We start from the raw sequence: 141,250 nt of genomic DNA, 5'->3' as shown, positions 1-141,250 counted from the left end.
AGAGTGGCTGTGTGCCAAACACCCTTTGTTTATGGACCCTGAAATTTGAATCTCATGTAATTTTCGCATGTCGCAAAATCTTTTTCTCATTTGTTCCATCATTTAAAAGTGTAAAAACCATGCTTAGCTCGCACCTGTATAAAATCAGGCCACAGTTTGCTAGCCCCTGGTCCAAAGAGTTAAATGGTTCTACAAGTGATGTAGCTCTTTCACTCTTGCCCCCTCCCCAGTCCTTCCAGTATGGTATATGACGATTTGGGTTAGATCACTTCCCGGCGTTCACATTATTAAGTCCATGGGAACACTGGTCACAACTGAGTAATTACTCTGATGGTGTTTCCTTTCTCTTTTAATGCTTTGTTTTCTTTAGAGTTAACACTATCTCCTCCAATCCCTGTGTTGCTTGCTCTCTTATGTGTATACATACGTCAGTACTCCTGCCAACTGTTTGCATCTCCTTTCCAACTGCTCAGAGATGTCTGGCAGTTCATTCCATCGGAGCTCTCTCTCCTGGAGCCTTCTGACTTGCCCTCCAGGCCCACTGTCCAGCTGCGAGCCTGGGCTCCCCTGCCATCATCCTGGAGGTTACATTTACCTCTCTTTTGTCTTGGGGCCCTTGCTTCATAGATCTCATCTCTACCTCTTAGGTTCCTCTCTGGCTTCGTTGGCATACCTTCTCTAGTAGTTTCCAGAGAAAGAATGCAGAAGAGGTAAACTATTTGAGAACTTTCATGTCAGAAAATGTCTTTAGTCTAACCTCACAGTTTGACAGTTCGGGTGTACAATTCCAGGTTGCAAAATCATCTCCCCACCCGCCCAAATTTGGAAGGCATTAGTTCATTGTGTTCTAGGTCCCAGTGCTTTGCCAAAAAGTCTGAAGACATTCTGACTTCTGATTGTTTAAATGTGACCTATTTTTTTTTCTTTCTCTGGCAATTATTCTCTTGGCACATTGAAAATTGTTATTCAGCTCTCTTCTGGATTTCATCGATGCCATTGAGAAGTCAGCTCTAAGTCTAAAAGTCATGGTTTCAAAGATGATCAGATTTTAAAATCTGGCTGTTTTTAAGATCTTGTGTCTAGGTATAGATCTATTTCTGTTCTTCCTATTTGGATTTAGTACGCTTCTTGAATTATGGATTTGTGTCTCATCGGTTCTGGAAAGTTCTTAGTGATTATCTCTTTAAATCTCGCCACTGCCACATTCTGTCCTCTCTCTCTGGGATGACAATTAGATTTTTTTTTGTTAGGCTTTTTAACTCTATCTTCCATGTCTTCTATTTTTCATTTTTTTTCAAATTTTCTATTTCTTTGTGCCTCCGTGCCACATTTTAGATGCTTTCTTTACAATTTATTAATTCTTTCTCCAGCCATTTCTAACCTGCTAATAAATTCATCTATTGAACATTTTAAAACTTAGTTGTGAAATCCAGCATACATACATAAAGGTATAGAAAATATCAACATACAGTTTAGGAAGTGATGATAAGGTGAACACACATTTAACTACTACTCAAGTCAAGCACCCTGGCCTCCACATGTCTCTCCCAATCCCCATCCCCCTCTCCCACCCTACTGGGAACCGTTATACTGACATTTATGTGACCAATGCACATGCTTTTCTTTACAGCTTTACTGCCTGTGTATACATCCCTAAACAACGTCATTTCATTTTGCCTGCTTTTGAACTTTATACGAATGGAACCCTGTATAGTATGGATTCTTCTGTGTTTGGATTCTTTTGTTCAACATTATGCTTATTCATTCATGTTTCAAGGCTGGAGTTCATTTTCCATGCTATATAATAGTATATTGTCGACTATATTACAGTTTGCTTACATATTCTACTATCGATGGGCAGGTGCATTGTTTCTAGTATTGGTTATTGGGAAAATTAGTGTGTCTGTCTCCTAAGGACATACCCAGGAGTGCAATTCCTGGGTCCTTCAGTATGCGTGACTTCAGCTTTACAATCTTACCAAATGCTTTTCCAAAGTGCTTGTACCCATTGCGCTCCCACAAGGAGTGATTTAGAGTTCCTGTTGCTCTGTATCTCGGCTGACATTTATTGTTGTTAGTCTAAGTTTTGCCAATCTGCTAGGTGCATAGTGATAGCACACTGTGTTTTTATTTTAATTCAGGTGTAATTTTCATATAATAAAATACACAGAACCAAGCCATCTATTGCAATATAATCTCTCCCGACTTGCCAATGAGAGAACATTTCCAGATCACAAATGGTCACGAGGGTGCTTTTAGTTAAAAAGTATGAAAAAAAAACCCCACAGGATCTACCTGTTCTGACCCCATTGACCTCTCTTAGCTCATCACTGTCCACCCTGCCCTGGTCCACTATGTTCTAGCTATGCTGCTATGATCATCTTTATTTCAGACGTCAGAAAACCGACCATCTGATCAGTTTATTAATTTGCCCAAGGTCCAGGAGTGGTAGAGTCAGGATTTGGACTGGGCTCTGTCTGGAAGGTAGAGTTCTTTCTGTTATCCTTTGCCGTGTGAGAGACTCATTTGTGTCACAATGGAATTGTCCACCTTGGAATATCAGCTCTGTGAGAACAAGGAATGTGTCTGGCTTCTGTACCACATGGTAGGCACTCAGGAAATATGTGCTGAAGGAATGGCTGGATGAAAGAGCAAGCCTGTTAGGATGCAAAGCTCTCCATCTACCTCCTCCATCTGCCCGGCAGTAGCAATACAGTAAGGTGTATGGCTTAATGCGAATTAGCTTAGTGCATGCTTTACAAGAACAGTTCTTTATAAAATGAGATGTGAAGTTGCTAATTCTTGGAAGAGAAGAAGCCCAAGAACAGAAAGGGTAGGTGTGGAGCGGGGATTCTAGCCACCTGGGGGTTGTAGTGAGGTACACCCATAGAGGAAGAAGTCAGGTGCTGAAAAGGAGGGGAGAAGGGCCTAGAAGATGAACTCGACTTCTCCGGTGTGTGTTGGGCCCGTCTCCAATACATAAATCTTGCATATGTAAGTATCTGTGTATATGTCTGAGTGTTTTTCTAGAGTGAAGCAATAACGTGTTCAATTCTCCTATTTGCAGCTCACAGAAGTTCCCGTTTTGTGATTTGTTTCCTGATGCAGGCGAAATACACTAAGAGCCAAAGTGCAACCCTCCCCTCTAACATTCCCTCGCGCAGGTCCCTGTCATCCAGCAGGGATGGCCCCAGTGGTCATTCCAGCCTCTTAGATAGGGACGTGGCCCGGAACTTACAGGATAGCATCAAGCACCGCATGCTCTACCTCTCAGAACAGCTGAGAGTGGAGAAGATCAATCGCGACAAGAACACCGTGGGCTACATCGAGCTGGTGTCCAAAGCCGACCGGCGCCAGGCCCCCCACATCCGGCAGGTCTTCGAGAAGGTGAACCAGCGGGCCTCTGCCACCATTGCCCGAATCGAGCGAAGGCTCCGCCACTGTCACCAGCAGCTGCAAGAACTGAAGGAGGGCTGCCGGCCCAGGGGCTTAGCGCCGAAGACAGAAGGCGGCCAGGACAACTCCCAGCACCCCAGAAAGAAGGCCCCATCTTCAGGGCTCCCCAAGCCCGGGAGGAAAGACTACCTGTCCACCAACCTGTCCAACATCGTCGGACGGTTCCCTCTCAAGAGTCGCATCACAGCCTTGCAGCGGGGGAGGTCCTCGGAGACAAAGTGTGCGGCCCGGCAGCGATCTCTGTTGTTGCAGAAGGTGAAGGAAGAGCTCAAAGAAGTCGAGAAGTTCCACTTCGGCCTCCAGATGTCCTATCAGAACCTCAGGGAGAGGTACCAGACAGACCTGCGGGTGTCGCTGGAGTCCCTTCAGGAGGAGAAACGCAGGTGAGGACCACGAGAGGAGGGTCAAGGGGAGCTGGGGAGCGGGGAAGGAGCAGCTCAGTGCCCGCAGTGGAGCGGGCTCCTCCCCTGCCCGCCGGTGCACCCCACCCTGGTCTTCTGCTGGCAAATGGGGCTCCAGCTCCAGGTCCCGCCAGGTGATGTGGCAGCCGCAGCTCTGACTGGGGTGGGGGAGATAGCCGGGGTGGCGGTGAGCCTAGCAGACGCCCGTCGTCAGTCAGTCACCGAGGCGTCCTGCCCTGCGGCCTGCGGGCCTGCCGGAGCGGCGTGCAAGGGGCGCTGGAATCGCTTCATCCGCCCTGTTCCCCTCACCTGTGCTCCTGGCTGAGCTGCGGCGTGACGTCCCGTTTGGGACATTTTTTTCTGAAATTGACTGCCTTCCTGGGAATGCTTTCTCACCACTGTGTGGTGGCTCAATTTTATTTTCATCTAAGACGAGATTAGGTCACCCCCCAAAAGGCAAACTCAGTCTCTCGAGGGACCCCCTCCATTCCGATTTGGTTACTTCTGGGGGGCCCACACTCCCTCCCCTGATCCCTGCAGTCTTTCAAATTCATTCATTCTAATCCTTTCTCTCCCCTACATTGAAAAAAGAGCTTGATTTTGTCCATTTCTATATTCCTCGTGCCTAAAACTGGGCCTGCCATTTACTGGGTACTCGATAAATATTTGTTAAATAAGTGAGGAAAAAAGGGAGGGCAGGATTCTCTTAGGCGAATTGAGATCCTCAGCATTTTCATGAAAAAACTCTGCAGTCCCTTTAGTACCTGTGTACGGTGGGGAAGAAGTGCGTGGGGGACAATCCGCTTCTGTTTTCTCTGGGACATCTTCCCTGATTTTACCCTGCTTGACAAATCCATAAAGGGAAGATACAGAGTGTTACGGGGCAACCTATTGTCAAGTAAGATAACCAATCCGAATTTCCTTTGGAGGTAATTTTCATAGGACATGGCAACCCAATCTAAAATCTTGGGACTCTAAAAGACCCCTTTGTCGAAATAACATTTCTGAGGCTGATGTATATACAGCAAGAACAGTGGTGGTTGCGCACATCTCCGTAGGTTTCTATGCTGCCCAGGCCAACAGGACGTTGTGCTTACGTGAGCTCTGAACATTGTGAGTACACTACATGCCACTGAGTTATGCACTTTAGGACAGATAATTTTATGTTTCGTGAATCTGATCTCACTTAAAAAAATCAAAAGGAAGCCCTCTCGAAAGCAAACAGATTTGCCTATTTTCGTTCTAATATAATAGAAGCAAAGAAGCAGGTCCGTAGGACTCAGATTTACCAAGAGAAGTAGAGAATGGGCTGAAGATGACTTTATGGAATAATAGTGACAACAGAGAGCACTTAGCATTGTTCACCTGTAGTGTTCAGACGCCCACTTTACAGATGGGGAGACAGAATCTCAGAGAGGCTCAAGTGGCTGCACAGCCAGGAAGTGTGGATCTGAGAGCATATCAACACGTCCTGGCCTGCCTGCGTGGCTTCCTAAGCTAGGCGAGGGGAACACAGGAATTTGTTGCATTTTAAAAAAAAGATATATACATATATGTATGTGTCTCATTCAAAACTTTTTTAAAAAACCTTTATGTGAGCTAGATGCAGACATGGAAAAAGGCATGCGATGCATACGTTCAGCTCATTGAAGTGTCAACCAGTCTCCACACCTGTGTGGTCACTACCCATGCCCCTGTAATGCCATGTCCTCTCTAGTGTGTCACGAATTGAGCTGTCAAACTGAAAAGTCCTATGACACTTCTCACACATAAATCTATCTGCCTTCAATGGGGGCTCCCTTTTTGATTTTTCGATTGAGACAAAATTCACAAAATGTAAAATTATCTGTCTTAAAGTGCATAATTCAGTGGCGTTTAGTGTATATTCACAATGTTGTGAAACCATCACCTCTTAGTTCTAGAATATTTTCATCACTCCAGAAGGAGACCCTGTCACTCCCCATTCCCCCTCCCCCAGCCCCTGACAACCACCAATCTGCCCTCTGTTTCTATGGATTTATCTGTTCCGACATTTCATGCAAATGGAATCATACAATATGTGGTTCTTCTCGTCTGGCTTCTTTCACCCGGTGTAATTATTTTGAGATACATCCAGGTTGTGTGTAGGAGCAGTTCACTCCTTACTCAGCAGTATTCCATTGTATGGACGCACCACAGTTTGTTTATTCATTCATCTGCTGCCATTTGGGGCTGTGACGAATAAAACTGCTATAAACATTCTGGTACAAGTCTTTTTGTGAACATATGCTTTCATATATGGACTTGCTAGATAATAGCGTAGATATATGTTGCCATTTTACATTCCCATGAGGAGTGTATGAGCTTTTTAGTCGTTCCACAGTCTCGCCAACACTTGGTATGGTCAGTCTTTGCAATTTCAGCCTCTTAAGTTCAGCCACAACTAGGTGGGCCCTAAACTCCAAATTATGTCACCCAAGCCCAGGTTTTCTCAACCTCAATACGATTGATGTTTTGGACCAGATGATTCTGTCCTGTGCATTGTACGATATTGAGCCGCATCCCTGGTCTCTACCCCCTAAATGCCAGAATCACCCTGGAGGAGTTTCCTCCAGCCGTCATAACAAATTACCCCAAACTTGGTGGCTTCGAACAACAGAAATTTATTCTCTCGCAGTTCTGGACGCCAGAAGTAGGAAATCAGCTTTATTTGGCTTAAGTCAGGATGTCAGCAGGGCCGCTCTCCTGCTGGAGGCTCTAGGACAGAATCCATTCCTGGACTCTTCCAGCTTCTGGTGGCCGCCAAGCTCCTTCGCTTATGGTCACATCACTGCAATCTTCAAAGCCAGCCAGTATCTTCACATTTCACTGTGCTCTGTGTGTAAAAGCTCCTTGTCTCTCTCCTGTTAGGATATGTGTGATTGCAGTTCGGCCCGCATATGCCCAGGAGACGCTCCACTGTCCCTGCCACCCTTCCTGCCCTACCCCTGTGGCCCGATTCCCCCCACATCTGTTTCTTCATCTCAGGCTTTTCCAAGATGCAGGCCATTCGGTTCTAGATCTGTTGTCTGAGGACTGTCAAAAGCCAGTCCTCAGAGTCAGGAATTCACTCTTTTGAGATAATATAGTTTAGGACAATTCATATTGGAGAGGGAGGGAGACCTTAATGGCCTTGGAAGATTTAGGGGACATTTTTCTAGACCAGTCATCATTTTGTCTTTGTAAGAGCATTTTCCAGAGCGATCCATTTGCCTCTGCAACTGTAGGAGCTAGACAGAGAGGGGTCCTTGACTAAAAAAGGGACAAGGAGGAGAGTCAGCTGTGTCAGAGCCAGGACACTGCTGCTAGAGGGTGAGGAGTCTGGGGGGCGAGAGAAGGGGAGGCTGAGGTAATATTCTAATGAATGGACATCATCTTATGCAATAACCTATGCAAGGATATATTTAAGAATATATTCCTAAATTCTTACAAATGTATTAATGAAGAACCTATTCATTGACTTCATATTTGTGAAGAATATATTCATGAAAATATCTTTGAACATAGTTAATATCTTGAATGTTGTGGCAAGATACTTCATGTTAATGGAAAGGCAGTTCTGGGGAATCCGCTTTTGGGGTGAACACCCTGTGTCTCCCCCTCTCTGTGAGCGGTAGGCTGGGTCATGTTGTCAGCCCACTCTCTTCTCAACAGGAAGCAGGGCGGAGACTAATGGAACGCGCCTCGAAGCGCTGTTATGAATTGCCTCTTGACAAATTGGCTTTCAACAAATGAGTGTTCAGCTTATTGGCTGCCTGGAGGACATCTCCATGTGGGTGTCTGTCAAGTCCTGGAAGCAGGACCAAGTTGCCTCCTCACCTCACATTCCCTGTCTCAGCAACAGCACCATTGGTTACAGACTCGTACACAGCAGAGCCATGGCCATCGGCTTGGTCCTTTGTGTCGCCCTGTTCTCCATGGGCCCTGGGCCCCAGCCATTCTGTGTCGCCAGTGCTCTCCAGTACCTTTCCTCTCTAGTGTCACTGCTCCCCAGCTCGGGTGAAGCCTTCCTTGACTCTTCCCTGGATGACAATGCTAGAAGTCACTCGTCATCTGTTATTCTGACCTGTCCTTCCTGGTACCGAAATGAGGACGCTCAAAAAGTTTTTTTTTTTAAATTATGAAACATTCCAAACCCAGGGGAAATGTAGAGGATAACATGATCAACCCTGTATACTAATCCTCAGCTTTCTCAAACCTTAACTCTTTACCATTTTTGCTTCAAATCTTATTTTTTAAAGAAACAAAACTTTAAAAAATTCACTTGATGCTCTTCTCATTACCACTTCCCCCAGTCCCACCCCCCTTCTTCTCACCTGGCTGTCCTCGTTGGGCACTCATCTTTTCCATGTATATTTTTGTACTTTTACTACTTACATATATAGCCATAAACCACAGGTAGTGGTGTTTTGTTTGTGTTTTTTAACAGCTCTACTGAGATATAATTTACATGCCATAAAATGCGCTATTTTTAACTGTGCATTTCAATGATCTTTAGTAAATTTAGTGAGTTGTGCAACCATTACCACAATGCTATATTTGTTTTTTTTGTTTTGATAATAGCTTTATTGAGATATAATTCACATACCATAAAGTTCATCTATTTAAAGTATACAATTCAGTGGTTTGTAGTATGTTTGCAAAGTTGTGCAACCATCAGCACTGTCTCATCACAGACCATAACATTGTCATCACTTCAAAAAGAAGCCCCATCCCCATTCGGAGTCACTCCCCACCTGCTCTCTTCCTGAGCCCCCACTGATCTGTCTCTGCCTTTCTTGATTGCTCTATTCTGGACATTTTGTACAAATGGAATCATACACTATGTGGTCTCTTATGACTGCTCCATCTCTATAATCCACACACTTTCATAGAATAACTACTGCATGCCAAACACTGGTGCTGGGAATATATATGGAATTTAATAGCGTATAAGGGTAATTTAGATATTGATTTCTATAACTTGTAGTCTATCTCTATTTTGCTAAAGCTGTTACGAAAGAGGAACAATATATATAGGAGATACATGACTATCAGTGTGGGGGTGTCTGAGGTGCAGAACTGGAGGAGGAGGCAGGGTTTCATGAGGGTTTGGGGAGGGTTGAGGAAGGTGGGCCCTGAACCCAAGTCTGCTCCTGACGTAGGACGAGCTCTGGGCAGGGTTCTCAGGGAGTATTACCTTCTCTTTTACTCCCAAGACACATGTCGCTAGAAGAACTGGTGAATGACTACCAGCAGGGGTACCTGAATGAGATTTACCACTTCAAACAGACTCTGGCCTGCACTGAAGAGAAAATGGCCTATCTGTCCTATGAGAGAGCCAGGGAAATGTGGGTGAGTACCTCTTGGGGGAGATTTTTGAGAAACGGCCAGTGAGAAGGATGTAGAGATGGCAAGCAAAGGATTAGCAAATCTGTTCTGATACTCTCCAAAGCAAGGGAAGAGATGGAGCTTCAAGCCGTGCGCCCCACTGAGGGTTCAGTGGCAACTCACACATTCATTTCGGAGCCAACAGGGTCCATTCTACGTTCATGCTGCACTTCCCCGCATCCAGCTTAGCTGATCTGGGAACTTGGGCACGGTGTTTCTCGTACTTGAGGGCATGTCAGAACCACCTGCAGGGGGTGCTGATGAGGCCCCAGGAGCTGCTGCCGGTGCAGGGATCACCCACTGGGGACCCTTGCTTTAGATCCTGGGGTAGCAAGTGCAAATGGAGGAGTTCCCTCTCCTGCAACAGACAGTCTCACTCTCTTTCACACCCTCAGACCTTACCCTCGTCCTTGGTCAGCTCGCTCACGGCCAGGTTCTCAGTCCCAGGCGACACTGTCTGAGGGCTGAGTCAGATGAGACGTTCGCTGTTGCCGGGAGACACGGACCCTCCCAGGACAGGGCCCTCAGCTTGTACGTGCTCTCGGCTCTTGACTTCGCTCCTAAATCCTCAACCAACCCTTGCTGTGCACCCCTCAGGAACCCAGGTAAATGATTGCACTTCCCCTCAGACCTTTGTGATTTTGTCACCTGCAGGAGGTCACAGAGACTTTCAAGAGTCGTATATCCAAGCTTGAAACTCTACAGGAAGTGACCCAACTGGAGATGACGGAGAACCGCAGGAGATGTCCCCGGGAGTTTATGTTCCAATTCGTGAGCCTGCTCCTAACACTGGCCACCGTCCTCTTGGGCTTCATCTCCACCGTGTGCACCTACCCCTTGCTGCTGGTGAATTCGCGCCTGCGCATGTGCCTCATGCTCATGCTGATCGGGCTCGGGACCCTGGCCTGGCAGAAGTGGCATGCCATCCTCGTCACGGACTGGCAGGCCTGGTTTTCCAGGTGGGGACTGCCCGTCAAGAACTCCAATCTTCTAGGGCCCTAAAGTGCCTGGGTTTGCCAGCTCCGCCCCCTTCCCGGGGTCAGGGCGCCCCACTCATCTAGCCCTCCCTAGACTACCACTTCTCAGTTCTCCCTTTCAGATTTCATCAATGCCGGCCCTGCGAGAGAGGCGAAGGTGCCCACCCACCTCACACTTCCCTTGCTCACAAGCTTTTCATACCGTCTGCAGACACGAGGTTTGGAAAAGATAAAGGTCTCCAAAGTGAAATGCTGCTCTCCTCTCTAAACCCCTCGCGCCCTCTTGTGACCCCACTGAACACTCGGAGGCTCAGGCGCCCCCAAACTTCAGTGGCAACCTCTGCGACGCTTGTTTCTGGCAAAGAGAAACTACATTTATTTCACAGGGATGGAGAAGAAGGGATGATGCGGGTGGCGGCCAAAGGCCTGGTGAGTAGGACAGGAATGACGTTTTCCAGTAGGAGGCAGATCTTCTTGTTGTCGGGGCTGGGGGAGACTCACGCTGGTGACACCGATGACACAGACGAGGCCTCCGTTCTGGAGGAGCTGGAGAGTTCAGAGCTATCATCCACTTTCTTCCCAAAAAGCTGCAAGATGCAGTTTCGAAACTGGCAGGACAGAAAGTATTATTCAGCAGAGCAGGAAGGGCCAGCGTGCCATGCTAGAGGTAATGCCTGGGGCATTCGGAGGAAGGTATTCATTGTCACCTGGATGACTTGGCACTTTCTCTCTACTGTTTGGAATCCTAGAGCGAGTGGAGGAAGGCTCAGGTTGTTCTTTACACATGAGGATAGCCTGACTATTCGGTTATCTAAGTCATCTAATTTAGCGGTTGATGGTGACTGTTGTGAGTCACATGGTGTCCCCCCAAAATATATGTTAGGTCCTACTGTCTGGAGCCTGGGAGCGTGGCCTTATTTAGAAATAGTCTTTGCATTTGTGATTAACATGTACGATACCATGAGCTTATGCCGAAGGGAATTTGGACACAGACGCACAGGCACGGAGGGTAGAAGGGTGTGCGGGGGTGAAGGCAGAGATCGCGGTGACTCATCTACAAACCAAGGAACAGCAAGTAGCCATCAGGAGCTAGGAGAGGGGCATGGAGAGATTCTCCCAGAGAGCGCTCAGAAGGAACCAACCCTGCTGACACCTCGATCTCGTACTTCTGGCCTCCAGAGTTGGGAGGCAATATGTTCCCGTTCCTCAAAGCCACCCAATCTGTAGTTTGTCGTGGCACCCCAGGGAACTAATATGGTGACCAAAGACGATGCCAGCTAAGGGGCCTCTGCAATAGAGTGCCCCGTCTCCAGAATGTCTGGGAAGAAGCATTTTAATGAAAGAGAATGTGTTTGCCATCTTGTTTCTATCCCATCAATTTTGGGGCCCGGTGAGGACTAGGTAGACAGCGGTCTAGCCACCAACTCATCTCTTTAGCCCGGAGAGTCTTCCAGCACCAGGAGGGCCCTGCTCTTTGCTGCTTGGCCCCTAAAGCAATCTGGGCCGTATTCATTTCTCAGATTATATCTCAGATCATCACTGAGCTAACCACAGTGCATTGAGAACGCAGACCAGATGCGTTTCCTGTATATTCCAGACCTATTCTTGACTGCCTCCAGGTACTTTCAACATGAAAACTTTAAAAAAATAAAAAACATAATGGTTGAAATCGATAACATAAGAAATGAGTTGAATGGCAGAAGCGACTCAGCTGAAGAGCTGGCCGATGAGGCCGAGGAATTCATTTGACATGTTCGCTCAACGTCTACGTACTGAGCACCCATTCTACACCAGACTGCATCCTAAGGGGATCGGCAGCAAATAAAGAGTACAATTCCCTGTCCTCACGGAGTCCTATTCCAGAAAGTTCTCTGAATGCAATGGGAAGTGATAACAATGTAGAAAGAGTAAAAGAAAAGCTCGAAAGCCTGGAGAGGTCCAGAAGTGCAGATATCTGGCTAGGAGAGGGGAATGAGAAGGCTCAAGCGAAGACAGGACTTGGCAAGCAAGCCTAGGACTCCACAGATGAGAGCCAGACCCAAAGGGACCCGTGGGAAAGACAGGAAATGGGTCAGGGACAGAATTACACTCTGGGTACCGAGGTGCCGGCAATGGAGTCCCGGGGAATCAATCGCGGTACTGCCCTACTGAATATTTAAACAGTACTAAAAGCATGCTTAATGAATTCCACAGAGAGTCAGGGTCAGGCTGGAGGGGGCGGAGTCATGGGCAACTGTAAAATGGAGGAGCAGAAAAGAGCTGGTTAGAGGGGCTGGAGTGGGTCTGGTGAAGTGGGAGGGCCCTAAGGGGGTGGTATTTCTGACCCACGGACTTTTCTGGTCACCATCAAGTCACATCATAATTGCACCTTGAAATGAATGTGATGAATTCAAGGAATAATGAAGTGAATTACACCTGGAAGATGATGAGCTTCATTGGTAACTTGTAACCTACTTAGAAGTCTAGGAGTCATGGGCAGTTTGCAATGGAGGCCCTATACACCGGCCCATGATGGCTGCCATCTGGCAAGACCTTGAGCGGGACCACAACATGTCCCTCCTGAACTAACCCATAAAGTCACAAAAGCCACAGGTCAATGCAGGCAAGAACAGCTTCTTTGTGTCCTCATTAGAGTTAGGGTTTGAAAGTGGGAAGATGAAGGTTGGGAGAAGAGTTGAATCTATAAAAGCAAGAAGTGTACATCTAGGCTAAATGTAGCCCTGTTCAGGCGATCCTCCGGTGTTTGAGCTCTAGGCTAACCCTCAGGTCAGCAGAAGGGAAGAGCACACAGCGCTCAGGCCCTGCAAGAAATGCCTGCTCTCAGACTCCACGGAAGGATCCAGAGGGAGAGCTGCCTGGGCTCGGGTCATATGCTGATTATTGTCCCAGAGGCCAGATGCGACTGCAGGTGGGAGCCATCACGGGGCTCTTCCGGGGTCTGTTTCTAGTTTGCTCTGCCAATGGTGTGACTTACCTGCCGGTTCATAAAGACATAGATAATGGGGTTGTAGATTGTGGCACTTTTGGCAAAGTAGGCTGGCAGGGCGGCCACCAGAGGGTGGAAGGCGTAGCCAGGGTGGGCAGCAGCGAAGCATGCAAAGAAGGTGTAGGGCCCCCAGCAGAGGCAGTACGCCACAACCATCACCACCACCATGCGTGTCACCTCCTTCTCAGCCTTCTGGGTAGACTCGGATTCTTTCTGCTGCTTTGCCACCTGGGGGAGACAGAGAGTCATGCCAAGGGACAGTGAGTGGGAGAGTCCCTCAGGGCTGCCTGGCTGAGGGGACTCTTGTGTTCCTATTGCTTGGGCAGCAGGTCCGGGAGGCTTCAAGAGGTGGGGAGCCCAGAGACGGGAGTTGTGGGGAGAAGGCGATGGGTCCACTCGCTCCAGCACCCCTGGCCAGCCAGCAATCGGCTCCCACCTGAGTGAGTGCACACCGAGCCCGGGGTGGCGTCAGGCTTTAAGGTAGCAGCTGGGCCTGGCTAAGACGGCCCTGAGCTGGGGCCTTCCAAGCTCTTGACTTAGCTTGGCTCCCGGTAAGAGTTTGGGAAGGAGCTAAGGAGGCTGTTCTTAGCCTCATCTGGTCCCTTATCAGTGCGTCCCCTCCTGTGCTCAGGTCTCATGGGCTGGCAGGGAGAAGACAGGGGCTGCCATTATGTGCTGTGGGCAGGGGGCTACAGGCAGCTGAGTGGGCATGAGGGGCAACCGTGAGTGCCGAGGATACGTTCTGGAGCCTGGGGTCCCCAGTCAAACCTAACGCGGCCCAAGCCATGTTTGGACACCTGTGGGAGGCAGCTGAGTTGGTTCTGATCCCTGGCCACCAACGGGGTAGGGGGAGGAAGTGGGGCTGAAGGTAGTGAGGTGAGTGGAGCTTATCTTGGGCCCACGGCCTCCACTCCGGAGAGCTTACGAGCACATGCTGATCCGATTGTGGGCACAAGCAGCTTCATATCGGAAAGGCGCCACCCCGAAGGGCCTCCTGCCACCTGTGGCAAGCAGGATCCCAACGAGAACAGATGGCACATCCAGATTAGCTAATTGGAGCTTAGTTGATTGATAAAGAGACAACTGACAGTGTTCCTCACAAGGGGGCGCAAAGCTCTCAGCGCCCCAGGACCCAACCTCTCCGGTCTCGCTCTGATTTCCTACAAGGGCTCCCCAGGGGTAGCTCAGCCTGTGAGGATGGGGGTGCGGGCATGGCTGTGGATGGGACCAGCTTCCCAGGGAAGAGGGTGGACAGTGGGCCTGGGGTGGCAGATGGCACTTGTCAGTCCGCTCCCTAACCTGCCCCAACGGTCTGTGAAAGGGACAAGGACCCTCTGGTGGCAGCCTTTTAAAGACACCCCTCGATTTGCAGGTTTCATTTGAAGATCCGGCTGCCCCAAGGGAACTGTCTTGGGTCAGAAGGAAAGCCCCTCTGCTCCCTTATTGGGCCCCTCCACAGACTGAGGCGCAGTCCTTGCCCATCCTATAGGGACAAGGACAAGGGAGCCAGAGCTGTAACTGCAGCCCCAAAGAAATTGCCAGATTCACACCTGCTTTGGGGGCAGGAGCACGAGCTGGGTGACCCTCTGTCCTTGCCCAGACGTCCCTGGGCCTCATGATCCTACCAGCTGGGGGGGGGTGGAAGCCGAGAGGGTACAGGAGCTTACCGCTCGGATGGCCAGCCACACTTGCAGGTAGCAGAACACAATGACACTGAGTGGGATGATGCAGCACGTGACCATGAGGACGATCATGTATGACTGTACCCCAGGGTATGAGCTGCCGCTGAACACATCCGGGCCGCATGAAGTCTTCAGGCCGTGGGGCCAGTACCTGGAAAGAGGGGCCGGTGGCCTGTCCTGGTGGCGGCCCGGTGGCCCGGGACCCCCTAGCCCAGGCATGCCACTGATTTGAGTAGGGTCGTTGGGTTTTTAAATTACATGAATTAACTATTTTTGCAGTGAACTATTTAATGGCATTTAGTACATCCATCACCACTATCTGGTTCCAGAACATTGTCATCACCTCGATCACATCCCCTCTTACAAAGGGAGGATGAGGTGCTCCCTTTGAGAACACCTGTGAACACCCGAATAATTTTTCTGGGGTCACCTAGCTTGGCCCACAGCCTGAGGTTGTCAGCATTTGTCCACGTGCTCCTGTGAGCTGCTCACGCTAGGGAGAAACAAACCTTTCCAGAGGCTTGGGGACCACGGGGCCCATTTCCTTGTCACAGCCAGCCGAATGCATACATTCATAAACACCGCATGCTCAAAAGGGTCTCAGGGAGAGTTGGGTCCATCGTCACTTTATTTGTGGGGCCCTGGAGGCCCAGAGGCAGAAAGCGATTTGCCTCGAGGTCACAAACAGAGTCACTTGTCTGAACTCCCTGTCTGCCCTAACAAGCCGCCTTCCTGGCACCCTGGCATCCTTACCTGCTCCAACCAAAGATGGGTGGGGCAGTCCACACAGCAGCCCAGACCCAGGAGAAGGCGATGCCCACGGTGGCCAGCTTGGCGTCAAATCTCACGTTGCCAAATGGCTTGCAGACCACCAGCCACCTCTCCCAGGAAATGATGGCCAGGGACCAGAGACCTGTGATCCCTATGGGGCAGAGCAGACAAATGATGCTGAACACGTCCAGGTCGCACGAAGTCTTCAGGCCGTGGGGCCAGTACCTGGGAAGAAGGGCCGGTGGCCTGTCCTGGTGGCGGCCTGGTGGCCCGGGACCCCCTAGTCCAGGCATGCCATACCAGGAGACAGTTTTTCAGATGGAGAGGCAATCGCCCAGCTACCTACAAAACCTCATTCTCCAGTGTTTTCAGGTCTAGGGACACTGGGTCTCTCGGTCAATTTATTTTTCTAACACTTGCCTTCCTGTTCCTTCCCCATAGGGCCTCTCATCGCCCCCTCTCATTTGGCCTCTTCATCCACCTCGCCTTTCCTCTTTCTTTTACTTGGCTACCAGCCTTTCCTCTGATGCCATCCAGGCAACCCCGCCCCCGACAACCGCGTGCACCTCAGTGTGAGCCACCGCTACGGTCCCAGCCAAGAGCTGTGCCCCTCCTGTCAGTACATACGCATTCCTTTAGGTGCCCGGAGTCCCCTCCCTGACTTCCTACCGCCTTCGGCCATTTGGCAGGCGGGGACAGTGTCTGCTGTTCTGCTTAGACCCTGGAGGTCTGCGCACAGAATTCAGGGCACCATGAATCGGGGCGGGGAAAAGGACATCTTTGTTCCCACTAACCTCTGACAATTACTGCCATTTCCTTCCTTACGAGTGTGGCAACACTAGCAGTGCCTGTGACTCGTCACTTTACAGAGGTGGCAGACATTTCCCAATATCACTGTGTTCATTACCACTTTGACATTTCAGTGGCAGTTAGGCTAGATCCCGTTATTTGATACTTTAATAAGAAATGGTGTTACTAATACTTCTAATAAATACTTCTAATACTATTTAATTATAATATCATTAAATTTAGTAATATAATTTTAACACTAGTACTTTGAACGAAGGACTATGTCACTAATTACTGTTTAATACTTTGATAACTATATTTCGATATCATTGGCTTCCGTTGTAATCCTATGGATCTCATTGTGTGCATTTGCAAACATTCTTCTGAGAAGGGTCCACGGCCTTCCCAGAGAGCCAAAGGGTGTTCATGGCAGCAAAACTGGCACAGAAATGTTGGCTGCTTGGTACCTGGGTGACCCAAGAACAGACTACAAGCGGAACCAGAATCAGCCATGAGTGTGGATGCAGAGGCCAATCAAGGAGATGCACGGGGCACTTGGACTTGGAGGATAGACTTTCTTTGCCTGCCCTTCACTAGTCACTCTCATTCTATACTTTCGGGAGAGTGCTGGGCTGTCAACTGTAAAATAAGAGGCAATTAGATGGGGAGGGAAGTTTCTTTACCTGTACAGTGGGCATCATGTTAGCACCTGCCTCATAGGGTTGTGGGAGGGCTGAACATGTTCATTCAAATCTTTCCCCAAAGTCGTGCAGATGGGAAAACGGAGGAGGAACAGAGCAGTAAATCAACTTAGTGGAGCTCACACCATTAGTCATTTAAATCTAGGACCAGGCTCCCCCTCCCCAGGCCCCTCCTATCCCTATGTCTCTTTTTCTATTGTCCACATCCTCAGAATTCGCATCGGAGATCAGTTTAGGTGGCAACGAGATAAACCTAAGTTAGATGTGGGAGCTCTAAGTTAGGAATGGTGGCCAGGTGGCCCAGTGAAAGTTTAAAAATGGGACAACAGCTGTAAGCCTTGGCTGGTTTGACAGCCTGGGACCTGGAGACAGGCTGCATGTGCTGAGTACCATGGCCCTTCGGCTCCCTGTCCTCTTGGGTGGACGTGGAGCTGTAAACCTTCGGCCCACTATTGTCTCACAGAGGCATGGCACAAGGACTCCTGGAGGGGACCTCGACATCATTGGGACCTGCCTGTCCTCCCCGTCCTCTTGGGCCCCTGAGAAAGAAACCTGGCCTCCTGGGAACCACCTCTGCTCACGTGGTGCCCAACGTGCTACAGATCCAGCTCCTGCTCTAGCTTCTTCACGTCTCCTACTCAGGCGGCTGTGGCTCCTTCGCTCAGCCTCCCTTCCATCTTCCAGCCTCTTCCTGGGTCTCCCCCTCCAGTCTCCTCCTCCCAAAATAAAGTCCCTGTTCCCGAGAGTGCCATCCCAGTCTCTGCCCACCCAACCACTGACTCAGCTTGGCTCCTCGGCTGCCTCGCCCCAGCCTCCTTCTCATCCTGCTGACTCAAGATTCAGCCCCTCCATCACGTGCCCTAAGAGCACTGATGGCACTGAGTAGTATCCTATCTAGGATAAGACACCCCTCTCCCCAGGGCTGGGACCCTGTGTGTGGCATCCTATGTGCCTGGCACCCAGCACAAAGCCCGGCACTTGGGTACTTCTCAGCCAACGCTGACCTGAGTGGAGCTGCAGCCCAGAGAGATGTTAGTGATGGGGGTGGGGAAAGGGATCTGGGAACCATTTTTGTCCCTGGGAAGAGCCAACACAGGTGAGCTGAAATAGAACATGTCCCTGATTTGGGTGAGAGTTCTGTTCGCGGTGCAGAGAACCCTCACCTTCCACATTGTTCTGGGGTTGTTTGGCTCTATATTTGTCTCCTCTCATGCCAGCTGCATGACCCCAAACTGGCTGTTCCCAGGTAGAACCTGTCTCAGAGCAGGCGCCCAGGATGTGTCAGACTGCAAGCCCTTCCACATCGAAATGATGACCCCAGGCCAGCTTCCCCTGTGGGTCTGTCTCCTTTCAAATGTGTGCCTTGTTCGTGCATTGCAGGCACACCCGGGGGTGTGCCATGTGAGTGTTTCCTTTATGCCTGGGCCCTTGGCTGGCTTACCACACAAGGAGACAGTGTAGCCTTCCACGACGCACAGAGGGTGACCCAGCACGAAGTAGCCATAGATCTGGTTTGCAACGCTGATGGTGCTGGCGATGATGGTCTCTGCCAGGTCGGCAACCGCCAAGTTCACCAGGATCCAGTTCAGAGGGTGCCGCAGCTTCTTGAACCTCATGGTAGCCACCAGCACAAGCCCATTAGTGAAGACTGATGCGATGACCACGAAGATCATCCAGGCGCTGGTGAGGTGGTACACCCATCTGGGAGCAATGTGGTAATTGGGGCCTTCAAAGGGGCCTGAGGCAGGAGGTACAAAGCAGGCAGCGGCGTCACTCACCTGTACAGCTATGCCATCCCACCCCTGCCCTCCCTGTCAGAGCCTCCCATCAACCCTCCTGCCCTCCTGTCCACCACCTTTGCAACCGGCTCTTTCCCTCCAGCTTTGCCCATCCGCAGACAACCTGCCCTCCAGGCTATCTCTCAGGCCGGAGGCCATGGCTTGCTGGACACCTGCACAGGCATCCTTGAACTTAACAAAGCAGAACTCCTCATCATCTCTGCTGGGTATTGCTCCCTCTGAATCGCCACCCACAGTGGCTCACTGGAGTGCCATTGTCGGGCTTCTGCGCCCCAGAACCCCCTGCACGCCCTGCGCTGCTTCTCCTGCATACTCCACGTCTTTCTGTTGTTGCATCTTTGCTCACGCTCTCTCCTGCAGACGGGTCCTCTTCCCTTCCATACCATAAACCCTTGTTCAGATGCCCTTGGCTTCCGGAAGCCTTTCCGTATTCCCCAGCTGAGAGTCAGCTCACCCGTTGGGACTACCACGACACACCTCTGTGGTGTCCTAGTATGTATCGGAGTTACCCAGAAAGTGCAGAAGATTAGTGTGAGAACAGCAACTGGAACTGGGAAGTGTTCGGAACGCTCCAGCTTGCAGGCAAATGCAAGGGGCTGGAGTAGTATCAATATGTGGCAGCCTGGGTGTCCTTCCTGGACAACCCATGGAGTCCAGACTGGGCAGAGTAGGGACAAGGGCTGTGCATGGTGAACAGGACAGGTGTGATACAAATGAGGGAGGCCAGAGAGGAAGAGCTTCTAGCAGTCCAACCGGAACAGGTGTCCTGGCCTGCCCTTCCCTCCTGAAAGCTCTGAGACTTCATTTCATAAAGAAATGAGCACGAACAGAATATCAGAGTCAACATCCGGGCAAAAGGCACTCTAAGAGATACAGGGAGGGAGGGAATCAGGTGCGGGGCCAGGCCAAGAAGAAAGATTTCTTCAAATATACCTTGTTTTCTAGATTTTAATTCGGAGCCCTATAAATATTTTATTATATAATTATAAAACAACATTAAATTTTAAAAAGCAATCCCTGAAAGTAAAAAAAAATAAAACAAATGGACCCAAACGCATAGCCACTTGGTGGCATAATCACACAGAGAAGGACTATGCCAAAGGACTTGAAAAGACACTAGCTTGATGACTTAACCTAGTGGCATGAACCGATCCCAAAGGGCTGGAGATGGGACACTCTTGGCTGAGTAGAGAGAGAAAGAGAGAAACAGAAACCTGGCTGGCAGAGCCAAGAGCCAGTGGCATTGTGGTTAGGTATTCTAAAGAGTCCTTTCCTCTTAGAGGTGTCGAACTGAAGATTTACAGAGGAAATGGTTTGACGTCTTGAATCTGCTTCCAGAAAATAGGAGGGAATAGCAAAGGATAAAATAAGACAAGTGATTGATACCCAGGGGTTCAATTATACTCCTCTCTATTTACTTTGGTACATACTTGAATTTTTGGAAGAAAAATTTACAGAAAGGAATCTTAGGCATTAATGAAGGTCCAGAGGCCCCCAGGGAGAGAGCATTGTTCCATTCCGTCTCCATCAAGGTTATTCTGGGGAGTGAGCAATCAGCTCGACGCGAACTTCAGGGTTCTCAACCAGTTTGACCGAGAACCCTGTTGCTGATCACTGCCCTAACCAACAAGAAACCGTGGCACGTGGCACGTTCTTGCAGGAACCAAGAGTCTTCGGTTTGGAGGAGGGACCTGGGGAAGGGACAAGATCTTCAGCTCTTTGAAGGGCTTACACACACAAAGTTTGTGACCGCGCCACTCCTGGGGCAGAACTCTAGCTGCCTCGACAGAGTTTTCAATTTCTTTTGGACCTAAACCCTCTCTTGCCACAGGCCAGCTCCAAGCAGAAAGGCGGCCCTGGGAACCGAGCAAGCTTCTTCCCTAAGAACGTGCAGTCTAAGGCTGTGGCCCCAAGCACAGAGCTGGACAAGATGACTGCTGCAGTCTTGTCTGTCTCTAAGGTTCTAGAGGCCACTCCTCCCCTCCCCCAGGCCTCCTGCTCCTGGCATTTGCTTCCTCTTGGCTTCAGAATGTGCAAAGATGCGTCAGACCCAGCTCCTTCCCCAGACCTGAATGTAATGAGTGCTCACTAGCCCTATGGGGCCACAAAGAAAGAGTAACGAACTTTTCCAGGAAAGGGATTCTCGAAGGGTCTGGGAAGCCTATGTGGTTCGCAAATGCATATTCGATGTTCTGGTGTCTTTTTCTATTTGGAAAGGAACCCTACAGTCATGTCTGCATAAAAGCTAAGGGAGAAGACCCTCTCGGCTGGTGACGATGTGTAGAAGAGACTCTCCTGGGTGGGGTGAGTGGCGGGCCGCCCACCATGGCCACTTGGGCCTGATGTCCCAGGGGGGTTCCTCTAGCCAGCGTGACCCAGCCTCCAAGGCACCTGCTCTCTCACCTCTGGTGGCATTGCTGTTGGTGTAGGTGAAGATGCTCGCCTGGGTGCTCTCCTCAAAGCTGGCTTGTGGCTGCCCTTCTGTAAGCCTTTGGGGGACCCAGCGCTGGGCCATGGCTCTGGAATGTCCGTCCCCAATGCCCACCAGCCCTGGCACTGCCCAGGGGTCACGGTGCTTTATACAAGCCTGCGGGATCAGGCCAGGCTGCCTCACCTTAAAAGCTCCCAAACGCTTCACCATCTGATCTCTTAATTGGGCCCCGGCCTTAGACCTCCTCCTCCCCCAGCCCTCTCCTACTAGCTCCTTAGGCAAGCCCATGAGGGTGGCTCAGAGGGATTTGCTTGGAACTAAACTCAGAGCCCCTGGCTTTCCGAGATGGCTGTGGGAGCTGCCGTGGACCCTCACTCCTGTTTATGTGTTCTCTGTTCCCTGTGACTGTCCAGCACCTACTCTTAGGTCAGGTGGGCCCAAGAGTCGAGATTTTCAGATTGGGGTGTAAGCAAGGGAGCAGCCCAAAGCCCAAATCTGCCTTTCCCATCTGATTCACCCCAGAGCCCTGAGAAGTGGGGGGCCAGGTGGCTTTGCAAGGCTGAGGCCTGGAACTGGAGCGTCCTTGAGCATCAGGCCATCTCACTGGGCCCATAGGAAGACAAGGTGGCTGGTGGGGGTGGGGGTTCCTCCCCCAGGAAGGAAGGGGCAGAACTCCCTTTGTCCCTCACGAGCTGCAGCTCCTATGGTCACCAGGGTGGTCATCTAGGCCCTTTTAGCAGCCCTCCCGCAGCACCTGTAGGTGCCCACAGACCCTGAAACCCCACCTGCTCAAGTCTTCCTCCTAAGTTCACAACCTTTCCTTGGACTGCCCCTGACTACACCCTCTCTCCAGAACTGACTTCAAAAGAAAACATTTTGACAGAGTGTTCCAGATGGGCTGCCTCTGCTGTCCCTTTTTGGCCACTGCAGTCTGGCTCCTGCTGGCTCTGCACTAGGCCAGGGCACCAATTACCTGCCAATTGCCCAATTCTGTAGCCTTACTGTTTCCAACCAATGACCCCCGTCCTCCTCCACAGACTCACCTTAGGGAACACACCTTTTCTTGGGACTTCCACCAGTCCCTCTCTACTCAGTCCTGAAATCCAGTTGCCTTCAGGTACCTCCTTTGGTTTGGCCTTAAGCTCAGTAAAATCAAGACATGGACTCATGACCTCACTTCTCCATTCTCAGTGCCATGACTCTTCAGCATGGCGCACTCAAGCTCCCAGTGATACGACCACTCCGGCAGGTGGATGGGAAGCCTTGGTTGCCAGGCCAAGGGCTGGGACTGCGTGGAGCTGCAGCTGGGTCACGCATGGCAAGAATAGCTCCTTGCACTGGTCAGCGCCCGCCACGTGCCAGGTGCCAAGCTAGGGGCTCTGTGTGGGATTGAAGGAAAGGGTCCCGGCCACAATCTTGCCAGGGCAAATTGGCAGCCTGGAAAGCTAGGCTTGCTGCCGAAGGACACCTGAAGAGCTGTGTTTCTCCTAACTGTAAGAGGAGGTATGCCCAGCATCTTTAAGGATCCACCCAAGAGGACTGAAAACATACGTCCACACAAAACCTGTACGGGAATGCCCATAGCAGCACTATTCACAAAAGGTAGAAATGGTCCAAAAGGGAATCAACAGGTGAATGAATAAACAAAATGTGGTCTATCCATGCAATAGAATGCAGCCATAACAAGGAATGAAGTTCTGGCATGTGCCACAGCACGAAGGAACTTTGAAAACACGATACTGAGTGAAAGAAGCCAGTCACAAAAGACCACATAGTGTATGATTCCATTCATATGAAATGTTCAGAAGAGGAAAATCCATAGAGACAGATTAGTGGTTGTCGGGGGCTGGGTGAGGGGCAATGGGGAGCGATTGCTAATGGGGACAGCGAATCCCCTGGGGGTGATGGAAATATTCTAAAATTAGATCGTGATGGTGCGGCCACTGTGGAAGTGCGACTGTTTGACAATTCCTCCAAAAACTAAAAACAGAATTAGTATATGATCTGGCAATTCTGCTTCTGGGTGTGTACCCCAAAAAAGTGAAAGCAGGGTTCATAGCATGAAAATAGCCTGTTCAAGTGGCTCACGGTGTAGCCCGACATAACAAGGTCAGATCTCTAGAATTCAACCCCAGGTTGATGTGACTTCTGAGTGCCTTTTCCTCTTTCCAGGTCCCAGGAAGCTCTAGCTGCCTGTCCCTAATGGGGTCAAAGAATCAGAACATCCCAGAATGTGAGAGCTGGAAGTGGGCCTCCTCTCAGGTTGCCTTCCCCCTTGTCCCTTCCAAGCACTGGACACAGAACCGTCTCTTGCTAGCACCACAATGGACTGGTTGGGTGGCTTTGGGTGTGGCAACCCTTCCATCTCAGGCCAGGTTCCCCTTCTGTCTAAACAGAGATGACCAGTCCTGCCTGAACCTCACCCCATGAGGTTGCCATGGGCACTCAGGACCACCATGCCACTTGGAATGCCTTTGTGAAGGTGAAATGTCACCTCAGTGGGGGTCTGGCAGAGGAAGATCAGGACATCTGGGGCAAGCCTCTGGTTTGAGCCCTGGAGACAACCCCACCACTTGCCTGGCCCACCCTTGTCGAGCATTATATTAATGACCTAGCTCAGTCATGGGTCTGCCCCAAGACCCTGGAGGGGGGATGGCAGAGGCGTGGATGGCAGTGAGTCCTGGACCGTCACCGTCTCTGCAGAGTGGGGTGCTAATTGATGATTAGGGCTAACAGAAGATCAAGTCCTTAACAGAAAGAAGATTACTGCCCTGGAAAGTCACCCGGCACCTGGGCGCACACGTGTGCTCCCCGAGGCCCAGTGAAAGCTCATGTGGGGTCTCGCACTATGCCAAAGGGTGGATGAAAGGGGAGGGACACTCAAGAAGGAGATGAAGAACAAGGAGGAGGAGAAAACGTGGATGAAGAGCAGCAGGGGAAATGGGAGAGAACCCGGTCTCCCTCCCTCGCCTCCAGTTGGGGCTGGCCGGAAGATGAGATAGCCGACTTGTCTAATCCGACTACTCCTAAGTGACTCGGCGGCGGGGGTGGGGGGTGGTTGGGGGAGTGATGATTAGGAGCCCCGGGGGCTGACTGTCATGTCGATTCAGCTCTAGCTCTGGCCAACGGGCCAGGGGGCTTTGATATTAACAGCCAGTGGCTGCTACAGCTACAGGGCTAGGAACCACTTGGCCCTTTGCCTTTGACTTTTTTTTATTATGATAAAATATACATAACATCAAACTTACCACTTGAGCCATTTTTAAGTGTACATTTCAGAGATATTAAGCATATCCATCCCCAGAACTTTTCATCTTCTCTAACGAAAACTCTGTCCCCATTAAACATGAGCACCCCATTTCCCTTCCCAGCCCCTGGCAAACACCCTTCTACTTTCTGTGTCTGTGCATTTGACTACTCCGGGGACCTCATAGAATGGAATTATATATTATTTGTCCTTTTCTGTCTGGCTTCTTCCACTTAGCATAATGTTTTAAAGTACCATTCACTGCCTTTGACTTTGTATTTGGAATAGATTTACATACATTGAATTTGATTTTTATGTGGTCATATATGACTCCATTTCCCTTTTGGTTTCTGGCCTTCCTACCTCGTTGGAAAAGTCCCTTAGCAATCCATAAACATGCACCATGTATATCAAGTTCAACAACAAGGGTCGGGCTAGTTCCCCATTTTTGTGACTATCCCGTTGTGTCCTGAATGGTTCACCTCGGAACCCGAAAACAATGAGATTTTCCTCGCCCCTCTAGCCGAATGATGTTTTCTCATCAACAAAGTCTCCATATTTTCAGTTTGGTCCCACAATCTCACTTTATCTGCTGCAGGTCTCCTGAAGTGCTACCATGTCTGTACTCGGTGACCTCGAATAAGTTGGTCTCCATCTCTAGAATGCGTGTCCTCATCGGGAAGATGGGAATAGCATTTCCTTGCTGTGAGGCTTGAATGAAGTCATCTTTTGGAAAAGTTCTAGCACAGTATTTGGTACAGAAAATTCAGTTGATAATTCATTACACAGATACTCATTAAGTACCTCCTGTGGCCGGGAACCGTTCTACATCCCCAGTGAACAAACGGAGATCACTGCCCTCTTACAGTTGTCATTCTAGTGTGCATGTGGGGAAGGGGACCACATGAACACCAGACGTAATAAATAAGTTGTGATAAGTAGGATGGAGAACAGGAAAAGGAAAACAAGATGCAGAGGTTGAGTATACAGGGTGGGGAGGGAATGGATGCCCATTTTCACAGGGCATCGGGGTGGGCCTCTCTAAGAAAGGGACACGTGAGCAAAGACTCGAAGGAGGGGGAGAAGAAGGGAGCCATGCAGAGATTGGAGGAAGTCATCCCAGGGGAGGGAACAGCAAGTAAGAGCAAAGGCCCTGGGGCAGGATCCAGGCTGGCCGGAGCAGAGTGAGCGAGTGGAGACTAGGGAGAGGGATGGTCAGAGAAGGGACAGGGGCCAGCGCATGTGTGTCCTGGAGGCCATTTGCAGCGTGTGAGCTTTCACTGTGAATGAATGGGGAGTATTGTATGGTTTTGAGTGAAAAGTGATACGATGTGACTTAGATGCTAACAAACCCCCTCTGGTTGCTTTTCTGAGAATGGTAGGGACCAGGGCAGAGCAGGGGACCAAGTGAAAGGTACTGCAGTGATCCGGGTGAGAGATGGTGACAGCTCCCACCAGAGAGGAGCCAGCAGGCTGATGAGGGGTATCAGATGCTTTACAGCTTCTGTATGTAGAGCCAATGGCATTTTCTGGTGTCTGAAGTGGCAACAGTTGAAGAAAGGGAGGAGTCAAGGCCCACTCCGAGGTTTGTGGGCCGAGCAACTAAAGGATGAAGTTGTCTTTAGCCAAGAAGTCAAGGCCATAGTCAGCAGGCATTCGGCTGGTGGAGGGAGGGCGTGAGCAGCAGGAATCCATGTGTAAATGGACAACGCGAGGAACAAAAAAGGGTCATGCAAATGTCTATTCGAAGAGATTTTGCAGAATAACTTTATCCCGATCAAGGGGAAAATTTGGATGAAATGGAGATATTTCTAAAAAACACAACAAAATGGGCTTCGTCCAGTAGAAATGGAACATCTGAAGAGTTCTGTGCCTGTCAAAAGCCCTACTTTCAAACCTGCCCACAAAAAAGGTTTCTCACGAGGCTTAAGGTGATTTTTAGCCTGGATATGCCTTTTTTATATCATCTTCACCAGGAATTCTCAGACCTTTGCAGCTCATCCCTTGAAGTCTTTAGTTCTACATGAATGAATCAACAAGTGATAAAATGTTTGGGTGCAAACATCTGAAATTTGAAGGGATTAAAATTCACCATGCCTCCATCCCCAATTCTGTTTCCTGTGTTAGCCACGTGATCACCACAGAGGAGAAACACAGTTTTATTCATTTATGATATATGGAATTTTACTCCAGAAAAAGCTGTTGGGTTTTTATTGCTTTGTTTTTAATTTTAATTTTTATTCTTGGTTCTTTGGTCATGTATTTTTAAATCAATTTTTCTTTTTATTTGAAAAAAAAAATGTCTTACTTCCAATCTGATCCATAGTTATAATCTAGTTCAGAGCTAAGCCTTAAACTGGGCAGAATCTATGTAATTAAACTATTCAGTGTTTGGGTCATCAAACTAGCTTCTTTATATTCTGGGACGCAGACAGAAAGAAATTCGTTTCACAGATCCTGATCTTCAGGGTAAGAGAAAGGAGAGGTGTAATATTGCATGTCAATTGGAAATTGTCATCTGAACTCATTGTTTTAAATACATGTGCATAGATTTCCCATATTTACCAGAAGAGGTACAAGGGGAGCCTGGCACATCTCTGTTGTGGCAGAAACTGTGGAGAACGGCAAGAAGGACACGGGAGCCTGCTTGAGGGGGCTCCTGCTGGCCAAACTAGTGACAAACTGAGCGTCAAAAAAAATTTTGGACAGAAACGGAATCCATGCAAGCTCCTGACTCCGTACTGGTGCACAAAATGTTTCACTGTGTTTGAACGACTTCGATTTTCCCAATTGCTTGCTCTTAGCGCAGGGACCTTTTAGGGGCAAGAAAGGGCCACCACTTGGCCTGCGTGCTGGCTCTTCGGCACCCTCTTCTGGCGCCACCGTGCCTCTCGCCCAGCTAGATGACTGCGCGGCCGCCCGGGCCGCTTTCGCTTTCTTCACTTCTCTGATCCCTCCTTCAGCACCGGTCTCTGTCCCCGATGCTTCTCAGATCTGCCCGTAGCGGTCCCTACTCAGGGTTGGGCGGTGTTCTGCCGGATGGGTCCTGGTCGGCGCGTCCTGGGGACCGCTGGGACCCTTTGTACCGCCCTGCAACCCAGCTACAATACACCCTAGTGGCTTCTGGTCCTACAGATTCTTCCGGCTACCAATTATCTGCTTTCTGATTTCACAAAACACATAGATCGGGGTGGAGCTGGGGGTCGTTCGACCTTCCTGTGTTTCCGTTTTAGAAGCGGGGCAGTTCAGCGTTTTTGCTGCCTTCCTACTCCTACCTGAGCCCAGAAATGTCTTCATTGTTTTTTCTTCTTAAAAATTTGGTTTTGAATGTGTGGTAAAATATGTATTATGTTAAATTCACCATTGCGACCATTTTCAGGTGTGCGACTCAGTGGCATCAGTACTTTTGCAGTGTCTTTATTGTCATTTTTGTATTAAGACCGTGCATTACATGTGTGGTCCAATTACTTGTTTCTTATTTTCTCTCTCACACTGGAAATCAGACAAAAGCATACACAAAACATATGCAATTAAAATTATCAATACGATGTACACGGACAATACGACTCCCTTTGACTGTCCGCCACTGTTAGGGAAGAAATTCCAAACAGAAGCCCAGGGCGAATCCGTTTCAACAGTAGTATTTCCCGTAGCTCGGGGCCAGGTGTTTTTATTGTGTGTATTCTCTTTATCTTTATCGTGTGTGTTCTTTTCATCGCCCCATCCTTTTTACACAGTGCAACAAGAGATATGCTTTGTTTCCATTGTTCTGGCAATGTTTTTACCGCTGTTTATTCAGGGACAAGAAAGCTTGTCCCCACTGGGTCAGGATGCAGAGCTCCTCTCCCTCTCTGGGGCGGGGGGAGGGGAGGGAGGAAGGGTGACCTGCTTGCCTCTCTGTAAGACACTCCAGACTAGAGGAGGCTCCGGGTCATTTCCTGTGAGGTCCAGCCTTGTTCTTAAGGCCGAGTGTCTGAATCTGAGCTTTACCTTTACGAGTGACATTTCTGCTGAGGTTGTGATTACAAATTCAATGTGTTCAGTTATAGTCTGGGAGACAAGAGGACCCAGTTGAGATTGACAGATGCAAATAACTGCTTTTCTCTGAAGCCCAGAAGCCCCTGGGAAGAAGCACAGCATACGGCTGAGATTGCAATGTTCAGGGACAAGCCAACTGCTTTCAGTCAAATTCCCCATTGACTTCTTATAAACTGTACCTGAAGTTAGGTGTAAACGTATTATAATCTTGCCATGATCAGCATATTTGTATCCCACCTCCAAAGTTGTATGTTGAAATCTTGATGCTCAATGTGATGGAATTAGGAGGTAAGACCTTGGGGAAGTGATTAAATCACGAGGGCAGAGCCCTCATGAATGAGATTATGTCTCTATAAAAGAGGCCCGAGGGAGATCTCTTCCCCTTCCATATGAGGCTACAATGAGAAGTCTGTGGTGACCCAGAAGAGAGCCCTTATCCAACCGTGCTGACACCCTGATCTTGGACTTTCAGCTTCCAGAACTGTGAGAAATACACATCTGTCATTTATAAACCACCCAGTCTGAGGCGTTCTATCACAACGGTCCAAACAAAGACATTGGATTGGTACCGAATAGTGGGGGTGCTGTTGTAACAAATACCTGAAAATGCGGAAGTGGCTTTGGAACTGGGTAAAGAGTAGAAGTTGGATCAGTTTGAAAGTATGTTTTAGAAAAAGTCTACTTTGCCACGAATAGACCTTTAAAAGCAATTCTGGTGAGGACCCAGAGTTAGAGGAGAGTTGTAGAGAGCACCTTGGGGTTCTTGGAGAACACTTCAGGGGTCATGAGCAGAACATTCCCAGAAATATGGAAGAACCAGCCACTCTGATGAGGTCCCAGACAGAAATGAGGAATGTCATTGGAAATTGCAGGAAAGGCCACCCTTATTGTAAAGTAGTAATGAACTTGGCTGAATTGTGTTTGTGTCCTAGTGTTTTGTGGAAGGTAGAACTTGCAAACAATGAAATAGGATATTTTATTGAAGAAATATCTAACTAAAGTGGTGAAGGCGTGGCTTGGTTTCTCTTGAATGTTTGTAGTAAAATTGCGAGAAGAGAAAAATGACAAAGATGGAATGGTTAACTATGGGAGGTAAACACACAGTGTAAATATATACATATATACCTTACTGTTAAAGTGTACAGCTGAAACTTATTGGATTTCATTAACCAATGTCATCATAAAAAAAATGGAATGGTTAACCCAAAGGGAAGCAGAACTTAAAAGTTTGGAAAATTCTCAGCCTCTCCATATTGCAAAAAAAAATGTGAAAGCATCTTTGGAAGAGAATACTAACAGTGTGGTCAAGGAACCCTTCAATAAAGAAACTCATATGGCTGTGAACCATAGACCTCATCGGCATTCCAGCAGGAGAACTGCCAGTTTGAACTGAAGGGGAAGGAGACTGGTACACCCACCTGCTTGTGATTATAGCCTGGGAGTGCCACAGGCACGCAGCTCCGACCTGTGAGAGCTGCCTCATGGGCTACGCCCAGCAAAACAATGGGGACAGGTGAATTGCTAAAGCCATCCTGAGAAAAAAGAACGAGGCTGAAGGCATCACTCTTCTCGGATTCGAATTATACTATAACATGACAGTAATCAAAATGGCATGGTATTGGCAGCAAAACAGACACATGGACCAGTGGAACAGAATCAAGAGTCCAGAAGTAAACCCTTATTTATATGGGCAAATAATTTTCGACAAAAAGCCAAAAGCATGCAGGGAGAAAGGAAAGTCTCTTCAATAAATGGTGCAGGGAAAACTGGAAGGCCACCTGCAGAAGAATGAAACTAGACTGTTGTCTGTCACCACACACCAAAATTAACTCAAAATGGATTAAGGTCCTGAATATAAGGCCTGAAACAATAAAATGCATAGTAGAAAACATAGGAACTAAACTCAAAGACCTTGGACTTAAAGAGGATTTTATGAATTTGACCTCAAAGGCAAGGGAAGTAAAAGCAAAAATAAATTAATGGGACTACATCACACTGAAAACTTCTGCTCAGCAAATCATCAACAAGGTAAAGAGACAACCATTCGAATGGGAAAACATATTTGCAAGCAAAGCCTCCAATAGGGGCCTAATATCCAAAATATACGAAGAACTCATACAACTCAATAACAACAAAAAACCAAATGATTCAATCAAAAACGGGCAGAGGACCTGAACAGACTCTTCTCTCTAGAGGACATACGAATGGCCAACAAATATATGAAAAGATGCTCAGCATCATTAGCTAATAGGGAAATGCAAATCAAAACCACAATGAGATAGCATCTCACACCTGTCAGAACAGCTATAATCAATAGGACAAGTAATAACAAATGCTGGAGAGGATGTGGAGGAAAAGGAACTCTCGTACACTGCTGGTGGGACTGCAAATTGGTACAGCTACTATGGAAAACAGTATGGAGGTTCCTCAAAAAACTAAGAATTGATCTACCATATGATCCCGCCATCCCTCTACTGGGTATTTACTCCAAAGACTTGAAAACCCATATCTGAAAAGATATTTGCACACCGATGTTCATAGCAGCATTATTCACAGTGGCCAGGACATGGAAGCAACTGAAGTGTCCTACGATAGATGACTGGATAAAGAAGCTGTGGTACATATATACAATGGAATACTACTCAGCCATAAGAAGAGATGAAATGCTGCCATTTGCGACAACATGGATGGACCTTGAGATAATCATGCTAAGCGACATAAGCCAGGCAGAAAAAGTTGAAAATCACATGATATCACTTCTATGTGGGATATAAACCTAAAAGCAACAAATGAACAAGACAAACAGAGACTCATGGACATGGACTATAGACTAGTGGTTACAAGAGGGTAAGGGGTGTGGGAGGAGGGGAGGTAGACAGGGTAAAGGAGGTCAAATATAGGGGGGAGGGGAAGGGTGAAGTGGGTAAAGGGGATCAAATATATGGTAGCTGAAGGAAATTGGACTTTGATGGGGGGGGTAAACACATAGTAGAATATACAGGCATCAAATGATAATGTACACCTGAAAATTATATATATAATTGTACTAACCAATGTTACCCCAATAAACTTAAAAAAAACCATGGGGACAGAGACAACCCAGCATACCAGAATGTAGGCCCCCTACCCCAGGGACCTGGTGGGTAGAGCATCAAGTTCAAGAAAATGATTCTGCAGCTTTCAGATTTGATGCTGTTTGCCCTGCAGGGTCTCGCACTTGCTTGGGACCTGTCAGCCCTTTCTTTCTGATTTCTCCCTTTTGGGATAGAAGTGTTCACCCTCTGCCTGTTCTACCATTGTCTTTTGGAAGCACAGAACTTGTCTGGTTTACATGTTCACAGCTGGAGAGGCAGTTGGCTCGAACCTCAAGTCTCACACGTATCTGAGTTAGATGACATTTAGATGAGACTTAAGACTCGAGTCAATGACAAAACTGGTTAAGACTTTTAGCGCTGTTGGGATGGAATGAATGTATTTTGCATGTGGGGAAGATATGAATTTGGGGGGTTCCAGAGGCAGAATGCTAAGACAAATTTAAATAAATCAAAGTCAAGGTTAATATGTCCTCAACCTGAATTCCTCTATCAGAAGACAGTTGTGGGTTTTTGTATCGTTCGTTATGCAAGTGGCTGAATGTCGCTCTATGGTCATTGTCTTTACTGAGTGTTTTTGCATTGCAATTCTTCCATTTCTTGCGGTGGCATCTCAGAAATCGATTAGATCCTAACGTTAGTGGGCTGTGCAGTCCAGTCTGCACAGGTATAACCTATTACGTGGAGAAATAGAGAAATAACAAGGAGAAAAGGTCTGATCGTATGAATATTAAAAAATAGGACACTAAAGACAATGCCAGAAATATTCCAGGACAGATCACGACAGCTGGCTCTCCCTCATCAGTTTCATTTGTTCCTTTAAAGTCCTTTGTAATTATGTTTTGTTCCACTGGTCTTGGGCCAGCAGACCATGTCAGGACGTCATCTGCTTCTGGTTAGGGTTTTTCCTGGGAATCTTGAACTTTAGTCCTGTACAGGAGAAGGCAGATTTTCAGGTAGCTTCAGGCTGTTCTTGGGAGTTCACATACACTCTTATGATTTGCTCTGGGTCGTATGCTGTTCAGTGCTGCACAGGAAGCCACTCCAAAAGTTAGTGGCCTAAAACAACAATGATCTGTTATTTCTTATGAGTTTATGTGTTGACTGAACTCTGGGGGTTGGTTCTTTGCTCCACATGGTGTTGGGCGGGGTCCCTCGTGTGACTTTATTCAGCTGGGAGCTGAGCCAAGGCTGGAACTTCCAAGATGGCCTTAGTCCCATGTCTGGCATGGTGCTGGCTTTAGCTGGGTTTTGTCATTCTCTTCTACGTGGCATCTCATCCTCTCTCTCCACATGGCCTCTCGAGCCAGTCCTCTTCTTTCCCTGGTACTGGCTTCCAAGAGGGCAAATATGGAAACTGCAAAGCCTCTTCTGGCTCAGGCCTGGAAGTCACCCAGTGTCACTTTTGCCACATTCTATTAGTCAAAGCAAGTCACAGGGCCAGCTCCGGTCAAGAGAAGGGGAAATAGGTTCTACCTCTTACTGGGAAGAAGAGTGACCAATTCATATTGCAAAAGGACATGCGGAACGGGAGCGATTGCGATGGCCATCTTGGACACAGTCCACCCATCCAGCGAGAAGTGCTTTGTCAGTCCTCAATTCTCAAAGAAAACCCAAGGGACAGGAAGAAGTTGTTAAAACAGTCGACACCGAGGTCTCTGATAGAGGAATGTGAGGGTCTATGAGAGCGGCACCACGCCCTTCCAAATACTGTAATCCATGTTGTCACCACTTGATAAACCTTGGCGTGGCTACGGTAGCCAGGCTGTATACTCCGTGACACTGCCCTGCTGGGCCATTTGTTTCCAGCCACCTTGGGCCTGACAATCTGTCCATTTTGTGTGTCACAAAAGCTATTAATAAACAAAGGGATTTTAAACCTCGGAATATGATCTTTCAGAAAGCATTAAAGTCATTATGCTGAGATTGCTTGTATTAGCCCTCGCATAAAAATGTGAGCATTTAAAAATTCATCCTCAGAGGTTATGCAGTTATCTAAACATATTTTGACATTTTTAATTGAAGTGAAATTCACATAATATAAAATTGACCATCTTAAAGCATACAATTCAGTGGCACTTAGTAAATTCACAATGTTGTACAATTATCACACCATCTAGTTCCAGACCATTTTCATCACCCTGAACAGAAATCCTATACCCATCAGCAGTCACTTGCCATTCCCCGCTTCCCCTGGCCCCTGGCAACCCCAATCTGGTTTCCGTCTCTATGGATTTGCCTGTTCTGGACATTTCATATAAATGGAATCATGCACTGTGCGACCTTTTGTATCTGGATTCTTTCACTTAGCATAATGCTTTTGAGATTCATCTGCAATATAGCCTGGATCAGTGCTTCATTCCTTTTTACCAAAACATGTGTAAATTAATGACATTTTAAAAAATTCACAGAGTAACGTTTATAATCCCATTGAGTCATTTTTAACAACTGAGGCATGTTCTGATCATGTCTAGTTATTTCTGATGTCTTCCCTTTATTCACACGTGCCTCGCAATGAGTTATGCAAGCCAGGCAAGGGGCAAACCTTGACACTACCAAGCAGCCATCTATCAAGGACAGCGGCGCGGAGAAGACCCTTGTTGGCATTGTTGTTAATTTGAGGACTGATCTTGGAGAAAGTCAGTCTCAAAGAGAGTTGTGAGAGGAGACTGGTCAGTTGCTTGATGAGAGCACAGGTGCCCTACAACCAGAAATGCCCAAGGCCTTGGCAGTGTAACCAGAGTCACAATATTTGATAACAGCCCACAAGAGAAAGTAACATGATAACCAGTAGGAATTTTAGCTCCTCTACTGAGAAAGAGCCTTGGCTGCTTGTTTTGTTTGCTTGCTTATTTTCTTAAAATTGGCCCCAGTTGTGAAATAACCATGTCTAGTGAGGGGCAGCGGAAAAGCGCCTCTGTTAATAGAATTTTGAGCTGCCAGTTTGTACTAGGGCGAGAAAAAACCTCTGCCCTCTGAGTAGAATACCTGCGCTGAAAAGGTATTGATTCCTTAAAGACCCTTTTCTTACTTAGCACCCACGCCGCTCTATTATACATGAGCTTTTAAAATATTTATTGACTTAATACACCTTTATATGTATTAGGCAAATTTACACTTACGTACGGTCACAGTAAAAAATGTTCAGATGGCAATATTATTCAAAGCTCTAAGACTTTAGCTTTTAAAATATAATTAAAACAACCAGGCAGAGCACAAAACAGTGTTATACCACAGTGATTTTCTAAATTTAATTTGAGTGTTAGAAAGGGGCAATTGTGTTTATACACACACAAGAATATAAGGAAAAAGTAACTCCGTACTTCTGCATTCTCTGTCTCTATGAATTTTAATTCCTTTGGAAATTGTCCAGATAGAGATTACTCACTAATTACTTCAATTTATTATTCCCCCAAGGTTTCAAAATCAATGGATTAGGAAATCCTAGAAATTACAGTAGGCTGACATTGAAAAACAATACGATCACAGTTGATGAATGAAAATTACTCACTTTACAAAGTGGAGTAGCTTTGTAGGGCTACATAATTACGGCTATTGTTGGAAATTTAAAAGGATCAATTTTTAAAATAACATTAGTTATTTTAACTCTATTTAGTTGAACTCATGTGTCTACATTTACATAACCATAGCTATTTAGTATAAGAAATAACATATCTATCTATAGGATAAGTATTATCATGAGTTTAAAAAGTTCCATTTGATAAAGGATTTTTTGGTAAGAAGTGAATAATAAATACATCTCAAATTTTGCAAAAATCCAAATGTAGTGTTTGCATGCTATTTTATACTGAGATAAAATTGGAAGAAAGAAAGAACTGCCTTTTAAATGAAAATGAACAAAACTATTTAATTTTTTCAAGGGTTTACCTTACATAGAAATATTGAAGGAATTTGGAGTTTTAGGTTATTTTCTTGGCTTTATTTTACCAAGTGGAGTATGACTAAGGCTGCAATTTGATGAGTGGGATCCAAGAACTTTATCACAAAAAATGAGGGGTTGGTGCATCATTTAGTGACGAACGCAATGACCAGGGCCTTTGCAACCCAGGACCACCCAATTCTCAGCTTAAATGGCCATAGAGTCCTATGACTGGTTGGGACCTGAGGAGTCTCCCAACTGTTGGCACCTGTTCCTTGGCCCGTGGAGGTTGTGTGACAGGGCAAACCTCAGTGGTCAGGGACTTCCTCTCTGCTTTTGCATTCCCATCAGGCTCACAGGCCACTTCCCCATTTGTCTCTCCTATGTTGCTAAAGCCTTTGAAATATCAATAAGAGTGTTTAATACAAAGGGGTTCCTGAAGCTTCTTTATAACCATCAACATTTGGCCTGAGAGCAATGTGCCTTTCCTTGTCCCTTATTCTGGACCTTAGCAACCAGGACTTTGAGGACGATTAAAGAAAAAAAAATTCAGTTTTCTATTTTCTCTCATCAAAAAAACCCCACTTTTTTAGAGAGAGAAAGAGCTTAAGAAAACAAAACTACTGCTTAGACTTTTTCTAATAGCCTCATTGGTTTTATATGGTTACTTACATATATTTTATTTTTGCCGATTAGAGTATAATAACCAAAAATTCTATGTTTTATTGATTATTTTTCATCTTTTCCTTTTTGATCATTTAGAAATTACCTTTGTGTACAGAAAGAAAACATGATACGATATTGTCCCACAAAATCAATTTTTAAAGTTTATTTACTGTTTAAACAGGTATATCAGAGGGCGGATTCACATTGTATGAGGACAGAAATTTACACAATTTGGATTCTTCTTTAATAAAAAAGAATACGAAGTTATTTCCAAGAGTGTGTGTTAATTTAGAAAAAGAAAATAAATCACGACAAATTACGAATTTGAAAAAGCTGACAAATAACACAAAAATAACAAAAGCCAGCAAAACGCTATTGTTGTGATGTTTTCTACTTGACCTATCTGTATTATCTTTTTGTCCCTACGTTTGGCTGCATACTCCTTGCTCATATCTTCATAAGACAATGATTTTGCAACATTATTTCTATAGAGGGATAGCAGGATAAAGCAGTCTTTCTTTCAGCATGTTTGGTTGAAATGTCTTATTGTCGATGGTTTAGAATAGTCTCTTTCCATTTCACAAGTCCTTATCAGGAAAGCCACCTTGGGAACTTCCTCTGTAATTTCTTGCTCAGACCCTGCTCCTTGCTCTGGGAGGTGTGGCCTGGCGTGTGGGCACAGAATGCCCACCTCCCTTTTTATGCCCGCCGGGTCACTGTCATGGCAGCAGCTGGCCCAGCCTGGCCAGGTCCTTGCTGTCCTGGCTCTCTCCACTCCAGGAACATCCTGACGACATTGAAGCCTGGTTGCATCCTCCCTACCCACTCGCCCTTGACAGAGCAGGTTTCTTGTGGCTCCCTCTCCTCAAGGTCAAAGAGAAGTCAGGCTACTTGAAGAGGCCCTCCAGCCTTGGGATTACCCCCGACCAGAGTGTGAGGGTGGCTCAGGGCTCTGGTGCCAGCTCTGTGACCCTGCAGAGAGCCCCCTGAGCTGGGAGAGGACTGGCAATGAGGGCTTCACTGAGGAAACCTGCCTGGGCTCCAACTCAGCCTGTGGTTTCTTCTGTTTCCTAACCCCAAGGGGTGAGGACTTTCACAGCATCAGAAGTGTGAGCTTAAGTTTTAAAACGTTTTCCTCCTGGGAGTCTTTGGAACTAATCAAAGTAGGAGTCCATCGGCTTTGAGAATCTCCGTGTGTTCATTTGTTCATTTCCTCCAGAAGTGGGCAAAGATACCTTTCAAAGGAAACTCCTCCCACTAATATGCATACAGAGAATACAGCCCCGCCTTCGCCCAGCAGAAGAATCTTCTCGAGTCTCCCGCACGCTGGATGGAAACTCAAGGATGCCTCTTGTGAGGATAGAAGTGTCTCCCCGTCGGGAGTGTGCCCAAACTGGGCGATCTTGTTTGGGTATGGAGTTTCAGGGTCTCCCTGGAGGGCGTTTTGATAAGCTCGGGAACTCCTAAGTGTTGATCAACAGGTGGAGGCTGCACCTGTTTCTTGCAGCACCACTGAAAGTCGTGAGGGTGAGCTACGACCCGCAGCTTCTCTCATCATCCTGCCTCAGCCCATTTGTGTATTTTCCTGGGATTCCTCTGATTCTTAAGAGGGGAAGAGAGAGGGGAAGCAGTTAGAACCAGCCTTGGGGAGCTCAGGTAGAGGTCGGGCTCAGGAGTTTGCCGGACTCTACTTGGTCCCCTACTTTTACAAGGCTCAGACCTCCTACAGTTGTGCTAAAAGTGTTACAGGTGTCCTGGATGCTTCCAGGAACCGAACTCCTCCTGAGGAAGCCATTATTCTGGGGATGGCTCTCTTGCAAACCTGTCCATTTCTACAGCTACTTGCATTATCTTTCCTTAGAGGACACAGACAGGCAGCAGTCCCTAGTCTTCTTAGATGGTAACTCCGAGCAGAGCTCACAGGCAAGGACCACAGAAAACAGGTAGAACTAGTTCTGCAGCAAGAGCTAGAAGCTAAGTGTAAACAGACCCCCCAGGTTCCACAGGGAGGGTTGGTGGGCTGGGGTTGGCCTAGGTCAGAAGCACTGACACTTGGACACGGTCACTCTGGCTTCAGACTGGAAGCACATAGAGGACAACCAGCGATGTCACTTCCATCTGGGAGACAGGACACCTCACCCGGGCTTCTGGTTTCTCAGAAACCGGACTTTCAGACTCAAACCATGAAAGACAAGAGGAACTAAACAAAATGGACCAGGGGACCAGAAACCCCAAGTGGCCACCAGACATTGACAGATGAAAGGCCAGAAGCCGGCTCTGTTGCTGCAACCAATGTTCAGCTCCCCAGTCAGTAGCGGTCCTCCTAGGATACATACACAAGGAGTCTCACAGGCTCTGCTCTGATGGCAGCTATCCTGAAGCAAATAACCCATGAAAGAAACTTCTAAACGTGAAAGCAACAGTCTCAGCCAGAGAGATGATGAACACGTGTCGAAGTACAGCGAGGCAGCCAGCTAGAGAAGGCTGGCTTCAAGTCTGGCTCTCAGGGATGAGCTGCTGAGAAAGAGCTGTGTTTAAATAAGTTTCTTCAACAGGTGTGATGCAGGTTGGTATCCCAAGGGCTGAAAATCTGCCATGTCTTTACAAGTTGCGTGAGTTAAATATGGGTCCTGTTGACCCAGATATATCTCCAAGAAATGCCAGATATGGGAGTCTTAATGAGAGCTAATGAAGAAATATGCTTGTGAGTGTCAATCAGAAACATGGTGCAAGAAAGTCCAGTTTTTTTCTCATGACAGAGTCGTGATTAAGTTGGGAGAAAATTTGCTTTTTTCTTAATTTTGAAATGAAGCTTACCTACCTGTGGATGGCATTTTGGTGTCATTCCCACTTCAGACACCAATCTAGACTGTTGTCACAAAGATAGTGACATGCCTGATAGGGCAGGAAGCAAGGCAGAGCTGCTTGGCTGAGCAAAAGCTTCCCTGGCAGAACCATAACATTACAAAACTCATCAAGACAAGCAAAAGGAAAGGTATCGATGAACCCCATCATGAATGAAAAATGGCACATAACCACTGATGCAGTAATGTTTTAAACTAATGGATACTGCGACTAACTTGGTAACAATACAATTGAAAATGCAGTTGAAATGAACAACTTCCTAGGAAAAGAAATGACCAGTATTGACTCAAGAAAAGGCAGAAACCCTAAGTAGTCACATAATGATAAGAGTTTTTATCGGCCCTCAAATATCTTCCCTCCATAGCAAACTCCAGGCCTAGATGACTTCATCAGCAAGATCTACCAATTATTCCAAAATAAGTAGTTGTAATTTTACACACATTCTTTCAGAGAATAAAAGAGGATATACTCTTGTTAGAAGGCAAACATAACCTCGACACCAAAACTTGTCAAGGACATTATGAGAAAGAAAATTACAAGCCAAGCTCACTTATGAGCACAGGTGCGAATGTCCCAAACACAATCATAGCAAAATGTAAAAATGAGAATACGTGGTGACCCAAGTTATGTTTATCTCAGGAGTACAAAGTTGGTTTAACAAAAGAAAATCATTTATTGTGATCAACCACATTAATGGGTTAGAGAAGAAAAATTACATGATCATTACAATGGATGCAGAAAAAGCATTCGATAAAATTCAACATCTGTGCATGGTTAAAAAGAAAATTCAAGAAACTAGGAATTAAAATAAGCTTCCTTAACAAAAAAAAAAAACTATGAAAATAACTATAGCAGTCATCAAATTTAATGGTAAAATGTTGAGAGCGTTTGTCAATGTGCTATTGGCTCTAACTAGTGCAGCAGGGCAAGAAAAATAAATAAAAGTTAAAGGCAAGGAAAGAAAAGACTGTCATTATTCACAGGTGATTTGATGTGTATTATAAAATGCCAAAGAATCTAGAGATAAATTATTACGGTTACTAAGAGAGTTGCTGGATACAAAATTCATATATAAAAATCATTTATATTTCTATCAGCAGCAAACAGTCCAAAAATGAAATTTAGAAAATTAATGTACCATTTACAATAGCATTTTTAAAAACACAAAGTACCTAGGAATAAATTTACAAAAGATTTATAAGCCTATTGTGGAGGAAGTTGTAAAACTTTAATGAAGGACATTAAGAAAGATTTAAATAAATGAGTTATATCCGCGTCCGTGGGTTGGAAGATTCAGTATCGTAAAGGTGTCAGTTTTCCCCAAGTTGATTTTTAGATTCCACACGATACCTATCAAAATCATAACACGACAAGCTGATTCTAAAATTTATATGGAAATGCATAGCCCGAAGAGTAGAAGAGGCACTCGTGAAAATGAAGGACAATGACAAGACCTGCTCTTTCAGACATAGAGCATATTCTAGAGCTATGGCAGTAAGTGCAGTGTAGTCTAGGGGCAGGGATAGGCAAATAGACCAGTGGGGCTGAATGGAGACTCTAGGAATAGCCCCCTTGCTTATGTGGACTCTTGAATGCATGACAGAGGTGGCAGTGAGGACAGTGGGCAAAGGACGAACATTTTAATAAATTGTCCCAGGACGACTGCATTCATATGAAGACAAAACTGTAGAAAGAAAGAAAGAAAGAAAGAAAGAAAGAAAGAAAGAAAGAAAGAAAGAAAGAAAGAAAGAAAGAAAGAGAAAGAAAAGTAAAAAAAAGAAAGAAAAAAGAAAGAAATTATACTTGTATCTTACAGCATGCACAAAAATCAGTTTCACGTAGGGTAGAAACCCAATTATGAAGGGCGAAACTATAACTCTTTCAGAAAAAGACATGAGGATATATTCATTACTGGGAGTATGCAAGGGTTTTCATACAAGATACGAGAAGCATTAACTACAAAGAAAAGATCGAAAACGGGCATACATTGAAATCAAGTACTTGGATTCATTGAAAACTTCATAAAGAGAACGAAGAGACAAGCTACACGCTGAGATGATTGTCACATGTGTACCCTACAATTCCATAAAGAAATGAGCAAGAGGCTTGAACAAGCACCTCACAAAAGCAGGATTTTCATAAATGTACGGGAAGGTGCTTAACAGCATTAGTAATCAGGGAAGTGAAAAATTAACCCATAGTAAGATACCACTACATATCCACCAGATTGGCAGGGGTTAAAAATTCCATCTTTGAGGGTACCAAGTGTTGGCAAGGACGTGAATTATCAGGAGTGCTCAGACATTGCTGATGGGACTGTAACTTGGTGTAGCCACTTTGAGAAACTGGCATTATCAACTCAAGCTGAAAATACGCAATCCCTGTGGCCCACTGATTTCCCTCCTGGTGTGTGGATATGCCCAACAGAAAGATGGGCACACAGGCTCCAAGAGGAATGTTCGCAGCAGGATGTTCAGCTCCTCAGAATGAGCAAAAACTAGAAAGCATCCACATGCCCATCTATAGTAGAAGGGATAAATAGACTAGCGTATTCAAGCACTGAAATATCAAACAGGAATGAAAATGACTTTACCCAATAAGAGATAAATCTCATAAATAATGGTGGGCAAAAGAAGAGACACGAACTAATATATAAGGTTCACGAATCGGCCAAACGAAACTCTTGTTTGGGGAAGCTTCTTTAGGTGGTAAAACGCTACAGAAAAACGAGGCTATCATGATCACAAAAATGAAGACAGCAGTGACAGCCAGTCGCAGGAACCTGGCGATGTTGATTTATTGATCCGCGAAGCAGATATGCAGGTGTTTGCTTCAGAATTATTCTTTAAACTGTACAATATATTCGATGCACTTTATTTCAAACGGCTTTATTGAGGTATAACTTACATACAACAAAGTATATTGTTTAAAGTATATAGTTTGGCGCATTTTGACACATGTGATATACACCCATAAAAAGACCACATTGAGATAAGAACATGGCCATCACCCGCCAAAAGTTCCTTGTGCCCTCTATAAATCCTCCTTCCCACCACTCCCTAGAGGTCAGTCCCTTGGCAACCCCCGATCTGCTTTTTATCGCTATGTGTCAGTTTGCATTTTCCAGAGTTTTACGTAAATGGAATCGCACAGAATATACTTTTTCTCTCTAGCTGCTTTCACTCGGCGTGACCACTTCACGATTCATCCAGGGTGTTGCACTTTATGGCACTCCCTTCCTTTCTGTCATTGAGTAGAATTCCCTTGCATGGATGTAGCACAGTCTGTTTCTCATTCATCCTCTGAAGGACATTTGAGTCGTTTCCACTTAAACCTATTAACAAAGCCACTGTGAACATAAAAAAAAATACACTGAGAGGTTTATTCCAGGCTGAGATAGCAGATCGAACATCTGTATCTAATTCCGAGTCTCAGTAAAGCTGTAGTAAAGTGACTCGGGAGAAAAATAAGGTAAATCTACCACACAAAAGGGGAGGGCGGAAGATGAGACCACGGCAAGGCTTTGGGAGCTGGGAAAACGGGTGGCTGAGTGGGAACTGGCCTAGCCAACCAGAAAGTCAGATCGTAAGCTCTTAGGGAGGGAGCAGAGGGCACAGGGACTGGAGCTGGGGAAAATTGGGAGTTTTATTCTCTGGAGAGGATGCAACAGGGGTCAGAGGACGGTGGACACCAGGTGCAATTGAAGGCAGTGAAATTCTACCCGGAACATGGTGATCTTGTGAATGTCTGCAGCCCGCGTTCTCAGACCCCTTCTTCTGCACCCTGAGCCAGGCCTCCTGCTTAGATGTTAGAATTGTTTTCTCTGGGGGAGCTGGGTGAGACTGAGCTCCCGGTTACTCTGCTAGAACTGAAGGACAGGAGCTGCCAAACAAAAGGACCACCAAGTGCACAGGACATGGGTGGAAACAGTCCCCCTCCAAGGTACAGCCTCCTGATACTTTAGAGCACTGAGGACAAATGAAGGAGTCAACAAACTTCCAGAAAAGGGAGCCAGAGTCTAGTATAAAGACTCAGGAATCAGCATGGCCACCCCTGTTACAAGGAGCTAATGCAGCAACTCCTAGATGCTGGAGGAAAATCATTTGCAACCTAGAAATCTATGAATAGCCAAGTTAGTACTGGTACCTAAAGACAGAATGGAGACTTTATCAGACATGCAATTTCTCAAAAATTTCTCTCCCACACACTCTTCATCTGGGAACTGTTCCCTCTCACCTGAACTGTGGAGGTAAATACAACAGAGGGAGACGAGAGCCATGGGGACACGAGCTCCAACAGTGGATAGAGGAGAAAGAGCCCCAGTAGAAGGGCCCGGCTGGACTCCAGGTCCCAGGCTTGAGGGCAGCCTGTCTGGATTGGAAAAGTGTGATGAAAAAGACAGACATATGCCGTCCCTGGTCCTCATCCCAGTCCTGCCAGGTACCTGACTGGGGAGCCTTGTTTCCCAGCAGTCTTGTGACCTTTTCCACTGGCTTCCCCAGAAGGGAGCTCCCTCAGGCCAGGCCCAGAAACTCTGTCTAGCTTCTCTTCTCTGAGGAGCTTGGACCTTAGAGAGATGACGTTGCCCTCTCTGTATCCACCACTTAGGTATTATATTCATCATCTTTCTTCTGTGTTTCTATGACGTGGGCCTTCCCTGTCACCCTGGCCAAACTTACAATCCTCTCACTGCCCGTTATTCTAGACTGGAGCTAGAACGATGAAGAAATCTGACCAAGACACTATTTCCTACTCGATACTGATAACAAAGGTAATAGAAGTGCAAGTGTGTTTGGGGAATTTTTCTGTTCTGTCAACTGACATTTGAGTGCTGACAATGGGCCAAGCACTTTTCAGGCCCTGGATAGAGCAGAGGACAAGGTAGAGCCCTGTCCTCAGTGCATTCACCTTTCAGCGGAGGAGACAAAAGCTAATACGCCCCCAGAATCTATAACATTGGAAATAGGCGCCCGGAAGGGAAGCAGAGCCACGCTGTAGAGTAGCGCAGCGTGGCGGTATCAGGTGCAGTGGGTGGGAAGGGCTTCTCTGAGCCTGGGACACTTGAGTGATTGATTGATTCCAATTCCCTTTGCAGTGTAATCTATATCACTTTTTGTAAATCTCTCATTGGGACTAAAAAACATGTGTTCTCTGTAGTGTACACGGTTCGATACGTAGCTAGAAAACCAATGTCATGGATTATAGTTTTAGCCCATTGTATTGTAAATTGTTTTATACTTTCTGTATAGTATGATGCTTTGATGTCTTAAAAATACCTTTCTGGCTGGGGAGAGACTGCCTTTCATAGCACTAGCCAATTCTCTAAACAGCATATAGCAAAGGGACCAGCCAAGGAGCACGTCTTATCAAGCAAACTAACCAACCCAATGTCATGCCTCTTCTAGCTGGGCCTTACAACCGAGAAGGCAATATTCCTCTGCCTTAATCACCCCAGGGCTAAGTGCCAAGCAACTAGAGACATCCTGGTAGTCCAAAGCCCATGGGACACTACTCAAACTAGCAATCCCAAACTACCCTCCCTGTCCTGCATGCTTTTCCCATGGAAACCCCAATGAAGAAGGCTCTGACCTTAACTTTCCCTTGCTCCTCATCCCATGACCACTGGGGCTTCCCCATGTGGCCCTGCACGGCGAGCCTCCGGTCTCTAGGACCCACGAGTGTAATAAACGTTGTTTTCCTTAGCTTCTGCTCTCTCTCCTCTTGTGGCTGCATCCAGCTGGTCATCCCATAAAAGAAAACAAAACACTCTCTTTGTTTTGCCCCAAGACTAAGACTGTTCTATTTCTTCTTTACATATTTCTAGCAAGTTGTGTTTTCTCTGCTTCAATGAAATACTGCTCAGTTCATAAAGATTCATTACAGTGACTTCTTTATTATAAAGCGCTCTACTTACTGACATAAAATGGTACTTTTGTGGTACCATTTAATATTCTTTTAATTCTCCTTTGACACTAATACTGCTTTATCCATGAATTTAGGAAGGACACTGCTGAGATCAGATGCATCTCTGAAGAGTTCAGCAAGTGCACAGGTTGTTCCAATTAACTGGCACATCTAAGGGACAAACCAGTTAGCCTTGACTTAGGGTGTCACGCCCATGGTATAGATAGGCTGAGGGGTGTCTTTGGTAACTGGTTCAGGTAGAATCGTCCCGTTTTGAAAATGAATGATTATATGAAAGAAACATTCTGAAACTTATGCCGAAATGCTTGATGACAAAGTCTGATAAACCCACACACACGGAGCAACAGCGTTTTGAGGAACGACAAGCATTAAATCCATAAAGATCGAGAACCGTGAGGGAGCCAAGCATCTGTGGAGCTGCTCTTCCAAAACCGAGTGGGAATGTCCAGAACTGTGAGGATACAGAAATAATAATTCAGAGAATGAAATCGGGGATGGAGAGAGAAGACGTGGGAGAAAGTTCAATTGGGCTGATTTCCTTATCTTTCAATAAAAAATGCTCTTAGTAATATTGTCTAATGTCAACCAATCAAGTAGTAAAGTTTAAATATGTTATTTAAATGTATAAATAAAACCACTAGAAGATCTAAAAATAATCATATAAACAAAAGTTTGGAGCAGTAGAGGGCAGGGGAGGGGGAAAGGAGGCAAAGAGGATGAACCTGCTAATTTCCTAGTCTTTCAAAGTAGATTTCACCAATGGGCTTGCCCCAGGCCTGTTTGTCCTGAGATCCAGTCTTCACTTTCCCCGACCCTGCAGGATCAGGCCTTGCTACTTTCCTTTCCCAGACTCAGCTGGTTTCAGGCTGGCATTGACCATGAGAAGCAGGTGCAAGAGACTAGAGGGGAGAGTTGGGGAGTAGCCAGGCTATTGCCTCTCTCCCTCTCTTCTCCAGGGGCAACGGCTGCAGCTCCCACCGAGAAGCTCTCCATGATTCTAGGTCTTCTCCCTGTGTCTTTCTAGCCTAGAGACAGCAGCTACTTCCTGCCCATGATGCCCAAGCTGCCTCATTACCCTCCATCAACTTCCCAGTAGCCCTGGGTGCTCCTTTCCTGGCATTCAATCCCCTCTGTTTTCCTGGGAGGAATCTTAATGCATAAAATGGCCACTTTGAGACCACAATAAGGAAGAGCCCATGCTAGGCATCATGGCAGAAGCGGGTAATGAATGAACCACTGACCAGATATTAAGCTGGAAAAGATTCTCAAGAAATTTCAAAAAATAGAAAAGAAAATAATATAGCATACATTCTTAGAGTAGAACGTTAATACAAAAACGGAAAAAAAGAAAAGAAAGAAAAGCTTACCTTTAGAATTTACAACTCCCTTAAAAAATCTTTGGTAAAAAAAAAGAAGTCAAAGAAAAAATTCAGAATATCTAGAAAACAGGAATCACGAGAACAAAATGAACCTAATTGGAACACAGAGAAACCAGAGGGCTAATAAATCAATTCAGAAACTGGTTCTTTGAGAACCCCCAAACAAGACAAAAAGATAAAACAGGAGCCAACTAAGCAATGGAAAAACACAAAGAACACAAAATTAAAACCCCAAATTAGGAAATGATAGCAGATAACTGATGAAGTCCCTAATCTGCCAAGATCTCAAGATCTCACAGAAGTGGCCTTAAGCTGCCCCCCACCCAGGGTCACAAGCAAGTTGTGATCAAGGCAACAGAAAAAAGTAGTTATGGCAGAGGAACCTTAACCACAGAAAAAGTTCTCATAAAGAGACCCCCGATGCCTGATTGATTTACTGTGACCGGTTTAGATGTCTTCAGACTCTAGGAGGAGCGGAAGGGCTATATCTTCCCAGAAGCCCCTGGAGGATTTACCCGAACTTCTCATTGGCCAGAACTAGGTCACTAGCCACCACACTTCCCTGCAGCAGGATTTCTTCCCGAATCACATAAGAAAAGGGTGAGATCTGGAATATAACCGGTGCTCTACTGACAAAGCAGAAAGGGGATCTGCCCCAACTGTGTCTGGGTCTCTTCGGAACTCTACTCAGTTTCATTGATCATTTGCCTCTTTTGACACCAAATCTACACTGTTTTCATCAATGTCATTTCAGAAGGTCTTTGGATATCTGGTAAGGCAAGTTTTCCTTTAAGTCAGCATTTTCTTGGCCCATCTTGTGCATTTACTTTGATGAACCTTAGAATCATATTGTCAAGTTTCATGACACTTAGGTAGGGAGAAAATGGATATTTACTGGGTCCCTTCAAACCCCAATACGCTTTCGTAAATACTGCCATTTGCGACAACATGGATGGACCTCGAAATAATCACCCTAAGCAAAATAAGCCAGACACAAAAAGTTGAAAATCACATGGTATCACTTATAGTGAGATATAAACCTAAAAGCAACAAATGAACAGGACAAACAAACAGAGACTCATGGACACGGACTAGTGATGACTAGAGAGGAGGGGAGAGGGGGAGATAGATGGGGGGGAATTTAAATCATTTCTTCAATTAAAACACTAAAAAATATAAAATAAAAAAAGAAACAACTAAATTAAACTTCCTAAGAGTTTTTTTTAAAACTCTGACCCCCCCCCAAAAAAAAATCCCAAAAAACACTTTTGTTCCTCCTTCCTCCACTGTCCCATCTCTCCCTTAGTGATTATCTTTTCATTTTTATCAGGATGCAATGTAAATGTTAACTCTGACGATGTAAAGGTAAAGGGTAGCTGGTACCAAGTGATCAAAGATACGTTACTATTAAAAGTTAATGGAACCAGAGGTTTGAGTGTGTTATTTAAATTTATGAAGAACTGAATATAGTATGAATATCAAATATGGTGTGTCGAGGGTCCCCAAGGCCGCCCTCAGGAACACCCAGGCCTGCCGAGTGAATCCTTTACTACATGTAAAGGTAAGTGGACTGTGTCTCATCCTGTAATAAAAACCTACCGCTCCATGTTTTATGCATGACTCTAAAAGTTTAAAACCAAAGACAAAAATTAACATTATGATGTTCACGTAAATATTTTGTAATGCCAGATCAAGAAGAGGTATGCTAGGATTACATTTCTTTCTTATAAGTCTAATTTGATGATTCCTGGGCTATTTGAAAAGAGAATTTTCTTAACATCAAGGTCCAATGGATTCTTTTTTTCGTACACACCATCATTGGTAAAATAATATATTTTACGTTGCTTTTTATTTCGATCATAACTTTTTTGTACATTCTTTATTTTTCCTGTTGTTTCTATTTTCTTTTTCTTATTTTCTTGTACTAATTACTATCATATTCGATTTTCTCCAAACCCCCAATCACACCATCTAATATGTTGAGTTCACGTACATACACACTTTTTTTTTTTAATTCTTGGAGGCCTGTCTCCCAGAGCCTTCCATTCTCTTACTCTAATCTGAACTGATTGCCAATCAGGCCTTTTGCCCAGTTGGCATTCCTGTAATTTCCTGTCACTGATCTCCTGGATTAGATCCACTGTCTTGTGGATCCCAAATCTTCCTTTTTCTTGGCTTACACCCTTGTTTTGCTGGAGAACATCCTCAAGTAGCTTCCCAAGAAAGTATATTTGAGAGATAAATTTTCTTAGTTCTTACATATCTAAAAAAATTTTTATTCCATTGTTACTCTTGATAGATATTTTGGCCGGTGCAGAAATCTAAATTGAAAATCATTTTCTCTTGGAATTTTGAAAGCATTGTCCTATTATCTTTTTTTAATTGGTGCTCTATAATCTTTTATCATCCAGTGTTGTTATGAAGTCTGATACTATTTATTCTGATTCTTATTTCTTTTTCTGGATTTTATCTTTCAAGAACTCTCATTACTTGCTTCCTCGACTTCCTAGATCCCTCTTCAAAGTCCTAATATTTTCTCTCATATTGTTTTGTTTTCTGTGAACAATATTTCTATTGAAATTTGAACTTCGATAATCACATTGAATTTCTAATAATTCTTTATTGTTCCCCATTCCTTTTACATAATATTTTACATAATATTTTGTTCTTGTCTTGTGGATGTAATATTTTCTCTTAGTTCTCTGAATAAGCTTATTAAATTAAAACTATTTTTTTGCCATATGTTTCTTGTATTTTCTGGGATTTCTCCAAGTTCATTTTCCCCTTATAGGTTATACTTGGTCATTTTTAATGTTGAAGGCCTTATTTGAATTTTGGATGATCTTTAGTGGTTGGTTTATATTTAATAAAGAAGGGCTGATAACTATTGTGAATTTAATCTGCTTTTGGACAAATAGGTCCCTTTTCCTGCTATGACTATTCTGTGTAGCTCTGAAGAATAAAGATCACATCCCACAAATGCTAGACCAAGAAGAAAATTGTTCAGGGGTTGCCAACATCCATACTGGAAGCCCTAGCTCTCTACAGACATTTCATTCAAGTTCTTAAGAGAACTGTTAGGTATTTTCACTGCAGGCCTATACCAGCTGCCAGCTCAGCTGTCTGTTGGAGGAGAGGTTCCAACTGATGCAGTCATTCTGTATGGGGGCCTTCAATTAATCCTCAAGCATTCAGTCCCATTTAATTCTATTGCCTTCCACCATATGCCTGCTGATTCGGAGTTTACTCTCTGGTGTTATATCTGGCAAACTGGCTCCCACCTCCTCTGTAGTTCTCTTATCAAATATTATAGGCTAGATTTTCCTGCCTTTTTTATTCATCAACTAATTCCCATCTGCTTTTCAAAAAAAAAGTGTTGAAATCTATCCATTGAGGATAACCTCCCATCTTCATCACGATCTCTTGACTCTGATGGGTTTATTCCTTTTTGTTCCTCAATACTTTTCTTGTAGTTAGTTTCTAAGGGTTAAGAAGGTAAACCCTGTGTGTATATCATGCGTGCACATGAGTGCGAGTATGATGTATCAGAATCAGTTCATTTCTCGTCTACGTTCCCGTTTTCTAATAAATGTGTTGAAGGTGGTTAATTTTTCAGATGACCACTTTGGCCATGCAGCATAGGTTTTAATATGTAGGGCTTTCATTGTTGGTAATTTCTGAAGAGTTTATAATTTAAATTTTTGTTTACTCTTTAACCAGAGTTATTTGGAAGCTTGTTTTAAAACTTCCAAATGGAGAGTGTTTTTTTTTTGTTTTGCTTTTGCCCTTTCTTTTGTTCCTAAGTTTTAATCTTATTGTATCATTGCCAGAAACTTAACTGTCCAATTTCCACATTTCAGAATTTCTTAAGATTGTTTTTTCGATGGGTCTAATTCATAAACTTTAGGAAATGTTCCACAATATTTGACACAAATTCGTGGTTTTTATTTTTTCGTGGTATCATCTGGGATGTTCTAAACTTTTGAGCTGTCCGTTTTACCCTTCTCATTTTGGATTTGCTCTTCTAAAAAAAATACACACACACACACACGCACACACACGCACACACACACGCACATGCACACATACACATATTCCTATCAGTTCCTATCAGTTCTAGGGATTTTTAGACAGATGGAGTACAAGTTTTCACTCTATTTGCCATATCAATAAAATCCTTCTGGTTGTTGGTTTTCTATCAATTGCTAACTCTATGACATTTTCCTGGTTTTTATCATCTGCAGTTCCATTTTTAATGGAACTCATTTAAAAAATGTTATGAGGATTAAACACGGTGGAGTGAGAGACGTTTCCAGATCTTTCCCCTTGAAACAACAATAAGTTGAACATATAAAACTCAACAAAAAAACGCCCAAACTGCACACCAGCACGTCTGAGAGTGGGATCTGCGCATAAGAGCTACCACAGACCTACATAGGATATTTCCACTCTGCCATTTTGACTCTGAAGATAGAAGTTTTCTCTCATGTTAAGGAATATAAATTTAAATGTCAATTAGAATTACATAGAAATTAATAAATTACCTAAAAATTAATAAATGCAAAAAATAAAAAATAAATTTAAAATGTTATGGTCTCATTTTTTAAATAGCTCATTTTTAATTCTACTTATGAATACTTTAAGCACTAGTATATTTTTCTACTCTTCAATGGTAAGAGTGAAATTTTATCACGTAAGTCCTATTTATTCAAACTAAGAATTTAGCAAGACCCTCTTCATTGGTTTTCTCTTTCAATAATGTCTTGACTTCTAGTCTCGTATACTTACTATTCCTGATCTAGCATTAACTTGTTACAGTCTATAAAAACTCCTGGATTTTGACTCAGGCAACGAATTTCCAGAGTAATTTATGAAGAAATGACATCTTTATTATTTCGACTTTTCCCTTCTTGGAATGTGGTAGCTTTTATTTTTTTCAGGTCTTCTTTTATGTTTTTCAGTAAAGTTTTATAGTTTTTTAATATAGGTTTTTGGCATTTCTTATAAGTTTATTCCCAACTGTTTTATAATTTTTGTAGCTAGAGCAAGTTGAATCTTTTCTTTCCCCCATTGCTTTTTCCGGCTTTTTTATACTGACGGGATTTCCATGTCTGCATCCTAACAACCAGGGAATCGACCTGGGATTAAGGGTCTTTCTTCTTATGATGAAACTCCAAGGATGAAGTTTAAAAGAGAACGGGAGAAGAAGCATACATGTGTTTTATTTTACATGAATGATGTTGCACTGTAGATCTTGTTTTGTTTCTTGCTTTATTTCCACTTAACACCATAAAATCTGATGTTTGCTCTAAGTTTTTTTTTTATAGCTACCTTCGATTAGATTAAAGAAGTTCCCTTCTGTCCATAGTTCTCTATGTTGTTTTTTAAAAATCATAAGTAGGTGTTGAATTTTATCAAATGCTTTTTCTGCATCTATTGAAATAATCAGATAATTTATTCCCCTTAAATCTGTTAAGGGTGATTTTCTAATTTTAAACCATCCTTGCCTTCTTAGGATAAAACTCAACTTGGTTATATCATTATACACTGCTGGATTCAGTTGATTTGTCTAGAATTTTTACATCTATTTCCACATCCTGCATCACGCTTTCATGGGTCTGTTGTTATAGTAGTTATATTAGTCTCATAAATTTGGGGAGTTTTTTTTTTCTTTTCTGTTTATGATTGGAATTACTCATGAAAGATTTGATAGAACTCATCTTTAAAGCTCTCTGAGCTTTTTCTGGTGGGAAGTAGATTTTTAAAATACACAGTCAATTGCTTTGTGGTTATAAAAGGTCTATCCAGATTTGCTATTTCTAGAGTCAGTTTTGGTAAGCTGTGCTTCTCTAGGGATTTATTCATTTTGCTTACGTTTTCCAACTTACCGACATACTTTTAGAACTGTATATCTTTTACCTATCATCTGTTATATAATATAGTGTATCTGTAGGCTATAGCTTTTTTTCCCTTTCTAATACATTCGACTCATCTATTCTCCCCTTATGTTTAGCTTATTAGAAGGTTGGCTTTGTTTTTCAGCTTTTCAGAGAATCAGCTTTTGATATTCTCAATTCTATCATTTGTTTCTGCTTCGTCAGTTTCTGATCATCCTTATTTTTCTTCTATTTTCTCCAGGTTTACAGTGCTGTTTCTTTTATAGCTTCTTGAGTTGGATGCTCAACTTGACGACTTTGGACTGCTTGTTGACCCAACCACCTACTCGACATCTTCACTTGCACGTCTAATAGACACCCCAAACTTAACATGGCCAAAACAGAATTCTTGATCTGTATTTGCAAAAATGTGCTTTTTCCTACAGTCTTCCCAGTTGTGCTGAAAGGCACCCATTTACTCCGTTGCTCAGGCCAAAAACTCAGGAATCATCATTGTTTCTTCTCTTTCTTTATACCCTACAGTCAACCCTTTCTGCACGATTCGTAAAATATAGCTTGAATCTCACAGCTTCTCAGAACCTCTACTCTTACCACCCTACTTAAAGCCACTATCAGCTCTCCTAGACTGTTGTCAGGACCTCCTTACTGGGCTCTTGTTCCTAGTTTTGTCCCGGCATGGATGGCTCTCCACATTGCACCTACAACATAGATCTGCTGATGTCAGCTCCCAGTTCAAAATTCTCCAAGGGCTTCTCATCTTAGAATAAACTCCCAGTTCCCAGGGTGGCTCCTGCTGCCTCTCCAACTACGCACCCCTCCTCTCTCTAGCCAAATAAGCTTCCTTGTAAGTTCCTAATATGCCAGGCATAGTCTCTCCTCAGGGCCTTTGAACTTGCCTGAAATGCTCTCTCTCCAGCTATCCTTATGGGGAAATAAAATGAGGGCGAAAGCCTGTGGATATCTAAATAGCACCCCATTCACCCTTGTTTTAGCTATCTCGAAGCCCTCATCGCTATGTGACATTATATTACTTATTTATTTGTATGTTTAGTATGACTAGTCCACACAAGAATGTTCGTTTGCTGTCTCGTTCAGTACTGTGCACCCAGAACCTGGAACAGTGCCTGGCACAGAGCAGCTGTTTAATCAGTAATAAATAGCTGTTTGAAATCAGAAGTTTCCTTGTTAATCACAGAACTTAGCACAAGGAGCATCGGATGAATTGGATGATGCCCGGAATCAGAATAAGGTCGCCTTGACAAACAGTCTTGTCCCGAACACCTCATTGGCTAAAACTTTTCTCACGCTCTCATTTTTCTAAAACACAATTGCTGTTTCCCAAATAGCTCCCAAATCGCCTCTTCTGGGAAGTCTTCCTCTCCCCTCCAGGCAGAGCTTAGTGCTGCTTCCTCTGTGCTCTCTCTGCCCATTTTTTACACCTCCACCAAAACATCTGATCCAACAATGACAAGTCTCATGCAGCCTTAACATGTACTCTCTTCCCCCACGACAGTTTCACGAAGGCCAGAGCTGAGGTTTGTTGTCAGTTTATTCCCTGCCCCTATGAGAGTGTGGCTCATGGCAAGCTCAGATGAAAAAATGCAATGGACAGGCCCCTTAAACCAAGGTCCTTCGGCAGGAACGACGTCAGGCTCCAGGGCAGGCAACTTTGCTGCTTCTACTGAAGGTGGTGGTAATGAGAAAATGCGGGTGCAGTGAAACACTTATTGCAGCGTACTTGGTGCGTTTGTAGACAGCGCGTCAACGACCTCGGGAGGGCGGTGCAAACAGAAGTCCGATGCCTAGGCCTTCACTTGCCCCAGCATCCGCAAGGGCCCATTAATCCTTAATATTCAAATTCCGCCCACTAAACCAGCCCCTCGGTGCCCAAGCCGCCTCTTTTCCCCAAATGACGGCCGAGGGCAACCAATCGGCAGCTGGGCAGGGGGTCCGCCCCCTTTTTCCTAGCCAGAAAGGACACAAACTCCTGCCAATTGGTGGCGCTGCCGCCGAGGCCCCGCCCCGCCCCGGCCGCCGCACCCAATGGCGGACGGGCTCGCGGCGGTGCCGGGGGCGGGACGCGGGCGCGCAGGTGCAGCTGCGCGCAGGCCGGCCGGGAGGGCGGGGCGCGACGTCGGCCGTGCGGGGTCCCGGCGTCGGCGGCGCGCGCGCTCCCTCCTCTCGGAGAGAGGGCTGTGGTAAAAGCCGTCCGGAAAATGGCCGCCGCCGCCGCTGCCGCGCCAAGCGGAGGAGGAGGAGGAGGCGAGGAGGAGAGACTGTGAGTGGGACCGCCGCGGCCGCGGGCGGGGACCCTTGCCGAGGGGCGGGGGGTAGGGGCGGGACGTGGCGCGGGAGGGGCCCACAGGGTCGGGCGACACGGCTGGCGGATGGCGTCCCTCCTCTCTACCCTCCCCCTCCCGCTGCCGCCGGTGACGGCACCCCCCTCGGCCCGTCACCCGCACTCGTGGGTGACCGTCCTCGCCCCGGCCTCCCAGGGCCGCCTTCGCCTGGCGCCCGGCTCCCTCCCGCCTTCGGCGCGCATCCCGGTCCCCGGCCCCGCGGGCGTCCCTGTCGCTGGGGCTTCGCTTGTCCGGGCTGCGCGCGCGTCGTGCCCTTCTCGGGGCTTCGGGCCCGCGGCGCCGTCGCGCGCCCGCGGCCCCAGCCTCTCCCTGGATCGCGCTCTCCCCTCTCCCTCCCTCGCGCGCCCCCTCTCCCGTTACTCGGCCCCCCCCATCGGCGCGCGTGCGCAGTCCGCCTCCCGTTCGGGAGAGTGCGCCACAAGGGCTCCTGCGCTCTCACCCCCATCTCCAGGCTTTGCCTCCCCCTCCTTCTCGCCCATTCCATGACTTTCTGCCCCCACTGCGAGCGAGTCGTTCCACCATCTCCTTTCCCATTTAGCAGGAACAAGTAGGTGGGAATTATTGTCCACCCACAAAAGGGACTAGACGTTGTGTTCCTGGTCCCACAACTCATCCTAAAGAGGCTGTTCTCGTTCCCATCAGGAGCCGTGGGTAGGGGACCGTGTGTCCGGCAGCACCTGAGGCTCGTCAGTGGGAGCGCGCCCCCAGGGTCTTTGGGGGTGCAGTGGCCTCAGAATATGAGCGCTCCCCCATCCTCCCCCTTCGCCGGCGATCTTCCAGTTACATAAGTGGAGTGGGACATAGTATGTAACGGGCTCCCATAGTCCTGGACGAGATCACCGTACCAGATGGGGCAAGTTCATCGCATCGCTGTGGTTCCTGTCAGTTGCCCCCGAAAGTTTATGTTCTTTTTAGTTTGGTTATGACTCAGTCACCCAAACTGAAACTCAGGTGACTTTTACGTGGCGTGGCAATGTGTCTTCGGTTTTGCACCGAAGACTTAAGGTCATCGTGAAGAGTCTAAAAAGAGTGCTCTCACAGAGGAGACCGTTTGTGACATTGCTAAGTATGGACCCGAGGAGGGGAAGCTTGCCCTGGAGCACCTCTGTGGCAGTCGCTTCTGTTGTGTGAATCGGTCACAGCAGAAATGGGCTCCACCACAAAATTGATATTCCTGACTCATGGTCAGGCAGATGTGTGCTTCTGGTTATTTTTCCAGGAACAGGAATGGGCTTTGCGGAGCCATTCGCACGTTGTGTCTGCTGTGTGGGATCAGTTCCCCAAATTGTGAGATGGTAGGATCAAATTCAGGGGGTGGTTGGTGATCGTGGAACCAGACCTACCGGCGTGTGATGCTGAGTGGCTTAGACTCTGTGGGACTCTCACAAGTTGTAGGCATTTTGTTATACTGGGAAAATGAAGCATTTCGGACCTTCGTAGTAAAATTCACCATTAATAGGCAGTTATTGCTCTAGAGGAGAAATTTGAGGTTTCGTGGCTGGAATTTTCATCTGGATCTCAGTGATGCAGTGAACAATGAGATTGAGCTGACCTCTTGGGTCTTTTGAAATATGCCGGATCCTTATTAAAAATACAGGGTCCGGATTTTTTAGGTCTTTTGGGAATTTCCCCCAGGGATTTAGGGAAACAGGCTTACTTATGAGCTGTTTAGTACTTCTACTTCAAATCCCGGTCAGGAAGCCTAGGAAACGCTTCCTTTTATTTTCTTACCGACACGTGTCAGAACCTTAAAGGGCATAATCAATCTAGTAGAAGTACAGTTGATTAGGTACGTCGCCACAGAGCGCCCATTCGTGGCATGTCAGGTAGGTGGCCGATCGCTGAGATACATTTCATCCATGCACGTAGATACACGAGCCTCACTTGACAAAGATACCAGGGTTTGTACATCCGAACCTGGGATGCGACAGGACAGGGGCTCCGCTTTGTTTTGCCCTCCTTGGCAATGCGTTCGCCTCTTCAGATGCCCTCCAGCTAGCTGTTTGTCATATCCCAAGGCCTTTAAACAGCACTGGCAGCTTCCAGAATATAGTTCCTCTGCAAAGTTCCTGGTGGCATCTGAAGTCAGCATGTCCTAACAGCTTGAAGAAACCTTTTATGGCTTTCTTGTTCATACTGGCCTATCACACCGTCCTATTTTTTATTGTTACGAACTTGCCTGGAATGCTTTAAACCTAGAGTACCAGGTCTTCGTTTCACCTGACAGCACGATGCAGTCAAACCGCGCTCCAACTTTTGTGCCGTTTGCGTGTGGAGCAGGGGGTAAGGATACAGTTTTGCATTCTATTTGCAACTTCCAGCCAGAGTCATTGTTTCTCTGCCCGCGCTGCTTCTAAGTGGCCGAATCTAGTCTGGTGGGGAGGCAAGCTGAGGAGTTTGACAGAAAAACTGGCTAGATGACTCCAATATGATGTTGCCCCTACCCAAATACTCCTTCCCCCACGTGGAGACGGAATGAGAGGCTCCCTTCTTTAACTAAGAATAAAGAAGAGCAGAGGTAAAATTCTTAGTTCCTGTCTCGAGGCCATTTCCACCCGCTAATGTACCTGCCTGGGACTATTTGCATGATAAATGACGTGTCCTGGAACCAGTAATCTTTCATACAGGTGAATATCAGTGGAAATCTTTTAATTGGCTTAAGAGCAGTTTGTTGGCAGGCTGCCTGAGTATCTATGAGGAGGAGAGAATCACCGAAAATGTTTGATATTTGGAGTAACTAGTGTTTTAAACGCACAGGAGGTAAAGAACAGTCCTAGACTGGCGGCGAGCTCCAGGGCGTGTGGCAGGAGACCTGCTTGTTTTCGCTGCCCTCTGCTATGGTGACACGCATGCAGACCAGCCTCATGTGGCCGGCAGACACAACCTTTTTTCTTGGGTAAAGCATTATTGCCGCTCCAACGGAAGGACCTTGCCCTCAATGCTTCTGTATCAGCCCTCTCCAGGCAAACTGCCATTGTCACCGCTGCGCTTCTATCTTGTTTTGGTTAGCACAGACGTAAATGGGTTCCTCTTCCTCGGGCTCGCTTACACAAAGGTTGCACTCTTCTGCCTGTACGTGCTCTCTTCTGCCTTTCTCTTGCAAGGAACCCTTACTTACTGAAAACTTGATTTGCATGTCATTGCTTTAATACTCGGTTCCACCACTTTGATGGTAGGTGGGTGTGTAGGGGACCTGAGTGGAAGTGGGAATTCGGGGGGCGGGCAGGACGTCCCCACTCCCATATCAAAGGGGGGTGGCCATTCCATTAGGGAATAAAGCCTTGGTCTTTGTAGCTGTTTCAAGACACACTTATGTTGGGGCTGCTGGCATACGGACGTGTCCTCGCTCTAGCTGTTTTGCTGTTACTGCAGAAGTCTGAACTCTCAGGAGCAAGCCTGATGGAGCGGTCACTTGTCTTCCTTACCTAAGAGCTGGGGTTGTTATATACATGGACCTGCAAATCACTGCTTTATTGGGTTTTCGCTTAACTGCTCTCGTTTGCTGGCTCTTTTATTCCCCGCCTCTGTGAAATCTTGAGTTAATCAAAGATCTTAAACTTTCAGAGCTGGAAGGAACCTTAGTCCAGCTCCTTCAGTGTACAAGGAAAAAACAATCGTGGCTGTGAGAAGTTGTGCTTTTCCGGAGCCTCCCAGCCAGGAGACCAGTCTGATTTTTATTATGTAGCTAACTGAGTAACACTGTTACCTTGACTTTGGGGATCTCAAAGCATTCTATGACTCGACTGTTTAAGAGAATTATAAGGCCTCACTGCACCTCAATAAATAATTCTAAGGTACCGTCCTGGTAGTTAGAGACCAGCTGTAAGTAAAAGACTTGGTTGGTGTTGCCCTTCCTCTGGGTTTGTTACACAAGTAATTGTTTGTGTGAATAATCTCTAAATTGTACATGCCAGGCTTTTTTTAGTCTCAAGATAAAAAAAGTGCTTCTCTTGGGCCAGCAAGGTATCAGAGATTAGCTAATATAGGCCAGTTTAGGTTTTAACAAGGAAATGATGGTTATCTTAATAATGAAAAATGTAATGATAAAAGTCCCTTTTTGAACATGTGTTCAAAAGCAAAAGAGAAACTATCAAACTAATAACTCTGTTGAACATTGCAATTTACTGATCCGAGAGGCTTAAAAGTGATTGCTCTTAGACAGACTTTTGGAGGATGGCTTTGGATCTCCCAGGGCGCTTGATTTTCATTGGTACTGCATTTTTCTCTCAGGGTTAAAGCTCCTTTACGTGATGTTAACAGCAGCTTGTTGCCTCTGGATTTCACGTGTTCTTTTGGGGATGACATTTTAATGTTGCCTGTTCTCTTGAACATGTATTTTAATGTCGCATGTTCTCTTGAACATGTATTCTCTCCCTGATGGTTTCTGTATGACATGGTATAAAAAATACTTACCAGAGATCACTACTAACGGTATGTTTAATAATTGTCAGAGTGTCCTTCAGAGGTGACAGGACCTACGATAGTGTCGATTCTAACATGCATGAATCTTTCCTTTATTTTAGCACTGTGTGTTATGTGCCAGTAATTTGCAGTTTATCCTTTGTTTCAAGCTAGGTAAGCCGGGAAATAGCATAGTACTTTGTCTATATGTTTATCTTCAAAATGTCCCAAATAGCCCTGGGAAAAAGATCGTGCAGCACAATGGGGGCTTTCAACTTACGATTTTCTTTGTTTTAGGCTCCATAAAAATACAGACTCACCAGTTCCTGCTTTGATGTGACATGTGACTCCCCAGAATACATCTTGCTTCTGTAGACCAGCTCCAACAGGATTCCATGGTAGCTGGAATGTTAGGGCTCAGGTAAGTAACCTTCCTTTTTTTTTTTTTAGTATATGTCCTGGTTTGGCCATCTGTTTTTAAAAAAAAAAAGGAAAAAAACAAGTTATACTACTCTTGGACAGTATGAAAGTACCCCAAAGACTAAAGACATAACTGTGCCAAACTGTGCCATATAATAAAAAAAAGTCACTTCCCTGAGCCCTGAAAGGTCAGTTTGGGTAGGGTTACTTGGTAGCCACAGCGTGATCTGGGGGCGGGCGTCAGATTAGAGCCGGAACTGGTGATCTGCAACTTCAGTTCACCTTGAAGCAGGTCAGCTGAGCTGAGAGCGCTTTGACTGAGCTCTTCACCTGCCGCTGCTGCTTTTGCCCAGTGGTCTTCAGCATGGTACTTTTGTTTGCTTTGGTTTGGGTAAATGACTTCCTGGTCAACGTTAGTGAGCAGTGGTAATGTATTTTCAGATGTGGGAACTGCCGTGTGGCCCCCTAGAAGGATGGCCTCCTGAAAGCTGTCACAGAACAGGGGAGCCCATGGCTAATGGCATGTGCTTGCTGCACTCCTCCCACGGGAACTAAAGAGAGCACCCAGACACACACCTGGCTCTTGAGACTAGAGCAGAGTGAATGCCTTTTGAAAAGCTCGGGATCCGAGCCACTGGAGGTCTGACACTCAGGTGCTCTATCGGCCGCACTTTTGGCTGCTTCGGCACCATTGTGTGGACCTCAAGTTTGTAACAGTGAGTGGTTCCCTGATTTCTCTACTGGCAGGCTCAGTATCTCCAGCTTTTTAAAAATCAGTGGTCACTCCGCATTTGATGTTTTGACACCTGGATTTCAAGCGTTCCATGTGGTAAGGGCAGAACATTCTCACTGAATTTTTCCATTTCTTTTCCTAAGAAAAAAATGTGAATTTATACTTATGCTACCATTGTGATTCCAGCTGAGACCCCCCAGGTAGCACTTTGTCGTGTCTCTCTAGTGGTTTCCGACACCTCAGTCTAAAGCTGTGTGGACATCCATAACAGCTCATTTGGGGACCATGTGAGGGGCAGGGTTTGGGCGGAGTTGAAGAGAAGATGTGGAAGGAAAGGGAGAGCATCACACTGCCTCCAGGTCCCAAATTTGGTTTCACTCCTGATCCTGTGACTCAGATTGTCATTCCCCTTTGCTGCGGGATGTGCCCTGGGCCCTGCTGACAGGACGTTCTTTGTCCGCCACGTGTTTATGCTGGTGGGAGTTGTGTGGCTGGCGCTTTGTGCATTGTCTCAAATTGTGTGGACTAAATGTAAGATGGGCAGTGACTGGGTTTCTTCTGGTAGACGATAGGCCCTGGGGGGCCGTTCGTGTTTTTAGTAGTCTTTTTCTAAGATTACAAATGGATTTTATAAAACAGGCAGTGGTGACTTTATATAATTTCTTCTAAGAAATATAGAAGAGATGTTTTTAAAAAATATTTCTTATTACTTATGAATGGGAAAGACACAGCCGTTCGAGCTTCAAGGAACTTTGAAGGGAATTTTCAAAGGGCAGAATCTGTCTTTAGTAGATACGTGCTTATATCTTATTATTTTTCTTCTTTTCCTTTTTAAGAAATTATAAAAACAATACATGCTTTTAGGGAAAAGTCAAACCATTTTAAAATATATTAAGTAAAAAAATGAAAGCTCCCTGTTACTCTCTGTGCCCACCACCCAGACTAACCACTGTTTGCCTGTTCTCAGGCTATGCGAATATGCACTTTTTGTGTTTTTAATAAAACGAGGATAGTACTACACATATTCAGCATCTGGCCATATGATACATTTCTGTCTGCCTCTTTTCTGTTAAATAGCAGCGTGATCCATTGCCGACTTATTGTCATGCATTGTCCCCCAATGATTTTCCCCATGCTTTACTATTAAAGATACTACTGCATTGAACTTCCACACGTGCCAGTGTTTTTGAAGAACGCTGCCTAGACTTGGAGTTGCTGGTGGGTACCCCCACATTGCCTCCCAAAATGGCTATCCCAGTTCCCACGACAGTCAGAGCAGGCGCCACCTCCCCATACCCTCCCAGAATTGGATAGTCATCTTTGAAATTTGTGCTACTTGGGTTATTACTGAGGCCGAACCTCAGTTATCATTTGCCATTTGTATTTGGTCTTTGCGAAGTGCCTGTTCATGTTCTGCATTCATTCTTCCATTGGGATATTTTTAAGTCAATTTGTAAGAACTCTTAATGTATTAAAGGTATTAATTCTCTCTTATCGTGCAGATATTTTTCCCACTTTGTTACAGATCTTTTGATTCTGTTTGTCTTTTTGATATATAACATTTCTGTTATGATTTTTTTCTTTTGCTTTTATACTTGGAAAACCCTTTCCTACTCTAAGAATATGTCAGTGTTCATCTATATTTTCTTTAAAAAAAACTTGATGTACTATATTCATGCATACATATTTGATATATACAAAAGGACCTTATAGGTAAGTTGTCCTGTATTTTCTGTGTGGTTTTCAAAATATTTGTATTTCACTTCAGCGTGGGGTAAGGTCGAGAGCCCACCCAGTCAGTTGCATCATAGTTATTTGGTGAGCCAGTTATCTGATCTTCACCTTTGTCATCGCTGACTTCAAGTGAACAAAAGCATTCTTACTGAATTTTTTCTTCGTAAGGCTTGACGGCAAGTTTGTCAGCAGATAATCATTTATTCATTCATCTCACAAATATTCAAGCCCCTACTTTGAACCAGGGTCTATGCTGGGCCCTGCAGGTGCTGCCGCCTTCTTGACTGGGGGCAGGGCTACAGAAGTCGTGACGCCAGTGGCATGGCTACAGAGCTCATTCTGGAAGATTCAAGAAAAGAGTGGATCAAAAGTAGGTTTTAGATAAACTAGGAGGAATCCAGAGGGGGTGTGTGTGTGTTTAGTTCTGACATAAAGTTAGAACTTTAGGGTAGACTGCAACATAAAGCATAGTTTGTTTTATAACTCACGTAATTGCAGGCTGATTTTTGTCTTGAATTATGATGAGGGCTTTTTGCTGTTGAAACAGTTCTATATTCAGCTAGCTTGGTTGTTATGATAGAATAAAAGTTGCGTACTGATAAAAATGGTAATTTTCTTCTATGATGATTTTGAAGCGCTTCTGTAAAAGCTGATAAAAATAAAGACAGGCTTTTGGTGAATATGTTCTTAGGGGAACAAGTGCAATTTTTTACAACTTGCATCATTTAAATCTAATAAGTACCCTCAAAACTGAAGTGGCGTTCTGATTTGGGTTGAAAATATTTTTTACTTAAAGAAGGGATATAAATGACTTGTGATTAAGGGAAAGGCTTCTTGTATAAGGCTGATTTTTTAAAAAGTGATTTCTTGAATAGTTAGGTATACAGTACAGAATGAGAAAGGTAGTATAAAAGGTTAGGTGGTAAAAGATCTCCTTGCTGCCTTGCCCCCCAATAGTCATTTCTCTCCCTGGAGACAGCCATCATTACCATTTTCTCATTAATCTGTGTGCGTGTGTGTGTAATTTTTAAATTATGGTAAAACATACATAACATCAAATTTACCATTTTAGCCATTTTAAGTGTACAGTTTAGTGACATTAAATACATTCTTATTGTCATGCAGCCATCACCACTATGCATTTCCAGAACCCTTTTCATCTTGCAAAAGTGAAACTGTCCGCATTAAACCATAGCTCCCCATTCCTTCTCCTGACAACCTCCCTTTTACTTTCCGTCTCTATGAAATTGACTATTCTAGATACCTCATATTATGTATTTCATATATGTGTTTATGTACACATTTTATGTGTATATGCAAACAAGGTGTGTGTGTGTGTGTGTGTGTGTACACAAAGAATAAAATACTGCGCACATTTGTGAAGTTTGCTCTTTTTTGTTAATGTATCAGGTATCATCAGTTCCTATAGAGCCGTGTCATTCTTTTTAAGGGTTGGGTTAGTAGTCCATTATATGGCTGCACCATGATTTATTTAACTAATTTTCTGTTGATAGGTATGTTTCTAGTGTTAACTTCATTAACGCTGTAATTAAGAGTCTTTTACATATGCCATTTTGTTCATGGCCAAGTTTATAGGAGAAATTCCTAGAGATGAGACTTGCTGGGTCAAAGGGTATATGCATTTTAAACTTTGATAGATATTACTGAATCAAAGGTGGACTTTTAATTGCACAGTTATGAAGAAAAGACTACATATGAGTAGATAAGCATACAAATTTATGATTGCAAGGCTGTTTGTAGAGATTAGAGAGCTGTTAATTAGGCCGGGAAGACAGTTTTTAGCAGTTAGTGCTAGAAAGCAAAACTTCAGAAGCTTCCATTTCATCAGACGTGACCTCGTGTGAGCAGAACCTGTGAGGCAAGACCCTTTACTTGGCAAGAGGAACTTCAGCCCATTCTCATTTGTGAATCTTCAGGAAAATGGAGCATTTTTATTCGGTGCTGTTCTAAGTTGCAGTGGCTTCTTGGGACTCAGGGTTGAAGAGTCTCCGCACCTGCTGGGCCTTCTGTCCCATTTGAATTGTACTGTGCATGAGGAATGCATCCTGGGCGTAGTCAGGACCAGGCAGCTGTTGCTCCGTTTCTCTTCTACTGTTGTACTCTTTATATAGCAATGCTTCATTCATTTACCCTATTCTAATTGAGCATCTATTAGTCCTACCTACTCGGGACTGTCCCTCCTCTCAGCCATCTTACGGTTCAACGGAAGGTCCAGACACGCAAACAGGCTATTACTTTACAAGGGGCTAAATGCCACAGTGGAGAAGTACTGGTCACTGAGGGAGCATGTAAACATTAGAGCAGGGGTCCCCAACCCCTAGGCCACAGACAGGTCCATGGCATGTGGCCTGTTAGGAACTGGGCCGCACAGCAGAAGGTGAGTGGCAGGCAAACGAGCGAAGCATCATCTGTATTTGCCTTCTCACCTCACATCATCGGGCATTAGATTCTCATAGGAGCACTGGTCCCTGGTGCTGAAAAGGTTGGGGACCGCTGCATTAGAGGGGTCCTGCCTAGACATGGAGGTGGAGTCAGGGAAGGGACTTCTTTGAAAAGTGACGCCCAAGACCTGAACGATAAGGCAACATCAGCTAGTCCCAGAGAAAGTGTGAGTGGAGGAGAGACCAGCATGTAGGGAGGCTCAGAGCAGAGAGGACTGTCGGGCGGGTCCGAGGAGTTTGGAGTGCGAGGCGAGGCCCGCAGAGCAAGCCAGGCTGCGGAGCTGGGCGCAGTTCGTTTGCGGGCGCGCAGGTAGGAGATCCGACAGAGCCACGCCAGCCGTGCTGAGTAGGCTCGGCTTTCCTTCCAAGCCGCCTCAAGCCCTGAGATAGCCCTGAGCCCCAGAAGGTACTGCAAGGTGCTCTGGCCATCCACCTTTTCCCCTTGCCACCCATCACTGCCCTGGAGCTGCCTGCCCTGACTTCTCACCTACCCATCAGGCCTCCAGGGCTCCCACTCCAGGTCTCTTTATGGAACCTTCCTTCCCTCCACTTCTGCCCCAGGAGACCCCGGGGGACCCATGAGGAGAGGGCTTCCCCTTCACCACGCTTCATTCTCTGGCACCCAATAGTGAGGGGCAGGCAGGAGCTGGCGTGACACGCGAATCAGCTATGGCACCAAACACATTGCTTAGTTCTTCTGACTTTTTTAAATTATTTTTTTAGCAAGACTTTCATGGTGAAGGAAGCAGTGTGTAAGCAAGCTTGCTCCTGGCTCGTGAAGGACAGGTCCACCCCGATGAGCCACGCTAGACGGCCCTGCTGCAGTCCCTGCAAGCCCGGGCTGGGGAGGTGGGGTCAGAGCCCTCAGTCACCGGTCCTCCGCGTGCCCGCCTGTGAGACACTGCCGCCCCACAGTCTTCCCTGGCCCCTTCCTCCCTGGCCCCTGCTCTCTGCTCACGTGCTACTTTCCACTCGGACTTTGGAGATGTTAGCGGTCTGCCCAATTTACGCCAACCTCCTTTTTTGGAACTCAAATGCGACAGCTCCAGCAAAATCCCAGCCCATGGTTGCAGTTGGTGCTGTGCCTCCCCAAGGTACCCTGTTCCCCAAAGGTGACGGGGATACTGTCCATGCAAGCTTTGTGCTATGTTACACGTGACCATGATAGAACATTTGAAAGTGTTTTTGCAAATTGATAGGGTGGTAACGTTCTAAACCTCACGCGTTTTACTCAGTACTTGGCTTTTGAGCCTGGTCCACCTTCATTCGATGCACACCTTCATTCATTTAACAAGCCTCGTACTGCAGAAACATCTTCACAGCAGAAGCCCCACCAGAACCCTAAGGGAGAATGGAATTGTAGTGAAATGAGGATTGACATCTGGTTTATGTTTACATCCTTTGCTCCTATTAACCGAGAAGATATTTTTATTTCTGTGTTTGTTGAAACTTTCCACAAAAAAAAGGCATCCATTTTCTAGACTTATTAATACGGCAGTTCGAAGGTTTTATTTTTAGATTTGAAAGAAAGCAAAGCAGGCTTCTGAGATATGCACATTTCGCTTCGTTCCCATCTCTTTTGCAACATTCCACAGTGCTGCTAAAACAGAACTCGAGCACTTTTAAGCATGAGCTGACTTTCTACGTGTGAGTTATTTTTGAAATACTAAAGCGTTTTGGGTTTTCTGGGGCTTCTAGTGGTTCTTAAGTTTTGACATTACTTTGATAAGTTGTCTTTTAAATTTGTCTACACATATTTAGTAACTTATTTTTTAAATGTAAATTTTCGCATTTCTGGTTTTTGTGTTTTTGTAAACAACAGAAGGTATTAGTCCATATTAAGTACTAATTTGCTCTAATATTTTCAGCTGTTTTGGAAGTACACTTGGCAAAAAAATAGACAAACATCTGTAGTTATGACAGTTTGTCTTTTGTTCCTTTAAACTCCAGAGTAAATCTAGTGAATTTTTTTCTAGGCTTGTAAGAACATGGGAATGATTAAAGTCATCATAATACTTAAGTGGTTAGGGAAGGTTGAAAATCTTTTTTTAAGTGGTATCACCCTATAAAAAATGTTACCGTAGTTTGTAAACAACTGTATAAAATTTCTTAGCCATTCTTCCAGGTTGTTTAAGACAAAGCAAACAGACAAAAACAGTATTTGTTAAGCTCTTTTTTAATTATAGAAGTAAAATATCATTGTAAACAATTTAGATGCATATGGAAATCTCTCTAGAAATTCTACTGTGCGGAGGAAACTGGTCTTACTATTTGCTGTGTATCTTTCTAGACCAAGGGCTCTGTCTCAGGATTGAGAATTCAGGGGTTCTGTGACCTTGGATGAGAAAAGCACTTGATCTTTATTTTCACCCACTTATCATTGAAAATTCAGATTTCCTTCAGATGACGAATGTAGGCATCGTCACGATAGTGTTCAGAGTACCTGTGACTTTGTTACCAACAGAGGACAAAGATGATTTCATATCATATTTTAGTTACAGATGTTTTCAGATATCATCTGTGCTCTTCGCTGCTTCAAACTTGGGATATTTACTAGACCCACCTCTAGACCTGGTCATTTAATGGTTTACTAAAGGTGCACCTGTTACTGTAGCTCTGATTGGAAGTACGTTGTTAATCAGTGTCTATGCATTTTATTTCTTGCATTTTAAAACATTCTTCCAAGGAGGTCTAGAAAGCCAAAAGGGTCCATGGCAGAAAAAGATAAGGAACGCCTATTGCGTATATCGCATGGCTGCAAATGGAAGAACAGCCAGCACTTGAGTAGTCAGCGTGTGCGGGGAAAGAGACCAGGGAAAGCCCTGGAGCACAGGTGCAACAAAGGCAGGTAAAGCCACATTTAAAGACTAGTTCAAGTTATTATAGCAAGTATTTTTATGAACACGTTCAGTGTTGTACAGATACCGTGTAAAGTGTAATGCAACTAAAACTCTTTAAGAACTCCTCATGTTGTCTACAGCCACGCCACCCTGAACAAGCCCGATCCCGTCTGATCTTGGAAGCTCAGCAGGGTCAGGCCTGGTTAGTACTTGGATGGGAGACCACCTAGGAAGGCCAGGTGCCATAGGCATAAAAAAAAATTAAAAATAAGGGATTGTAAGCTGACAAGGTCCTTGCAATCTGTGAAGTCAACCAAGGGTTGCCTCGCCTAAAAAAAAAAATTCTTCATACCACATAAATTGCTTGGAAAATAATAGCCGAAAAGTTACCTTTGCTGTTGGCATTTTAAACATCCTTTTAGAGTCTTCTACATGCACTCGCATGCATGCGTGTGTATTGTTTTAGATAAATGAGATCATATAGTATGCGCTGTTGCAATTCGCCCCCTTTCCTCGATGAGATGCTGTAGATATCTGTCCATGGGAGTAAAAATAGATTTATATCATCACTTTTCCCTAAAATGAAAGTAACTTTATCGTCTAATTATGAAAGTAATATCTATTTGATGAAAAAATTTTTTAGAAAATAGAGAAAGGAAGAGAATTGCTCATAAATCTGCTATCTACAGATAGATAACATCTAAATAAGGTCTTTACTCCATCGTTTTTAATGACCACGTGACATTTCATTGGTGGCTATGTCTTGATTTAATTAGGAGACTTTCTGTTTCTGCATTTTCATTGCTCCGAATGGCAGGTCTGCCTGTGTGCTGATGAGCCTGCTCTGTGCCCGCATCTTCAGGCTCCCTCTCGAGCCCCACACTGGGTGACCGCTTCTGTATTCCTTCTGAGAGGCTCGTAGACATCTCACACTTAACGAGCCCCAAACAGAACTCTCGCATTTTCCCCGTTCAAATGTGCTTCTCCTGTCTCTTCTATCTCTGTAAACAGCATCAGCATCTGCCCAGTTACCAATCAAAAATTCTAGGAGTTGTCCTTAATTCTGCTCTTTTCCTTGCCTTCCTCTAAGGCACCAGCAAATCCTGCAGGGCTCTCCATTTCAAAGGCACCCCAGAACCATTTCCATGGCTAAGACCATCCAAGCCACAAGTCACCTCTCAGATGGATGCAGCAGTACTTTGGGTGATATATTTTGCAGCTTCCTCACTGACACTCGTGAAACGTTACACATTTCATAAGACTATTTGTTATAATGACACCCAGTTCTAAATGATGGGATTGTTCCACATATAGTAACTTTTTCATCTGGCCAATACAGTTCACTTTGAGTTCCTCGCTGCCCCATGCTGAAGGATCTGCAGTTCATCAGGCTGTCGTCCAGCCACTCACTCCACGTCGGAGTCAGGTGTCTGGTACCCCAGTCACTGCGGTGGGCAGGCTGGAGGGCGGCTGAGACAAACTGGCGGTACCTTTCTGCATGGAGTATAAGTTTGGTGGGAGAGACTGACTTTAAATAATTCACAAGGAATTATGTAATTACAGAGGGTTAAGCGCTCTGAAGGACAGGTATGGGGGCGCTCGCCGTGATCAAGTGGGGGAACAGCCGGCCTTGAGAGGGGTACGGAAGCCTGCCCTGAGGAGGCAGTGCCAAAGCCTGGGACCACGCGGGGAGCAGAAGGGTTGGGCAAGGTGCAGAGTGGAAGCGGGTTTCTCCGAAGCAGAGCAGGAGTGGGGGCAGGGGTGACGGAGATGTGGGCAGAGAGGTTGACAGGCCGGGTGCAGGGTTTTCGATGTTAATGGCAGAGCAGTAGGAAACTATTGAGGGTTAGGTTCTTTGGATTTCGAGTTTTTATCAAAATGTTACAGCCACTCAATAACATGAGCTCTCTCAGAAGAGATTATGGTGAAAACAACAATCTACCCCTTCCCCTTCCTGTTTCGCGACCCAGAGATGACAGTTTTTAACCATTTCCACTTTTAGTTTCTCTGATGCTTACCTTAAAAACTAAATCATATGCTTATACATCTTTCTTGATGTGCCAACTCGAGGGAATTATATTCATTCCCTGAAATGAAAGAGGACGACTTGGCTTTTATCACTTCCCATGTTGAGATTCATATTCACATTTTCTCTGTAACTTTAAACAGTGGTTCCTGTTCCGTCAACTTTAGTCCGTATGGCACTTCCCCTCTGTAGAAAGTAACTGACATTAATGACCCTGCTTTTCCTCCCACAACCCTCACTTCTGCCTCCTAAAAGCTGTACTTGGTCATTCCCATAACCAGTCGTTAACGGTTATGCTCTGCCCTGCGGCCACATCCAGTGGTCACGGGGTAATTCTAAAGTTGAAAACCAGTCAACATCGTTGACATTTTTTATACATATGTAAATATTGTTTACCACAAGGCCTCACAATGAGTGTGAGGGTTACATTTCCTTCTTTATGGGTCTAGAGTCACAATCGCTGGACCACTCAAAGGAGAATGACCAATCAAGGCCAAATAGTTTCTCTTTTCTTTATACGCTATTGCTTGCTTAACATTCTTGCCAGAATGCAGCCTGCTTCATATTTGGACCTTGGCTTTCTTGCACAGCTCTTTGTTTTCCCCACTGTTTCCGATCGCTTTCCGCTTTTGTTGAATAGTGTTCCCTGATCGTGTCGTAAAATCCTCTAGCCATGCTATTTCTTTCCTGTGATTCTGCATTTCTCACCCTCAGAGGCCTTCCTCTCAGAGCTCTCTGCCCTCCTGCATTCTGAACAAGTATTTGCTCTGTGAGGTTGTACACAGCTGCTGCCTGGGTCACCCCTTCACTGCGCTCTTGGATTGGAGCCCCTGTGTCCCAGGACCTGTGCCTTTTACTTGGTTTAAATAACTTGCTCTGAGATAGAGCGCATGGGTAGTAAACTGTAGTGGACGCTATCGTTGCTTGCCCATGTCCCTTTTCCACAGAACTCTGGTCTAAGTCATCTTTCTACCTTTTTCTCGACTCCCGCAAGGATCCTGAAGTCGTTCCACACATTTCATTCCCTTGACAACTGTCATTGGTCAGGGCTGGACCTGTGGCCTCAGTTGGTCCACGCAGACTGAAGCGAAGGGCTTCAGTGGCCCTTTCAGGGGCAGCTGTCTTTCCCTTACTGGAAGTAAATAGGAAGGTGCCGCTGGCAGCTCTGGTGTAACCTCAGACTGAGGGACCAATCCTGAGGACAGCGCTTCCTCACCAAGGGTGGCGGCATAGGGAGACAGGAGCAACCTGGCGCCTGCCCCAGCTCTGGGATTCCAGCTGTGCAAGAGAATACGGGTTCTTACTGTGTACGCCAGTTCGAGTTGGCTTTTCTGTTACCTGCGGCCAAAAGCTCTGTAACAGACGTGTCTTCTGAGTCACGGCACGTCTGAAATGTCTTCTGCTCTTCTACTCGATTGGCTAAGCATGGGAGTCCAAGCCGAAAGTCATCTTCCCTCCTAACCTTGAAGGCGTTGCTCCCATTGTCTTCTAGTACGCAGAGTCAGTAATGAAACAGACTGATGGCAATCTAGTTGCGGCTCTTTTGTAGGTGGCCTTCTTTTCTTCCTTCTTCCCTAGAAAAATTTTTGGATCTTTTCTTTTTCTTTAGTGTTCTGAAATTGAATGAGAACGTGTTTAGAGTTGTGTCTTTTTCATTCATTCAGAATACTTCCGTCTATTGTGAGCTCTTTTAATATGCCAGCTTCCATCCTTTCATTTTGTTTCTTATGGAGACTTGTTAGCTTGATTTTGGACCTCCTATATAGGTCCTCTCTCTTGATCCATCCTTTCTCATTTTTCCTTTTTTTTCCCTCTAAATTTTGGAAGATCTCCTAGACTTTATTTTGTGTCCCTTCTGTTAAATTCTTTATTTCAGCCAAATCTTTTTTTCTAATTTATTGTGAAGCCTGTGTGCCCACTGCGTAGATTCAACAATTGTTAACATTTTTACATATCTTCTTGGTCTGCATAGATATGTACATTTTTATACGCTTTTGCTGACCATTTGAAAGGAACTCGCAGACAGCATGCATTTCATCCCTAAGTACTTCAGCATATTTCTCCTAAAAATAAGGACATTTAATATAAGCACAATGTCCTGAGCACATCTTTAAAAATTTACAATTCTCTAATGTTATCAAATAGCCATTCCAAATTGAGATTTCTCCCAAATGTCTCATAGCTGGTTTTTTTTTTGGTGGGGGGGGGGATGGATTGGGTAATAAGCAATTAGGATTTATACCTTGCGTTTGTATATGCTTCCTTTGTCTCTTTTAAGAACAGCCTCCTCACCTCCAGTCCCCATGTGACATTGACTTTTCGAAGCACCCAGCCCAGTCATCTTGTAGAAGACACATTCCAGATATGTCTCTTTTTTCTTGTTTATTTCTTATATTAATCATAAATGAGGAGTTAGTTCTGTGGGCTTTTTTAGGTAAACATTTGGGGCAAGAATATTTTTTCTTAGCATCACGTTGGCTGGTTCTCCTGTGATTCCTGATGCTGCGTTTTACTACTTGGTTGAAGAAGGAGGTGACTGCCAGATCTCTCCATTGTGCATGTACAGTTTTCCTGTTGTAATTGATAAGTAATCCGTGGGGTGACGCTTTGGCACCGTGGGAAGGTCCTGTTACCCAGCAGCCGCTCACCTAAGGATTTTAGCATGTTCACCGATGACCCTTGCCTGCATCTGTTATTACATTGGGCTTTACCAAATGATTCTGTGGTCTCTTCTGCATTTAATATTGGCATTCTGAAAAGAACTTTCCTTCATCAAGTAAGGAGAAACTATATATCCTCCTAAAAAGACAGTGTAAATGCTAAATTTTTTCCTTTAATTACTAACTTAATTACCAACTTCTAGAGTAAGGAGTTGATATAATCCTCATCTCACCTCAGATGGTAGCAAAATATTTGCTGTCGTATTTTCTCTTTCATGTCAATATGGACTCATGGAATTATTAAATGTTTTACAGTTTAGCTACAGTCACTATATTTTGATCAAATTATTCCACATTTGGTCAGTGATGCTGGCACCTGTGTCCTCTTGGCATACCCTCATTAATTTGTCTTTGAGCGATTCTTTGCCTTCTGGCATAAGACATTCCATCCAGCATGTGCTTTTCCTGCCCCAGAACTGGTTCCAAGAGCTCTGGTTCCTTTTAGTGGGAAATGCTATTTAGAATCCAAGAATTGGGTGCTAGATGTGCTCATTCTTACTGGGGTGACATTGCATCTGGGCCTTTTCAATGGACAAAGCTAGAAAATATATCAAAAAATTTTTTAAGTCATGGATACATAACGATATCTTCAGTGGAAATTTCACGCAAGAGGATTTGTCTTTAACTTTTATTTTATCCTTATTTATCTTTTTCTTAAACTGAAAATGTTGATTCCTAATTTACATTAACATAGTTACGTATTTGCTTTATCTTCTAATGTATGTAAAATAGTTGTAAAATTACAATATCAGTATTACTACTAACAATGAGAATGCTGAATGAAGCTTAAGATTTCTTTTTGTTCTTAAGAGCTATCTTACTACATATGTAAAATCAAGATTATTGTGTTCAAAAGTCACCTGGGGAATTTGCTTCTGGTAGTAGTGAGGTAGCTGTGTTGGACTACCCCCCTTGCAGATAACAGCTAAGAACTCTGGACAAAATTTAAAAACAACTAATTTAAAGGTACCAGAAAGTGACTAAAAGTAGGCAGAAACTGAGGGAAGTTGATATTTAGAAGAAGGGAACTGCATTAAGTGGATTTCTTGTTTATAATGGCTTTTCCCCCGAGGGCTGTCCTAGTCAGTGCTGCTGCAGGGAGGCCGAGACTCACATGGAGACCTTCAGTCTCAGGTTGAGGAATAAGAAGACAGTTCCGAGCAACCACAGTAGCTGGAAACTGAGGGCAGAAATCCTGGCAAGCGGATAATCACAGGCAGGGAGTCCAGATTATTCATATAAACTCTGCTCAACTCTAGCTAAGGCAAAAGAAATGAACAGAGGTTTCAGCTGCTGCCCACCATAAGGAAAACGGTTTGGAGTTTGAGTTCTACCAAGTCAGCTGCCTGGTAAAATAAAAAATCGGTAATCTTCATTGGAACATAACAATCCAAAGTCTGACAGCGTGTCACTCACAATGTCTAGACATTTGAAGAAATAGGAAAATGTAACTCTTATTCAGGAGCAAGGTTAAGCACATTTTTTTCTTTTTTCTTTCTCTCTCAATATTCTCAGTTCCTTGCCGTTATCCAGCAGTTTTTTTTCTTAAGTAGTAACTATTTTAGGCTTCGCAGGCCATATAACCTCCGTCACAAGTGCACAACTCTGCTGTTATAGTACAAAAGCAGCTATAGACAGTATGTAAACAAATAGGCATGGCTGTGTTCCAGTAAAATTTTATTCGCGAAAACAGGCAGTCAGATTGGGCCTGCAGGTCATACTTTGCTCACTCTCATTAAGAGAAAAGGCAGTCAACGGCAGTCTATCTCAAGATGACCCAGATGTTGGAATTAGCAAGGAAGGATTTTAAAGCAGCTGTTGTAACTAGGCTCAAAGACATAAAAGAAAATATGCCTGTAACAAGTGAACAAATCAGTAGTCCTAAATCTAATAATAGCAATAATTACATTAAATGTAAATAGACTAAGCATTTCAGTTAAATTATAGATGATAGGTTGGCTTAAAAAGCAAGACCCAACTGTATGTTATCTATAAGATAAGCAATTTTAATATAAAGACATACCTAGGTTGAACATAAAAGGATGGAAACAAATATACCATATAGACAGCACGGGAAAGCTGGAGTGGCTATATTAATATTAAAAAGGCAGACTTCAGAACAAAGGATATTACCAGAGATAAAGTGACACATTTCATAGTAATAAAAGCATCAGTTCATCAGAAAGACATCAGCCATCAATGTATATTTGCGTAATTACAGAGCTACAAAATACATGAAGAAAAACTGGCAAAATTAAAGAGAGAAATAGGCAAATCCGTAACCATACTCGGTAATTCTACTACCCTTCTCTCAACAATTGGTAGAACTAGATAAAAAAAATCAGTAAGTATGTAGGTCTGAACATTCTAGCCACCGTGCCCTAATTGACATTTATAGAGTAATACAACAACAATAATAAAATAATTTCATAACACATTCTTTTCATGTGTACATGATACAGTTCAACAGTGTGTCATAAAAAGTCTCAGTAAGTTTCAGAAGCTTGAAATCCTATGGATTACGTTCTATGATTAAAATGGAATTAGAAATAACAACAAGATCTAGAAGAAAAAACAAATATTTGAAAATTAAACTACATTTCTAAGTAACCCATGGGTCAAAGAAAAAAATCACAAGAAAAATTATAAAACATTTCAAGCAATAATGAATTATAATGAAAATACAACATATTAAGATTTATAGAATTCAGATAAAGGAGTGCTTATAGGGAAATTTATAGCTTTAAATGCATTTATTAGAAAAGAAGAAAAGTATAAAATTAGCGATCTAAGATTCTACCTTAAGAAGCTAGAAGAAGAGCAAAGTAATCCCAAAGTAAGTAGAGGGAAGAAAGGAAGTGATAAAGGTAAGTGCAGAAATCTATGAGATAGAAAACAAGACAAAGAATAGAGAAAATTAACAAAGTCAAAGTTGGTTCTTTGAACATATCAACAAAGTTGATACTCCCCTGGCCAGACTAATCAAGATAAAAAGAGGAACACATACGTTAGCAATATCAGGCATAAAGGGGGATGTTACTAAAGCCTCTCCAGACGTTAAAAGGATTAAAGTGAATGTTCTGAACAGCTGAAGTTGACAACTCAGATGAAATGGACAAATTCCTTGAATAACAAGACATATCAATCTTATGTAATATGAAATAGAAACTATTAATAGTCCTTTAGTAAAAAGATTTAATTCAATATTGAAAAATTTATCCACATATTTTTCTACAAGGAAAATTTTAGGTCCAGACGGTTTCAGTGGTTAAATTTATCAAACATTTAAGAAATAATACCGATCTTACATAAGCATAAGCCTTTAGAAAGAGAAGAGGAAGAAGAAACACTTCATATTTGTTTTATGAGTCCAGCATAACCCTGATACCAAATCTTATAAAGACATTACATAAAAAGAAAATTGTCCATCAATATCCCTCGTGAACATAAATGTAAATATCTTAATAAAATACAGTTGCGTGTGGCATATCAACATTTCGGTCAATGATGGATTGGATGTATGATGGTGTACCATTTAGCCAAGGTGTGTAGTAGTAGACTCTACCATCTAGGTTTGTGTAAGTACACAAACCTATGTTTGCATAATGATGAAATTTCTTAATCATCTGTCAGAATATATCCCCATTGTTAAGTGGCACATGACTGTATTAGCAAATCAAATCCAACAATATATAAAAAAGATAATACAGCCAAGTGAGACTTATCCCAGAAATACAAAATATTTTCATTCAGAAAGCAGTCTGTAAGGGAATAAAGGAGGAAAACCACATAATTATCTCAGTGAATATAGAAAAAGCATTTGATAAAAATCAGCGCCAATTCATAATGGAAACTTTGCAGATTAGGAATAGGAGAGAACTTCCTCATCTGATAAAATGCATTTATAACAGAGCTACAGATAAATTGCGTTTAATAGTAAAATATTGAACACGTTACCCCTAAAATCAGGAAAAAGGCAAAGATGTCCACTCTTAATACTTCTATTGAGCATTGTACCAGAGGTTTTAGCCAGTATGTTAAGGCAAGAAAAAAGATATAAGGCATTAATATTAAAAGGAATATGTCTAACGAAATGCACTGTATACTTGAAACCAATTTAAACAAATAAAAATATATAAAAAGGAAGTAAAACTTTCATTTTGGAGGTAATGTAGAAAATTCGAAAGAATATAAAAAAGAAACACAAGAAAACAATTCTACTAGAACTGAAATGAATTCAGCAAGACCTCATGGTACAAGGTCAATTATACAAAAATTAACTGGAAAAGAAATTTACACTGCAGTACCAATAGGAATAATTCAATGAAAAATGTACAAAATCTATACAGCGAAACCGAAAATGTTGCTGAAAGAAATTAAAGATCTAAATTAAATAAATAGAAAGCTATACCATGCTCATGGATTGGCAGACTAAATAATCTTTACAGTGTCAGTTCTCGTATTGATCTGCAGGTTAAGCATAATCCCAATCATAACTACAGGTTTTTTTAATAGAAGTCAACATGCTGATTCTAAAATGTATATGGAAATGCAAATGAAAAGTACTTGGAGTATCCAAAAACAATCTTGAAAGAGAACAAAATTGGAACATTTATACTACCTGACTGACTGACTTACTGTAAGTCTGCAATAATCAAGACTGCCTGGTACTCGTATAGGGATAAATTTATAATTCAGTGGACTAGAGAGCCCAGAAATTGACCTAACTTCTGTGATCATTTGATTTTTAACAAGGTGCCAGGGCAGTTCAGTGGGAGAAAGGAAAGCCTTTTAAGCGGATAGTTCTAGATGATAGCAAATGACATCCATACCAGACAAAATTGAACCTCGACCCTACCATATTAGCTCCCTAGGGCTGCCATAACAAAGTACCACAAACTGGGTGGCTTAAAACAGAATGTGTCTGTGGGGCTCTGCTCCCTCTGAAACCCGGAGGGTAATCCTTCCCTGCCCCTTCCTTCCTTCCGGTGGTTCGCTGGCAATCTCTGGTGTTCCTTGACTTGAAGCGGCATCACTCCGGTATCATCTTTTCTCATTTTCTCTGTGTCTGTGTCTTCACATGGCTATCTTCTCATAAGGACACTGGTCATATTGGAATAGGGATCCACCCTACTCCGGGATAACCTCATCTCAACTAATTACATCTGCAAGGACCTTATTTCCAAATAAGGTCACATTCTTAGTTACTAGGGGTTAGGTCCTTCAACGTTATCTTCTTTGAGAGGACATAATCTGACATGTAATACCACCTCGCGCCATACGTAAAAATTAATTTAAGGTGGATTATGGACCTAAATGTTTTAAAAGCTAAAATATAAAGCTTCTAGAAGAAAACATAGGAGAATATCCTGAAGATAAAGGATTCTTAGGCTACAGAAAGCAATAACTATTAAAGGGAAAATGGGTAAATTAGACTTCATTAAAATTCAAAATTTTTGCTCCTCAGGATACCATGAAGAAAATGAAAAGACAAGTCACTGAAAACATAGTTGAAATAAGTCACAGAGAAAACAGAAAGGCATATATCTGACAAAGGAATTGTACTGGAACATATAAAGAAGTACAACTCAATAAAAAACCTATTTTTAAAAGGTGAAAAAATTCGAATAGACACTTCACAAAGGAGGACATCTGAGTGATGACCAGTATACCTATGAAAAAGTGATTAGCATTAGTCATCAAAGAAATACAAATTAAAGCCACAATGAAATACCACTACACACCCACTGGAATGGCCAAAATTGACAACACCAAATGTTGCTGGGAGTGTGGGATAGGACTGACTAAGAAGTGGCACTCGGGAACTTTCCATGGCCATGATGACATTTTCCATCTTCATAGGGGTTTAGCTTATACAGGTGCATGCAGTTGATAGAACTCAGCAAATGCCACACTTAGCATTTGTTATTTCACTGCATGTACATTTTACCTGAAAAGCTGAAAATAACTTTTCAATTCCCATTAATGATATGCATGCCGAAGTGTTTGGGGATGAAGTGTACTGGTGTGGAAACTTTGGAACGCATCAAATATAAATGGATTGATGAATGGATGAATGATGTCAATGGTCGAATCTAGATGATTACTATGTGGGTGTTTATTTGTTAAATTTTTCTGTATGTTTGAATTTTTCTTTACAATGTGTTGGGGGAAAAGCCACTTGGAATAATTCTCTTCTGTGTGGTTATGTTATGGATTTGATATACAGTTTGTTTGTTTTCAGTTTTGTGGTTCGCTTGCTTCTCTATTTTTAGAATACATAAAGTATTTAATGGTTCCAAAGACAAGCCTAATTTAATACAGGGAATTACTATTTCAGTGATCTTTGTTTAGTTATAATTGTGGAATAACGAAAGTTAGAAATATAGTAGTGATTCTTTATGTTAGTGGCCTATGTGCACTTTTTATGTGCACGTAAACGATACGTATCGTTTTTGTAATTCTCTTTCGCTGTATTTGTTTGATTATATTTAGTGAAATGCAATTTGATATCTGTTGAATCTAGCATAATCGGCTTGAATTTTAAAACACGCCACTCCTCAGAAGTCACAGTTTTGTCTCTATCCCCTTTGATCCTGTTTCCCCGACCCTTACAGGTGACTGGGGTTTGATTTCTTGTTCACCCTTCTTGTGTTTCCTCTTGCAAAGATAAGCCAGTAAATGTACGTATTTTTTAATTTCTTCTTTCTTACATAAAAAGTTAGCATGCCAGATATACTGTTCCACACCTTGTTTTTAGTTTGCTCTCACTTCGTCTCTCCCGAAGGTCACCCCCGTCAGCATAGACACCCTCCTTGCTCGTGGCGGCGTGGGCTCTCCCTTCCTCCTTCTTGCTCCTGCTGCGCAGACTCTGTTGTGTAGCGACCCCAGGCTTCAGTCCAGCAGCTCCCCGTGGATGGACGTTCGGGCCCTTTTCAGTCCTCCTGTAAACAGTGCCACGCCGTCGCTCTGTATTTGTAGCTAACCTGTTTTTAATTCTGAGCTCTTTTATCATGTCTGTTTCTTTCTTGTTGTGGACATTTTGTTCTGGTTTTATGACTGTATTATTTTCCAGAATTACTCCAAGAATATTATGTGCTTCATCTGGGGACAGACTCGGTGTCTCTTCCATGTTGCTGGGCTCTTCCTCTGATCCCAAAGAGCTGTTCGGGTCGGAGACGAGAGGCCTGGGTAGCTGGCGCTCTGCCCTGCTCCGGTGGCGTCGCCCGTTTCCTGTGGGGGCTCTCCCCTGAGGGGAGTTTGGAGTAGGCTTTCTGTAGGGGGCAAGGCAGGTTGGCCAGCAGACTCGTTTTTGGGGGGACGCTGAGTGGAGTCAGTCCTTGTGCCATGGGCCCTCAGAGGCCAGAAAAGAGGTGGAGTTCACCTGGGTTGCTGCCAGCCATACCAGGGGCCGTGGGAGGAAGGGCAGGTTCCAGCCATTGATTTAGAAAAGACCCTTTGGGTTCTTGCCTGTGCGGCAAAGTGGCAACTTACCATTCCAAGTGTGCCCCACTGATTAGCCCTGGCCTCACCTGGGAGCTTGCTGGCGCCGCCCTGTCCCAAACCTTCCGGGGCAGAGGCTGACAGCAGAGCCTCCAGGTGACCCACGTGTACGTGAGAATCTGAGGGGCGCTGCTTGCCCTTGGTCTGCTCTACTCTGTGAGCTTCTTGGGGTTCTAATAGGCACATGGACTCCCATCATCGTAGCTCCCTTGTACTACGTACTCTGCTCTGTTCTGTTAGCCAGCAACGTGCCCCTCTTACTTCCAGCATCTGGAGATTTGTCGTACATGTCTCACCTGCTCACAAGTCCCCTCCTGCTGTCGTCGCCGTGAGAGGTGTCCTCCTCTCCACACATCTCTACTTCGCTGCCTTGAGGTTTGAAGGGCTAGGTAGTAATGCGTCTGTGCGGTTGGTCATCCTCTCGTGAAAGATTTTAAGCAGGGAGGTAGCTGTGATGTGGTGAACTTTATCAGAGGTGATGGGGACAAAAGCCAGATTGGACCGGGCGAGTGGGAGGTGAGGGCGTGGAGAGCCCGTGTAGACAACTCTTTTTGAAAAGTTTTGCCGTGGTGGGGACCAGAGAAATGGGGATGGGCTCCAGGGCGATGTGGGGTCGCAGTGGGTCTTTTTCGGGTGGGTGACTGAGAGAGCATGCTTGCGTGAGGAGGAGGGGTAGAGGCCTGGCGTGGCGAGCGAGCACCCGAAGGCAGGCTTTGGGCAGGCGCATGGGTCCTGTGTTGAAGCTCAGGAGTCTAGTGAGAATTAGAGCTCAAGTAGAAGCTGTCGAGTTTACGGGGCAGCTGCAACAAAGTGCCCCAAACTGGGTGGCTTACAGCGACAGCAGTGTATTCTTGCACAGTGCTGCAGGCCAGAGGTCCAAAGTCAAGGTCTCAAAGGACCTATTCACTCCAGAGGCTTGAGATCCTTTACTTAGCTGTATCTGCAAAGACCCCTTTTCCAAATAAGGTTGCATTCATAAGTCTGAGGGTTAAGACAGATGCAAGCCTTTTGGAGACCACCATTGAACCCACCATAGAATCCTGGCCATCTCCAGGACAGAAGGGCGCAGGGAAGGCCAGGATCCCCACAGAGCAGTTGTTTCCAGTGGATCCAGGCTGTGAGTAGATGGGCGGTGGCGGTTCAGTTCTGTTCCGTGTAGCACGACGCAGTAGTTCAGCTAAGGGAGTTCACGGTGGCCTTGCCGAGATGCTCATCTTGTCCTGCGTAGTCTCCACGCGGCACCCACAAACCTCGGTCTGGTTGCCACAGCTCGGCAGCTGGAATAGGACAACCCTCGGTATTCACTGGAAAGTTCGTGTGCTTAAATCAAGTGTTCCCTTAGTCCATTCTCATGCTTCCGAACCTTGTTCTAGGACTAGACGTGGAAACGAAACATTTGAAGGTGTTAAAATACATAATCGTGCTCTTCAAGACAACTTGCTAAAGGTGCGCATGTTCTGAAGGACAGCCACATCTTTTTATTCTTTCCCACCAGAGTTAAACAACTTTTAATAATGGCTGGGGCTGGTGCCAGAAAATTTAGTCCCAATTATTTTTGTCTCCTGCAAAAGAAGGACCGTCCTGTGCGTTCAGCTCACAGCCTCTGTGCCCGACTCTGTTCATCCCTTGCCTCGCGGGCCCCCAGGCGCCAGTGACGGCACCCTCTCTCCTCTGGCCCCGCCGCCCTCGCACTCGGACACGTCGGGACTGCTCCCTGGCGGGCCACCTCCGGAGCCTCACCACTTTCTTGCTTTGTCACGCTCAGTCGATGAAGCCCCAACCCCGGGTGAAATTCGGTCATCTGCCTGCCCCATCCCTGCTCTGCCATGTGGCTGAACATGGCCCCCCGACTGCTCCCGGTTCAAGTTCACGTCCACTCCAGGAGAGCGCCACGCTGCCCAGCTGGCCCACTGCAACTCCCCGGTGTCTCCTGTCTCCTCGCTTCTCCCACCCTCCTCATCAGCTGTCACACCATCTTGCAGCTGATACCTCTTTTCCTGGTTCCCAGAGAGCAGGGGAGCTGTCGGAGGAGAACGCCGGCGGCCCCGCGTCTCCTCGCCCCTCCCCTGGGCCCTCGCTTCTGCTCTGTCCAGGGTCTCTCCAGGCCTCTCCCGCATCAGAGTCCTCCCTCAAAGCTGGCTCCTTCCCACCCCGCAAGAATGCTGCTGCTGCTTCGCCCACCTGGAGCGAAGCTGCTCTGGGTCCCACCGCCCTTCCAGCTCCTCCGCTTCCGTCCTCCAGCAGGCTCCCCTCTGCCCCTCCGCATGCTTTTTTGAGCCCAACCCCAGTCGGTCCTTTGCCGATGACCTTTGTGTTGTTAAATCCCCGAGCCAGTTGCCACTTCTCCTCTTCCCCAGCCTGTCAGCGTCAGTGCCCCCAGTGTCCGTGTGAGTCAGTCCCTTCTCTCCCATGAGGCTTTGCACCAGTGTGCACCTTCTCAGTGGGGCCTACCCAGACCACCCTGCTCTTTCCAAGCCACAGCTTTGGTCCCCTTCTAACAGCATAGACGACCGATCGCGTTTAGCTTAACTGTCGTCTGTGCTGGGGCAGAGCTCGACAGGGCAGGGTTGGCCACTGTGTTTATTTGCACAGGTAGCTCAGGCACCTGGAATGGTGCCTGGGTGTTCCTCAGCGCCCCACGTGGTGTTGGAGGGCCTCGGGCTCACACTTCCCTTCTGTACCCTCACTCCCGAGGCGATCTGGTCCAGCCTCGTGGCTCTCTGTTCCATCTGCAAGCCACTGGCTACCAGATTTGTCTCCAGGCTGACTGGGTCACCTGCACTTTAGACCTGTGCTTCCAGTGCTGACTCAGCATCTCTGCCCAGCCTCTAACAGGCCTCTCCGGCTGAACCTGTTCACACCTGACCCCCAGCCCCAGCACCTTCTCTCTCCCTGCTCTTCCCGCACAGTGCTCTCCCTCACACCACGTCCCATCCATCCACGATCCCTGTGCTTCTCCGTAACGAGTTTGCCCCATCTTTTCTGGTCCCTTCCTGGTCCAAGTGCCCAGCCTCGCCACCTGCCTCTGCCCTTGCCCCCTGAGTCTCTTCAGTCCTGTAACAGTTGGACCAGAGTGTGGTGCTCCTCTGTTTAGGACCCTCCCGTGGGCTCCCCTCTCCCATGGAGGCAAAGCCGAAGTCCTTACAGTGGCATACAAGGCCCAGTGCGATCACCTCTTTTGCTGCTCTCCTGTCACTCATCCACTGTGGCCTTCCTGGCCTCTTTGCTCCTCCCTGAGCCCTCCAGGTACACCCCTGCCTTGGGGCTGTGGCCCTGTCCTTCCCTCTGTTGGGGACATTCTTCTACCAGGTATCGCACGGCTCTCTTTTTGGTCTCCTTCAAGTCTGCTCAAGCGTCACCTTCCCATTGCGGCCCTCCCTGAAAATTGACTCCTGCCCCCACCCCACCACTTCCCCTGCTCGCCCAGCACTTGTCACCATGAGCTGTATGCCATTTCACTCACTGGTTTTATTTGTGTTCCCGCCCTTTCTGTCTCCCTCCTCTCCTTCCCACCAGAATCTAAGCCCCAGTGAGGGCAGAGACTTTTTTTCTTTCATCTCTTACCTGCTGTATCTCCAGTGCCTAGAATTGGCATACTTATCGGATGAATGGATGGCTGCCTGGATGAATTCTGAAGTGGGACCTTGCCCTAAGATTCCATCTAATGCTAAGAGAGGCAGAAAAGAATGCACCCTGTTCTGCTATTGACCCTTTAGCTTCTACGTGGCCAAGAGGGACAATATTGTTTATCTGTTAATCAAACCTGCAACCTGGAGTCAAAAGGTACACATAAGGGGCAAGTATGTGGAGTTAAGAGTTTGAGTTACTTTTTGGGGATTTGCAGTTATCGAGAAACATGGAATAAATCGATGAGCATCTAAATAGCACCTATACAATTGCCCCGCTTTTTAAACATACATCCTTTATGAGTGTATAATTTAACAGCATGATTTCCCAATGCAGCTTTACAAAACAGGAGAAATGAATTTTAAAGGCTGTCAGGTGCCTTTGCAATCTGTGGCTTGGTATTTGTGTAACAACATTTGTGTTTTGCCAGCAGATGTGCTGCTTAAAGTACCCATGAGAATGGCCTTTGTGGTTTTCCGCCTAACTGGACAAGAACCTCAGGAACCGATTCCTGAGAAGAGTCTGGCACTGCCCACCCCGACTCACTGGCCCGAGGGGCCTGAGCACTACCCCCTTGGGCCCTTAGTGACCCCTACAGACTTCTGGAGCAGACTCCTCAGGGCCTTCCCCCGCCTAGTGTAGCACCTGGTGTGGGTGGCTGACGGAGTCCCTCCCGGGTCTCCCAGGAGCAGTAAGGGGCAGGGTTTCTGGCTCACCGCGTGACCTCTGAGCACGTGCGCGCCCCTACTGTCTGCACTTAGCGTCGGGGCTCACTCTGCAGGCTGGGGCCGCACGTCTCCCGGCCTGGGGGCCAGAGTAGCGGAGAGCAAAGTGCTTTGGCTGATTGAATTTGTCTGAGTCTCAGCCGTTCGAACAGTGTTTTTTGTTTTGTTCTGTTCAGGTTATGACGCCCATACTGTGAAGGAAAGGAAAAGAATCTGGTGTTGTAGGAGGTGATGTGTTGTCATTAATTGTTTTATTTTTAAGTTTTCTGTATTTTTGCAATGAGGCAAGTTTTCTTTGAATAAATAATACTGGGACCTTATCACATAGAAGGCATATGTGTTGTCCTCAGTACTTCTGAATTATCTGGGTTTATTTTTGTCTCTTGAATTCACTTATAAACAACTCAGGCTGCATTTGTAGCCAACAGAAATAGGAAGAAAGAATCTCAGAGTTTATTTTGTCATTTTTCAATAGCTTGAGTTATAGTGATAGCGATAACTTAGTGAAAAAGCTGTTTTGTGAGTAAACCTCATATATAGTTTATCGTGAACATTTTTTTGTTTCTAAGCACCTTGATACTTTTTTTGTGTTAAAAGACTCTCCCATTGTGCGGATCTTGGGTAGGAGGCAGGTGAACCCTAGCTTCGACTTAAGAAAGCCTAAAAGCGGAGTTGGAGGCTTGTGGTGTCCTCTTCTCATGTGCCCTGAAGACTGGGGACAGGCTGTCCACAGCCACTGCAGTGGGTCCGTGAATATCTGGGATCCAGAGCCCCTGATTTTTTTCCTCCATCACCCTGAGCAGGTGACTTCGCTCCTCACGGTTGCCTGTGGTCACAAGATGGCAGTTGCAGCTCCAGCCATTGCATCTTCCTCTCCAAGTAGGAAGAAGGAGACTGTGGGGAAAGGGCAGAAGGGCACTTGCCAGCCTACTTTCCAGTCCCATTCAATAATTTTCATTTCCATCTCCACATCTAGCATTTTTTACTGAGGAGCAAACAGTGACTACAACGGCAATCATTTAGTTCTCACTAATGGGTCTAGATCAGCTGCAAGATGGGGTTCAGATTTGTTCTCAAGCTTGTGGTTTCAAGACCCAGGAGAGAAAAACAACTGCCAGGGACAGTCTCTTCTAGGTGGACGTGAGGAGCCCAGAAGGAGTGAGCAGAGACACAGAGGCCTCTTACAGTCTCATCCTCCTCAGTCCCCCCAGTGGAAGCCAGAGCAGGCGTGAGCAAGCACGGAGCCGGTGGGCAGGGATGTGTGCTCTGCCTGTAGTCCACGGGGCAAGAGCAGGCCTGACGACGACTAGAACAGGTAGCACGCTCTGCCGCCGTCTCATTGGCCAGAACGTCATCCCCACTCTGCTGGGAAGCTAGGAAATAGCTTTCCTTGGCCGAGCACAGGGTCCTTTTAGGAAGGCAGACAGAGAACCTGGGGGTTGGGGGCAGCCGGCAGTGCCTGCCACAGAGCATGGGTATTCCATGCCCTTACCCACTGGAAGCTAGGGGATGGTGGTGAGACTGAGGCCTGGCCAAATCCATTTTGCCTTCAGGGACTTTGACTCTTGAGAAGTAGAGTTAAGTCACGGTAGTGGCACATGCGTCAGGAAGCAAGCAGCAGCGGCTAATGTCCAGTGACGAGGTGATGGTGGTGCCCAGGGTGGGTTTCCCAGCCAGCTGGTCCCTTTAGTACACATTAGCTGTGTTTTCAGTTGTACGGCTGCTTTGCTGAACTTAGTTCTCATTTACGTAACCACTTCTCTGGGCTCAGTTCTCTAGTCTTCTCTCCATTGCCAGATGTGCCAAAGAACTCCTTTGTAATCGAAGTTAGCTGGAGAGTTGGTTTCTGTTAGACTTTGATGCAGCGCATGGAGTCTGGGCGCAGAAAAAACACGCTTTCACAATTTTATCTTGAGATAACACAGGTTTTTTGAGCCACGTTGCCTTAGGAGTAGTGTATGTGCTGCCAAAGTGAGCACTACGTTGCCTTAGGCTTAAATCCCTGCTTTTTTACCTACTAGTTGTCGAGTTACTTTTCCCTTCTCGAGCCTCAGTGTTGCCTTCAGTTCAACATCGCTTTTGCGTGTCGCTGAGTGTTCAGTGAGACAGTGAGTAAAGCAGTGATTGTGGAGGAGTGGGAAAATGTCCTGGTCTGAGCTTTTGGATCCACCATACACCATTTGGGTAACGGGCTAGTAATTTAGGAGTTCTGATAGTGCTCAAAGGGTCCTCTGGAAAGAGGGTAAGGAAGTGTGGTACCCCTGTGAGCTGGCTCTCCGTCACACCGCGGCCTCCATCAAAGCACCATGCTTGACAACATAGGCCGTTCAGTGAATGCATGCGTGCGTGCGTGCTCAGGTGCAGTTCCATGCGATTTGGGCGAGTCTGGAGTGATTCGGCTGGGAAAACAGTTCAGCTGCATGTCACCATCCAACGAATCATTCTAGGCTTAATGCCTCTGACGTGGCAGTGAGAACAGTCATCTTGGGCTATTCAACAGTCACTTATCATGAGCGCTCTTGGGCAGATTTTAAAATTTTCCTTTTAGTCTAGACTTGAACGCAACAGTCATTATTGCTGACTTACCACTACTCACCACTAATAAACAGGAAATTCATAAAAGGAGATACAGGTGGCTAATGAAGATAGGAAAAGAGTTCTGCCTCAGTGACAATCGAAGAGACACAAATGAAAACGAAAATGTTTAGAGTGTAGAATTTAGTTAATAATAGCGTATCACTATCGGTTCGTTTGTGCTGTGTAATGCAAGATAACCTTTAATAAGGATGTGTGCTACATGGCAACTGTCGGTGTTGTCTCCTCAACTTTCCTATAAATCTAAAATTGTCCTAAAAATAAAGTTTATTTTTAATTTCAAAAAGAAAACAAAGACGATACCATTTTCACCTACCGAATCTGTAAAGATCGAAAGGACAGAAACAAAGGAAAGACCTAGGGCCGGCCAGTATCGAGGTCCCTTCCTGCTGCACGGCTGGCGCCCGCATCCGGGGCCAGCCTGCACACGCAGCCCGTGGGCACATCTGGGTGCACTGTTGAGCGGTGTCCCACCCACACGGCTCACGGCTCAGGAAGTGCAAACTCACGCTTGGTCTGTGAGTGTCCCCGCTAGCACCCGGGCCCCTCTTTAGGCAACGGCTGCTTCCAGGGGCCTGCGTGTGTTCTTTCAGGCGTTCTGTGCATGTACAAATGCTCAGAAACCTGGATTTATTTTCTCTACACCCGCTCGGGTCAGTGTGACTCAGGTATGTTTTTGTCCATTTATCTACATTACTAAATTCACTAGTGTATAGTCGTGCGTGTCTTTTTATAAGCCTCTGCAACATCTGATTTATGTCTCCTTTCTCATTCTGGAATTGTTTACTTGCACCTTCTCCCTTTTTTCCTTGTCTCGGTAAATTCTGTCGGTTTAATAAGTCTTCAAAGAGCGAACCCGTGCATGTTATTGTCCTGTGTTACTGCGTGTCCAATTCATTAAGTTCTGCTTTTATCTTCGTTCTATCTTCCACTTTCTGGGGGCACATTCTCCGGTTTCTTTGTTCTCCGTTCTTAAATTGTAAACTTAGCTCATTGATTTCCAACCTTCTTTTCAAATATAAGCATCTAAAGCTGACCCTCAAACTATTGCAGCTGCTTCCCGCAAGTTTTGATATGTATGTAGTATTACCACTTTAAGTCAGCTTAAAGGGTTTTTTCAGTTTCCTTTATGATTCTTTCTTTGAACCACAAATTATTTAGAAATGTATTTTTTAAATTTCTAAGCACATGGCTTTTTTTTTCTCTAGTTACTGTTTTAAAAGATCAAGTTCTAGTTAAAGTGCACTGTGGTCTGAGAATGTGGTCTGCGTGACTCCAGCCTTCGCAGCTTGGTGAGAAGTGCGTGACTGCACAGAGCGTGCAGCCGCCGAGAAGGGACGCAGGAGCCTGCACGGGCTCGTCACCTCGGTCTTATCCACTGGGTTATGAAATTGTCTTCTCTTCTTACTGTCGTTTTTATCTACTCGATTTACCCACTGCTCGGGAACATTTGACACAGTCTCCTGCCATGCTGGTGGACCCGTCATTTTCTCTGTGGGCTTTGTTAATTTGGGCTTTATTATTTATTTTGAGGCCGGGTTTTCAGTTTTAGAAACGATTTTTATCTTCCTGGTAAATTGAACTTTTTGGCATTATGAAGCGACCCTCTTTTTCATTAACAGCGTTTTCGCCTGGATTTTTGCTTTGTCTCCTAGCCTTAGCGCTGCGCCACTGCGTTTCGGGTCAGCATGGCTGCTTTCCGTTTTCCTCCCTTTGTGTCTTTTGGGGCTAGACGTAGCTCTTGAAAATGGCGAGTTGCTGGATTTAAAAAAAAATCCATTCTGTCTGTCTTGTTCATTAACATCTGTTTAATTACTGATGCATTTAGATCCGTTTATACCATTTTATTTTGTGCATTCCACTTTGTCCACATTTTCCATTCCTTATATTTTCTCCTTTCTTACCTTCTCTTAGATTTTTTTTTAAAGTATGGTAAGATACATATAAAATTTACAGGCTTAACCATTTTAATTCTACGGTTTAGTGGCAATAAGTAAATTCAAATTGTCGCACTTCCATCTTTTGGATGATGTTTTAAGCGGTATCAGGCAGTATCTGTAGGGCCACGCCCTGCTTTTTCATTTTATGTTTAACAGTAGAACGTGCATTGAAGTGTTTATGTTCCCTCAAAATTCACACATTGACGCCGTGGCCTCCAAGGTGATGATATTTGAAGATGGGGCCTTCGGGAGGCGATCAGGTTTAGATGACGCCATGAGGGCAGAGCCCTCATGATGGAATCAGTGTCCTTATGAGAAGAGACACCACAGAGCTCGCTCTCTCCTTGTCTTGTGCCACATGAGTACCCAGTGAGAAGGTGGCTGTCTGCAAGCCAGGAAGAGGGCCCTCACCAAATACCATATCTGCCGGCACCTTGATCTTGGACTTCCTGCCTCTAGAACTGTGAGAAATAAACTTCTAATGTTTAATCCACCCGATCTGTGGTATTTTGTTATGGCAGCCCAGGCAGACTAAGACATCCATGTTATGAAAAACAGTAAACATCCTTGTAAAGCTGCCTCATATTTCACTGCGAATGTGGCGTACCTTCTGTCTGGCCCTTCTGTCAGCTCCCTACCCCTTGCCTCCGGATGCCTCACATCTCGTGCCAAGCATTCCGAAAGGGTAGTTTCTATTCAGGATCTCCACATCCCCGTCGGTCAGCCCCTGGATCGCTTCTCCACTCTCCCTCCACGGGCAGTGGTTCTAGACAAGCCGCTGTCTGCCTGCCCGCTCAGGATCCGCTCATGGAATCCACTCCGGCTCAAGAGGCAGACTCCTCCCCCACACCGTGCAGGTGAGCGCTCACCCCACTCAAGCATTTCTCTTAGTGGCCTTTCTGTGGCATGTGAAAATGTTGATTTCCTTCTTGCAGCTCTTCACTGGCAAAAGGGGAGCTAAAGCAGGTCATGCTCTTTGGCCCTCATCTCTTTGTCCCCTCCCCTGCACTGGGCTCTGTGTTCTGCATTGAGGCTCCTGTGGACTTCTCTCCAAGCAGTCCCAGATGGCGGTGAAGTTACCTATTGCTGCGTGTGCCCCCTGCTCGGCTGAAGCCACTGAGAGCAGTGACTGCTTCTGCTCGCCCACCACAGCCTCCCCTTGTCACCTCTGGTATGGCACTCGTTACACTTCTTGTTCAATGAATGACATTTATAGGCGTGTTGGAACTGTGGGAAGAAGGCAGTTGGCAGCAAGGGGTGTAGCTCCTTGTTTTGCCCGCAGAGCTAAGACTTTTCACTAGGAGATTTTTTTTTTTGCATTCCCGAATTTGTAAAATAAGCCCACCTAAACCGAGAGGTGGCACATTACCTACTAGAACCCAAAACCGAGCTCAGCCAGACTCAGGTGCCCCAGAATTTTTGTCCCACCGAATACCAGTTTCGTGGATGTCTACATAGTGGTCCCTGAGCGTGACTCAGTTTGAGATTCGGTCCCGGGAGTACAGAGAAGCGCATTCACAGAGAATGACCTTAAGGTGAACGAAGCGTTATTACCTAACAGATGTCTCGGTCAGCTCCAGGAGCCCCTCATCTTCCAGAGAGCGGCCTCGCGGGCCCCAGGGCTGCTGTCAGACAGCTGAAGTTAACCGGACGGGTCCTTCACCTGGGCACTGTCCCATCTCTCCCTACCTGGCAGGAGCCTCCCGTTACCACCAGTCATTCCCCGGTTGAGTTTTTGGGTTGGAGCCGACATCCCATTAGGTGGCGACAGGGAGGATGAGAAAAGTACTGAGGAAATAAAATTCGTTTTGCTTGATGTTAGAAAAAGGCTCGTGGGGCGTGTGTGCGCTTAGATTTACCATGCAAGGCATTCGAAGCCTTTCGCCCTTTTTTCTCTCTCCCACGCTCGTCAACCCACTGCCCGCCCTGCCACCCTCCCACCTCCCCCAAATAAGGTGGATGGATCAGAAGACCACATAGCCAAACCTGTGTCCTCTGGTGTCTGTCACAGTTGACAGCAGCACCGGAATGCAAGCCGGGAGCCCGAGAGTCCGCTGCTCTGCCCTTCACTGCCCACGTCCCAAGAGCCAGCCCGCCCGCCCAGTGTTCCCTCATTTCCCCACTCTCTCTCCGTCCCTTCTCCACTGACCCGGTTCGAGCCCTCAGCGCTCTCTAGGACTCCTACGGTGAGTCGCTGACTCTCCTGTACATTTCTGTCTTCCACGCGGGCAGTCCTTCAGCTGAATCTCACTCCCCTGCTTTAAACCTGACAGTGGCACCCTGTCTTCAGATGCTCTCGACACCCCTAACGTGGCCCTTGTCTTTTTCTGGCCTCTTCTGTGGCCCATTTTCTCATCCACGTGCCGCTCAGCCACACAGGGCTGCTCTCACGCTCCCGGCCTCTGTCCGTGGTTCCCCAGCAGCATCTCCTGCCACTTACTCTCGAAGACTCTGCTCAGGTGTCTCTTCGTGCAGACAGCCCTTCCTAAGCCCCCGGCCCCGCCCAGGGTAGATCCCTCCTCTCGCTGTTGATCGTCACCACCTGCTGTTGATTGTCACCACCCGAGTACTCCGGGCAGGAGGAGGGGCCGGGTCTTCTGTGTGCACAGTTCGTGCTCCTCCAAAAAGCACGCCGTGATCCTCGTGCCACTCAGCTTTGCAAGCCCACACACTCCCTGTCATGGGCTTGCTCACTGCCCTGGACAGTCCCCCCTCCATTGAAGGTTCAGTGCCAGGCCCACAGTCCCCAGCCCCTTCCATCCCACGGGTGGCTTAAGTGGGCACATAGATGACCCTCCTAGCGCCTGGCTTCCCATCTCCTTGACCTCACCACCCACTGCCACGGTCACAGCCTGGACTTTGTCATCACTGGAAACTGCTCCACCCCCAGAGCTGTGACATGTCTCCTGGTGACAGAGACTTCCTGTGCTCCTAGCTCGAAGGTTCCAGGTTCCCCAGGACTCTGTCAGTTCCCCCCCCCTTGTGACTCATGCCTATCGCCCTACAAACAAGCGTGTTTTAGAATTTCTCACCTTCACCAAGGGCTCCCTCCTCCGCTCCCACCCCACTCTCTCTTCCCCCTTTGGCCACACTCTTCAAGACTTGGCCACTCAGCACCCCTTCTCCTCGCCTCCCACTCTTTGCCGAGCCCACTCCACAGAGGCATTCTCCCCACATTCCGTGGGACAGTCTCATCAGCTCCCAGTGGATGTCCACATTGCCATGGCCATCGGCAAGTCCTTTTCACATGGTTGTCCCCTCCTAGAAACCGTGCGTCTCTTCGGGGACCCCACCTTCTCCCTGTGCAGAATCACTGGCTTAATCAGTGTTATTTTCTTTGGCCACCGCACCTCACATCTGAGCCCCCTTATGTGTTTGGGGGAACTCTCACCCCACCTTATGAGTTTGATGGGAGGCCAAGTGGCCTGACTGTAGCCACAGAAAACGCCAGATGCTTCTCTTCCTAGGTTCCTTGTCAGCTGGGGCAGCAGTCGGCAGACTGCATCTCCAGCCAAGTCTGGCCCACCACCTGTTTTTGTAAATAAAATTTCATTGCAGCCCAGCCTCACTCCTTCCTTTATGCATTGTCTGTGGCTGCTCGCCCACTACCCTGGCAAGTTGAATGGTTGTGACAGAGACCATGTGGCCCGCAAAGTAGAAAATATTTACTGTCTGGTCCTTTACCAAAAAAAAAAAAAAAATGGCCCAAGCCCTGCAAAAGGGTATGGGTGTAAGCCCTGGGCTCCACTGGTGACACCCTTCTTCTGGGGCAGAGGTGGACAGCAGGATGGACAAGTTCCTGGGTGGAAGTGGCGAGTGGCCAGTGCTGTCCCCTGCACGGTGGCATTGGCAGTGCCGACTGCCGCGTGCTAGCCTGGTTGCAGGATTTGGAATATCGTTCCTGGCCAGTTGGACTCAGAACTTGTTCCTCTGACCCTCCAGGGGTTCTCTGGCTACCCAGTAAGCTCCCCACTCCCCATTTTTGTCATTGTGGTAAAACATAACATAAAACGTACCATTTGAAACATTTTAAGTGTACAGCCCCATCGTATTAAGTACCTTCATATCACTCGGGCACCACCGCCTTTCAGTCGAGTCCTCGTCTCTGTAAATCGGTCGGTCTGCGCTGCTTGTCACTGTGGACAGATGCACCCGATCGTCCTACCGCCTCACCCCTCTTCCTCTGCGCCCTTTGCTGCCTCTCTCTTCATCACACTCCAGATAGTTTGTCCACGCTCACATCTGAGGTGCCCTTCCGCACTCACCTGGCTGTTCAGACCTCTCTGCTGAGCGGTCCCGGCCGTCTGCCCAGCCCTGACTTCTCCCCTGAACTCCAGGCTCGCGTCCAACTGCCCTTCGTACCTGTACAAGGCAAAGGCCTCCACATTGAAAACGTAAAATAGGAAATGACAGCCCTCAATCCGTGCTCCTCCCGCCCCAGCACACGTGTGCCCTCCACTGACGGCACCTGGACCGCCCAGCACATCGCCCGCCTAGACTCTGCAGTAGCCCATATGGCACAGAGGTCACCCGCAGATCCCCAGGGGACAGCCTCTCACTGCCTCTTCCTTCGACCGAGACCCTTCTCACCCAGGTCACACTGTTTCCAGGACACACCCAGGTGACTGAGTGAGATGGGTACAAAACCCCTGCCCTGCCTCCTCTGTCCAAGGTGGCCTGGAGCTTCATGAGGCCTAAGTTGCCCTTGGACTTCTTCCTCCACCCAGGTCCACCTCCGCCCCCTTCCTTTCACAGGTGTAACACCAAAAATTGTGGGCTCACCCTGCAGCACCCTGCGTCCCTGCCCCCTCAGCCCCCCTCCACACTCTGTGTCTTCCACATAGTGAGAGTGAGCTTTTTAAAACTGTTCACGATCATGTCATTCCCCAGAGAAAAACCCTCAGGGCAGCGGGTGAGGGATGGGGGCTCTCACCCCTCTCAGAATAAAATCCAAAGCCCATTACCTGGAAGCAGGGCTGGCTTCTTGAGCACGCAGCCTGCATTATGCCCAGGGCTTAAAACTCATGGTCGGTTTAAGGCTCTAATGTGGCTGTCTCAGAATTCTTTATTTTTGAATAAGAGACCCAGCATTTTCATGTTGCACTGGGTCCTACAAATTATGTAGCCAGGCCTGCCTCATTCTGAGCTCATTCTCTCTGCCTCGCTCATGTAGCTCCAGCCCATCGCTCTTGCTTTTCCTGGAACATGCCTGATTGTTCCTGGGGTCAGAGCCTTAGCTCTTGCTGCTCCTTATGCCTGGGCCCCTCATTTCCTCAGATCTGGGTTCAGACTCGCCTCAGAGAGTCCTGCCCCGGGCATCGGGCCCCTGCCCATCTCTCTAGTGTCACCTCTGACCTCTGCTCTTCATACACCCAGACCCAGCATCAGCCCTGCCAGGGTTTGAGCTCTTGGCTTGCTGGCTCCGGAGCTTCGTAGCTGTTATGTATGCCCGGTCTTCTGATGCTTCCCCCTGGGAAGGCGTCTTTTTTCCCTGGCAGTGCCTAAAGAATTGTTTCTTTGTCCTTGAACTTGAGGAGGTTGACTAGTGTCTGTCTCTGTCTCTCACTGAGTGTGCTTTACCACATTTTCCTGGGAACACGATGTGTCCTTTCAAGCCGCACATACGGCTCATCTTTGCTTCGGGTCAGTTCTCTTACAATACATCTTCAATGGCATCATTTCCATGTTTGGGGTTCTCTACTACGGCGACACGAATTATCCTTCTGTTGGATTGTCTTTGTCTCTCTTCCAATGCTATTAGCTTTGCTCTAATTGCTTTAGCTTTTGTCTTTTTCATCTGCATTCACTGTTTGTTTAATTTGATTTTCGGCTATGCGGATTCTGTTTGGGGCTCTTTTTAAATGTATTTATGAGTTCTGTAATGATGCGGTTTGGTCTGCAGTTTGTTTTTCTAGGTTGGGAATTCGCCCTCTCACCTTACTGCGTTTTATCATCTCATCTTTGAACTCTCATTGAGAACGTGTTCTTACAAAGTTGTGGGGAATTTCATTCTCTTCCTTCTGGTGTATTCTCTTCTTGGTGGGAGACTTTGCCTTTCCTGTCTCTTTTTTTCTTTTGGCCATAATATACTTGCAGAGTTACCATGCCATTTCTTGTCCTCTTGGCTCAGGCTCGGACGGCTCCAGGCAGTCATTCTGTTTGCTTTGGTGTGGAGCGGAGTGCTTGGCCCGGTCTTCGCAGTCTCTCAGCATGGGCTGTCTGTCACTGCTTCGCCCTCTGGGCCGTGGTTACCCTGTGGTCACAGAGCAGTTGTGCACTGGTGGCGCTGCGGGGGCGGAGGAGGCCTTCGGCGGTATCTAGATTCTTCTCTTTGTCCTAAGAATTGTGTGAAATGACTTCCACCGAGGTCCAGTCCGGCTGGCTGCTTGAGGGACATGAATGCCGTTCCTGTAGGAATTCGGGAAGGGAGCCCCTCAGGCTCCAGACGGTTCCCCGAGTCCATGCGTACCCAAGCACGGTCACCTGCACGGAGCCAGCCTGGTCGCGGGCACCTCGCCTGTTTCTCCTGCACCTCCCAGCAGGAACTTCTGTAGTTCCTGGGCCTAAAAGGGAGAAGTTTGGGATTCCAACCAGTCGCTTCTCTCCAGCTTGTTGGCTGAGAGGTCGCAGGGCGTCATTGGCTCCCCGATGACGCGAGGCAGGGGTAGGAGCTAGTCTCGCTGCTGCTTTGTCCTCGGGAACCCTTTTCCAGGTTGCTGGGTTTTGAAACATACTGCCTTCGATCTTAGGTCCCTTTCCTTTGAGAGAAACTCTCCCTTCATTCTCCTCCTCCCCGCCTTTGTTTTGTTTATTTTATTAGAGATTGGGAGAGAGTGATTCTGTGGGAAGTTGTAACCTGCCATTCGAACCCGGTTCTCTAAGCCACATAGAATCAAGTCTGTTGTGTGGCGTGTGATGTGGCCACAAGGAGCAGTCGTGGCCCAGCACCCCCGCGGCCTTCTCTGGCCGTTTGCAGATGCTTATTGTAGGTGAATGTCAGCTTCCGAAGGGAACGCCACTGGGGTCTTGACTGGAAGGAGGGTAGTCAGTCTTCTTATTGTGTTTTCTACCCAGTTCGTGTTTGTACACGGGGAGGTGACCAGTTTGTTGATATTCGTCTTGTCACAGAGCACGTTACTTACATTTTAGCCAGTCCCCAGAGTTATTTATGGATAGCAGGTGATCTAGTCCCTGCTGCTTTCTGGTGGCTTCGGACCCCTGTTGTCAGGAGCCGGGGTGGGGGTAGGGTGGGGGTACGGTGGGGTCCAGGGTGTTGCCGGGAGGTTGCTGAGACAAGTGGGATCTCCGTGCGCATCCGTGTATCTCTTTCTGTGTGTCCCAGCAGCGCAGGGTCACTGGAGTGCCGTAGCCCCTCGCCGCCCCTCCCCTGCTCTCAGCAGTGCCCAGGGAAACCCCTCAGCCTGTCACTGTTCTTTCCCCGTGTGGCACTAGTGGGCTTCTAAGCCATCCCATTCGCCACCAGCAAATGTCTGGCTCGCAGGTCTCGTTGTTCCTAGCCCTCTGCTGGGAACCCTGTCCCCAGACCTCCTCGCAGGTCCCTCCGTTGCTCACGTTTGAGTGTGTTGGAACCGTGGGAGCAGAACTGCTATCGCCTTGACGCCAACCACGCCACATCCTGTAGCAGTCTCTCAAAGCGCCCAGCCATTGGCGACACGCTTCTCGTTTGCCAGCACCGACAGATTTCCCCTTCCTCTTTTGTTGGTCATTTCAGTGGGCTCAGATGTCATCATTGGGCATCAAAGTTTGTCAGGCATGCAGATGTAGGGCGACCTACACTAGTGAGAGGAACGCTGCTGGAAACAAGGCCATGCACTTCACGTGAGTTATGTGAGGTGACCGTTACACAGAGTTCTCTCCCATGTCACTGGGGACTCTCCTTTCTGCCCCCTTCCCCTCCAAATATGTTGCCTCTGTTGGAATTTTATTTTGGTAAATATTCTGTTCTTCATTAAAAGCAGCCGCCACTTGATAAAATCTGTGAAACCTATTTACGCAAAGTATACAAAGGCAGGAAGAAAACAGTGTCAACAGAAAACGGGGAGGAAACAGCTATGGGCATGTATTGCTGCTGGAGACCACGTCAGCGCCCGTGGACACCCACCGTTGGACCTCGAAGACTGGATATTTGTCATGGGGGCACTGGAGGCCAAATCTGCCCTGACACGTGTCCAGTCACCGGCGCAGAGGACCGTGGTGGCCGCGCCGCAGGCTGTGGGAGCGCAGGCGCTGGGAGCCTGATGGAAGGGAAGTTGCCAGGTGAGGAGGCCAGACTGGAGAGCGAAGCTAACAGTGCAGGCTGTCCAGGGCACGAGGTGACGTAACAAAGACGTCAGCAACAAGGACCGGCTTGGTGGCCCCCATTCTTGCCTCTGCAATCGCCTTCATGCGGACAGTTGGTGGCGAAGCCACCCTTCTTGGGTTCCAGTCGTGGTCCACAGCTTTACCAGCTTTACCACCTCTGGCCCCATCCTTCCCACCACTGGTGGGCCCCCATCCTTGAGCCCTTCCCCAGCTCCTTGACGGGTCTCCGCTGGTCCCCAGTACCTGCCCTTTCGCAGCAGTCATCAAAATTGCTATGATTTCACTATCGACCGTCCGCCTTAGAGGACTGACCACACCAGGGGGGGGAGAGGACGTGGCTGCAGGTGGACAGCGTGTCTCGCTGCCGAATGAGAGAAACGAAACACCCCACGCTGTTCCCAGCATCCTCGCTGCGGTGACTTCTGTTTAAAGCTTGCCCCTGTCCGCTAAGCATGCCACAGTGGGAGCAGTCTGTGCCCCCCTATTTTACTCCTACCTAGTTCCCGAACATTTTCATCACCCCCAAAGGAAGCCCTATGGAAAACAGTGTGGCAGTTCCTCCAAAGGTTGCACGTGGAGTTCCTGTGTGGCCCAGAGAGGCCACTGCAGGTATAGACACAAGAGAAGTGAAAACACGTCTGTGCAAAAACTTGTATACACGCGTTCATAGGAGCTAAAAGGTGGAAGCAGCCCAGCCGCCCAGCCACAGGTGACTGGATAAACAGTGTGGCGTTCAGCCGTGGAAAGGGATGACGTTCTGATACATCCTGCGACGTGGATGACCTCAGAAACACGCTGTGTGAAAGGAGCCAGTCACAGAAGGCCACATAGTGCAGCATTCCATTTCTGTGAAATGTCCAGAAGAGGCGAATCCACAGAGACAGCAGATTGGTGGTCTCCAGGCACTGGGAGCCAGGGTACTGGGGGAGCGGCTGCTTTGTGGCCATGGGGTGTCCTCCGTGGGTGATGAAATGTTCTAGAAAGCGGGAGTGGGGATGGTTGCCCAACATTGTGAATGCATTAAGTGCTGCTAATGGTAACTTTTATGTTGTGTGCATTTTCCCACAAAAAAAAATTGATCAGATGCCCTCAGAATATTTAGCCGACCACCTTCATTTTGACTAAGTGCCTAGTCATTAAACCTCTTGAACTAAATTCCTTTCTGACTGTCATTGTTACCATGTCCTGGCCTTCAGAAGTGACATTCAGGTCAGCGTGGTCTGGTCGAGCATGTGTCACTCTAGGTCCCCATGCTGGCCTCTTTCTCGCGGATGGATGGCAGAGCTGCTTACCTGGGCTCTGTGCCTGCGACCAGACAGGCTTGCTTGGAGACAGCTGTGGGTTCTGAGCGCTGCATGGGCGTCGTAAAACCTACCTTTACGATTTAGGGTAATTGGTGAAGTCAGCTGTCATTTTAGTGAGGTGTTATAAAAATTGAGATATAATTCACATACCGTGAAATTCACTCATTTCAGTTCGGCGTACAGTTCGGTGGCATTTAGTGCCTTCACAGTGTTGTGCAACTATCACCTCTATCTAGTTCAGAACTAGATGTTCATCACCCTTAAAAAAAAAGGCCCTCTACCCACCAGCAGTCACTCCCTGTTATCCACCACCCAGCCTCTGGCGGTGAGTAATCTGCTTTCTGTCTCTGTGGATTTGCCTCTTCCGGACATTTCATATAAATGGAATCCTACAGGATTTGTCTTTTTGTGAGTGGCTTATTTCACTGAACATGTCTCCAGGATTCCTCCATGTCGTAGTGTGTGTCGGAATTTCCTTTTTATGGCTGAATTACATTCCGTGGCCCTGGTTAACCACACTTATCTCTCCATTCATCCATCCGCAGCCTCTCGGGTTGTTTCCACCTTTTGGCTGCTGTGAACATTGGCATGCAAGTATCTGTTCGAGTCCCTGTTTTCAAGTCTCGGTCTGTGCGTAGGAGCGGAATTGTTTGGTCACATGGGAACTTTTGAGGAACTGCCTGCCTGTTCTCCACATTGGCAGTGTTCGTTTAAACAGGCTTTCCTTTCCCCGGGGGTGGCGGACTTGTGCCATAAAGATGAGACGTACTGTGTGGCACTGGTTACCTTCATTTGGAGAGGGATCTAGCTTCGGGTGGCAAAAACTGTTTTATTTAGCTTGGATACACAGACGGTTTCTTGTATCTTCTAAACATGGGAGTATTAAGAAATACACTGAATTCCGAGCAGGGCCCCTGAAGTTCAGGCTCCACCACTGCAGCCTTCGCACCGAATCGCATCCCCTCTTGGCTTCCCGGGGACCACCAAGACTCTTCCGGTGCCAGTTTGATTCCCCTCAGATCTTTAAAAGGACCGAAGCTGCTGTCTCACAGTGTCGCTGCCTTAATGATTCGTGCAGAGAAGCTTCCTTGATTGTGAGAGTCTGCAGCGCATGCCGGAGGTAGGAAGAATTGGAAGCACCCAGTGATGGCACTCCAGGATGGAAGCAGCCACTGCGAGGCGGCCGTTTCCCTCCTCTGGTCCTTGACCCTTCCCCTGGGGAAACAGCCACCACCCCGCCCTTACAGTGCATTGCCTCGTTGCGGTACCTGGGCTCCTTGTACAGCCCCATGGCGGGGATGACTGGAAATGAAAGGTGTCAAGAAATGCCTTCTGAAATCGGCCTGCTGCAGACATGACTGAAATTGGGAAAGGTCAGGATATCGCTGGGGCTCTGGGGCTCTGGAACGTTCCCCAGTGCTCACTCTAGAGGGGGCTAGATTCCAATTCAAGTGAAAAACTTCAGCTGCTGCTTTTGGCTGGCTTCGTAGCCTTTTTACTTTTTAATCCGAAGGCCTTGGGGATTAAGTAGTCTCTCCTGAGCCACAGTTGTCCGGCCAGCTGCACCTGCCAGCTGTTGGTCGGTCGCTCGCACCCCTGTAACGTACAGCAGCCTCGGGTCAAACGTACGGCCTCCAAGGGCCTCCTGCTGCAGGGTTACTATAGGTTACTTACTGTCATTATGAAAATACAGGCCGTTCTCACAGACCCTTCAAGATAAAATGATTTGGCCCCAAAACAAGATTCCTGCAACTAATTTTCCTCTGCTAGATCAGAGGAAGAATTTGGTCTGATGTTTGCGTTCAAGCAGCAAAATCACTGGACGATGTTTTATTACGCAAGAGCCTTCCCTCATGCTTCATAGATTTTTAAGATTTGTGAAGGCCTTTCTGCTCGAATGTGACATGTGCATTCCTGGGAGGAGAATCACACAATAAAAACTAGGAGCTGTTGAGTTGTTAAGGACGACGCCGCAGTGGGGTAGACCGTGCCAAACCTACGAGATTTGGTAACCAGAGCTCACTAACAAAACCAGAGACGATTCTGGTTAAAAAAACATCATCAGGACGCGCGAAGTCTCCTTCGGCATTCGCACTCAGCACCGCCATCAGCCGACCATTTTCCACCGTAACCCCCAGATGTGTGCTTCCTCGCACAATGAACAGGTGAGTTGTTCCATCAACATTCAAAACCGGATCCCAGACAAGGCTGCCTTCAGCACCGATTTTATTTTAAACACAGGGAAATATCTTGACACCTTCATTCACACTCACAGCTTCACCATATAGAAGCATAACACTGGAAAACATTGTGGTTCTTTGAGCCACTAAAAGAAGGCATTTCTGCAAGGTTTCCAGCTTTTTCTCTTAATGTATTCGTGTAACGTGAAGACGTTCTCTTTAATTGTTAGAAAGCTCGCCCGAAACTGCTTCAAAATATCACCATTAACCAGCACGGCTTCCCGTTGTACTGATGTCATCTCCCCACTTTGGAGCGCGTTTTTCCTGAACCCCATACCGTCGGAGGGTTGGTCTCGTCACCGTTGCGTCGCACTCCTGGATACCGAAGCGTGGCTTTCCTTGGAGCGCTGGGCTCAGTTATAGCGCTCAGGGAGTTTAGCATCGTGCTACACGGGACCATGTTCACATCCTCCCGACGCCCCATTACCGACTCCTTTAGCGCCCTCAGACCGGGAGCCGGTCCAGGATGGCATGTCGCTTTCGGTGGTTCCATCTCTTCGGTGTCCTTTAACCGGGAGCAGTCACCAGCCCTGCTTTTTTCCATGCCGCAGACCATTTTGGAGGCCAGGCCCACTGTCGTGTGGAACGGCCCCCCTTCGGACTCTCCTGGTTATTTCCTCGTGGCCTGAGCTATCCCTTCCCGCAGCATGGGGCGGAGCCGATGGCAGCCCAGCCAGTCAGTGCTGCCCAGTCCGATCGCTTGTTAAGGGGGCGCCTGCCGGTTTCTTCACAGAGCAGGACTCGCTCCCTTACTTCCCTCACGCTTTAGCCTGTCTATTCCTTGATTTCTTGCCAGCTTGTGAGTACAGGTAAGACTTTTTAAACATTGTCTTCAGTAGCATCTTCTAGAAGATATTCAGTCCGGCGTTTTGAGTAGTTTCAGCAGGAATGTCTGTGGACCTGACCAGTCCGGATGTTCCCAGTGTAAACATCCTCCATACTGCTGCTGTTGGGACCCCTCCCCCCGTCACTGTAGATGTCACTGTGCTCCGTGGCAAGCGATACACCAAGGCCCTCAGTGACCACCCCAGCCTTGCCTCCTGCCAACCCCAACCCTCTAGTGCCCAGCAGGCTACTAATAGTGCCCACACTCTTTACTTAGGCACTCCGGACCTGCTTGCTTTTGGGCTAAGCTAGACGCTGCTCCTCGAAGTTAATGGCCATGGGGCTTCTGCCGTCAGAAGCAGCAAAGGTAGCACAGCATCTGGGTTGTGACCGTCCCTTGGCATGCAATTATCAAGCACTGTTTTGGTGTCTGGCACTGTACGTCGAGCAGGGAGATGACAATAAAGAAGACACTGTCGTGGCAGACTGTTTGAAATGCTGGGGAGCATAGGGCGCTCCTGCTCGTGGGGCAGGGCGGGGGCAGGGAAGGAGTCTCAGCAGCGCCGTCTTAACCCAAATGAAGATGGGAGAGAGGGCTGGGCCACGGCCTCTGTTCTCTCCAGGAGGGGCACCACCATGGGGACAGGATGGTGCCGTTGGCATTGCCACCTCCGCCCGTCTGGTGGCCTGCCTCGAGCCCTCCTGGGCAGCCTGTTAAACTCCTCATCAGCTCTAAAATCCTTGCTCAGGCCTTCCTCCTCTGGGGAACCCCCGTCTCTGGGCTTCTCGCCTTCCTGGAACAGAGGAAGGTGTCAGTATTTCTTTGTTACCTCTTTGTCCGTCTTCCCCCTACACGCACGGGTGCATGCATGTGCGCGCGCGCGCACACACACACACACACACACACACAACTGGGAGCTCTAGAAGACCGGAGACTGACTGATGCTAATTCTGCCCTGGCATCCCAGCCCTCAGCAGAGTCTGGCTCAGGGCAAGGGCATCAGCGAGCACACAATGACTCAGCCGTGACCTCAAACAAGTTCCCTGTCTGGTTGCGCTTCCTTTTCTTTTCATCTCTGACACCGAACAGTTGAATAGGTGGTTTTTCTGAGGGTGCTCCCAACTCTCAAATGTACACGCTCGTGAGCTAGGCGCTCAGTTCTCATACTCAAGATTGTGTGTGTGTGTGTGCGCGCGCGTGCGCGCTCTGTGCTTTGATTAGATGGAGGATGAAGAAGGCTGTTTGGTTTCTTTGAAAAAGCGTGTGCTTCAGCAAACCCCATAACCTCCTGGGGTGGCTTAGGAAGTCACTCGACACCCTACCCTGGCCTCGCTCCTTTGGGACACCCTGGGACTCCCTGTTTCGCACCATTTTCCTCCATGCCCAGCAAAGTGGCTTCCAGGCTTTGTGGACTTTTGTTACCTTTTTTTAGGTAACAAACACCTGTGTATCCCTCAATTCACAGAATTGAAAATCACCATATTATAATAGTTGTTTCAAATAATTTCAATTTCAGAGAACTAGACTATGACAGATAAAGTGCCCTTTTATTCCCCATCTTTAGTGCTATTAAAAGTTCATTTATCATACCCTTAGAAATGATTAAAAAGGTAAATTTATGCCGTATATATTTTATCACAATAAAAAAAAAACTTTAAAAAAAGTTCATTTAGGCCCAAATCAGAGTTTGGGCACAGCTGGGTCTCCCACCTTTGTAGCTCGTAGCGAATGAAGCGTACCCTCTCCTTAAACTCCTAGGAGGATATGGCTACAGCCCCACCCGCTCCTGGCCCAGGCTTCCCCATCCTCAGTCAGTGGCGCCACCATCCGGCTGCCCCTGCTTTGGCCAAGGTTTTTAACTCATCCCTGCCCCTCTCCCCCACACCAGTCCATCAGCCAGCTGTCACCCCACCTCCTGGTCATGTCCCCAATCCTCTGCTTTCCTCTTAAGTCTCCTACAGCCCTTTTAGAGTGATCCATTGAAGATAAGCACTCTCGTCCACGTCCCCTGCTCAAAGCTCCCCAATAGCTTCCCATCACACTTGGCATAAAACCCGACAGAGCCTCCCATGTGCCCCCTTGAGGCCTCTGCCGCCCAGAACCTCCTTCCCGCACACGGCCGCGTGGCTTGCCCCTCACTTCCTTTACCTTTCTCTCTCTTCTCCCCCAGTGTCACCATGTGGGTTTTTTCCTTCTTTGCTTTCTAATCAGTTCATTCTTTTGGACATTCACCTTGTCACAGCATTGTCCAACGTGAGGAGCCCCTTCAGCTGGCGCCTGTGTCCTTTTTTATTTTTATTTTTTGACTCTCCCTGTTACTCTCTCCGTGCTCCCCTGCCTTCTCGCCCCCCCACCAGACCACCCCCTCTCCCAGGGTCCAGCCTGGTTCTCTTCATGGACGCTAGGCACAGTCTGCCCCTGGGATGCCATCATTGGCCTTAGAACATGTCCCAGCAAGGGTGCACTGTGGTCAAGTATTTGAAATTAATCTTTTCTCTGGTATGTTATCAATTTGATATAGTTTAATTCGGTTTTGATTGCATTCAGTGTAATGAGGTTTTGTCGCCTATTTTCATTTTATTTTTGCTTGCATAGACTTTTACCTGATTCATGAATTGGAATTATGCTCTGGCATAGCCAGAGAGGCCTCGCCAATTCCTAATTTCTGCTGCGTGCTTCCTAAGGGCCCCTCCCTTCTTGCTCACGCAAAAGGCAGCCTATGGTACACATTGTTCACCTCACAGTAGATCCTGGGGATTGCGCCCCAGTGGGCCGGGGCACTCTCCATGGTACGGACGTGCTGTCACATAGCAGGTCCCTGGTGGCAGCTGTCTGAGTTGTCCTCAGTCCAGGGCTGGTAAAAACAATGCCATCGCAAATAACGTCATCCTCTGTTGCTTTGCGTTTCTGGGGGCATCTCTTTGGGGTAGATTTCTAGAAGTGATTGCCCTAGATTGCATGGATACCCTTGATTGTATCTAAGAGGTAGTCTTGGGGTATGTGGCTTATACTCGCCCTCATGGTAGTGGTTTTTGGGGAATTCAAATGAGACTTCTGTAGAAGCCAGAATTCTCTCCAATGGTACAATGTTTCTCTCGGACTCTGGGACTGCCCGGGGTCCAGGGCTCAGCCCTGGCCTTTGGCAGTGCCCATTGACTATGTGGAAGCGGTGGTTCCAGCCCATCCACTTTCCTTGGCCACAGGCCATGCCCAGCTTCTCAGGGATTTTCCTCATTTCCTGTCGAGAAGCTAAGATTGGGAGAATCGAAAAGTGTGCTCTGGGCTGGAAGAGGTCAGGGACCCCTGCTTTCCAGCCAGAGCCGGTCTCATCTCGTGTGGGCCGAGGGCTGAGTCGGGGTGACCCCGGCAGGCATGCCCAGGGCCCTAAACTGCCAGATGAAGATCCAGAAAAGGGAAGAACTCAGGGTAGAGCCCGAGCCGGGCTGGGACACACCCTTACCACGACCTGTCCCCCCACGCCTGACCCGAGCTGCTCAGGAAGCCGTGTGTCCTTTGTGGCGCCAAGTGAGCCCTGGTGCTAACCTGCCTTGGGTGACTTAACTAGGTCATTTGACTGTGGTTTCAAGTGCACACCACAGTGCCTTCGTTCCGGTCTCCACAGTGTGGACAGGAAGGGGAGTTGCTTGGGGCAGATCAGCCACGGCGCAGAAACCAGTGCGGACATGAGCTGGGTGGGACAGGGCAGCTCTCGGGCCGAGGTCCGGAGGACAGGAATAGCCCTTTGCCCTTTTCCATGACGAACTGCCAGCCGAGGCACTGGCAGATGGCTGCTTCTGAGCCCACAGTTCTTTCCAGTCTCCCCTGGTCCCAGCTGTGTGCGTGCCGTGTTAGCCTGACCGCGAGGGCGCCGTGGCCAGAATCCGCTCCTGGGCTCCAGGGCCTCACGGCGAGCGTGTCTGATGTGCACGGGGAAGGAGCTGCTCTGTTAGCATGGAAGAGTCGGGGGGCGGCCGCCCTGGGACAGCTCGGCGCCCCTCTGCGCCTTTCTCCTTGCTCTTCCCTGCCGCTGGCGAGGCCGTGTCATAAGGGGGCGTCCGGTGGTAAAGGCTCACCTGACCTGGGGCCACTGCTCTTCTCATGCCAGAACCCTGGGCCGCGGTTTCTGGGTGTTCGTTAGCCAGCGCTTACATAGTGCCTTTGTGGCTTTCCTTCCTCTGGGGTGTTGGTACCCGCTGTCGAGATGAGGAAACCGAGGCATGGGATTCTGAGGTCACTCGCTCAGGTTCGTGTTCGGGAATGTCGGAGTGAGAATTCGCGCTCAGGTTGGCTGGCTCCGAAGCCGTGTGCCCTTTGTGCGGCGCTGTGCTGCGCGCCACATCCCGAGGGGGTGGGGCGGGGCTGCGCTCCCCATCAGGAAGTCGCGCTGTGCCCCACGGCAGTTCTTTGTCGAGCACACATTTGAGAAAACCCAAAATACCGAAGCTGCAGTGACGCCCAAGCCAGCTCTTCGCGCCCCAGCCGGGTTTGGGTGCGCAGCTTCCTCTCCGGCAGCGGAGGGCCTCGGGCGCAGCCCGTAAAGTGGCCTTGGCCAAGGTGGCCTGCCGAGAAGCTGCACAGTGTTTCTACTCAGAAAAAAAAACGCCACCCGTGCAGGCCGCTTACCCTGCTGAGCACTAGGAGTGGGACTCACTCAGGGCGGCCGCAGTGTGGCAGCGCGTGGTCGGCTGCCACTGTCAGCAGCCCAAGGCCCCTGAAGGAGTGCGTGAAGGGAAGAGCTTCAAGGCCCGGGAAGGCCCTGCCGGGGCCACCCCGAGCCCGCCGATGCTCGCTTTTTCTACGAACCGGTGTGTCCTCTGTGGTACTTACATACTTGTTTAACACTTCAGGGAAGAAAAGTCAGAAGACCAGGATCTCCAGGGCCTCAAAGACAAACCCCTGAAGTTTAAAAAGGTGAAGAAGGATAAGAAAGAAGACAAGGAGGGCAAGCATGAGCCCCTACAGCCGCCAGCCCACCACTCTGCCGAGCCAGCGGAGGCAGGCAAAGCGGAGACCTCGGAGGGGTCAGGCTCAGCGCCAGCCGTCCCAGAAGCTTCTGCCTCCCCCAAACAGCGGCGCTCCATCATTCGTGACCGGGGCCCCATGTATGATGACCCCACTCTGCCTGAAGGTTGGACCCGAAAGCTTAAGCAAAGGAAATCGGGCCGCTCGGCTGGGAAGTATGATGTGTATTTGATCAAGTAAGTAAGGGCACGTCCCGTCTCTGCAGAGCGGGGGGCTGGTGGACGGGAGGTCGGGTGGGTGCTGAAAATTGATGGGGACCCCTTGGAGTAGCAGCTCTTCGCTGCTAGTTGATCGGGAAAATGCGTGTACGTGACCCCACCTGGAGTGAGGGGCTTCGGTAATGAACACGGCCTGCAGGCATGCCCAGGTGTGCTAGGGACGACCGTGCAGAGGTCTGTGCCCTGCGTGCGATGCACTCAGGATTGCAGGGTACGACTTCATCCTGCCGGCCCTCGAGGCCTTGCCTGCAGATGGAACAGCAGTAGGGCCTCCACAGGGTCACAGTGAGGATGTCAGGAGAGGTCGCGGGGCCCGCCACGTGCAGCGGCCTGGGCTCTGGAGGCAGGCGACCCTCCCTGGGCTTCCTGCCGTTGCCCATCTGGAGAACGTCCAGCTGAGGGACGCTTCTCAGAACCTGTTAGCCTCGTCTTCCTGGGAGTTTTTTGGTGACATTGCTTCATGAACCCAAAGGAATAGGAGTCCATAGGGCTCAGCCCGCTCTGCCAGTTCTGTTGGGAAAGGCGGGCTTTGAACAGGGCCTCTGGGGAGGAACACCAGCGAGCTCCATGTGGCATTCCAACTGTCTTTTTTGCTGTTTGTCCATCTTTGGGGGGTCACTGGCTGTTTTCTGTTGAGAGTAACTTCCAAGCCCGAGCAAGCTTCAGAGGAGGCGTGAATAAGTACATTTCAGTTCTGGCCCTTAGACGATCCCCAACAGACCTAAGGGTGAGCAAAGCATTATCCTCCTGACAGACGAGAAAACCGCTCTGCAGAGATAGATGGTAAACGGCATGTCCAGGCTCAGGCAGGGTGCTCTGCTGGCGGACCGGGCCCAGGCACCGGCCTCAGCGGGGGCCCCAGCCTGACGGCGAGACAGGCTCCCCAGGCCAGACCCTTCCGGGGGCCCGAGGCAGGGCCTCAGTGGCAGGCCATTTTGGCACTGGAGCAGGCCATGCCGGCGGCTGCCGCTGCCCGCGGACCCAAGTGTTTCATGTTTGACCGTGGGCGTGCTCCTCGAGTTTTAGTTCGCCTGGCTTTTCCTGAACGTGGCTCTCATTCAATAGTATCACCAGGCACGTCAGCTGTGGAAGGTCTCCTAGCAGAGTTCATTGCTACCTTCCGCTCTACCCCGTTTCTGATACTGCTGTGGAAGCTCCTAATCATTTTTTGTGTCTCTCCATTTGTTCCCACAGTCCCCAGGGAAAAGCCTTTCGCTCTAAAGTGGAGTTGATTGCGTACTTCGAAAAGGTAGGCGACACCTCCCTGGACCCTAATGATTTTGACTTCACGGTAACTGGGAGAGGGAGCCCCTCCCGGCGAGAGCAGAAACCACCTAAGAAGCCCAAATCTCCCAAAGCTCCAGGGACTGGCAGAGGTCGGGGACGCCCCAAGGGGAGTGGCACCGCGAGACCCAAGGCAGCAGCATCCGAGGGCGTGCAGGTGAAAAGGGTCCTGGAGAAAAGTCCCGGGAAGCTGCTCGTCAAGATGCCTTTCCAAGCTTCGCCAGGGAGCAAGGCCGAAGGGGCTGGGGCCACCACCTCGGCCCAGGTCATGGTTATCAAACGCCCCGGCAGGAAGCGAAAAGCCGAGGCCGATCCCCAGGCCATTCCCAAGAAACGGGGCCGAAAGCCAGGCAGCGTCGTGGCGGCCGCTGCTGCTGAGGCCAAGAAGAAGGCCGTGAAGGAGTCGTCCATCCGGTCCGTGCAGGAGACCGTGCTCCCCATCAAGAAGCGTAAGACCCGGGAGACAGTCAGCATCGAGGTGAAGGAGGTGGTGAAGCCCCTGCTGGTGTCCACCCTCGGCGAGAAGAGCGGGAAGGGACTGAAGACCTGCAAGAGCCCTGGGCGGAAAAGCAAGGAGAGCAGCCCGAAGGGGCGCAGCAGCAGTGCCTCCTCGCCCCCCAAGAAGGAGCACCACCACCACCACCACCACTCAGAGCCCCCGAAGGCGCCCGCGCCGCTGCTCCCGCCCCCGCCTCCGCCCCCGCCCGAGCCGCAGAGCTCCGAGGACCCCGCCAGCCCCCCTGAGCCCCAGGACTTGAGCAGCAGCGTCTGCAAAGAGGAGAAGATGCCGAGAGGAGGCTCGCTGGAGAGCGACGGCTGTCCCAAGGAGCCAGCTAAGACTCAGCCCGCGGTCGCGACCGCCACCACGGCCGCAGAAAAGTACAAACACCGAGGGGAGGGAGAGCGCAAAGACATTGTTTCATCCTCCATGCCGAGGCCAAACAGAGAGGAGCCTGTGGACAGCCGGACGCCCGTGACCGAGAGAGTTAGCTGACTTTACACAGAGCGGATTGCAAAGCAAACCAACAAGAATAAAGGCAGCTGTTGTCTCTTCTCCTTATGGGTAGGGCTCTGACAAAGCTTCCCGATTAACTGAAATAAAAAATATTTTTTTTTCTTTCAGTAAACTTAGAGTTTCGTGGCTTCAGGGTGGGAGTAGTTGGAGCATTGGGGATGTTTTTCTTACCGACAAGCACAGTCAGGTTGAAGACCTAACCAGGGCCAGAAGTAGCTTTGCACTTTTCTAAACTAGGCTCCTTCAACAAGGCTTGCTGCAGATACTACTGACCAGACAAGCTGTTGACCAGGCTTCTTAGGGTACGCCTGCACCTCCCTTCCCACCCGGACCTCCCCCATGTGGTCGCTAAGGACAGAGAGCGCTTGAGAGGACACTCCCATTTTCGGTGCCATCGGTGCCCCAGTCTCAGCTCTCCTCTCCCCGCACCCTACCCCCCGCTCCCCCACCTCCCCCACTCCCACCCACGTTGGGACAAGGAGGTGTGAGGCAGGAGAGACAGTTGGATTCTTTAGAGAAGACGACAGAGATGGCCAGTGGCTACAGCCCGTGCGATCCCACCTGTGGTGGCACAAATCTGGCCCCACGCCAGCCCCAATCCAAAACCGACAAGGACATTTCACAGGACAGGGAAGTAGCACCTGTTCGCTCCAGTTCTGGCATGGCTCGGAGGGAGTCCTTTGAGCTGCTGGGTGTAGACTGGCCTGAGCCAGATGAGAGGATGGCCCAGGGCCGGCCTCCAGTGGATGGCACTAGAGAGAGGCCGTGGAGGCAGCAGGGCGAGGCGCAGGCAGGCAGGCCGGGCTGCGGACCGGCAGAGCACCGCGGGCCAGGAGGCACCCCAGTCGCTCAGAGCAGTCTGACTGGCAGAGGCTCAGTGGGGCCGGGGCCAGGGGGAAGGAGGGGAGAATGTTCTTCCAAAACTTTCCAATTCTACTCCTTAGGGACAGCTTAGAACTATTTGCACTATTGAGTCTTCATGTTCCCACTTCAAAACAAACATGCTCTGAGAGCAAACCGGCTTGAATTGGTGACACTTTGTCCCTCAAGCCACCAGACGCGACGGTGTTTAGAACTGCCTGGATCTGTAGATACCTGCGCTTGTTTTAAAGTGGGCTCAGCACATAGGGTTCCCACGAAGCTCCGAAACTCTAAGTGTTTGCTGCAATTTTATAAGGACTTCCTGATTGCTTTCTCTTCTCTCCTTCCATCTCTTCCTGCCATCATTTCATCTTTTCATTTCTTCCCCGCCTTCTTCCTCCTCACTCATCCTTTCTGTTCCAAGCAGTCGCAGTGCCCAACTGTACCCCGAGCCGATGCTGGTCAACTCCTGCCCCCAGAACTTGCCCCGCCCTTGGCCCTCCTGCCGCCGGCCCGAGCCCCGCCCCGCTCTGAACCCCGAGGAAGCCCGGGTTCTGCTGAAGGGCGAGAACCTGGCCCTGGCGCCCCAGCCTCTCTGGAGGGCAAGAGAGCGGCATGGTGTCGCTCTCCTAGGGACCCCCTTTCCTGGTCAGAGCCCAGACACCGGGCCCCCTCAACCTTCCACTCGGGAGAAACGGGTGGGAGGAGTTGGGCCAGACTTGGGTTTGGGAGCCGAGGGCAGCACAGAGGCCCCCGTGGCCTGCCAGAGTCATCGAGAGGCCCAGCCCTGACCTTAGTCTCTGCCAGGCCCGGCTCGCGCAGTGCGGTGCCGCGGGGCAGCAGGCGGAACAAAGGCAGATGCCCCAGACCTGAGCTGGGACCAGCGCCTAGGGCCCCCCTTCTCTGCCCACCCAGGCTCCTCCATTAACCAGACTTGCGTTTGAATGGGAAACATTTGGCTTGTGCTTGCTGGAGGCCGGGTCAGGGCCGCACACCACGCATTTCCATGTCTGTGCCAGGGGTGTGGTGTGGGGGCCTAGAGGCTTGGGTTGGCTGTGGGATCCCATCCTTTCAACCTCTCCATTCAGGAAGTCCTTACCTAGCTGCATATCTTCATCATATTGGTATATCCTTTTCTGTGTTTACAGAGATGTCTCTTATATCTAAATCTGTCCAACTGAGAAGTACCTTATCAAAGTAGCAAATGAGACAGCAGTCTTATGCTTCCAGAAACACCCACAAGCACGTCCCATGTGAGCTGCTGCCATGAACTGTCAAGTGCGTGTCGTCTCGTGTATTTCAGTTACTGTCCCCTGGCTTCCTTCCTGCGGCGTAACCATGAAGGAGTACAACACCCTAGAAACCGTCTAGCGCTTCCCTGCCAGTCCTTAGTGATCGGGAACCATAGCTGACAGTTCCGATCAGTAGCTTAAGAAAAAACCGTGTCTGTCTCTTCCGGAGTGGTTAGGAGCGAGGGAGTTTGCCCCATTCTGTTCGTAGAGTCATAGCTGGCCTTCCTAGCATTTTTGTATCCATTTCCTTATGCTGCAAAAGCAACTCCCACAACCAACCCCGCTCTGCTGTCGACCCTCTGGGCTTCACTTCTGACTCCTCCCCAGAAAGGGAAGGGGGGTCGGAGGAGGGGGTGAGTCCTTCGGGACACCCCTCTTCCTCCACGGACAAAAGGCTCCTGACCCCACAGTGGCCTTGCACTCCCGGCACCCCCAAAAGACACCTATCCACGCGAGCACGGCATCCAGCCAGTTTGTCACGGAGATGCCATCCGTTGTGGTCAGTCGGGATTTTATGCGTTATACCTGGTCCAGTGAAATGTGGCTCCTGGGACCGGTGTCAGGAGCTGGCCTCCCCATTGGCTCGGTACCATCTGGTCTTGGGAAGAGGAGTGCGGGGCCCGCCAGGCCCCCGTTTCACCCACGACAGTTCATTCAGGGGCCGACTGCGCATCGGTGGTTGAGAACACAGCATTGCAAGGGTCGTTTTCTTTGTGGCCGGCCCAAGCTGCAGCCCCCTAGCTCCCAGCTTCTCCCCCTAGAGCTCCAAAGCTGCAGGCAGTGCCTGAGGCTCCCTAGGGTTTTCTCTACCCCCCCCCTTCCCACATTTCCTCTTCCCTAAATAAAGGCATCACGAGTGAGTCACCTTTAAGCAAGTCGCCTTGGTGGTTTGTCAACCTGGCAGGCAGGGGCCCTGCAGCCCTCGTGCTGCCCCTGTCCTGGAGTCAGGCGGCGGGAGGTTGGAGGGAAAGCCTAGGCCCTGGGGTTCTCACCAGCTGTGTCCAGCCCAGTTTGGGATGCGACCTCGATTTCGTGTGTACTTGAACACCACGAAGGGTTTTAGGGACTGTGTGAAGAATACCGCAATTGACAGCTTTCAGATCTCCGCGGGTCTGGGTCACAGAGCAGTCACGTCCAGTCTCCCAACCCTCGTTCTAGTTGTTAGTTACTACCTCCTCGCGACAGAATTCTGTGTATCCTCAAGCCCCTCCCATGACGCCCAGCCCCGCCTGCCTGCCGTGGGCCTCTCCTAACCAGTGGAATTTTGGCCTTGACACTGCAGTGAACTGGGGACACTGGGCCACCGCCCAGTATAACTCCCTTCTTTTGGCACAGGAGACACCTAGAAATGGCACGTCCCCAGTCCGTCAGTGCCAAACTAATCAAAGACCCCCTAGCCCGTCAGCTCCCTGGAAGGTAAAAGTCACGGTGGTGGCCTGGGATCGCTGGCCACAGCCAGCACCTCGCTTCTGAGACCCCATGCAGGTGCAGCAGCAGCCTGTTCGGTGACATCATTCCAGGCTAGAGGCTGAGAACAGTGGCAGTGGGACCCAGGGCAGCCCCACGTTGTTGCCTGCTCCTCTGCCCAGTTTGTCATTGCTGTGACAGCGATCATGAAAAGGTACTGGCCAGAAACAAACTTCCACTTTGGTGGGAAAGGAGTTTCTTTAGGTGACAGGACCTCTGGATTTTAAGTAACTTAATAATAAGCAGCTCAAGCCCAGGAGGGGGCAAAGGTTCTGAACCGAACCCACCAGCTGGGGCTGACTGGACCTTGCGGAGCATTCCCGCCGGGCTCTGTGGGCTGACAGGGTCGTGGGAGGTCACAGGTACTGGCTTTTGGGGAAGACCTTCGTGCGTCCATTCCTAGCCAGTGTCATTGCCCCAGATTGCTTGCTGGTGCAAGTTTTACGCCCCACAGTCCAGGACCACTGGCCCAGAGCTCGGGAAGCAAGCCGTGTCGAGAGCCCCGTGGGTGTTTGCCTAGCCCGTCCCCCGAGCGTGGCGCAGCGGCATCGCCGGGCCTGTGGCCGAGCCCCGGCTCCTGTGCCGCCGCCATGCCGGACTCCCACTCTGCTCTCTGCAAGGGCCACCTTCGCTCTCGGTCAGTGAGCCCATCCGCTCTGGAGGGGTTTGTTGAGTCTCCATTTTTGTCTTTCTCTTTTAGATTGATTTTTAGAAAAGGCCTAATTGTTATAAATCGCTAGGATACTGCCTCCCCCAGGGTCTGAAGTTACATATTAAAAGGGAAAAAAAAAGCGAACACTGAAACCCGTTCTCAACAATTCAGAAGGAAAACCTAGAAAATGTTTGGCCGCAAATTACATTTCGCTGTTTCTGAACGAATAAGAGCAAGCTTTTGCAAAAATACTGATCTAAAGCTACGCAGAGCTTGGCCTGATGTGTGGGGAGCTGCTCCATCCGAGACTCGGGGCCACCCTGGCAATGGAGGGCCCGCGTCTCCTCGGGTGGCAGTCGCTGAGGACTCGGCTGCTGCTCCTGTCCTGTGGGGTGGTCTGGAAGTTAGCGGCCCACCTGGTCCCAAAGCTGCAGGAGCCCAGCTCTTGGTGCGGGGAGCGGAGTGGTCACCAGGGACTCGCGAGGGCCTGCGCCATCCTCGCCACCCAGCACCACCTGCTGCTTGCTCCTTTCTCATCTGCACAGAGCCTGCCCGAAGTGCTGGTTTGTCGGGATAAGAATGAGTTCCAACTAGGGCCCAGGCAGCTAGGAAGGAAAGGGCGATGTCTCCCCCTTAGCCTCTGCCTGTGGCGCAGCCTGTCCCCTGGGGACATTCCCCTGCTCTGCTGTCCTTTGGGTCTAGGGCCCGTGAAGTGGCACCCCCTTCTGAACTCGGAGGTGAGGACAGAGGCCTGAGCACTCAACTGGTGTGCGGCCCCCTTGTCCCTTACCCTCGAGAGCCCCTGGGGCAGAGGGACGGTGAGTGTGAGGACAACCGACCCCCACCCCCAGAGCTGAGACCCTTGACGGGGAAATCTGGCCTCTGCGTTTCAGAGCATTCGTGAAACTTGCAAATCGTCTTTGCTCCCCTGGGTCCCCTTCTATCTTACCTTTTCTCAGGTCCTGCTCAGCAGCGAGAGAAAATGAGATGAAAAATCGGCCAAGAGGTTTGGCTCCTGCCCACTGATAGTTCCTCTCCCCTCAGTGTTTGTGTGTCAAGTGACAAAGCTGTTTTTCCTGGTGACCCTGATTATATCCAGTATCTTATAGACTATACGCATAGGCCTGCTTGGTCTCTGTCCTGGGCTTTTGTTTTGCTTTTTAGTTTCGCTTTTAGTTCTTCTGTCCCATTTATTTAATGCACCAACTAGACACACAAAGCAGTTGAATTTTTATATATATATATATCTGTATATTGCACAATTATAAACTCATTTTGCTTGTGGCTCCACACACACAAAAAAGACCTGTTAAAATTATACCTGTTGCTTAATTACAATATTTCTGATAACCATAGCATAGGACAAGGGAAAATAAAACAAAAACAAAAACAACAAAAAAAACAACAAAAAAAAAGAAAACAACAAAAAAAAAACAACAAATCTGTCTGCTGGTCACTTCTTCTGTCCAAGCAGATCCGTGGTCTTTCCTCGCTTCTTTCAAGGGCTTCCCTGTGCCAAGTGAAGGAGGCTCCAGGCAGCACCCAGGTTTTGCACTGTTTCTGCCATGCTTGTGACAGAGGTCCCAGGATGCTGGTGCAAGACAGTTCACCTCAACGGGTGGGTGCGCAAGCGCGCTCCCTTGCCTTCGTGAAGTCCGGAATGTAGTTGGCACCGCCTGGTCCCCTTCCACCTCTGGGTGGGGCAGCTGGAGTCCATGGGGTGGCCTGACCCCCCCCTGCAGTGGCCCAGTCAGAGTGATCATGTGTGGAGAGTCGGCTCCGCAGGCCTCCCCAGCAGTAGGGCTCCCACTTTGCTGAGTCTGGGGGGCTGGAAGGCAGGTGGGAGGCCTGTCGCATCTCTGAATGTGTGAGCCGCACCAGGTAGAATGCCAGGGACCCCAGAACCACAGGCAAGAGTCTAGTGGGTCCCCTCCAGGAGGTAGCAAAGACTCCAGAAATGTCCTTTTCTCTTCTCCCCCTTCCTACGAGTAATTGCATTTGCTTTTGTAATTCTTAACGAGCAATATCTGCTAGAGAGTTTAGCTGTAACAGTTCTTTTTGATCATTTTTTAAGTAATTAAAAACACCAAAAAAAAAATCCACAAACTTGTTCTTCCAAAGCAGAGAGCATTATAATCACCAGGGCCAAAAGCTTCCCTCCCTGCGTCATTACTACTTCTGAGGCCTGAATCCGAAAGAGAAACACTCACAGGCCCTTTGGGTGGCTGGGCTGCCCTTGGGCCACTCGGAGGACCCGGTCTGGGGCCCGCTCCGGCCTGCGTTCAGTATTAGCGGTGGGTCCTGACGTCCTTGCCCGCCCAGCCTGGGATGGGGCCGAGGAGGTGAGGAGGCCGTTGCCGCCAACGCTTGGCCACTACCAGGTGGGTGCCCGCATGTGTCCACGTACATGCATGCTTTCTGACGGAAACGTGAAATCAGCGCCCGAGCTAGCCTCACCCTGTGACCTCTCGCCCCGCCGGGCCGGAACGCGGCCGGCCCAGTTCAGTGTTTCTGGGGAGCTGGACAGTGGCGTGCGACAGGCTTGCAGAACTTGAAGCCTGCTCCTTCCTTTGCTACCAAGGCCTCCTTTTCCGTTTGATTTGTCACTGCTTCAATCAATAACAGCCGCTCCAGAGTCAGTAGTTGATGAATATATGACCAAATATCACCAGGACTGTTACTCAATGTGTGCCGAGCCCTTTCCTCGCGCTGGGCTCCTGTGTACCCGGACACTGTAACCTGTGCTGTGTTAGCTCCCGTCCCCTCCCCCCGCCCTCCCCTCGTCTTTCTGGGGGTTTTCTGTTTGGGTTTGGTTTGGTTTTTATTTCCCCTTTTGTGTTCCAAACATGAGGTTCTCTCTACTGGCCCTCTTAACTGTGGTGTTGAGGCTTATATTTGTGTAATTTTTGGTGGGTGAAAGGAACTTTGCTAAGTAAATCTCTTCTGTGTTTGAACTGAAGTCTGTATTGTAACCACGTTTAAAGTAATTGTTCCAGAGACAAATGCTTCTCGACACCTTTTCTTTACAAACAAAAGAATTCAGAGGGAGGGGATGGTGACCGAGATGAGGGGGGCTGTCCTATTTCCCCAGGAGGGGAGACCCGAAGAGATGACCCCCGCTCAGATCAGCCAGAAGCCACCCAAAGAAGTGAAGCCTAAGTCAACAGACCGAATGGCTATCAGGTTGCCATTTTCAGTCAGAGCAAAACCAGGTCTTGTTCCACCCAGTGGATTCTTTTGCCTTCCCCCCCCCCCCCAAGATTATTAGCATCGTTATTTTTAAGGACAGACGAGGTTTACGTACGTTCCTGCGAGGGGAGCCAGGAGGGGGTGTGAGCAGGGCCAACCTCGCCTGGGTGGGAGGAGGATGGGGCGAGCCTGAACAGCGTGGCTCAGCCAAAGTGTGGGCACCTCCCCAGAGACCTCCGCCGTGGCCACAGGTCAGGTGTCTGTTGACAGGACAGATCGGCCACTCTTCACCTGACATAGCTTTCTGGACAGGCCAGGCGGTGGGCATTATTGTCTAGGACCCTCCATCACTTCCCGCCCCGTCCCACAGCGCACGGCACTGATGTGACCTCTCAATTCCCACAATCCCAGGCGATGGGATGATGGGGTGGGGGGTGCGCTCTCTTGGCTGTCATCCAATTCCCAGCAAAATTTCGACGTGAGAAACCACCTTCCCTTTCCGTGGCAAGACGAGATCCTTCTCAGAGACGCCGTCACCCCCACCAGACAATTTTGGGTTCATGGAACAGGGACAGATGTGTGCTCCCTGAGCACCTGGCGCCCCTCCTCTGAAAGGTGAGGACAGTGCTGACTCTAGTGACCATTCGCACGTGGGGTTTAGTAGTGGGTAGAACCAAGACAGGGTGGCTGCCCCCTCCCGAGTCTCAGCGACACAGGCCAGCCACCCCATGCAGAGGGAAGCCAGGCCGAGGGTTGGAGAAGTACGCGTGGGGCACGGGGAGCCGCCGGACAGACTTGGCCGGAGATGTCTCGAAAAGCCCTCTATCACATTCACCTTCAGTTTTTGTGTTTTGGGACAATTACTTTAGGAAATAAGTAGGTCGTTTTAAAAACAAAAAAATATTGATTGCTTTTTTGTAGTGTTCAAAAAAGGTTCTTTGTGTATAGCCAAATGACTGAAAGCACTGATATATTTAAAAACAAAAGGCAATTTATTAAGGAAATTTGTACCATTTCAGTAAACCTGTCTGAATGTACCTGTATACGTTTCAAAAACACCCCCCACTGAATCCCTGTAACCTATTTATTATATAAAGAGTTTGCCTTATAAATTTACATAAAAATGTCCGTTTGTGTCTTTTGTTGTAAAATCAAGTGATTTTTTCATAAGGTTCTTTTACTATTTGAAAAGATGGGCAGCACGCAGTTTTATTTTATTTTTGTAAGTTTTTTAATACATGTGAAAGCAAAGACTACTCAGCATGCCTTTCTAAGTGACGCGTTTGCACCTTTTGTTGGGAAGTACTGTATCCTGTGCTGTTAGCATTCTCGATAAATCTCTCTGTGAAAGTGACTCAAGGTCTGGGCTTTCATTATCAGACAGCTCACAGGACAGCATGGTGGTGTGTTCCTGATGTGGTCTGGCTGTCCCCGAACACAGAGAGCCAGCCGCTTTTCAGGACGGCCGTGGGAGGAAAGGGCAGCCCGCTCCACGCACTGCGCCCCCTTGGCGCTGCTCCTGCGTGTGTGGGGAAGCTCTGGGCGGCAGGCTGGGAAGGACCTGGCGCAAACCTACCCGCTGTGCCCTAGGTCAAGAGGCCTCCTGCACGGTGGCATCACGTCCGTGTTCCTGAGGGCCACGGTTGGGGCACCTCTTTGGTCTGGACGTGCCGAGGTGCTTTTGGGAATACACCCGCCACCCCCAGCTCCTCCTGTGCCTACCACCTGAGACCCTCCCCTATAGCCTCTGCTGAACTGGCTCCCCGCCCAACGGGGGCACTGCTGTCACTGGGGTTCGCAGGTGTCACACCCTGTCTATGCTCCTTGGCTTCCCCGTAAGGCTGTGAACTCTCGGGAACTGCCTCCCCACCGCGGTCATCCCCACCAGGCTGTTGCCGGGCTGGAGGGGACAACAGCTGCTCAGTGTCCAGCTTCACACGCAGATGCGGACACACCTATTAGAAGGTGCACTCGAAAGTCCTGGCCTTGACCGTTAAAACAAAGGGTTGAAATTCAACCTACGTGTACAGAGCATCTCTCGTGTGCCAGGCCCGTCTGCGGGGCTGCAGTCCAGCAGTGAGCAAGGAGGACCAAGTGCTCGTTTCCTCGGAGCCTAGCATGTGTGCGCGTGGTGATTTCTCACCCTCCTGGGGAGTGGCTGCTGCTTCTGGGAGGAAGTTCCAATGGAGGTCCATATTGGATTGACCCCATTTCTGGAAACTGCCCTACGTCCCTGGGAGGACAGCCCGGGGAGAGCCCTCGGGAGTCAGGATGGAAAGGACAAGGGAGCCGGTCAGGGAAGAACTGCTGCCCTGCGGGCATGCATCTAGCCGGAAACAAGAGGAAGGTACCTGGTGCTGCCTGCCGGGTCTTCCCCGATCTAGTGGGGGATGCTTAAGAAGGATGCACCAGAGATGCCAGGTACGCAGGGGCTGCGGGCAGCTCTGCCAGGGGAGCCTAGAGAGCTTTCGCCCTATCTTCCGCCCGGGGAGCCGTTTGAGCTCAACCCGGTGGCACGAGGACCAGGAAACTGCACGTGCAAACTCATGGCCGCAGAAGGCCTGGCGCAGCTCGGGACCCTGAGGACTTCGGTTGGCTTAAGGCTGCTGACATGTGCAGAGAGCTGGACACGGCGTCGGAGGGCAGGGGCCACATCGTGACAGCCGTGAAGGCCTAACTGAAAAGCTGGGGCCCATCACCGGGCTTCGGGAAGCACAGGAAGGCTTTAAGCAAGGAAGCTATGTATGTGGCTTGACTTGGGCCCGAGGAAGAGCACGGGGCAGAGATGAGGAGGGGCAGGCGTCGGGCAGCCAGCGCGTCCATCCGGGTAAGAGGCAGGAGTGAGGGCAGCGGGCCTGTAGTGGGGGAGATGGACGCCAGAGATGTTCGGGGGGACGACAGAGAAATCGTGACTGCCGATGCAGGTGGAGGCGTGGAGCCTGCAGAGCATTGTGGGAACGGGCGGGACAGATGTGGCCAAGATGTCAGACAGGCTGGGAACTGAGTGTGGTGCCTGGCCACTGCTTCAGAAAAGAGGGCGTGAGAGGCGGGACTCTGCGGCTGTCACAGGGGCAGTGTGAACAGCCAGAAACGTGACAACGCGAGGGAGAAGGGACAGCAGGGGCCGAAACCCTGTTTTTTGAGATATAAACACGGTTCATGCGCTAAAGAGCCAGCAAAGAAGGAAAAGTGGCAGATAGTGCTAAGGCGTAATTGCTGGTGCAGGTTCCTGAAGGAGCATGAACGACAGGATCCAGGACACGGGAGGTGGGCGGAAACGCCCCGAGCCCGGGCGGCGTGCTGCTTCCAGACCGTTGTCCCCGCACCCGGGCTCATGGCCAGCTGGCGAGTCCCCCGGGGGACCTTTGTGTGACCTACATCTGACCCTGTCCTGCCGGGATCTCTGACGATTCTCCACTGTCTCCCAAATAAAGCCAAAACATCTTAAGGGGACCTCCTAGTGACTGTCGCAAGGCCCGGCTCCGGCCCTTTCTGGAACGCCCCATGCCTTCGCCATAGCCCCCGTCCTCAGTGCCGGGAACCGCTCTCTTCCATGTCCCTCGAAGCCCCAGACGGGCCGCTCCACCTCCTGGAAGCCCATCCTGACCGCCCGGCCCCGCGCAGTGGCGCGGCCTTCGCGGGAAAGGACCGCGCGCTGCGCCCCCGTGTGGCCGGGCACCGCATGCTGCGCCCCCGTGTGGCCGAGGGCGGCGGCGGCGGCGGCGGCGGCGGCGGCGGGCAAGATGGCGGAGCCCCGGGCGCCGCCCCTTCCGCCCCGGCGGGCGTCTCATGAGGCCGGTTTAAAGGGGAAGTGAGTCAGTGTCCGCGGACCCGGCCGGCCGAGGCCCGCGCCCGCCGCGGCCCCGAAAGGCCCCTGGAGGCCCCGGCCCGGCGGCGGCGGCGGCGGCGGCGGCCATGGCCGGGGGGCCGGGCTCGGAGGACGCCGCGGCCCCCGGCGCACAGCACTTCTTGTACGAGGTGCCGCCCTGGGTCATGTGCCGCTTCTACAAAGTGATGGACGCCCTGGAGCCCAGCGACTGGTGCCAGTTCGGTGGGTGGCGGCGGGCCCGCGGGGTGGGGGGCGTGCGGGTCCCGACGCCCAGGCCTGACACCCTCCGCCCCGCAGCCGCCCTAATCGTACGCGACCAGACCGAGCTGAGGCTGTGTGAGCGCTCGGGGCAGCGCACGGCCAGCGTCCTGTGGCCCTGGATCAACCGCAACGCCCGCGTGGCCGACCTTGTGCGCATCCTCACGCACCTGCAGCTGCTCCGCGCTCGGGACATCATCACAGCCTGTGAGCACGCCACCCCGGGACCCACAGGCTGGGGGCCTCCCACGGGGCTCCTCCCCCTTCCTGGGCCTAATCATCCTTTCCTTCCTTGACGTCCCAGGGCACCCTCCCGCCCCCCTCCCAGCCCCCAGCACCACCGTCCCGAGGCCGAGGAGCGGCATCTCTGCACCCTTTGAGGGTGAGACTCCCAGCCCCCGGAAGTTGCAGTCATCAGCCTCCACCTTCCTCTCCCCAGGTAAGATGGCCCTAGGGTTGGGCTTGATGGACCTGAGGAAGGGCCACCTTGACCATCTTCACGACTGTAGACCCAGCCGCCAGTCTCTGCCTACCTCTTACTACTGTCTCTATGAAGCTTTTCCAGGCTCCCAGAGTCATTCTGGGCCAGAGCTCAGTCCTGTCCCAAGCCCTGCGGCCCTCCAGCCACCACCACCATCTCTAGCTCCTTCCTCTACCAAGGTAGGTGGGTCCTGCCCCCAGGAAAGGCCCCAGGGAAGTGACAAGAAACCCAGTCTTTGGTACAGCAAGGAGCCTCAGACAGCCCAGTGGGGCCAGCTGGGAGGCTGCTGGGGTGGGAGGGAGCTTATGGCCAGGACAGAGGGGAGGAGACAGGTCCTCACCTGATCAGAATCTCTTTCCACAGCGGAGCACAGGGAACCCAGTGTCCCTCCTGCAAGGGACCCACCCCACTCCATTCTGCTGGCCCCTCCATGAGATTTCCCAGGGGACCCACAACTTCTCAGAGGAGCTGAAGATCGGTGAAGGTGGCTTTGGGTGCGTGTACCGGGCTGTGCTGAGGAACACCGTGTATGCTGTGAAGAAGCTGAAGGAGGTGGGTGTAGCATCCCCGCGAGGGTCCTGAAAGGCCGGCCACACACCCTCACTGCTCTGGCCTGTCCCCCTGCGTCCCACACAGCTCCTTCAGCCCTCTGATTCCCCAGCTCAAGGTCCCCAGCCCCTTGGTTGTTCTAGGCACTGGGAATGGCCATCAAGCCTTGGCCGCAAGAGTCTCATGCTGCCCCTCTCCATTTTCCCTGGGGGCTGCAGGAGGCAGACCTGGAGTGGACCACGGTGAAGCAGAGCTTCCTAACCGAAGTGGAGCAGCTGTCACGGTGAGCCGGTGCATCCCTCCAGGACCGCACACCGTGGGACCTGGCTCCCGTGGACCCCCGAAGCCTGCCAGGCCCAACCTAGCTGAGGGTCCAGCAGGGACTGCTCGTCCTTGAGACAGCCAGATGGGAAGAGCAGTGGAGCCTGGGGGCCAGAGCGCTCAGGCCCCATTTTTCCAAGCAGGTTTCGTCACCCAAATATCGTGGACTTTGCTGGCTACTGTGCTCAGAGTGGCTGCTACTGCCTCGTCTACGGCTTTCTGCCCAATGGCTCCCTGGAAGACCGTCTTCACTTCCAGGTAGCCTGACCTGGCCTGGCACACTTCCGCCAGACCCTCAGCGCCTCTGCGGAGCGGGGTGCGGGGCCTGGGCTGTCAGCCTCCACGAGTGGGTCCCACTGGCAAGCAGGGTTTCCCCAGGACCCTTTCCCACGGCTTCTCCCTGGCTGTTCCCGCGTGTCCAAGAGCCTGGGCTGTGGTGCCTCTAGAAAAGGGGGTTATCGACTCAAAGTAACCTGACTCGAGCCTCTCCGTTTTACAAGCAGAGTAGCTGAAGGGTCTCGTCAGTATTGCTCTCAAGCAAAGGGGCCAGTTGGCATCAGGCTGCACTATCTGGACTTGCAATTGGGCCCTATGTCGTGAGCACCCACGAGACAAAAGGGTGAACTGCGTACTGTGTTGGGGGAAGTGGGGAGAAAGCCTCCTACAAAGTCCTGCTGGTCCCGGGACAAATGAATGAACTTCAGGAACTGAGGACCGCCGAATTCTATGATGACTCTGAAAAGCGTGTTTCCAGCCATTTTCCCAGCATGCTTTGTACGAAGCGGTGGAATAGCTTAGTCTCAATCCTTTTGTGAAGTAGCTCATGGAGATTTTGTCCCTCGTTTTCCAGAAGGGGAAACTGAGGCTGAGAGACTGAAGTGATTGCCCAGACCCCACAGTGACAGGTGGAGGGAGGGTTGGGGTCAAGGATCAGTGGCCTCCAGCCTCCCGTGTGGCCCTTTGCTCCCTCTGCTGCTCCAGACCCAGGCCTGCTCCCCTCTCTCCTGGTCTCAGCGCCTGGACATCCTTCTGGGCACAGCCCGAGCGATTCAGTTTTTACATCAGGACAGTCCCAGCCTCATCCATGGTGATGTCAAGAGGTGAGGAGGGGACAGAGCCAGACCCCTGGGTGCTGTAGGAGCAGAGTCTGCAGCGGAACAACGATGTGCCCCAAGCTTCCGCCAGCAGGGAGTCTGGCCCCAAGGAACTCCACCCTGAGTATCCCCATGAGAATTAGGCCTGCCCTCTCCTGCTCAACGTGGAAGTAGGGGACAGGGTGCAGCCTTGAAGCCTGGGACATCAGAGCTGGGGGCCCAGCGTCCCTGAGTCCTTGGCATGGAAAGGATGTGGGAGCAGAGTCCAAGGACAGGCCCTGCTGAAAAGCAGGGGCTGAAATGCCAGGGCGCCCTGGGCACTGCTTGCTCGGATCCCCCCCCTTCAGGTAGCTGGAACGCCCCGGCGGTCCCAAGTCCAATCACGTCAGGTGTCGGGGGCAGAGCGAGCTGGGCCCAGGGCCCACTGACACCATTCTCTTCTCTCCCAAGCTCCAACGTCCTTCTGGACGACAGACTGATGCCCAAACTTGGAGACTTTGGCCTGGCCCGACTCAGCCGCTTTGCAGGGGCTAACCCTGGCCAGAGCAGCACCGTGGCCCGGACTCGGACGGTGCGCGGCACCCTGGCCTACCTGCCTGAGGAGTACATCAAGACTGGGAGGCTGGCCGTGGACACCGACACCTTCAGCTTCGGCGTGGTGAGCTGCGGCCCCTCTGCTGGCTGGAGGGGTGGGGGCTGTGCTGCGGCCCGGCCAGGGCAGGAAGGCCTGGAGAATTCCGTGCGCAGCCAGAGGCCAACCTGGCAGGAAGCTAACGGAGCTTCAGCTGCAGGCCCCTCCCTCCTTGGCACGGGCCTCTTCCTTGGCCCTGGACCTCATTTCATATTTGTCATTTTGCATTCCTTTTTCTTCAAGTTGGCAACCCAAATCTCCAAAGCTTCGGTCCCTTAACATGGGACTGTGTCCTTGTGGGGAGCTGGTCCTGATCTGTCTGTCTGAGGGCCAGGCCACTCCGTCCACCCCGCAAGCCCCTCTGCACGCAACCCTCCCTGCCAAGGCCTGGGGCAGCGCCATCCCAGAAGCCACTGCTATGCTCTCCATCCCGCCCTCTCTCCAGGTAGTTCTGGAGACCCTGGCTGGCCAGAGGGCTGTGAGGATGCATTGTGCCAAGACCAAGTATCTGGTGAGCCTCTTGAGGCGGGGCAGGCAGGAAGCGAGAAGCAGACAGGAAGGGAGAGGGGCAGGCAGGGAGGGACAGAGGGGGGCAGGGAGGCGCTGCTCCTGGCAACCAACAGGTGCAGCCCTGGAGGGTGGAATGATCTGGAACGCAACACCCCACAGAAGCCAGCCTCTGCCGCTGCTGACTCATCTTTGAAAGTAGGCAGGGCCCCAAGCAGCTTTCTTTCCCTTGCCGGGGAGAAACCTGCCTTTCTTCTATAAATGCGTTGGGCCTTTCCAGACCCCACCTGGGCTGGGGGCAGGGGAGGAGGTGTCCCCACAGGGCAGTCCCAGTGCTCTGGGACCAGAAGCTATAGTAGGAAACAACACGGAGCCTGCGAGAGACTGTGGTGAGCATCAGGCAGGCGCTGAGAAGCTCCCTGGGCCCCGCCGGCCGAGCTGCACATGAGTGCCTCTCGCTGTGGGGACAGGTCTGAGCCAGGAGACAGGAGACCTGGCTTCCAGTGCCAGCTTGACAATGGTCGCGGAGCAAATCCCTGCTCTTTGCCACGCCCCCTTCCCCATGTGCAAACAGTCAGAATGCCCGTTTAGCGCTTAGATACTTCCTGGGCCCAGAACGTGCTTGGCCAACTTTTGCTCTTCCGACTTTGCCAGTTGGTATGCCTCCAGCCGCTTCCGCTCCTGGCTTGGGGCTGTTTTCATACGTTCCCGGGTCTCAGTGAGTCTGGGCCAGGATCCGGGGGGCCAGGTGGGCGTCCACCTTCCTTCGCCTTTCACACCCGGTGACACATCCAAGCAGGGCTGCTCTCCGTGCTGTCATTCACCGCTCCGGATTCCTCGGGGGTCTTTCGTTGGTCCTCTTTTGATCTTTCCTATTCGTTCTCTGTGCTGTGGCCAAAGCGATCTTTTAAAAATGTGAAGGGATCGTGGACGCCCCTTTGCCTACCCGCTGCTCTGGAGGCAAAGGCCCAATGCCTGAATGTAGCCACAGCTCCCCGGGGCCCACCATCGCCGGCCTTCTGTCTGTCTCCAGGCTCCCTGCTGCTTGTCCGAAAGCCTAAGGGGCCACCCCCAGCCAGGTGCTTCCTCCTGCCCCTTCCCATTTCAGAACTCAAGGTGGCTTCCAGTCATTTCATCGAAGTGGGGGCGGCTCTGCATGGCACGCTCCCCTTCTCAGTTCTGCCGTCTCCAGCTAATTCGTGCTTCCAGATCCCAGCTCAGGCGCCACTTGCTCGGGCCTGTGGGCCTCCACCAGAGTTTTCCGTTGCTTGATAGACTTGTCATTGGCATCTCTCCACTCAAAAAGGCCAGTCTGTGAAGGTAGGCCAGGCTGTTCCGTTTGTCGGTGCTGGGCACACAGCAGGTGCCTAATCAGCCTGAAGAAAGACGACAGCAGTCAGTGACCAAGGGCCTGGGGAACGCGGTTAAAGGCACAGCACCCCCGGGGGGGCATGCTCACAGTCTCTGTCCCACAGAAAGACCTGGTTGAAGAGGAGGCAGAGGAGGCCGGGGTGACCCTGAAAAGCACCCAGACCACCCTCCAGGCGGGTCTGGCCGCAGACGCCTGGGCCGTCCCGATCGCCACCCAGATCTACAAGAAGCACCTGGACCCCAGGCCAGGGCCATGCCCACCCGAGCTGGGCCTGGCCTTGGGCCAGCTAGCTTGCTGCTGCCTGCACCGCCGGGCTAAGAGGAGACCCCCCATGACCCAGGTATCCTGGCGGGGAAGGGACAGGAAGCAGTTGAGGTGCCCAGTGGCCATGGGGGACCATGGCCTGCTGAAAACCCCGAATTCCTGCCTCTGCCCTGTAGTGAGCCAAAGACAGCTCCTGCCAAATATTGCTCACTTAGCCTTCGGTTCTGTCTGGGGCAGCTGGAGCCCCGCTGAACCCCGCCTGGTACATAGAGAGGCAGGGCTCTCTTTGTGCCGCCTCCTGGATTAACCATGCCCCTGCATCTACCTTTTTCCGTCCTGTCCTTGCCCCCCACCTCTGACAGTTGAGAATACAGAAGCCCCATGTGAGGGCAGCAGGGCAGTGAGATTCGTTTTCTAGAAGACAGAGAAGCCACTCTCAGTCCTTAGCTTTGGTGGCTGTGATTCTCAGTGCTCCTTGTGTCAGGGACAAAGGGACAAGGGACAGAGCTTTCCCACCTGTAGTCTGTGCCAGCTTAGCGGTCCCCACAGACTCCAGAGCAGCTGTGTGGGGCCGGGGATGGCGGCCCAAGCCCCAAGGCAGGTCACAGATGACCAGGAGCAGGCTCGGTGTTTGATCGTCTTCTGTGAGGGATGTGACCAGTCATTGTGGCCAAGCCTGGCCTACCCAGGGGCAGCGGAGAGCCCCAGCCGGGCCACTTGTCCTGAGCACCCCTGTCTTTCCTCGCAGGTGTACGAGAGGCTGGAGAAGCTGCAGGCAGCAGTGGCAGGGCCGGTGCTGGAGCCAGAGGCTGTCGGCCATGGCCCCCCGTCCCCGCAGGAGAACTCCTACATGTCCACCACCAGCAGTGCCTCAAGCAGTGCCAGCCCATGGCAGCCCCTGGCAGCGCCCTCGGGAGCCTCGGCCCAGGCTGCACAGCGGCTCCAGAAAGGCCCCAACCAGCCCGTGGAGAGTGACGAGAGCATGTCCGGCCTGTCCGCTGCCCTCCACTCCTGGCACCTGACCGCGAGCTGCCCCCCAGGCCCGGCCCTGCCAGGCAGCCCTGGGCAAGAGGCCGCCGTCTGGGCCCCAGCATCCCTCGGGCGGGCCGGCTGTACTCGAGGGGACGCCACCCCAGAGTCGAGATCAGGGGGCAGCCTGGAGCCCCAGCCCACAGCTGTGGAAGGTAACTGGGGACAGGTGCCCAGAATAGGGAGCAAGGGCCCTCTTTGGTGGCAGTCCCCATACTCCGCACGCCTGGCCTTCTGGGGCCTGCTTTTGAGCTCACTCTGTCCTTAGCAAGCCTCAGGCCTCTGTCCTGGAGCGAGCGGCCCACCCGGCCTTGGAAAGGGGCACAGAGGACAGCCCAGTGCTGCGCCGTAGCCCCAGGCCGTGACCCCCGGGTGGGTGAGAAGCTAGAAGCTCACTTCCGGAAAGCCGGGAGCCCTGGGGGCTCTGTCTGGACCAGGCTCCTGGTGTTGCTGGGAGCCAGGGCCGTGGCTCAGCCCTTTCCGGGCACTGTGCTCAGAGGGCCCCAGGGACTTGCGGAGCAGGGTGCCAGGCCGGGTGCCGGGAAGACTCATGTGAGCAAGGAGTTCCCAGGCACGACGGCCCCCGAAGCTAAGAGGGTGCTCTCTCCACCGCAGAACCGCTCCTGGGCGGCTCTGCGTCGTCCCGGCCCCCGCAGATCGTCATTAACCCGGCCCGACAGAAGATGGTGCAGAAGCTGGCCTTGTACGAGGACGGGGTCCTGGACAGCCTGCAGCTGCTGTCGTCAAGCTCCCTCCCAGGTGCCGCACGTGCGCTCTGCAGCTGGAAGGCCAGCCTCGGAGCGCGTTTTCTGATCAGGCTCAGACATGGCCCCTGCTCCCCGCGGGTGTGGGACAGTGCGAGGGCAAGCCACCCGCCCCCTCTCACGGTGGCTGTCCCCCCGTCCCGCCCTGTGGAAGTCGCGTATTCTGGGCAAAGCCCTGTGCCGGCTCCCTCACTTCCTGGCAACAGTACCTTCCCTTAACCTGGGGGTGCCAGCGCCCCTCTGTGCGTCCAGAACACGCGAAGCCCCAGCAGGCATTTTCCATTCCAGGTGCTCTTGCAACCCTGCATTCCAGAAAGCACCCCGGAGCCCCTCCCCCCTCATTTACTAACCGCCATTTCCTCGTCCCGCAGGCTTGGCCCTGGAACACCAAAACAGACGGGACCCCGAAGAGAGCGACGAATTTCAGAGCTGACCTGTTCACCTGGGCAGATCCCCCAAACCCGGAAGTCAAAGTTCTCATGGTCGGAAGTTCTCATGGCGCGCGAACCCTCAGGAGCCCTCGGGCAGTAGGGGTAGGGGCCCCTCCTCTCAGGCGACAGCAGGTGGTGGCCCCTGTAGTGTAGGCGTGTGGGCACGGGCCAGCCTCAGAGCCACCCACACCGGCTGCTGGAAGCTGTCCATAGGGCACGACGTCTCAAACGCCTGCCTTCAGTGCAGCATTCGGGGGAGAGCAAGGCCAATGTCGTGGGAGGGGTGTGTGCCGCAGTGGCCAGAGGGGAGAGGTGAGTGGGACTGCAGCGGGGGGCTGGCTCCCCTGAGAGTCGGGCAGGGCGCTTGCAGCCCAGGCTGACAGCAGCCACCCTCAGCCTTTCTCTTTGTACTTTGCTGAAGCCGTGGGAGAAAGTGGCCGCTCTGTAGAACAGAGCAGAGGAGGCTGGGGCCCTCCCAGCTGCTCGTCATGCGGAAAAGCGACATGGCCGTTCTATGGTTCAGTCCACTAGCCAGAAGCGAGGCTTCTGCGATACCCCAGAGAGTCCAGTGGCGCCCCCATCGGGCCAGTGTCTGTAGGCTTCACCAAGGAGCTGGGAGCTAAGCTAACATGAATGCCTGCCAGCCAGGCTGCCCATGGGTGTTACAGAGAGGCACCCCGCCAAGTCAGGCTCCAGAGCCCGGAGGCTCAGCATCAGGCCCAGGAACTGATTGTGACAGAGTGGCTATTACCCAAGGTTCACGTAGGCCCAAGTCCTATGCTGCCCAGACAGTGAGAAGCCCCAAGGCGACAAGTTGGGAGCGAGGCAGAGGAGGAGGAAAAAGAACATGGGACTCGGTTTTAGAAGCAGTGAGGTTTCATGTAACTGAGCGTCTTGGAAAGTAGCCCAGGGCTGTAGCACAGGCTTACAATGATTTTATGTCCACAGTCATGAGTCACACTACATGCCCCACAAAGCTAGGCATTGGTGAAGTCCAAGTTGTCCTGGAGTAATAAAAGCTTATGTGTCGACCTCTGGCTGGACTTGTGGACTTTGTTGAACCGAGAGCCTCGAGTGTTCCCAGTGCTTTTCAACTCAGGGTTCTTGACCATCCAGCCTAAAACACCAGATTTCCCCGCCGCCACCCCCCTGCCCCAACAAATCCTCTGAAGGCTCTCGTGTCCACTCCCAGTAAGTCACCATTACTGGTGGCAGGCCCACAACACTGCCACCCAGCAGTACTTTCATGGGTCGTTAAACATTCCCTGTGTATTTTATGGGTTTGATGCTATTGTAAATGGTATCTTTATTGTGTTTTCTACTTGGTCATCGATAGTGTATAGAAATACAATTGAGTTTTGTGTTTTTTGATCTTGCTTAAATTCACTCATTAGGTTTAGCAGCGTTATGGTAAATATCTTGAGATAGTCTGCGCACACAATCATTTCACCTTCAAATAAGATAGTTTCACCACTTTCTTTCCAATCTGCCTTTCAATTCTTATTCTTGTCCGGCTAGGGCCTCTAGTCATGTTAAACAAAAGGAGTGAAAGTGGACATCCTCGCCTTGTTCTTAGTCGTGGGTACGACGTGTCTTTCACCATTAAGTATGATGCTACCTATAGGATTGTCAATAGGTGTATTTTGTCAATGTGGTGAGCCACATCAGTACATTTTCGAATATTAAACCAACTTCACATTCCCTAGGTTAAAAGAGCTCTTGATTATGATGTGTTATCCTTATGTATTGCTGAACTCCATTCGCTAATCTCTCTTGAGAATTTTTGCATCTATGTTCACGAGGAATATCAATCTGTAGTTTTCTGGTAATATCTGGTTTTGGTATCAGGGCCTCATAAAGTAAATTGGTTTTAAAGGGCTCATGTACACTTGCTGTTAACTTCTTTAAATGTTTGATGGATTCACCAGTGAAGCCATCTGTACCTCGAGTTTTCTTTGCGGGAAGGTTTTTCCTTCCAAATTCAATTTCTTCTATTAGCTATCAGGCCATTCATATTTTCTTTTTCTTTGTGAGTCAGTTTTAGTAATTTGTATCTTTCAAGGAATTTACCCGTTTCACCTAAATCGACATAAGTTAATAATCTCCCCTTATCATCCTCACAGCTGGAGGGAGGTTCTGTAGTGACATTCCCCCTTTCATTCCTGATGTTGGTAATTTGCATCTTTTTATTCATTGGACTACATAGAAGCTTATCAATTTTATTGATCATTTCAAAGGACCAAATTTTGGCGTCATTGATTTCTATTGTCTATTTTCTGTTTCGTTGATTTCCACTCTATCATTTCCTATCTTTTACTTAATTCGGAGTAATAAAAGTTATTTTGGGTTTAATTTGCTCACCTTTTTCCAACTTCTTACAGTGTAACCTTAAATCATTGATTTTAAACTTTTTTCTGACATGAGCATTTAAAGCAGTAAATTCCCTTGGAGCTGCATTCAACATATTTGTAGATGTTCTATTTTCATTATCATTCAGTCTATAATGTTTTCTGATTTTCCTTGTGATTTACTTCTTTAACCAATGACTTACTTACAAGTATCTTTAATTTCCCAATACTAGGGGATTTTGCAGGTACCTTTTGGTCATGCGTTTTGCATTCCATTGTGGTCAGAGAATTTACTCTGTATGATTTCGTTCCTTTTAAAATTATTGAGACTTGTTTTATGGTTTAGTTTGGTGCATGTTCCCTTTATATTTTTAAAGAGTATATCTTGTGGTTGGGTAGAATATTCTATAAATGTCAATTAGGTCAAGGCGGTTAATGGGGTTGTTCAAGTCACTAGTATCCTTGCTGATTTTCTGGCTAGCAGTTCTCTGGAACAGTGCGAGAAAAGTATCACAGTCTCCGACTGTAAGTATGGATGCATCTTTTTCCTTTCAGTTCTGTCAGATTTTGCTGCATCTCTTGCATTGAGTGTGTTCGCGTTTAGGGTTGTTACTTGTTCTTGACCAATTGACACGTCTATTATGAAATGCTCTTCTTTATCTCTGGTAACATTCCTTCTTTTGACGTCTGCTTTGTCTGATATGAATACAGCCACTCCAACTCCTTTATGCTTAGTTTGTTTCGTGTTATAACTTTTCATGTTCTATTCTTTTAACCGATCTGTGTCTTTATATTTAAAGTGCACTTATAGACAACATACGGCTCCATACTACTTTTGTAACCAGTCTGATAATCTCTGCCTTTCAATTGGTTTGTTTAATCCATTTACATTTACTGGTTGGGCTTAAGTATATCATCTTGCTATTTGTTTTCTATTTGTCCCATCTGTTCTTTGTCCCTTCATTCCTGCATTTCTGACTTCCTTTGGGATGGATCAGATGTTTCCGGCATTTTGTTTTTCTCCACTATTGGCTTGTTAGCTCTAATAACTGAGACCACTTTCCTGCATCACGACCTGGAAAGTACGTCATAGGCGCAAAGTTCAAAATCCAGGCTGCTCATAGGGGTCACTGCATTTCTTTCCCTCTGCTCACAGTCCTGCACTGCCTGTTGTCCAACATCTGAAAATAGTTCTTTGAAATTTCTGCCTAGTTTTCTAGTCGTTTACAACCAGAAGGGCCTACTGGTATTGGTTATTCCATCATGGCCACGATCACAAGTCTTCCCTCTTCTGAGTAAGTCTTCACTCCTGCGGTCACCCTGTCTTTCTCCTGTATGATCAGTTTCTTCCTTGCTCCTGGATCTGTTTTAATCTGGTATGTTCCCTAGTAGCTTCCATTCTTGAAGAAGTCCATTGGCCCAACACCTCTCTCTAATCATAACCCCAGTTCTCCGTTCTTCTTTATAACCTAACTTCTCAAAATAATTATCTATTTTTTAAATTTTTTTATTATTTATTAGTATTATTTATGCCTACAGCACCTGGTCTTCCTAGGTGGTCTCCCATCCAAGTACTAACCAGGCCCGACCCTGCTGAGCTTCCAAGATCAGACATCGGGCTTGTTCAGGGTGGTGTGGCCATAGACCACGGACCGTGGCTCCACTGGGGTGCGAACCCAGGACCTCATACGTGTAAAGCTGATGTGCTACCCGCTACACTATGGAACCACGTCCAATAATTGTCTATTTTCTCACTTCTGATTCCTTCCTGAACCCTTCCTAACGTGGTCCCTACCCCACCACTTCACCAAAGTGGTATCAAAGACACCGGTGAACATGTTGCCGAGTCCAGTGTCCCCTGCAACACTGCCCTCACCATCTCCTCTACCCGACCTCTACAAGGCAGGATCCCTCAGGGCTCACCCGGGGCTCTCCTGCGACCTCCACTCCCACCTCCACTCACGCTACTCGTTCTCAAAGGCCATCTTCCTAGTGATCATTCCCAAATGATGTATTCAACAATGAACTCTTCTCTGAGCTTGTCACCCATCCTTCCAACTGCCTACGGGACATGTCTTTGATATCTCACAGGCACCATAGCTTAAATGATGAAACAGAACCCTGGGTTCACAGTTGTCACAAGCACCATCTCAGGGTGTGTCCCTAGCACCACTTTCCGCCCAGCTGCCCAAGCCAGACCCTCAGAAGTCAGGTTTTTTTTTTAAATAGAATTCATTAGGGAGGTGTAACTTAAAAGCAGAAAGGTATGCAAACTGTACATGTATAACTCAATGAGTCATAAGACCAGCCCACACGCAAGGAAGAAGGAGTAACAGTCAAGCGTTTGACGGGGAGTGCCAAAGAACTCGTGGACGTGTTTTAAACCAGCACAAGGGCATTTTCGTCCCCCCAGAAAGGTCCCTCATGCAAGAGGGCCACACACATAGATTAGTTTTTCACATTCTCGAACTTCACATGTTCATGAAGATGTCCTCGGACTTCTAGACACTTCATTGCTTTACCTTTCATATGTGGCTCTATGCTACATCTCAAATTGATTTTTGTTCCTGATGGTAGGTAGGCATGAAGGCGTCTCGTTTTCCCATATGGACTTCTAGTTTATCCCACACTAGTTAGTAAAAGACTATCTTTCCCCCGCTGAATCAAAATGGGGACTTTGTCATCAACCGGCTGGCCGTGTTGGCACAGGCCTGTTTCTACCCTATGTCCCTGTACAAATGCCACACTGGCTTAATTACTGTAGCCTTAGAGTAAGTCTTAATTTCTGTTAGCAGTGATTCCTCTGGTTTGTTCTTCTTCAAGATTGTTTTAGTTATTCTAGGCCCTTTGCATTTCCATATAAAAGGTAGCGAAATTGGAACTCTCCTCCATTGCTGGTGGGAATGTGAAATGGTCTAGCCACTTTGGGAAATGGTTTGGCAGTGTCTTAAAATGTTGTCATCAGCTTACACCATAATACGACTATTCCACTCCTAGGATTTACCCGGGAGAAACAAATTCATACCTCCACAAACGTTCACAGCAGCTCTGTTCACAATAGCTAAATAGTAGAAACAAGCCAAATGGCCATCAGGTGACTGGATAAACAAATTGTGTGTTCACACAACAAAAGACTACTTAACAATTAAAAGAAAGAAATTATTGGGCTCAGAATAACTACACTGAGTAAAAATAGCCAGACCAAAAAAGCGTACACACTGTAGGATTCCATTTATGTATAATTCCAGGAAATGCAAACTTATCTCTCCTAACAGAAAGCTGATCGGTGGCTATCTAAGGGTGGGTGGGGAGGGGTCGGGCTGAAGGAAGGGGTCGCCAGAGGCACGAGGAGACTTGGGAGGTGATGGATATGTTCATTCTCTTCATTATGGTAACAGTTTCACTGATAGAACTTTCAAAACATAGGCTTTAAATGTCTGCAGTTTATTTTATGTCATTTCTACCTCAATAAAACTTTTAAAAAAAAAACATGTCTCTTTTAAGCAGTGTGTTGTTGGGTTTTTTCCCTTTAATCCAGCCTGGCAATCATTGTTTATCCACTGACTTTTAATGTATCTGCCAACATGTTTTTGCGTGTGTTTATTGTGGGAAAATATACATGACGTGACATTTATCATTCGGGCCATTTGTGTACAGTTCAGTGGCATTAGATACGTTCACGGCATTGTGTACCCATCGCCATTATCTGTACCCCAAATGTTTTTCGTTATCTTGCCCATTACATAGTAATTCCCCATCCTCTGGAGGAGCCACTGTGTTATTACTCTAGGGATCACCCTAAGGATTGGGTCTGTGTCCTGGCATTGATCCCTCCCCCTTGCCTCTGATGCTGTCTTTTCATATATTTTAAACCCCAAAGGATGTTATTGGTGTTGCTTTAATTTAAAGGGTCTGTTTTTACTTATATTTACCCACATGTATTTCCTTTCTAGTATTCCCCACGCCTCCGCGCGGGTCTGTTCTTCCATCTTGGATCTCTCCCTCCCTTCCTTTCTTTCTCAAATTACTTCATTTCTTGGCAGAAAATAGGGTCAAGAAAAATAACGAGAGGATAAAGTCACTAGAGGAGACATTACAGAATATGAGCCCACGTCAGCCGTCTCCCGGTCTTGACTACCCCAACAAACACTCCCGAACCTTCTATGGGTTCCACAACTTAGACGTCAGTATATTTTGAGTAACACTTCAAATAACAAATACGCCATGGACTGTCCTCTCCGACTCCAAGGGAAACGTGTGTCTCTTCCACGTGTTTATCAAGAGGGCTGGGGCGAATATGCTGGGCTCTTTAATAGCTTTAAGACAAAATTCGCATACCCTAAGGTCCATCTGTTGAAAGTGTGCAGTTTGATGGTTTTTCATACATTTACAGACTTGTGTAACCATCACCATAACCAATTTTCCAGCATTTTTATCACGGCTAAAAGAAACACTACACCCATTAGCAGTCACTCGTCGTCCTCCTCTGTCCTCTTTCTAGCCCGAGACAATTACTAATTTTATGGTTTTAACTAGTCTGAACATTTCATGTAATGGCATCGTGTAAATGTGATCTTTGGTGTCTGACTTGTTTCCCTTCGTGTAATGATTTCGGGGTCACCCAGGCTGTCCCTGTATGGGTGCTCCATTCCATTCTGTGGCTGAATAAAATCCCATTGTCTGGAGAGACCACGTTTCATTTCTCCAATCGTCTGTGTTGGACATTTGGGTCATTTTCACTTGGGGCTCTTACAAATACTGCCACTGCGAATACTTACGCAACAGTTTTTGTGTGGCCTTGTTTTAATTTGTCTAGAAGTGGCATTGTTAGGTCATATGGTAACTCTACTCTGTATCTATTGCTTAATCATTATAACGTCCTTGAATCTGGGGTTTGACGTCTTTTTGTCCATTTTGGAAACTTCTCAGCCAGTATCTCTTTAGATATTGCTTCTGTCCTTTGTCTTCTGTTTGGGGACAAGGCCAGGGTGACTGTGGTGCTCGCCTCCTATGTGCGCCTTTATCTCAAATATTGTAACACCTCAAGTCACGCCTTTGCTGTTCGTTCTCCAGTTTCTTCAAACAGTTATTTTAAAATACATGTTTCGTTCACTTTGTATAGTTCTTTTCAGAGTCTGATACACCTATCATGGCCACAATCTGAAGTCTCCAGAGGTTGTTCTCGACTCCTCCCATTTCTTCACTCACGCCCCCGACACCAAATAACCAACACGCTGTATCTTCTTCCAAACTGTATCTATCTCCCATTGGCCCTGTACCATCTCGGTGGCCCGTTTCCCAGGCCACCATCATCTCTGTCAAGGCGGGCCGCAGCACCCTACTGTGGGCATCGTGCCCCTGTCTAGCCCTCCAACCTCTTCTCCTGCCACTCGGGTCCTTCAGTTCTGTCAACGTGAACATGGCAGTGTCGCTTCACAAACCTCTGCTGTTGGTTTTCCCTCGTTCACACGGATCAGCGCCCAGGCGATGCAGAGGAAACCGACCCGAGTGTGTGTCCCTCAGCTTTTCTCAGCCGAATTTCTGAACAATATTCAGTTCAGCTGCTCGTGGTGGGTGGGTTTGGGTTTTGTTTTTGTTTTTGTTTTGTTTTGTTTTGTTTCCAAAAATCTCCAAGAGCCATGCTTGTGGTCTCTAGGCCACCAGTTGCTGTAGCAACCTTGACTAAGCATTTGTGAAAGGAAGCTTGCTTTACGCTGTCACCAGAAGGGTCTAGAACGAAGTGCCATAAGTAGAGTCTGCATATTAAGTAGAGCCAAAGGACAGGCTGGCAGAGGGAAGGGGACCCAAGGTCTCTTAGGGACAGGGGAGCAGAGAAATGATGCTGCCTTCACTTTTTTATCATCTCAGCAGATTGCAGATGGAACGTCAGAAATCCTCCCTCGCCCGTTGTTTTTCTGGACCAGCATGAAAGTCAGCGGGCGAAGCATAGAATGGAGACCGCCCTCTGGGGTTGCGTTTTCTGCTGAGTCACTGCCTTAATGGCCACCCCAGATCCCCGACTCCCCCTCTCTTAGCCTGTTTCTAAGGCAACCAGTGAGCGGGCTGGGAGCTAAGCCAACCTGGGGATCAGAGGGACTCCCATTCCCCGCTACCATGTGGCCATTTTCATTTTCTTAGCCGGTATGTTTTTGGAGTCCGTTTGTTTTGTTTTGTTTTGTTTTTTTGTTTTTGTTTTTTTTAATAAAACACATTTTCCTTTTAAAAACACCTGCTCGTTACAAAGAAATCCAAACAGTACCACAGGGCGGTGTACGGAGTGAGAAAAGCCCCTTCTCACTTTCCTGGCCTGGACTCCCCTCCCGGGAGCAGCTTCCTGTTCACCTCCCATGGCTCGGCTGCGCTCCCTGCTCCGCACCTTGCCACCCGCCTGGCGCCCGGCGAGGCTGTCGCATGGACGAGCCTTACTTCAGTTCCTCTGCAGAGCTGCAGAGTAGGTGCTGTATGAATATGCTAGCAAGTAACTTAACCGGTCCTCTGTGGAGGGTCGGTCGCTTCGTCTTCCCGTTTGTGCTTTGGTGGTCATAAACCATCCCGCATCTTTGCACGCGCATTTTTGCACACGTAAGCAAGGGCATCCTTAGGCGAGACCCCTTTAGGAGCCAGATGATTAGGTCATTTTGATAAATGAAGCCAAAGCAGCCTCCCAAATACTGGGTTTTGGCAAAAGTTTCACCTTTGCAAATCTAATTGTTGGAAAAGCACGTTCTGTTTTGTACTGGCATTTCTTTCTGGATGATTGAGGCTGTACCTTCCCTTACTGTCCCCGTGGGCTTGAATTTCTTCTCATGTGCGCTAGCTACCTACTCATGTTCCTGATCAGAGTTCCATCACCTTGCGGCTCTTTTTTCTTAGAGTACAGGGAGTGCTTCCATACCCAGAACTGTCACCCTTGGCTTCTCTGTGTGTGTTACAAACATTCTCTCCCGGTACACGATGTGTCTTTGACTTCGTTCACAGTCCTTTCCACTCATCTTTTCCTTCACAGCGTCTGGCTTGCGATATCAGGCCCACAAAGGGTTCCCCCACTTCGAGAACATTTTTAAAAGCCGCTCGTGTTTTCTCCTGCTATGAGCGTACCTTTTTAATGTTTAAATATTTTAGGCAAAAAGGACCGACATCGATCTGATTAGGTATACACAGAGAACTGTGCCCAACAAACAAAGGATATGTACTCTGTCCAAACACACGTGAAATGTTCAGGAAAATATTGTGCTGCGGGCCACAGAGAAAATGTCAAGCAATTCCAAGAAGTGGAAGTCAGACCGATCACAATGCAAAGAAACTAGAATGAACCAGGAAAAGGTAATTCTTCCTCCCTGCAAAATGTCCAACTGGAAATTTCAAAGTGCCCCTCCAATAAAGTGTGGGTTAAGGAAGAAATTCAAATGAAAAATACTAAATGCAAAGTGTAACTTTACGTCAATACATTTGAAATTCTAGATTAAATAAACGACTTTCTTTCAAAAACAGAGATCTCTAAAGTTGTCTCAAAAAGTAAAAAAAAAAACTGAATAGAACAAAAAAAATCAGATATGAAACGGAGTTGCCAGCCACACAGCATTAAGGCGCCAAAGAGCCAGAGGCCCTGCAATGTGACAGGCATGACCCGTGGCCCAGGTCGAACAAACTGTTCTCTCCTTTCATGGGGGCATTCATGCAAAGTGGCAAACCCACAGAGCCCAGTGTACGAGAAGCAATCGGCTCTTTACAAATGCTGGGGGATGGGGGGTGAGGCATGTTGGGGGTGAGGGCTGTCTCTGTCCCTGCCCGCTGTGGCCTTTTGGCTTTGGACACCATTCTGCATCTTTGGCTAATTTACTTGGGAACCGAACACAACCCACGTTGAGGATTTGTGTGTGGTCTCTACCTGTGTACAGCCACCAAAGCCACTAGGAGGTGATAAAGGGGGATCCCCCTTTTCTCAAATGGTGGGGCATAGTCTTACCTTCCAGGAGCAGGTATGTCCTGGCGCCAAAAGCTAGTTTGCTTTGTTCTGTTCCCAGTTTGACAACAGAATGGGATAGGATACCCATCCCAGAACTGTTTGTCATGGGGACAGAAAGGCATGTGGTTTAGATTTTACAACTAAGACCCCCTAGGCCACTGTTGGCTCCCATTCCCCTGTAAGACCACCAAGATGACTTGTGGGTCAGGCAAAGCCAAAATCATCGCTACCTGTGCAAAGGGAGACCACAACCTTGCCAGAGCCTTAGAAGCATCTTGGAAGGGTGAGGTCATGGGTGGGATGTTTCTAATTAGGATTTTAGAATCTCATTTAAGGCAGGTCTTTGAATGAGGGGATCTGATTGGGATGGAGCGAAGCTTGCTTAAGACGGCGGGCACTGCGATGGGAGGGCTTTGATGTTCTCAGCTGAGGGATGTTACCCTGAGGAGGACTGGTTGAATAATCTAATGTTTGGATAAATGGATTTTCAGAAGTTCCTGAAATAAACAATAAACTTATTTGCAACTTCCTCTTCTTAGAGGAGAATTTCCTGGCACAGTGAAGGCCCTGTTACTACATACAGGGAGACCAGAGGCTGGGTGATGAGCTATGGTTTCGGTTCTGGCCTGAGTAACTCACATTCTGAGGTCAAAAGCGGCTCTGTCTGGAGAACGCACCTCACGCTGGGGCAGAACTGACCCTTTTGACACTACCAGCTGCCAGAGTCCTGGCTGGAGGGCGAGGTGTAACCTTTGAGGGGAGCGCGCATGAGAGGGAAGGGCCCTTGCCCTCTGTGAAGCCAAGGGAAAGGTCCCCAAAAAGAATCACTCCCGGAGCGTGCTTGAATTGTCCCGGTCTCATCCTGGGGGCTGGAGTGACAGCAGCAGAACAGGGCCCAGCTGTGGGCAGCCCGCTCGGCCAGCGTTTGGGTTTCGCGTGGGCTGTCTCGCTGACTCCTACTCACACGACCTACTGAGGGCCCCCAGCGGCAAGAGCTGTGACCCAGGCTGCCTGCGGCAGGGTCGAGGGGCCAACTAGAGGTCAGAGCCCGAGACACGAGGACTCCCTTGCAGGGGAGCACCTGAACTGGGCACAAGGGTCATGTCTGAAAATGACATGGGGCTCAAGATCCAGAATGAGACTAATTACAGGAAACCTGAAAAATGAGAGGGCAGCCTGCAAGGTCTTACGGGGATTTGGCACAACCTAACGGTGGGGCGGGGGACAAGTGCTGGTAAACATGGAAGTACTTCAGGCACGTGCTTCCAAAGAGTTGAGACGAGAGAGGGAGAGAGGGAGAGGGTGGAGAGAGAGAGAGAGAGAGAGAGAGAGAGAGAGAGAGAGAGAGAGAGATTAAAGAGTGAAACCCTATGCGAAAACCAGCAAAGCCAAAGAGAAATGATGCTCAATCTCAGATCAGACCTAGTAAAGAGAGCCAGATTCGGGGCTGACGAGGTGACTCCAGCCAGCCCTGCCTTGCACGCCGTTTCAGCATCCCTGAACCCAAAGGAGGCCTCCCTGACTGAGGATGGGCAGCTGCGGGGCTCCCCACCACCTTGGTGCTCTCTTGCCCCCCCAGTCAGAGCCACAGGCAGGGGACCAGCCCTCTCCACTGTGGGGCCCAAGGAGACTTGATATTGTACAGATGGCAGCTCCTCTGCATGGTGCTGGTTTTTCTTGTTAGTGGTATTGCTATAGGAAACGGGGACAGACCGGGGTCCCTCGCCACATTTTCTAACTTATTTTTACATAGAAACCCGCTCTTTTGGTATGCTGCTAATTTTGTAAGCAGTCGACTGACTGCGTTTGCTTGTTTTTTAGAATTCTTTTTCAGTTGATTCTCTTGGACTTGTACAGTCATCTTATTCACAAATCATGAGAGCTTTGCTTGGTCTTTTCTCTTTGTATTTCTCTTTCTCAGCGTTAAATAATGATGATGATCATGGGAGCGTGGTCTCCTGGGCTAATGAGAATGCTTCTGCTGTTTCAATGTTACTCATAGCATTGCCTTCTGGTTCGAGATGGATATATTATATATTATATATTATATATATATATAGAAGGAAATATATATATATATATACATTTATAATATATATATATATATAATCAGTATGAGCTCATGAAGCTCTCATCTGTTGCAGATTTCACTTTCCAAAAATGACTGGAAAAATATTTTCCATCCCACTCGCGCTTTCAAAACATTTCTACTCCCTCATCAGAGTTGGAGTCCCTGGGTGGGCTTCTGTGACTGCCTTGACAAGATGGAGTCTGGCAGAAGGGACACTAGTGAGTTCCCAGGCTAGGTGCTGCTCTTAGGATGCTCACCCATAGAACCGGACACCATGCTGTGAGGAAGGTGACGTGGAGAGGCCCACCCTCAGTCCCAGCTGGGCTCCCAGCTGACAAGTTCCCCACTTGGTGTCATTGGAGGCGTCAGCCCTCGTTGGGTGGGCTTGGCCTAGCTGATGCCAAATAGATCCATGGACAAAACGAACACTTGCGATTGCTTTAAGTCACTGTTTTGAGGTAGTTTGTCCCACAGCAATAATCACTAGAAAAGCATCAATTCCAAATCCTGTGTATCAAGAGAACTAAATTTTAGCAAATACCTTTTTTTCTTTGTTTTATTTTTTATTACGATGAAATACACATATAAAATTTACCATTTTGACCGTTTTTAACGGTACAGTTCAGTGGCATTAAGCTCAGAGCGTTCACATTGTTGTGCGACAGCCCCATCGTCCATCCGCAGAGCTCTTTCATCCTCCCAAACTGAAATCCGTTCCCATTAGACACTAACCCCCCCTCGTCCTCCCCCATCCCCTGGCACCAAGCATCCTATTTTCCGTCTCTATGAGTTTGACTAAATGGAATCAGGTAGAAAATGCCCTTTTGCGACTGGCTTATTTCACCCAGCATAACGCCCTCGAGGTTCACCCCCGCTGAAACAGGTATCAGAATTTCCCTCCTTTTTATTCCGCAGCTGGGATAGGCCTGGTTTTGTTTATCCGCTGCCCCGTCGACAGACACCGGGCCGTTTCCAGCTCTCAGAATGCCGTGGACGCTGGTGAGTAACGCGAGTATCGGTTCCGATCCCTACTTCAAATCCTTTTGGGTAGATACCCAGAAGTGAAATTGCTTCAAGTGCCTTTTTGACATCTGCTGATGTCATGTTTTCTTCCTCTGACACATTCGTATCACTAATGACAGCGACATCTTTCCTAATCAAATCATCTCTCCACCTTTGGAATCAAC

At 48.4% G+C, this 141,250-nt stretch overlaps 4 protein-coding genes and 2 pseudogenes across 9 annotated transcripts; 4 read left to right on the top strand and 2 right to left on the bottom strand.

Moving 5' to 3' along the window:
- The first annotated feature begins 3,102 nt into the window (after positions 1-3,102).
- On the top strand, positions 3,103-10,247 carry TEX28 (testis expressed 28). Its single transcript, XM_016158796.2, has 3 exons — positions 3,103-3,839; positions 9,074-9,209; positions 9,900-10,247. Exons 1-3 carry the CDS (start codon positions 3,103-3,105, stop codon positions 10,245-10,247), a joined length of 1,221 nt encoding a protein of 406 aa, XP_016014282.2.
- Positions 10,248-10,585: 338 nt separating this feature from the next.
- On the bottom strand, positions 10,586-21,538 carry LOC107517737 (opsin 1, long wave sensitive). Its single transcript, XM_016158799.2, has 6 exons — positions 21,354-21,538; positions 18,593-18,889; positions 15,644-15,812; positions 14,876-15,041; positions 13,197-13,436; positions 10,586-10,830 (listed from the first exon to the last, which is right to left on the bottom strand). The coding sequence occupies exons 1-6, from the start codon at positions 21,463-21,465 to the stop codon at positions 10,720-10,722; spliced, it is 1,095 nt and encodes a 364-aa protein (XP_016014285.2). The 5' UTR covers positions 21,466-21,538; the 3' UTR covers positions 10,586-10,719.
- Positions 21,539-54,497: 32,959 nt separating this feature from the next.
- On the top strand, positions 54,498-114,352 carry MECP2 (methyl-CpG binding protein 2). 5 transcript variants are annotated; one of them, XM_036226581.1, is made up of 5 exons: positions 54,498-54,648; positions 59,429-59,552; positions 105,996-106,346; positions 107,583-107,637; positions 107,747-114,352. In XM_036226581.1, exon 5 carries the CDS (start codon positions 107,875-107,877, stop codon positions 108,664-108,666), a length of 792 nt encoding a protein of 263 aa, XP_036082474.1. In that variant the 5' UTR covers positions 54,498-54,648; positions 59,429-59,552; positions 105,996-106,346; positions 107,583-107,637; positions 107,747-107,874; the 3' UTR covers positions 108,667-114,352. The 5 variants fall into 5 exon arrangements, with proteins under 5 accessions (XP_036082474.1, XP_036082475.1, XP_036082472.1 ...); XM_036226582.1 differs by lacking the exon at positions 59,429-59,552; XM_036226579.1 differs by having other exon boundaries at positions 107,583-114,352.
- On the top strand, positions 67,453-67,571 carry LOC118608465 (annotated as a pseudogene).
- A 5,684-nt stretch (positions 114,353-120,036) lies between the features above and the next one.
- On the top strand, positions 120,037-128,709 carry IRAK1 (interleukin 1 receptor associated kinase 1). Of its 2 annotated transcripts, XM_016158797.2 has the most exons (14): positions 120,038-120,199; positions 120,275-120,442; positions 120,540-120,674; positions 120,792-120,895; positions 121,080-121,268; positions 121,484-121,548; positions 121,730-121,844; positions 122,568-122,686; positions 123,131-123,338; positions 123,757-123,822; positions 125,294-125,530; positions 126,203-126,638; positions 127,099-127,242; positions 127,619-128,709. In XM_016158797.2, exons 1-14 carry the CDS (start codon positions 120,064-120,066, stop codon positions 127,678-127,680), a joined length of 2,184 nt encoding a protein of 727 aa, XP_016014283.2. In that variant the 5' UTR covers positions 120,038-120,063; the 3' UTR covers positions 127,681-128,709. The 2 variants fall into 2 exon arrangements, with proteins under 2 accessions (XP_036082926.1, XP_016014283.2); XM_036227033.1 differs by lacking the exon at positions 123,757-123,822 and having other exon boundaries at positions 120,037-120,199.
- Positions 128,710-131,556: 2,847 nt separating this feature from the next.
- Positions 131,557-131,672, bottom strand: LOC118608533 (annotated as a pseudogene).
- Positions 131,673-141,250: the final 9,578 nt, after the last annotated feature.

This window comes from Rousettus aegyptiacus, unplaced genomic scaffold, assembly GCF_014176215.1.
Source record: "Rousettus aegyptiacus isolate mRouAeg1 unplaced genomic scaffold, mRouAeg1.p scaffold_m13_p_9, whole genome shotgun sequence".
Classification (NCBI taxonomy): domain Eukaryota; kingdom Metazoa; phylum Chordata; class Mammalia; order Chiroptera; family Pteropodidae; genus Rousettus; species Rousettus aegyptiacus.
Note: the sequence above shows the minus strand (reverse complement) of the source record. Positions and strands in the feature narration are given on the sequence as shown.

Coding starts and splice junctions, on each gene's coding strand:
- TEX28 (XM_016158796.2), top strand. CDS start 3,103: ATGCAGGCGAAATACACTAAGAGCCAAAGTGCAACCCTCCCCTCTAAC. Junction 3,840..9,073: donor CTTCAGGAGGAGAAACGCAG/GTGAGGACCACG, acceptor TTTACTCCCAAG/ACACATGTCGCTAGAAGAAC. Junction 9,210..9,899: donor AGAGAGCCAGGGAAATGTGG/GTGAGTACCTCT, acceptor TGTCACCTGCAG/GAGGTCACAGAGACTTTCAA.
- LOC107517737 (XM_016158799.2), bottom strand. CDS start 21,465: ATGGCCCAGCGCTGGGTCCCCCAAAGGCTTACAGAAGGGCAGCCACAA. Junction 15,813..18,592: donor CTACACTGTCTCCTTGTGTG/GTAAGCCAGCCA, acceptor TCTGCCCCATAG/GGATCACAGGTCTCTGGTCC. Junction 10,831..13,196: donor ATGTCTTTATGAACCGGCAG/GTAAGTCACACC, acceptor CTGTCCTGCCAG/TTTCGAAACTGCATCTTGCA.
- MECP2 (XM_016158815.2), top strand. CDS start 89,521: ATGGCGGTGAAGTTACCTATTGCTGCGTGTGCCCCCTGCTCGGCTGAA. Junction 89,628..105,995: donor GCCTCCCCTTGTCACCTCTG/GTATGGCACTCG, acceptor TTAACACTTCAG/GGAAGAAAAGTCAGAAGACC. Junction 106,347..107,582: donor TATGATGTGTATTTGATCAA/GTAAGTAAGGGC, acceptor TTGTTCCCACAG/TCCCCAGGGAAAAGCCTTTC.
- IRAK1 (XM_016158797.2), top strand. CDS start 120,064: ATGGCCGGGGGGCCGGGCTCGGAGGACGCCGCGGCCCCCGGCGCACAG. Junction 120,443..120,539: donor TCGGGACATCATCACAGCCT/GTGAGCACGCCA, acceptor TTGACGTCCCAG/GGCACCCTCCCGCCCCCCTC. Junction 127,243..127,618: donor GTCGTCAAGCTCCCTCCCAG/GTGCCGCACGTG, acceptor CTCGTCCCGCAG/GCTTGGCCCTGGAACACCAA.